Genomic DNA, 108,096 nt, shown 5'->3' on the forward strand with positions numbered 1-108,096 from the left:
GATCGTGGGATCGAGCCTTGCACCCGGCTCCACGCTCAGGGGAGTCTGATCAAAGATTTTCTCCCTCTGCTCCTCCCCCTACTCATGCACACACACACTCCCTCTTTTTCTAAAATAAATAAATCTTTAAAAAATTTAACTGTTTAGAGGCACCTGGGTGGCTCAGATGGTTAAGCAGCTGCCTTCGGCTCAGGTCATGATCCCAGGGTCATGGGATCGAGCTCCACATAGGGCTCCCTTCTCAGTGGAGAGCCTGCTTCTCCCTCTCCCTCTGCCTGCTGCTCTGCATACTTGTGCCCTCGCTCGCTCTCTCTCTCTATATATATATTATATATATATATATATATATATATATACACATATCTAAATTTAACTGTTTAAACAAAAAATAGTAAGTGCATTGTGGGGTAAAAGTAAAATGCATAACAATAGTGTAAAGTCCAAGAAGAGAGAAATGGATGTACACTAATGTAAGTACATAACAACATATAACTCTATATGAAGTGGTATAATAACACTTGAAGGTAGACTGGTAGGTTATGGTTGTACATAATAAACCTATAAGATGTAACAAAACATAGATGTGAAGCTAATAAGCCAATAAGGAGATAAAAGTGAAATTAAAATAATAGTGATTAATCCAAAAGAAGGTAGAAAAAGAGGAAAAAGAGAACCAAGAAGAGATGGGACAAATGGAAAACAATAGAACATAACAATTCTACATATGTGTGTGCATAATAATAATACAAGAGCTTCAGAATACATGAATCAAAAACTGACAAACTGCAAGGAAAACTAGACAAATCTGCAGTTCTAGTCAGATTTCAATACCCTTCTCTCAGTAATCAATAGAATGAGGAACCATAAAATTAGTGAGGATACAGAAGAAGTGAACAATACTATCAACCAAATTGACCCCATTGACATTTTTAGAACACTCCACCCAATAACAACAAAATACATATTCTTTTCAAGTGCACAGGGAGTATTTACCAGGGTAGACCATATTCTAGGCCACAAAAAAAGTCTCAATGAATTCAAAAGGGTCAAGTCATACCAAGTATATTCTCTAAAAAAATGGAGTCAAATTACACACCAACAACCAAAAGATCTCCGGAAAAACCTCAAATATTTGAAAAGGAAACAATCCACTTCTAGATATCGCATGGATCAAAGAAGAAATCAAAAGAGAAATTAGAAAATATTTTGAACCAGGGGAGCCTGGGTGGCTCAGTGGGTTAAAGCCTCTGCCTTCGGATTGGGTCGTGATCCCAGGGTCCTGGGATCAAGCCCTGCATCGGGCTCTCTGCTCAGCAGGGAGCCTGCTTCCCTTCCTCTCTTTCTGCCTGCCTCTCTGCCTACTTGTGATCTTTGTCTGTCAAATAAATAAATAAATAAAATCTTTAATTGAAAAAAAAAGAAAATATTTTGAACTGAATAAAGATGAAACCACACATGTAATTTATGGCATTCTGCTAAAGAAGTATTTAGGGGGTAATTTTTAAAAATATATTTTATTTATTTATTTTGAGAGAGAGAGAGAGCATGTGAGAGCTGGAGAGAGGGGCAGAAAGAGAGTGAGAGAATCTTAAGCAGTCTCCTCCACCCTCAGCGCAGAGCTTGATGCGGGGCTTGAACTCGTGACCCTGAGATCATGACCTAAGCCAAAATCAAGAGCTTAATCCACTGAGCCACCCAGGTGCCCCTTAGCAAGCATTTTTTATACACTAAAAACCTATATTAGAGGGGAGCCTGGGTGGCTCAGTGGGTTAAAACCTGTATTAGAACAGAAGAAATGTCTCAAAACAATGACTTCAGCTTTCACTTCAGTAAAAAGAAGAGCAAATAAAATTCAAAGGAACAGAAATAATGAAGATCAAAGTGGAAATCAGTGAACTAGAAAATAATAAAGAAAACCAGATTCTTATAAGCTAGTGTTCATAGCACCATTATTTACAATAGTCAAAAGTTGAAAAAAACCCAAAATGTCCATCAGTAAATGAATGGTAGCTAGAAAAGTCAAATTCATGGAGACAGAAAGTTGGTTTCCAGGGGCTGGAGGCAGGGGGAAATGAGGAATTCTTGCTTAATGGGTACAGAGTTTTCTGTTAGGGATGATTAAAAAAAAAGTGTTGGAAATATCAATGGTGATGCTTTGCACAACATTGTGAATGTACTTAATGCCCCTGAATTTTACACTTGAAAATGGGTAAAAGGGCACATTTTGTTATGCACAGTTACCACAATTAAAATTAATAACGTAACACAAAAAACACATTGAACCGTACAAAAAAAATTTTTTTTAAAAGAATCTATGTATTTATTTGACAGAGAGAGATCACAAGTAGGCAGAGAGGCAGGCAGAGAGAGAGAGTGGAGGAAGCAGGCTCCCTGCCGAGCAGAGAGCCCGATGTGGGACTCGATCCCAGGACCCCGAGATCATGACCTGAGCCCAGGGCGGAGACTTAACCCACTGAGCCACCCAGGCGCCCGAACCATAAAACCTAAAAAAGATTTTTTATTTTTAAGCAATCTCGACACCCAAGGCAGGGGTGGAAATTACAAACCCGAGATCAGGAGTCACATGCTCTACTGACAGATAGACAGGGACCCCTGAACAGTACAATTTCAATGAGTGAATTGTGTGGTATATGAATTTATATCTCCATAAAGCCGCTAAAAAAGGAGTGCATACTGTATGATCCTACTTACAGAAAACTCCAGAAAATGCAAATTAATATGGTGACTGAAAGTAACCCTAATTCGCTCACTCCCTCATTTTCTTTTATCGCCTCCATTTTTTCCTAATACTTCAGTTTCCTGCCTGCCTCCTCACGTCAGGGCTGGCCTTGAGGAGGAAACCGGGGTCTGGGGAGGAAGGGGCGGCCTCACTTTGGTAAGGGAAAGAGGAGCCTTTGGGGACCTCTGCACCGGATAACTCGTCTTGGTGGTCCGCACCTGGGGGCCGGATCCAAGTAATCCTCGTTAGTTACTCCAAGGGGAAGTCAGTCTAGAAGCCTGTGAGTCGCAGACAGTGAGGCTGGCGCTAAGACTCCACTTCCCAGGAGGTGTCGAGGCACCCAGCGGAGGCTGCGTCTGACGACGGGGCGGGGGGGGTGGGTGTGGGACTCGGTAGCTGCCCGGATGTGGCGCCGAGCTCGCCGCGCTTGCCCACCGCGGCCACAGTCGCGCTGGGAGGCTCTGCCTGCTGTAGTCAACAGCGGTGGAAGACGACCGCTTGTGCTTTGCCAGGTAATCTTTATGGAGACTCCCCGCCCCCAGCGCTCCCGCACCGCCCCCCGTTTATCCCCCACACTTTTCGTGAGTCTCCCCAGCCCCGGAGGCTTGCGTGAGTCTGTGAGCCATTCCCGAGATGGAAGGCATTGGAGGGTGGGATGAGGTGTATGCCTATGGGGGAGACTGAGCCCGCTCCCGCTCTTGCTACTTGCGAATCCCATGTGGGGCAGCTCTCTGTCCCAGGCTCACGAGTCCCTAGGAAGTGCCGGAACCAAGTAGGCCTGGTGGTGAAGGATGCGAAGGAAGTGCCGAGCGGGCTTGTGGAGCTAATTGCTGGGTCACTACCCCTGCGTCTGTGGTTAAGTTTCCAGTCGCGGGGTAGTCTTCCCCTGGCTCGGATTTGGGGAGTGTTCACATGGCTTCCTTCGGCTTCGAGAGTCCCAAAGCCTTTGGCTGGACTTGAACCAAAGAAGGCAGTCTCCGGTGTGAGAAAGCTGCCGGTGTTTAGTAGAGGAACTAAGTTGTGGAGAGTAATAGATACAGATTGGGGGGTCTTCTGCTGAATTGTTTTGGTTCCAGAGAGTTACAGCGTGATTTCAAGTGCATTAGACTCAGACTTACCAAGAGGGTGAGACCTGGAGGAGAATGTGCTAGAAACAGTAATCCTTTGAGCAGCATTCTTGTCTTGACTGTTACTGGGTCTTTTACACTGTCTAACCTAGGAAAAAATTGACTCCTACGCAGACTGTACATGTGAAGAAGGATACTTTGTCAGACGAGATGGGAAGATTTAGAAGAAACTAATTCCAGTTTACTGTGAATGGTTGGGAAGGGAACTTTCTGAGGGTGCTGGTTTCCGCAGCACCAGCCCTCTCCCAGTTTCCAAACCTAAAGGCATACCTAAAGATCTCTGACTTGCTCTGATGTCTGCTTCCTGGAGCTACTGTGAAGCTTAAATAAGATATGTAAAAGTATTTGGCACAATGCCTATAATCTCTTATTTTTAAGTTTCCCTTTGCTTCCCTACAGCAACTTTTTTCCCCTGTGAGCCATACATCATTTTGTATTATTGTTTGCCTTTTCACATGAGTCCTGCCTTTACCACAAGATTGTAAGCTTCTAGCAATCTTTCTCTTTACTCTTTTTTGAGTCCCTTCCAGCAGTTCGTTGCCATAGGAGTACCCGGGAAAATGTAGATAGTGGTGGTGATGAGGAGGGCAAAGCTGTAGGTGATCCATGACAGGACCCCATTGTGCTAGATCCGGAGGCTGAGGTAAACAAGCTTTTCTCATTTGCCTTCCTCTTATGACCCCTAGCCTTCTCTCAGAGCTCCAAACCCTTTAAAAATACTTTTATTTTTAGTATTTTAAACCATTTAAAAATATTCATTACAGTAGTGTTAACTATATATGTATTGCTGTGCAGTAGATCTCTAGAATTTTTCATCTTGGCAAACTAAAACTTTCATTTTAAAGATTTTATTTATTTGAGAGAGTACGTATGCCTGCGAGCATGAGTGGGGGAGGGGCAGAGGGACAAGCAGACTCTCTGTTGACCATGGACCCACCCCCCTCAATATGAGCCTGGATCCCAGGACCGTGAGATCATGACCTGAGCAGAAATCAAGAGTCAGATGCTTAACCTACTGAGTCACCCAGGCACCCTGCAAAACTGAAACTTTGTCACCGGTAAACAACTCCCCATTAGGGTGCCTGGGTGGCTCAGTTGGTTAAGCGTCTGACTCTTGATTTTGGCTCAAGTCATGATCTCATGGGTCGTGGGATAGAGCCCTGCGTCAGGCTCCATGCTCAGCAGGGACTCTGCTTGAAGATTCTCTTCCTCTGCCCTTCCTCCTGTTCTTTCTTTCTCTCTAAAATAATTTTTTTTAAAAAACCCTCCCCCTTTTCCCTCCCCCAGCCCTGGCAACTACCATTCTACTTTCTGTTTTTATGTGTTTGACTACTCTAGATACCTTATGTAAGTGGAATCATGCAGTATATGGCTGTCTATGTGATTTCACCTAGCGTATGTCCTCAAGTTTCATCCATGTTGTAGTGTATGAAGAGCTCCTTCTCTCTCTCTCTCTTTTTTGTAAGTAGGCACCATGCCCAATGTGGGGCTTGAACTCATGACCCTGAGATCAAGAGTTGCATGCTCTACCGATTGAGCCAGCCAGGTGTTCCAAGATTTCCTTCTTTTTAAGGTTGAATAATATACAACATATATATATATATTTTTTTTCTTTATGTGTTCATCTGTTGATGGTCTTTAGGTTGCTTCCACCTCCTGGCTCTTGTGCATAATGTTGCAGTGAACACTGGTGTACAAATATCGCTTTGAGATCCTGTTTTTAATTCTTTTAGATATATTTTTAGTATATTTAAACTTTTTAACTGTGGATAATTCCAAACATACACATAAGTAAATAACATATGATGAACACGTGGGACATGTGAGCTGAGTAAATGAGTCAGGTGCTTGTACAAAGTAGCCCCCCAAACTTTGATAGAGAGTTTGCTATGGGTGAGGATGTCCTGGGTTTTGTTTCAGACCTGGGATGTTCTAGCTGCCCTTCATCATCTAGTCCCTCAGCCATAATCAGTGTGGCTTGAGTGCCTATCTGCAGACCATATATACCAGAAGGGTTAGTAGATATAAACAAGCAGAAATGAGTGTAGATGCCTTTTCCTAGTTATCGAGATGAGGAGCTGAGAATTTGGTGTGCAAAGTGGTCTTTGGGTCTAAGAGTTTGGTCTGGTTCGGGAACCCCCTCAGATGTACAGTTGTCCTGAAAGCAGTCACTTTGAACAGAGATGTTGGCTACTGGATGATAAAGGATAGCAGGCTGGGAAGGTGAGTTGTTCATACAGGAATTGCTACAGGAATTCAGAGGAGAAAGAAGTTAATCCAGACTGGGAAAATCAAGGAAGGCTATTCTCAAAGAATGTGGTGGTGACTTTACCCTTTTCCCATTGACCTTGTATGTTTGATCCTTATGCTTGTTCCTGGGTGGAAAAAGATAGGGTTGATTGATGGTCAGTGAATACTAAAGATGAATTACACTCTGGACTTTTAGCTCTGGGACCTGTGCTAATGAAGGCTTTAGGTGGAATGCCTTGCGAATCAGAATTGGCTGTGTGGGAAGAGAGCTACCTCTAGTGGGCCTGTGTGAAGCATACTCAGAAGGCCAACTTTTCTCTTTTCTTTTTTGTTTTTTTTTAAATATAATTTAATTTATTTATTAGAGTGAGAGAGAGAGAGACAGAGAGCATAAGCAGAGGGGAGAGGCAGAGGGAGAGGGAGAAGCAGGCTCCCCGCTGAGCAGGGAGCCTAATGCAGGACTGGATCCTGGGACTTTAGGATCATGACCTGAGCCAAAGGAAGTCGCTTAACTGAGCCATCCAGGCGCCCTCGGTTTTTTTTCCTATAATCAAATACATATGACAGTTTATCACCTTTCCTCCATGTTCTGACACATGAAGTTAATGCTATCAGGATCAGGTCTGAAATTAGTGCAGTAGTTAAGCTAAAGGAAATGGAGTGTTCTGGGGGCACTGACAGGGTAGGGCGGTGATAGGGTTTTAAAATGGGGTATAAATGTGGGAGCTCATAGTAAACACGCTTCTTGGAGGTCATCTGTGCCTTACCGTTAACTCTCAAATACTTGATTCCTGAAGAAGTAAAAGAGAAAGTATGGTGGTGGTATGACTAATGGTTTTGCTCTGATAAGGTAGGAAGGGATGAGATCTGTGGTTTGTCTAGCACTGTAATCACATTACAGAACTTTTGCCTTCCCCAGAACAGTACAAGAATTATTATGAAGTCATAGTAGTTTCGAATGCTTAATGAGTACTTTCTGTGTGACAGGCACTAATAAGTACTACACAAACATTCTTTCACGTAAGCCATGGGTGAAACGCTTGCTGAAGTCGGCAAAGCTTAGGAAAAGAAAGGACTGGTTTTGGACTCCAGGTGGCCTGACATCAGAGCCTGGACTCTTTACTCTGGGAGGCTAAGTCTGACTGGCCTACCTTTCTCCAGTTTTAGGACGTCACTGTCAGGAACAGAGATTGCTTTGCTGGGTCTATAGCCACAGACCCAAAGTCAGAGCCATATTTCTTTTGTTTCAACCTTTAGACCCTCCTTTCTACATCAGTGTGTTTTTTAAAAGATGTATTTATTTGAGAGGGAGAGAAAGAGAGAGAGAGAGAACATGTGCACACATAAGCGGGAGGGGCAGAGGGAGAGGGAATTTCAAGCAGAGTCTGTGCTGAGCACGGAGCCTAATGCAGGGCTCCATACCATGACCCTGAGATCACAGCCTGAGCCGAAACCAAGAGTCAGATGCCTAACCGATTGTGCCACCTGGGTGCGCCAGCATCAGTGCTATTTTAAAAATTAGTTTCCATTTACTGAGCACCCACTATGTTTTAGCACCTTTGATAGAGTATAGCCAGACCTGACAAAAATAAAACGGAAATACCTATGTATGTGAATGGTTTTTAATCTTTTTGGGCTCACAGTCTTTTTTAACAATCTGATGACAGTTTTGGATCTTCTTTCCAGAAAAATTCACTTATGTACCTACACATAATATCACATACTTCAGAGGCGACTTGTAGGACCTACTGAAGTTTATCCTCTAGCAGTCCATGGACTCCATGGTAAGAACTCTTGTCCTATGTACTCTTTCTCAGCTGACTCTTCTATGGTGTTAAGGGGATGGTCAGTGGGTGGGGGATCTTACCTCCTCTCTTTCTCCTTAGAGAGAAATGTTGATAAAGCTTAGGCTCCCCAAATGAACCAAGCATCTGTGAATGTTCTTTCTTTCTCTATTGCACTTAGGACTCCAAGGAAAGAATGCAGACAATCAAATGTGTGGTTGTAGGAGATGGGGCTGTAGGTAAGACCTGCCTCCTCATCAGTTACACAACGAATGCCTTTCCTGAGGAGTATATCCCCACCGTCTTTGATAACTATAGTGCCCAGACGTCTGTGGATGGCCAGATCGTCAGCCTGAACCTGTGGGACACAGCTGGCCAAGAGGAGTATGACCGACTGCGAACGCTGTCCTACCCCCAGACCAATATCTTTGTCATTTGTTTTTCCATTGGCAACCCATCCTCGTATGCCAATGTGAGGCATAAGTGGCACCCTGAGGTCTCCCATCATTGCCCCAATGTGCCTGTTCTGCTGGTAGGTACCAAGAGAGACCTGCGGGATGACATTGAGACAGTGAAGAAGCTGAAGGAACAGAGCCTAGTGCCCACAACTCCTCAGCAAGGCACTTCCCTGGCTAAGCAGGTGGGGGCTGTGAAGTATCTAGAATGTTCAGCCCTGATGCAGTATGGGGTGCACGAGGTATTTTCAGAAGCTGTCCGGGCTGTGCTTTACCCTGCTACAAAGAAGAACACCAAGAAGTGTGTCCTTTTATAGCTTTTGGGGTGCTATTTGGGGACTGCACCGAAGGGGGAATAAGAGGGATTCCTTTGACAGCATTGAACAATGCCAGCATGAGCCATTTGTCTCTTTTCCTAGAAACCCTAGACTCCAGGTTATCGGGCTTTTGGAGGAACAAAGACAGCCTCGTTTGTACATGGTTGCTGTGAAGTTTGGTCTGAACCTTTTGGAGGAAGTTTGGGGGGAGAGGGGGAAAGAGAGAGACTGACTTTTACCTCTGAACTAGCTTTCCTAGCTGTATTTACCATTGAGCAAGTGCCTCACAGAAGGACAAGTTTCTACAGTTTTGAAAGCATTGCCTTAAACTTTCTGATATAGTAATTTTGGAAAATCATTTTATGTGTGACTCCTGGGCGTTCCCAGTGTCGACATGTTCTTCCCATTCTGGAGATGAGACATGTTTGCAAAAACAGTTAAGCAGCATTTCTTGAAGTTCTGGGAGATACTAATCGATGTTCCTTAACAAGGTTCTGTGGTCAAGTAAGTCAGGAACCAGTGGGTTTTTTTTTTAAGTGTTTATTTAAATTCCAGTTAGTTAACAGACTGTGATATTAGTTTCAGGTGTACAATTTAGTGATTCAGCACTTCCGTACAACACGTGGTGCTCATCACAAGTGCCCTTTAATCCCCATCACCGATTTACTCCAGCCTTCCCCTTTTGGTAACCAGTGATTTAAATAAAGCTGAACAGGTTCCTCTACTGGAGGGATTTATAACTTTTTGTAAGTGGGCAACATTTCTCAAATTTATTTCACTGAATTTTTTTTTATTTGCTTCCACTTAACACCTGTTAACCTCTCTGGAAACACAGTTTCAGAGATGTTGGATTAAAAGGAACTAGAAATTCCCAAAGAGGCTGTGAAAAAAAAGCATAATGTGGTCCTGTTCTTTTTGTTGTTTCCCTCTTTTTGCCTTTGAGAGGAATGTTTATCAGCCATGGACTTGTTACTGGCTCCTCTTCCGCCCTTAGGTGTTGGGTTTGGCACTTAGTCATGGTAGCGCATTGGATGTGGGGTCTGATGGTCAGATCTGTTGTTAGATTATGATAGCACTATGGGCCTGGTGATGTGGAATTAATGCCCTATAAAGCTGTGTCCCTGAGGCCTCTGTGAGGCGCCTTTTTTTCTGTCAGCTTCTGCTTTAGGGAAAGACCACTGAAGGTTAACCCCATAAACCAACCAACCAACCAACCAAAATATTCTGCCAGTCATTATCAGGGAGTTGTGTGATTCTTCTCAGTGTCCTGCCTTGCTCTCTTCCTATTCCTCCCTCCTCTGTATGTGTGTGTATGTTTGTGTGTTTTCAGTCCTGGTTGCCTTTTGAGGTCTTTCAGTTGCTCAAAGAAAGTTGGAGTGTATTGGATTTCCAGACCCTGGGGCTGTCAACATTGGTAGGGATTTTGTTGTAGTTGCTCAGCCTGCCCTGCGGTGGTAGAAGTCACATTCTTTACCCTACTAAGCCTGTTTCTACTTATTCTTTCTAGTTGTGTTTTTTACCTTCCTCCTTTGATATAGAAGGAAAACTTCCTTCTCCACCTGGCAGATAGTGGTTAACAACTCCGCTGGGCACATATCCTCCTACCCTGTCAAAATAAGCAGTGGATCTTTGCGAGTTTGGGAAATGGAGTTAAAAGAATCACCTAGCTACTTCTGTGGCGAATGAAGTGTCTGTGCTTTGCTCTGGGGTGGTCTCACTGTTGCTCTTTGACAATATATGATCACATTAGTGCTCAGGTTAACTGAGCCTCCTGGACAGGGTTGCCAGGTAAAAGAGAGTAGTTTTTGTTTTTTGGTTTTTGGTTTGTTTTTTTTTTTACAAATAATTTTTTAGTGTAAGTATGTACCATACAGTATTTAGGAATAGATTAAAAAATTATTTGCTCTTCATCTGAAATTCAAATTTAATGGGACATCCTGTATTTCTATTTGCTAAATCTGGCACTCCTATTCTTGGAAGATTGGAAAGCTGGAGGTCAGGCAGATACCAAGTATTGTTAGAAAGTAAAAGGTTACATAAGCTCACTGTTCCTCCTCCTTTTCTTCTGGTTTTCCTTTCCCTCACCATGGGCTGAAGTGCTCTGTTTTGCTTTTCCTGTATCGCTGCGCTCTCCTCTTCATACAGTAACTCATTGGTGTGTATTTCTACACCATCGTCTAAGGCTGTGGAGGATCCAGGGTGGATAGCATTGTCTGGTAGATGTCTTCTCAGTTTCAGTGTACTGTATCTGTTTCTGGTGTGTGACCTAGGGCCTCCTGTTGTGGGGGCTGTAGGGGCTCTGTATGAACAGGGTGTTAACTGGAAGAGGGTGAGGGTGGCCCTCCTTAACTAAGGCCCAATAGCACTTTGGAAAGTGGGGGTCTGTTATCATAGTGTGGGGACTGTAAGAGTCAACTGGCCTGTTGGCAGGTGTACCAACTGCTGTGTGTAGTCCCTGAGTTTTCTCATGGGCAGCCAGATGAAGCACCTATTGCTTGAGTGTGTTCCGGTCTCAGGATGTTTGGACTGATGCTGCCTGAGGTCCTTACGGACTTCATGGTTGAAAGGGGCTAGAAACACAGCTGTCACCTATGTCTCTGGGAACTTTCCATAGCTACTGAAATCTTTTTAACTGACTTTTAATTTAATAGTGCCTCCTGCTCCCGCTTTGTCTGGGAAGATCTCAAATGTAAGCCTGGGCTTGGTTTGGTCAAACTCGCATCCTTTGATGAAGGGAGGTGTGATCCACAAGTTTGAGAATATGGTTTTGTATTGGACTGACTTGATGGTTCTACATACACTGACATCTTGATTTTTATACTTAAAAAGAATTTGTATGACGACTAACATGCTAATATCACTTTTAAATTGTTCATAATGAATGGCAATAAACTTTTCTGATTTCACTGGGTCTGTTGCTTTCTAAAAATCAAAGCAATTCCTCAACCCTCCTCCTTTGTTGAGTGGTTTCTAAATCCCTTTCAACTTGCAAAGGATGAAATAACTGTAATTGTATTCCACATCACACCTATGTGTAAGTACTTATTTTTTGACCTCAGACAATCAGGGACTATCTTCCCTGCTAACATCGATTCTCTCATTCCTGCTGGTTTTCACTAATGACAGACCAGTAAGTTCCCTGTCGGCGATTTTTCTCACTTAGTACACTACATTCAGTAAACAATTATCACACTCCTATTGTGTTATAGGTATTATAGTGGTAGGGACTAGGGTTGTAAATATAGAATATAACATTTAATGTCCTTTGCCTTTTCCAGTTATTTCAGGAAAATATCTTTCTTCTGTTTGTTATAAAAATGAACTGATATTCTTAATTGTATATAGCGCTGGTGCACTATTAAGTGACTGGTAAGGAAGAGCAAAACCATGTTGTTTTGTGTTGCTTTGCAAACAGCTTTATTGAAATATAATTTACATACCAAAAAGTTCACCCATTTCAGGTGTACAATCTAATGATTTTTGGTAAATTTATTTACACAGCTGTCACCAAAATCCAGTTTTATTTTTTTATAGATTTTATTTGTTTATTTGAGAGAGAGCAAACGAGCATGAGAGAGAGCACAAGACGGGGAAAGGGAGAAGCAGGCTCCCCTTCAAACAGGGAGCCCGATGTGGGACTTGATGCCAGGATGCTGGGATCACTGCCTGAGCTAAAGGCAGACACTTAACCAACTGAGCCACCCAGTTGCCCTAAGATTTTATTTTTAAGTAATATCTGCACCAAAGGTGGGGCTCAAACTTACAACCCTGAGATCAAGAGTCGCATGCTCTGGCTGACTGAGCCAGCCAGGCACATCAGCTAAAATCCAGTTTTAGAACATTTCTGTTACCTCAAAGAGATCCCTCATGCAGTGAATCCCTGTTCCCGGCCCCAACCCTAGGCAACTAGTTATCTACTTTCTCTTTTCTGAACATTTCATGTACATGGAATCAAATAATATGTGGTCTTCGTTTTTTTTTTAATCAAGCAAGATCTGCACCCAACATGGGACTTGAACTCACGACCCTGAGATCAAGAGTTGCATGCTCTACCAACTGAGCCAGTCAGGATCCCCCAATATGTGGTCATTTGGAACTCACTTTCTCTATTTAGCATAATGTCTTCAAGGTTTATCTATTTTGCAGCACATATTGGTACTTTCTTTCTTTGGGGGGAAACTTTTTTTGACCAAACTTACTTTTATCTTGCAGAGAAGATCAAGAAAGTCTTTCTCCTCCACCCCACCTCCCTAATTACATTTATTGCCTCTCCCATTTTTCCCCTCAGTGCATCCTAGTTTGACTATATCTTTTTTTTTTAAGATTTTTATTCATTTGACAGAGAGAGAGAGTACAAGCAGGGAGAGCAGCAGGCAGAGGGAGAGGGAGAAGCAGGTTCTCTGCTGAGCCAGGAGCCGGATGTGGGACTCAATCCCAAGACCCTGGGATCATGACCTGAGCCGAAGGCAGCCACTTAACAAACTGAGCCACCCAGGCATCCCTGACTATATCTTTAAGTAAGAGAATTGCTCTGTTCCTCAAAGAACCTTGGTCATTTGAAAGTAATCTAAAGTTGTTCTTTAAATTCCCATAGTCCTATGTATCTTTTATTTTCTAGAGTACATACTGTTGAAATCAAGTTATATGTATAAAAGTTCTATGTATCTTTTATCCTCTATAGCACATAGTATCAGAAAGAAAAACCACAGACCCCAAAATGGATTCACTAAGGTTAGGAGCTTGAGATCAGTAAAACCAAGACTTAATACTTAATTCAGTTCCGCCAGGAATAGCCATTCAACACGCATTTTCCTGGTCAGCACTAGGAAATTTACCCATAGACCCCTCTGTTCCCCTTTAGAGGGTGACCTTGCCTAAAACAGTGCTTTCTTTACTAATAATTGGGGGGGGGGGTGTTTAAAATTTACTTATAATCTCTACACCCAATGTGGGGCTTGAACTCACAACACCGAGATCGAGTCACGTGCTCCACCAACTGAGCCAGGCAGGTGCCCCTACTTCATTTCTTTTTATTGCTGAATAATATTCCACTGTATGGATATACCTTATTTTATCTCCTTATAATTGAGGGGAATTTGGATTGTTTCTACCTTTTAGCTATTATGAATAGTGCTGTTATGAACCTTTGTGTACAAGGTTTTTTTTTAAGGTTTTATTTATCTGACAGAGAGAGAGAACACACAAGCAGGGGGAGAGGCAGGCAGAGGGAGAGGGAGGAGCAGACTCCCCACAGGGAGCCTGATGTGGGGCTTGATTCCAAGACCCTGGGATCATGACCTGAGCCAAAAGCAGTTGCTTAACCAACTGAGCCACCCAGGTGCCCCTGTGTACAAGGTTTTGTGTGGACATGTTTTCAGTTTTCTTGGGTATATACTGGAGTGCTGGAAATTGCTGGGTCATGTGGTAAATTTATACAAAACCACGTTTTGAGTCAAGAATAGCATCTTTAGTATTTATAGTATGTGAAGTCCCCTTCCCCATTATTTTTATTTTTTTAAGAATTATTTTAAAAAGTATTTTATTTATTTATTTGACACGGAGAGCGAGCACAAGTAAGGGGAGTGGGAGAGGGAGAAGCTGACTCCCAGCTGAGCCAGGAGCCTGACATGAGGCTCGATCCCAGGACCCTGGGATTATGACCTGAGTTGAAGTCAGATGCTTAACCGACTAAGCCTCCCAGGTGCACCGTGCCCCTTCCCCATTCTATAAGACTCTATCTACCTCTTGCTGGATCTGCTTTTCCTTAAGCACAAGCAACTAAGAAGCAGTGTAAAGTACATTTAGGGCGCCTGGGTGGCCCAGTCAGTTAGGTGTCTACCTTCGGCTCAGGTCATGATCCCAAGAGCCTGCTTCTCCCTCTCCCTCTGCTGCTTCCCTACTTGTGCTCTCTGGCTCTGTCTGTCAAATAAATAAATAAATAAAATCTTTAAAAAAAATAAAGTGCATTTAAAAACATATTCTATTTTGCTTTTTTGTTTGAAATACTAGTATAGCAATAGTATTCTCCTAACTTTTCATTACCAAAGTACAGCATCTCAGCTACTGTGCAGGTTCTGGCAGATGTTTGTCACCTAGCCTGGAAATGTAACTACTGTTAACATTTCAAGGGATATCCATGCAATGAAGTATCAAGGAGCCATAAAAATGAATGAGGAAGCATGCTACAAAGTGGTACACTGTGACTTCCAGGCTAAATTATTAAGTGAAAAAGAGCAAGGTGAAAAGGTATATATAGTGTGTTACCTTTTGTGTAATGAAAAAGAAGTAATATGTATACTTACTGGCTTATTTTTGCAAAAAAGAAACATAGGAAGTACAAATATCAAGTCATTATATTGTATACCTGAAACTAATAGAATGTTACATGTCAGTTACAACTCAATAAAAAAATAAACACAGGAAGGATAAGCCAGAAATTAATGAACGGTTACTTATAGGGAGTGGCTTGGTATTGGGGTAGAGGACGTAGGCACAGGAGTAAGACTTCTCTGGAAATAGCTTTTTACATACTTTTTACTTTTAACCATGTAAAAATTTACATATTAAAAAAATTAAAATGTATTAAAAAAGGATAATAAAAGCAAATCATAAAGTTGACTAGAAACAGAATTCCACAGGGGCACCTGGGTGGCTCAGTGGGTTAAAGCCTCTGCCTTCAGCTCAGGTCATGATCCCAGGGTCTTGGGATCGAGCCCCATATTGGGCTCTCTTGCTCAGCAGGGAGCCTGCTTCCCTTTCTCTCTCTCTCTGCCTGCCTCACTGCCTACCTGTGATCTCTGTCAAATAAATAAATAAAATATTAAAAAAAAAAAAACAGAACTCCACAGAGGAAAAAAATGATTCAAGTAATTTCTACACACAGTACATTATATATCCTTAATAGGATATAGTCTAAGGACAAAAAACTGCAAAGAACTTCTGAACTTTACTTAGGTTTATTGTTGGTAGTGGTATCCACCTTGCAATTCTGGAAAGAGTCAACATATGGATGTCGGGAACCAGAATTTTAAGAGAAGCAAGATAGAAATACGAAATGGGGTAAAGTGAGGGAGAACCCTGTGGTGTTGGACTTGAATTGGAGGTATTAGTATAAAACTAATTTTTTAAAAATTTCTGTTTTTTAAATGTAAGCTCTACACCCAATGTGGGGCTTGAACTCACAGCCCCAAGACCAAGAGTTGCATGCTCTACCAACTCAGCCAGCCAGGTGCACATTAAACTCTTTTTTTTTTTTTTTTAGCTCTCTCCACTGGAAGGGCCTATAAGCAATGATGCCCCAGTTTCTAAATACCATTCCCCACTAAAAGATATCAGGGCTCCTTGGAGAAATGGCTTATATCAGGTCTCGGACAGGGAATGTACAGAGTAAGCCTAGAACATCTTGTGCCAAAAAGCAAGGAAGTACTTCAAGACTAATAACACAGGAGCCAGAGTGAAGTGGGTCCCACTGGACAAATTTGGAACAGTTTGAGCATCAAAAAGGATAATGATGGTGCTAGATTATGACACATTAAAATAAAACGGGAGAGGGGAGTTAAGACCAAGTTCTTTACTGAATAAATGCACTTAGTAAGTGTAAAAGGAATTTAAGAGTAAGTCACCCTTCTGCACTCTCCCAATATAACTGATTGAGGCAAGAATCATTAAAGGATGCTAAAACCATTGGGCGAATATTCACACAATCTCAACCCCATTTACTAATTACAAAAGGAAAAATGTGCCTTTGGGATGGAGGGATCTGGTGCTCAAATACAGCATCACCAAGAGTGACAACCTGACATTTGTGCCTTCTGATGCCTGGTAAAATATTTAACGTAAATCAATTTGAAGAAACAATCAGACGAATTCAGAATATGGAATATTTTTCAAGACAATTTGCCAGGATTCTTTAAAAAAAAATGTATCATGCAACACAAAGAAAAAGCTGGTGTTTCTGGATTAAGACTGAAGGGAGATTACTAAGTGCAGTGCAAAAACCTTCAGCGGATCCTGGACTGAAGTGTAAAATGCTCCAACTAGGACAACTGGGGAAATTTAAATACGAAATATGAACTGTATGTTAAATGATGATTCAATGTTAATTTTTGAAGATGCAGTAACGATTTTGTGGTTATGTAGAAAACGTCCATTTTTAGGGCTGGAGAATCACATTTGGTTCTGAACCATTTGGTTCTGAACCTTTCAAATGGCTCAGAAATTAAAGCAAAAATAAAACCTGTAAAAATATCAACAATTGTGAACCTAGCTGAAGGGTCGGCTGTTCCTTTTACTCATCTTTTTCACGCTTCCCGAAAGAAACCGAGGGGGAGGGGACTCCATTTCCCTGGGGAAATGTCAATTCAAAACAACTTGGATAGGTACTTCTGGCACAGTGCGATTTATAGCCACCCTCTCATTCAGAAGCAGAAGCAAAGCTGCTTCTAATCTTTACTTCCGCGTGCCACGGCATGGTGACCCGCGGTAACCAGGACGTAGGCTACGTGACCCAGGCAGCTCCTTCTGATTGGAGGAACAGCCGTGACACCTATCCAATGCACTGGGAATGCTCTTGCTCAGATTGGCAGAAGGGGGCGGGATCAAACATTTTCTTTGACCAACCGCCTTCCACATACCCAACCTCCTGATCCCTTACGGTCGAATCAAATGCCGTTAGTAAAGTAGTTCGCCATTTTCGTAGGACGGCCGGTCTTTCCGGTTACGTCCCCCTCACCCCCTCACTCCCCTTCCGGTAAGGCCTGGTGGGGTCAAGGAGCCCTGTAAGTCACTTCTGGGCGACTAATGTTTTTATTTCCGGTCCATGGGACCAGGCTGGGATTTGCTGCTACCCGCAGCCTCCGGTGACACCACAACCGCCATCATGTCAGACACGGACAGCGATGAAGATTCTGCTGGAGGCGGCCCATTTTCTTTAACCGGTTTCCTTTTCGGCAACATCAATGGAGCCGGACAGCTGGAGGGGGAAAGCGTCTTGGATGATGTGAGGGGGCGGGCGTGGGTATAGGGTTGGTGGTGGTCGGGCTGAGTGAGGAAAGTAGAGGGTGCTTAGAATAGAGCCCCTGTGAGAGGGCGCGGTTAACGTAAGAGGAGAGGAAATGAGAAGCGGATGCTTCCTAGTGGAGCGTGCAGATCGTAGACTGGAGGCTCCGTTCTGGTTGGGGGTGGGAAGAAAGAACTGTAGGTAAGCCCTCGTAGGTCAGGGGCGCCGATGTGGGTAGCTTTGGGGTTAATGGTCGTTCTCACAAGGCAGCCGGAAAATAGCGTAACTTAGTGACATTACATTTAAGCCGTTGCTATGAGGACTTGGGAGATTCTTGAAACTGCCTGTCTGACATAGTTGACTTGAGGTGGCTCTAGAGCAAGAGGACCTGTGACAAATGTGTGGTTCAGGCCTCAGTTCTTCCAACAGCGAAAGTTCAGACTATCTGACCCCTTCAGACCAGACCCCTTCTGGTCCAGTGCACTTCTTGGGTAGTTTTCCCTGACATTCATGAAATTGTTTTCTGTGTCCAAATGAACCTTACCTGCTTTCATTTAGATTCATTGTAACAAAGAGAAAATCCTGATCAATATTTCTCCTCCGCATCACACACACATACACAAAAGCCAGCAAAAAAAAAAAAAAAAAAAAAAAAGTTCTTGTCATCCCTTCTGGAATCCCAGTGGCTTCAGTTGCCTTAGCCTTTATTCAGAGAACTACTGTTCCATTTGTTCAGTCTTGATGATGGTTCTTTGATCTTTTCTTATTAAAGTATGGTGATGAAATTGGACTTAATATGTTGATAAAGATCTGATCAACGTGGAGTTTAGTGGAAGAGTTACTTTACAGTTCTGGAATGTGATGCTCCTTTTAGCACACTGCAGAGTTATACTTAATATGGATTTATAGCTTTGTGCTGGACCAGGGAAATAAGCCTTGTGGTGTGGGAAGCTTAGGTTTAGTTGTTATCTTCGACTCTGGTGCTGTCCCTTTTTCAGGAGTGTAAGAAGCACTTGGCAGGCTTGGGGGCTTTGGGTCTGGGCAGCCTGATCACTGAACTCACCGCAAATGAAGAATTGACTGGGACTGATGGTGCCCTGGTAAATGATGAAGGTGAAGTGTGGGTCATGGGGAGTAAGGAGGGAGGAGGCTAGCCACCTACTGTGTATTCATTTTTCAATGGGAATTATCTAAGGGAGTGAGAGTTATTTGGCCTTTGTTGAGATATACCTGCCCTCCCCTTTATCTATAGGATGGATCAGGAGTACAGAAGATGCTGTCGACTATTCAGACATCAATGAGGTAGCAGAAGATGAAAGTCGAAGATATCAGCAGACAATGGGGAGCTTGCAGCCGCTTTGCCACTCAGGTGATTCTTTAGTGTCATCAGTAGAGCATTCCAGTCATTTTCTTGAGGTGTAGTCCATTTTGTTTCTGTGTATGCTTTCTGCCATTGTTCCTGCTCTCCATCCTTTCCTTCTCTCTCTTTTTGTCAGCTCAGTCCCCTGCAGCTCCTCTTTTTTGTGTGTGTTCTGGGTCATTGTTACACTCGGGTGTTTATTCCTCTTACTGGTTATTCCCAAATTCTTGGTGAATGCCAAGTAAAGATAATGTTTTCCTTATCTGGTATTTGAAGACCTACAGGGTTCATGGCACTGTTTTAGAAATTATTTGAACTCAGTCTTTGCTCTTAAGGACTTGGTAGTTCAAGGAGGATTAAGTATCTGCAATGTCCTATATAAACAAGCACACATATTTACTGGCTTAATGTTTGTTAATCACTCACCACCTGTATGCTGACAGAATGCACTTAGTGCTTGCTCCCAGTATAGGTGTCTTTCCCTGGTGTAAGGTGCTACATATAGAATCAGAATCAGAGCTGGAAGGGGTCTTAGTGATTGTCTATTATTAACTTCATCATAGGAAAAGAAAACTTGGACTTTAATAAAATGTGGGACTTTTTAAAAAGTTATATAAGTTAGGTAGTGGCAGACCTTGACTAATTCAGTAATTCAGGATATTAGACATTTGTTGAGCTATAAATTGTGATAGTATGGTACAAAGATAATCCATTTTCTGATCTTGAGGAGCTTAGTTTTGTGGTCTGGAACCTAGAGCAACTGATCAAAGTTCCTTTTTTCTGACTTGTAATTTTTTTACAACTTTTTTTTTTAAGATTTTATTTATTTATTTGACAGACAGAGATCACAAGTAGGCAGAGAGGCAGACAGAGAAAGGAGGAAGCAGGCTCCCTGCTGAACAGAGAGCCTGATGCGGGGCTCGATCCCAGGACCCTGGGATCATGACCTGAGCCGAAGGCAGAGGCTTTAACCCACTGAGCCACCCAGGTGCCCCAATTTTTTTACAACTTTTAATTGAGGTATAGTTGACATATATATAATTCATTGTTTCCACTGCCTTACCCTATCTCTCACTGCTTGACACTTTTGTATGAGGTTGCCCATTGTTTGTTCATTGTCCACCTCTTTGAATTAGATTTCAGCACCAGTTAATGGATTTGAGTGCTTATTATAGAGGGAGAATTAACTGTGCCACATAACACAGGAGGTAACCCAGAAAAAATAGAAGATACAGGTCTCCCTTTCCGGGATATTATTATCATTTGGGGAAGATGGGATAAACAACACGAAGCATAATTACAATAAAAAGACAAGCCAGCTATAAGCTCATATTTCTGTATAGAGTATTGTATTTCATTTCAACAGGTTGACAGAATATCTGAGACAAATATTGTAACTATTATTTTTGAGCTCCCCTGACTTAGGCTAAGGGGGAAGTGATAGCTCTGATTTCCAGAGAGTTTTGGAATTTTCAGGTTTCGGTTTGTTGTCTTGGATAGGAATGTTAGGGAAGAGGACGAGTGGGGGTGTTCTCTTTGGGTTTTATGAGCTGACCTCCTAGAAAAAGAGGATGCTGCATTTGGTAGTCTTAGTACTCTGGGATGCTCATTTCCAAGTTCTCTTATTCAGTGAGGGTGCCTTTACCTGTGTCCTAACTTCCTCCTCCTCTGGCATTCGCCCCTTCAGGTGGCTTGATTTACTAGGATCTTCTTTGGAGTAATTATAAGTGGGTGGAGGTCATTAGAGAAGATGTCATGGAGGTGAATTTTGAGCAAAAGTTTGAAAGAGTTTCCTGGAGAGGAAGTAGCAGGGCATTTTGATTTGAAAACATGGCTTCTCTAAAGGTTTAGAGATAGAAATAAGTGAATAGTGCAGGGGGAATTGGCCAGCAGGTTTTCTTGAAAGGAGTGGAAAACATACCAGGGGTAGAGCAATTTGATAACACGTGTATGTATGCCTTACTTGGGATTTGATGTCATAAAGGATTGTAAACCAAACATTGTTGAGTAAAGGGCAGGGTGGTATAATGAAAAGAAAATGGATGTTGGAGTCAGAATAATAGGTTCAAGCCGCAGCTCCATATTTAGTTTGATCCTGGGGAAGTTGCTTAGTCTTTGAAGCTTGGATTTATAATAATGCCTCAGTTTTCTTATCTGCAATAAAGGTGATAATACCTCATTAGTGGGTCTTATGTGGGAATTTAAGTTCAATATCATGGGGTGTGAAGGCACCTACATAGTACAGGGTCATGGTAGATGCTCTGTAAGTGTTAGTTGCCTTTCCTTCCTAAATGAAAATGAGAAGTGATACTTGTTGCTTTAGGGTTTTGATTAGAAAAGGGGTAAAGGGTCAGACTAATTTAGAAACCGTTCTTGCAGGCTAGATACAAAGTCATCAAGGTCTCGGGTAGGGTGACAGTTGAGGAAAATGCTAAGCAGAATTAAACTTGAGAAGGACTGGGTAAGTAAGGAAGTGCATTGAAATGAGTATAGGCTTTGTTCAGCCAGCCTTGAATTCTGACTTTGTCATTTAAAACAGTGTGACCCTGAGTAAGTCATTTCACTGTCTCAGAATAATTCCTACTTTGCTGACGTTCTCGGGAGCATTATAGATAAAACCTCTCCCACTTCCCCTGCTTGCATTCCCTCTCTTGCTGTGTCTCTCTCTGTCAAATAAATAAATAAAACCTTAAAGAGAAAAAAAATATTTTTAGTTTATTTGTTTGAGAGAGACAGGGACAGAGCATGAGCAGGGGAAGGAGGCAGAAGGAAAGGGGGAAGTAGGGGCGCCTGGGTGGCTCAGTGGGTTAAGCCTCTGCCTTCAGCTCATGTCCTGATCTCAGGGTCCTGGGATCGAGCCCCGCATTGGGCTCTCTGCTTAGCGGGGAGCCTGCTTCCCCCTCTCTCTCTGCCTGCCTCTCTGCCTACTTGTGATCTCTCTTGATCTCTCTCTCTCTCTCTCTGTGTCAAATAAATAAATAAATAAAAATTTAAAAAAAAAAAAAGGAAAGGGGGAAGCAGACTTCCCGCTGAGCAGGGAGCCTGATGTGGGGCTCAATCCCAGGACCCGGAGATGATGACCTGAGCCGAAGGCAGACACTTAACCAACTGAGCCACCCAGGCACCCTGAGTGGAAAGGTTCTTTAGGCAGCAGAACATGTGGTGTGATTGTAGAGGGATAAGTCAGGGCAAGACCTTCAGATTTGGGGTTAATCCTGAATAAGGGTGATTCTTGAGTTAGGGAATGGAGCTTGTGTAGAGGAATAAAAGCAGAGTGTTCACCATCAGGTGTTGAGTGATGCCAGAGGTAAAAGGTCAGTGGAAAGAATAACAGACTGTAGAAGGTGGATCAAAAAATGTGTCGAAGATTTGGGAAGTGGGAAGAGAGAAAGTCCAGTCTTAAAGGAAGCTGATAGAGAAGGAAGAATGTTAAATTCAGTTATGAGATTGAGCAGGATGAAAATAAAAAATCAAATGGGATTTGATCAGGAGAAGGAACAAAGTTTTTAAACAGTTCTTGGGCGCTCCCTATATTTCTGTATGAGATATACATCGTATTCTAGTATTTGGTGATACTGTGTCATCATCTCTTTCTGAAGGTAGAAACTGCACCTCCTGCGTGTTAAGAACACCACTTTCACGGGGTGCTTTAAATCTGTGTAACAAAGGAACTCAGGGCTGTTGTATACATTCTGGATATTCAGAATCATCTTCCCGCTTTCATTAGATTATGATGAAGATGACTATGATGCTGACTGTGAAGACATTGACTGCAAGTTGATGCCACCTCCACCTCCACCTCCAGGACCAATGAAGAAGGATAAGGACGAGGATGCTCTTACCAGTGGTAAGTAGAGACTATCTTCTTTTGTCCAAGGAACAAGTTCCATTCATAGATCTAGGCTTTTGGCATACCCATAGGGAGCTAATACAATTAAGCTGCTAGGAAAGGATATAGTTTCTAGAAGTGATTCATACAGTTTTCAGATTTTAACGTCAAAGGGAAGTTTTACTTTTTAAAATATTTGGCAACAGTATTTTAACAGGTACTTGAGGGAAAGTAGTTGAGCTTAGTGGTTCTCAGATCTGGCTGCCCATCACAATCATCCCAAGCCTGTTAAAAAATACAGATTTCTGACTCTCACCCAGAGAGTCTGATTCTGAAGAGCTGGGTCAGAGCCCAGGAATTTCAGAGTGTTCTCCAAGTAATTGCTGATGCAACTGATCTGCATACTGGTATTTGGAAACTCCCTGTCTAGATGACTCTCTTTAAAATAAATGATTGAATGGGAAAGGCATCCTAGAATGTGCATAAATCAGAGAGAGCCAACTACCAGATTCAGAGATTTCCAAGGCAAGGGCTTTAGGGATCCTCTCCACCTTCCCTGCGTTGGCCGCACTAGAAACTCTGTCCTAGGCTAGGAGATTGCGGAATAGTAGTGTTTTTGATGTCCTGTATTTTGAGAATTATGTTGACCAGAATTCCTCCTATTAGAGTTTTAGCCATTTCTGCATTAGTCTGTAGGCTAAATAACATCTGATAACTTCATGTCCTAGACAATTTCATTATCATCCTGTGGGCTTAAAAAAAATTCTTCAGTTTATGGGTCCCTGAACGAGATGATAAGGCCTGCTTGGTAAAAAAGTGTCATATAATTTTGCTGTTGATCACATTCCTTTAATACAGGTATAGAAAGTAGTAAATGTAGTAATAGTGTTTGTTTTCTCTCATCACAACCCTAGGGTACCGGGTACAAGGTGAGTTGGGGACGGTGGGAGAAAATGAGTTGAAATGAGTTTTCTGGGTTGCATACTAGTGATCTGGGTGCTTGGAACTATATCCCCTGCCACTGAGCCATGCATATAGCCTAGAGTGGGTACTGGCTGAATCGGAGGAAGTATGCTCACAGTTACATGCCAAAGGGGTTTCTCTTCCTTGTTGCAGTGTCTGAGGATGGAGAAGGCATCATCTTGCCCTCCATCATTGCCCCTTCCTCTTTGGCCTCAGAGAAAGTGGACTTCAGTAGTTCCTCTGACTCAGAATCTGAGATGGGACCTCAAGAAGCAACACAGGCAGAATCTGAAGATGGGAAGCTGACCCTACCTTTGGCTGGGATTATGCAGCACGATGCCACCAAGCTGTTGCCGAGTGTCACAGAACTGTTCCCGGAATTTCGGCCTGGGAAGGTACTTTCCATGGAGAATGCCCATATTGCAAACCACTGACCTCTCCTAAATTCTGAGTTCTGTTGCTAAGATGTTGAATATAGAAAGGATAAGATGTAAAAGTTTTCTTATTCAGTGACATTGTTTTAGGTCTTTTTGAAAAAGCTGTATGCATTGATGACAGTACATGTGATTTACATAGTTCTCATCAGAAATTGTCCTTGTTGTCTAAAAAGAACTAGTTCAAATTATTAAGGGATGCTTCTTTACTTTCTTGTTAGATGTTATAACTCTAAGTTGAGCACTCTTTGGTCCCTCCCCCACAGCCGAGTGGATCTCTCAGGGGAGTTTGTAGACCCAGATGCTGCTCTTTTCCTGTCTGATATTGAGTCTTTGAGCCTCTGTGTTGTAGGTATTACGCTTCCTACGTCTTTTTGGACCAGGGAAGAACGTCCCATCTGTTTGGCGGAGTGCTCGGAGAAAAAGGAAAAAGAAGCACCGTGAGCTGATCCAGGAAGAGCAGATCCAGGAGGTGGAGTGCTCGGTAGAGTCAGAAGTCAGCCAGAAGTCTTTGTGGAACTATGACTACGCTCCACCACCACCTCCAGAGCAATGTCTCTCTGATGATGAAGTAGGCAAAATAGAGACCTGGGCTTGAGACCTACAGGAGGAACAAATGAGTTCTCCCTAGCTTATGTCTAAATGGGAAATGTACTTTTAGCAGGCAGAGCCCTGTGCTGATTATGAACAAGAAATCGTGAGTTCAGTCTTAGTGGCCATCCCTTCCCTGTTGTAGTAGAGAAGTACTGTGGGCCAGCAGTGGGTGCTACACGTGCTGGTGAATAGGAGTTTGAATGCTTTAGGCAGAGTGTGCCATGATCTAGCCCCATTGTTCCCATTCTAACTCCAGTCCTGTTGAAGAATCATCCTTGTAGTTCCTCTAACTTCCTGACTGTGGACTCCCTGTAGCCCTAGGACATCTGGGATTAGGAAATCCTCCTCTCCTCCTGCTTTATTCTGTTACAGATTACGATGATGGCTCCTGTTGAGTCCAAGTTTTCCCAGTCAACTGGAGATACGGATAAAGTGGCCGATACCAAACCGAGAGTAGCCGAGTGGCGTTATGGGCCTGCTCGGCTGTGGTATGATATGCTGGGTGTCCCTGAAGATGGCAGTGGGTTTGATTATGGCTTCAAACTGAGAAAAATGGACCTCGAACCCGTGATGAAATGTAGAATGTTGGAGGTAAGCGACACTGGTATGTAAGAAAGGAATCTGTACCCAGGGCCCTTTCCATTTTACTTAACTTTGCTTTTCTGGGTGGGGAGATATCAGGTAGGGTGTCTTTGGTAGGTTATGGAGGTTCTAAGCCTTGGGCTTGTTACGGTGTGTCACCCTGGCAGCTAGGCCCCGTCACAAGGATTCTGTCTGGGCAGTGAGTGCTGCGCTAGCCCAGGAGTGTGCGGAGGCAGGTCTCCATTATCAGGTACTTCTTTCAAGTCAGGGACCATGTTTGATGTGTCTGATGAGGGATCTGGAGTCAGAACTTTGACCAGTGACCATTCAGGGATTTGTTCTTCCGTCTTCGTTTCTGTAGGATTTCAGGAAACTTGAGGAAAATAGCACTGACCTTCTGGCTGATGAAAACTTCCTGATGGTGACACAGCTGCACTGGGAGGATGATATCATCTGGGATGGAGAGGATGTCAAACACAAAGGAACAAAACCTCAGCGTGCAAGCCTGGCAGGCTGGCTTCCTTCTAGCATGACTAGGAATGCCATGGCCTACAACGTTCAGCAAGGTGTGTTTTTGTGCCAGCCATGTCTAGCACATGCCCTTCAGCTCAGTCATCCTAAGTGGATTTAGCTGTGTTCTTTGCTGCTGCTGAGGGGCAGCAAAATGTTTTGGACCTGAGCCCCAATTCTAGTCCATAATAAGTTATACACCATTAACAAGCTAGGGTGGACTCTGATTTCTTATTAGAAAACTGGGAAAACCGGGGCGCCTGGGTGGCTCAGTGGGTTAAAGCCTCTGCCTTCAGCTCGGGTCATGATCCCAGGGTACTGGGATTGAGCCCCGCGTCGGGCTCTCTGCTCAGCGGGGAGCCTGCTTCCCTTCCTCTCTCTCTGCCTGCCTCTCTGCCTACTTGTGATCTCTGCCAAATAAATAAATAAAATCTTTAAAAAAAAGAAAACTGGGAAAACCACTTTGAAGTTGATGATCTATCCAAACCAGACCAAGGTTTTATCTCTATGATCTACTTCCGTTTTCAGAGCTAGCCCCTTTGTCTTTATCATGCTAGAATTTGCTTTTTCTCTCCTTAAGTATGCAAAAAAAGAAAAGGGTATGTCATGCTTAATGTAGAAAACTTTGAAAATAGAATACAGTGATAAAAATCACTGATAATCCAGCTATCCAGAGAAGATCGACTTTTTGGTGTACTTTGTTTTTGGTTTTCTGTCTTCTGTGTATATAGTTGAGCTCATTTCTGTAGGCAGTTTTTTGCATATCGTGCTTTTCATTTGACGACATCATTATTCTGTGTCATTCCAAGTTTTTCATAAAAACGTTTAATGACATGGGAAACTCAAGTAAGAAAAACAAAGTGGCATATATGATACCCTGTTCATGTAAGTGGGAAAAGAAAAAGCACACTATATAATTACAGAAAGCTGACTGAAAGGAAATGCACTATGGGATTTCACAGTGGTTATTTCTGGTTTGTTGGATCACAGACAGCTTCAGTTTCCTTTATTATATTTTTCTGTATTTTCCTTCAGTTAACCTGGATTACTTTTATAATCCAGAGGAAAACAAAAATATTTTAATTTTTAAGTCTAAGAAAGAGGTTTTGTTTCCTTCTCTCGTTCTATCTAAACACTTTGCTGATTGCATAGTATTCTTATATGGATGTTTTCATAATTGACCAATAGTTACTGTATTTTTAAATATATATTTTATTACCATTAATTGTTAGTATATTTTACCATATCATTTATTACCATGATTTCTTTAGCCAGTCCCTTATTAAACACACTTGGCGGTTTAAATTTTGAGTCTTATGAAAAACACTGCAGTGAACATTTTGTCTGCAACTTATTTTAAAATGAGAAATACACTGTGTGCACTAGGTTCCTTTTTAGTAGCCGCATGAATAACTACTAACATGTGCTCCTTTGCCCTTTGCTGGAATCATGATTGAAAGGGGCATAGGTGTTTTGTCTGTTACTGAGTGTCTCCTCCTCTTCTGAGTAGGTTTTGCAGCCACCCTGGATGATGACAAGCCTTGGTACTCTATCTTTCCCATTGACAATGAGGAGCTGGTGTATGGACGCTGGGAGGACAATATCATTTGGGATGCTCAGGCCATGCCCCGGCTGTTGGAGCCTCCTGTTTTGACACTTGATCCCAATGATGAGAACCTCATTTTGGGTATGGTGTTGGCAGGGACCAGTGTTCCTTCTCTGTAATGGACAGCTTGCTGCTAACGTCAAGGGACGGGGGAAATCAGAAAGGTTGGGAAGGTCAAGACTATAAGCTTCTCGGGGGTGCCTGGCTGGCTCATTCAGTGGAGCAGGTGACTCTTGATCTCAGGGTTGTAAGTTCCAGCCTCATATTGGGTGTGGAGCCTACTTTAAAAAAATAAGGAAAAAAGCCTGGAACTTTCAGGTTGCAGTTGAGAGAGCAGAGTTGTGGCTGTTTCTGGTATTTCTATTTTGCTTAGGGAAAGCTCACAATGTAGGAATGTTGAAAAGCAGTACCTTTGAGATTCCAGGAGTATAGTGTGTTTAGTTAGAGGGAATCACCTACTAGAAGTGGTCTGGGGTGGGATGAGAGATCTGATTAGGAAGTGCAAAGATACCTGTAGGAAATGTGAATCTTCAGGGATAGTATCTCCAGAGTGACTTTTGTTTCATCCTTAGAAATTCCTGATGAAAAGGAAGAGGCCACCTCCAACTCCCCCTCCAAGGAAAGTAAGAAGGAATCGTCTCTGAAGAAGAGTCGAATTCTGTTAGGGAAAACAGGGGTCATCAAGGAGGAACCACAGCAGGTCTGTGGAGGGAAAAGGGACCTAGGGTGTTGAGAAGAGCAGAGAAAGGTAATGGAGGAGGGTAGTCTGACTAAGGTTTATTTGATATCTGTTTGATGTCCCCATCATTAGAACATGTCTCAGCCAGAAGTGAAAGATCCATGGAATCTCTCCAATGATGAATATTACTACCCCAAGCAGCAGGGTCTTCGAGGCACCTTTGGAGGAAATATTATCCAGGTAAAAGTAACAATTTTTTCTGTGATGGATGGGAACCACTGCCTTGTTTTGATGGAGGATATGGGTAAATCTTGCCTAGGCTGGAGTAATTATTTAATTTCAACCCTGTATTTCCTGTCTTAGCACTCGATTCCTGCTGTGGAATTACGACAGCCCTTCTTTCCTACCCACATGGGGCCCATCAAACTTCGGCAGTTCCATCGCCCACCTCTGAAGAAATACTCCTTTGGGGCACTCTCTCAGCCAGGTCCCCACTCAGTCCAGCCCTTGCTAAAACACATCAAAAAGAAGGCTAAGGTATGACTGAACTCTGGGTAGAAAAAAAAAAGCAGCTATAAAAGATGTTAGAGTACACATTGGGGAAATGGACATGATATTAGATGATACTCGGGAATTACTTTTTTCTCAGATGTGATAGAATGTTACTATAGTTTATTTAGGAGAATGTCCTTATTCTGAGGGGATGCATGTGAAAATACTTAAGGGTAAAGTGTCATGATGACTGCAGCTTTCAGAAACGATTCAGGGGGCACCTGGGTGGCTCAGTTGGTTAAGCTTGTGCCTTTGGCTCAGGTCATGATCCCAGGCTCGTGGAATCGAGCCCCATATCGGGCTCCCTGCTCAGCGGAGCTTGCTTCTCCCTCTGCCTCTGCCTGCCACTCCCCCTGCTTGTGCATGCGCACGCTCTCTCTTTCAGATAAAATCTCTTAAATGGTTCCAGCAAAATCTATGGAGATAATTTTAGATAGATAAGGTAAAATATGAAGTTATATCTAGGTGGTGGGATTGTAAGTGTTCATAGTTTCAACTTCATGGTTGAATATTTTCGCAATGAAGTTTAAAAAAAAGCAAGGCAAAATCGCTTGTGGTGTCATTGTCTCAGAATGAACAGCGTCAGTTTGTGGTTCTTGTCCTGCCAGGAGCTGAACTGTGTTCTCTTTGTTCTGGGCAGATGAGAGAACAAGAGAGACAAGCGTCTGGTGGTGGAGAGATGTTTTTTATGCGCACACCTCAGGACCTCACAGGCAAAGATGGAGATCTTATTCTTGCAGAATACAGTGAGGAAAATGGACCATTAATGATGCAGGTTGGCATGGCAACCAAGATAAAAAACTACTATAAGCGGGTGAGTCTCTGAGAAAACTTGTTTGTAATACAGTTGTAATGAACATCCAGCAATAGTCTGCGATTGTATATTTTGTCTTTTCCATGCTGTAAGTTTCTTGGGAGAAAGAAATGGTGTCTTTTTTGTAGTTAGTAATATTAGTAAAATGCTATGCTCAAGGAATATTTTGTGAAGGCTTATTGATTCTATTCTGTAATAGTAACTGGGTCTTTTGTGTTCCTTCTAGAAACCTGGAAAAGATCCTGGAGCCCCAGATTGTAAATATGGAGAAACTGTTTACTGCCATACATCTCCCTTCCTGGGCTCTCTCCATCCTGGCCAATTACTGCAGGTGACGGATTCTTTCCTGTTAATAACTCTTTCCTAAGGAACTTGACAGTTGAGGAGCAAGTCAGCCCAGAAAGAACTAATTCTAGTTGATTAAGGTACTATTTACATGGCAGGTATGGGGAAGGATCAGTATAATCCCCAAATAATTATAATCCCCAGACTTTCTTTTGATCTTTTTATTAAAACTGGCTCTAGTAATGTTATTTGTAAACTAAATTTGAAATTGTTTTTAGAAAACACACGCTGGTAAGAAGTCCAGCAACATCTGGGTGGCATACGGAAGTCAGCCTGGGATTAATAATTTAATGAGTTAATTAATGAGTATTTAATTTGTATCTGCAGAATTGGTATGTTTTCATTTGTTTAAAGTATCTCTGTTTTGTAGATGAGGTCAGTTAAGCTCAGAGATACTAAATGACTAATCTGACATCATATAGTAAGTAGCAGAGTCAGTGTCATCTGAATCCAAATCCTATAGTTTCCCTACTACTGCTAGTGGGTAAAAAATTATTTTCTAATCCTGTTTGACATTCCATATTCCGATTTATTTATATTATTGGATAGGTTTTAGATGGCATTCTGGGGATGGAGAGCAAACAGGCCTGATTTCCCTTCTCGTTAGTTGATGAAATTTCCTAGGGCTTCTCTGTATATAATTTTTGTGTTTTTACTTTTGTTAGGCATTTGAGAACAATCTTTTTCGTGCCCCAATTTACCTTCATAAGATGCCAGAAACTGACTTCCTTATCATTCGGACAAGACAAGGTTACTATATTCGGGAATTAGTCGATATTTTTGTGGTCGGCCAGCAGTGCCCCTTGTTTGAAGTTCCTGGGCCCAACTCCAAAAGGGCTAATACACATATTCGAGACTTTCTCCAGGTAAGAATGACAGATTAGGGAGGTGGGTCAGTTTGCACGTAACAGGGTATTGTGGATTTGGGGGCACATCAGGAGAGCTCAAAATACAGCAGGGCTTAGTAGGGGAAAGAGCCCTGGCGAGCACTTTTGTCTTCTGTTTTGCCAAATGAAAGACACTTGGTTTGTTGGACAGGTCTTTATTTACCGCCTATTCTGGAAGAGTAAAGATCGGCCACGGCGGATCCGAATGGAAGATATAAAGAAAGCCTTCCCTTCTCACTCAGAAAGTAGCATCCGGAAGAGGCTGAAGCTCTGCGCTGACTTCAAACGCACAGGTCATCATTTGTGACTAATTATTTGTTCCCCATCTCTTTCCAAGAAAGGAATTACAGCTTTCAGTGAAAGGATAAGTATACTGCTCCCAGATCGAGAGAATGATAGTCATCAAAAGAAGGAAGTAGTTAATCTTCCTTTTTTTTTTTTTAATTTTTTTTTAAAAGATTTTATTTATTTGACAGAGAGAAATCAGAGCTAGGCAGACAGAGAGAAGGGGAAGCAGGCTCCTGCTGAGCAGAGAGCCCGATGCGGGGCTCAATCCCAGGACCCTGAGATCATGACCTGAGCTGAAGGCAGAGGCTTAAACCCCTGAGCCACCCAGGCGCCCCGGAAGTAGTTAATCTTCTAATTATGGAGGCTGTGATTGCTTTTTGATTTGTGCCTGCCAGGAAATTCGTTGGATGGTGGATGTCAGGAGGTGCAAGCAACCTAGCAGTGGGGCTTTTCTTCGGCAGGCAGGCTAACTGTGGCTAGACCTTCTGGGATGTTGCGTGGCCCGGTTTTGGTTCGTTATCCTTGTTGCTGTCGGTGGAAGGGTCTTCGGAATTTGGAATGGTCTCATTCTCTCTACTTTTTCTAGGGATGGACTCAAACTGGTGGGTGTTGAAGTCTGATTTTCGATTACCGACTGAAGAGGAGATCAGAGCTATGGTGTCCCCAGAGCAGTGCTGTGCCTACTACAGCATGATAGCCGCAGAGCAGCGACTGAAGGTAAGCACCTTCCCCTTGTGCCTGTGGGTTTGTTGCAGACAGAGGAGGATGCAGACTGGTGGCACTGGCCAAGAAGTGATGGTTCCTGGATTATGAACCAGTTACTGACAGATTCGAGCTCTGAGGTACTCCGTGTCCATTGGTTCTGAGGACGACTCCAGTCTAGCTAAATAGCAGTGGGAAGGCTTCATGAGGGACGTAGGGCGTATTGTTCCATCCATTTGGGTGGCGACTTTAATCTTTGTTCTTTACAAGGCAGGTACATACACAGGGCAAATACTTCTCGGTTGTTTTCCACAGCCTTCCCTGTGGGCTGAGATGGTGGTGCTGAACATGTCCCAAGCAGGGAACATCTAGCCAGGGTGAGACAGCACAGCTACACCACTGAGTTAGTGAGTCTGCAGTGATGAGCATCTCTACTTAGCTTCCTTTTTGGGCCTTAACTACCTACACGTCAACTGGCAACTTCCCTGAAATGTAATATATCTTCTGATAGCCTAAGGATGTAGAATGGTGACAGAGACAGGAAGACTTTACAGAATCTATTCTCTGTGTGAAAATGTACTTTGGTATTCTATACTTGGTGCTTAGTGAAACTTGTACTTTGTGTTTTCCAATTTGTTGACTGGTTTGCTTCCGTTTGTGCTCTTCCAGGATGCTGGCTATGGTGAGAAGTCCTTTTTTGCTCCAGAAGAAGAAAATGAGGAAGATTTCCAGATGAAGATTGATGATGAGGTATGGCTTTACACTAGTTTTTTTAAATTAATTAATTATTTTAGAGAGAGAGAGCATGTGAGCTGGGGGGGGGGGGCGGACAGGTAGTGGGAGAGAATCTCAAGCAAACTCTGCCCTGAGCGTGGAGCCCAGTGTGGGGCTCGATCTCACAGTCCTGAGATAATGACCTGAGCCAGAATCAAGAGTCAGATGCTCAGGGGTGCCTGGGTGTCTCAGTGGGTTAAGCCTCTGCCTTCGGCTCAGGTCATGGTCTCAGGGTCCTGGGATCGAGCCCCACATCGGGCTCTCTGCTTAGCAGGGAGCCTGCTTCCTCCTCTCTCTCTGCCTGCCCCTCTGCCTACTTGTGATCTCTCTCTCTGTTAAATAAATAAATAAAATCTTAAAAAAAAAAAGAGTCAGGGGCACCTGGGTGGCTCAGTGGGTTAAAGCCTCTGCCTTCGGCTCAGGTCATGATCTCAGGGTCCTGGGATCAAGCCCCGCATCAGGCTCTCTGCTCAGCGGGGAGCCTGCTTCCTCCTCTCTCTCTGCCTGCCTCTCTGCCTACTTGTGATCTCTGTCTGTCAAATAAATAAATAAAATCTTAAAAAAAAAAAAAAAAAAAGACTCCTTTAAAAAAAAAAAAAAAAAGAGTCAGATGCTCAACTAACCAAGCCACCCAGGTGCCCTGGCTTTGTGCTAATTTTTATTAGTATATCCCATTTATCCATTTTAATTTTTTTCCATTTATCCTTTAAAAAATGGCTTTATTGAGTTAAGATTGACATAAGTAGCACGTATTTAAAGTGTACTATTTGATATGTTGTGATATGTGTTTATATCTGCGAATCCTCATAACAAGATAGTGAGTGTATCTGTCACCCCCAAAAGTTTTTTTGTACCCCCTTTGGGATTCTTTTCTCCTTTCTCTTCCCTTTACTCTGGCCTCTTTGTGCCCTGACAACCACACTGATGCTTTCTGTCACTATAGATTAGTTCACATTTTCTACATTTTTAGATATGTGGGCTCATACAGTATGTACTTTCTTTTTTTAACTGTGGTAAAATATACATAACAAAACTTGCCATCTAACCTTTAAATGTACAATTTGGTAACGTTAGGTATGTTCACACTGTTACATAACCAATTTCCAGAACTCTTCATGTTGCAAAACTGAAACTCTGTTACCCATTAAATGACAAGTCCCCATTTCTTCCTCCTCCAGCCTCTGCAACCACCATTCTACTTTCTGTCTCTCTGAATTTTACTACTCTAGGTACTTCCCCTAAGTGGAATCATGAGGTATTGTTTTTATGTGACTGGTTTATTTTATCCAGCACGATATCCTCAAAGTTCATGCATGTTGTAGCATATATCACAGTTTCCTTCCTTTTTTAAGGCTGAATAACATTCCACTGTGTGTATGTACCACATCGTGTTTATCCACCCATCCATTGGTGGACGTTTGGGGTGCTTCCACCTCTTGCTATTGGGAACAGTGCTGCTGTGAACATGGGTATGGACTATCTCTTCAGGATTCTGTTTTCTGTTCTTCTGCATATAGACCCAGAAGTGGATTACTGGATCACATGATAGTTCTATTTTTAGTTTTTTGAGCAACCTCCGTACTTATTTTCTTCAAAGCAGCTGCAGTATTTTACGTTCCTGTCAATGGCATATAAGAATTTCAATTTCTCCACACTCATGCCAACACTTGTTATTTATTATTTTTTTGATAGTAACCATCCTAATGGATTGAGGCAGTATCTCATTGTGATTTTGATTTGCATTTCCCTAATGATTAGTGATGTTGAGCCATCTTTTCATGTACTTATTGGACATTTGTGTATCTTCTGAGAAAGGTCTTTTCAAGTTCTTTGCCCATTTTTGAATTGGGTTGTTTGGTTTTTGTTATTGAGTTGTAGTTCTTTATAAATTATTGATATTAATCTCTCATCAGATACATGTCGTGCAAATACTTTCTGCCATAGGTTGCCTTTTTATTCTGTTGTGTCCTTTGATGCAGAGAAGTTTTTAATTGAGATACAGTCCAGTGTATCTTATTTTACTTTTGTTGTTCGTGCTTTTTTGGTTCCATATCCAAGATGTCATTGCCAAATCCAGTGTCATGGTTTTTCCTCTGTTTTCTTCTAAGGGTTTTATATTTTTAATTCTTTTTTTAAATGATTTTATTTATTTATTTGACAGACAGAGATCACAAGTAGACAGAGAGGCAGGCAGAGGAGAGGAGGAAGCAGGCTCCCCACTGAGCAGAGGGCCTGATGCGGGGCTTGATCCCAAGACCCTGGGATCATGACCTGAGCCAAAGGCAGAGGCTTTAACCCACTGAGCCACCCAGGTGCCCCTCTTTTTAATTCTTATACTTAGGTATGAGACCTAAGATGGTCTTTGCTCCATTGTGAGTTAATTTTTATATATGGTATAAGGTAAAGGTCGAGCTTCATTATTTTGCATGTGGATATTCTATTTTCAGCATGTTGAAAGTATGTATTCTTTCTTGTTTGTCTTCTTTCACCCGTAATTATGTTGAGATTCATCCAGGTTATTGATCGTTTGTTCTTTTGTATTGCCATATAGCACTCCATAATGTGGATATTACCACAGTTTAGGTAATGGCCTATCAAAAGACATTTTGGTTGTTCCCAGTTTTTGGCTATTATGAATAAAGCTGCTATCAATATTCATGTATAAATCTCTGGACACATTTCCTTTTTTCTTGGGTAAATACCTAAAAGTAGAATTATTGGGTCATATGGTAATTCTGTTTCACATTTTTTTTAAGGTTTTATTTATTGGGGGGAGAGAGCATGAATAGGGTGGGGTGGGGAGAGGGAGAAGTAGACTCCCCACTGAGCAGTGAGCCCGATGTGGGGCTCCATACCAGAACCCCAGGATCATTAACTGAAGGCAGACACTTAGCCAGTTGAGCCACCCAGGCGCCCCTCTTTCAACTTTGAAGGAACTACTTTCCATAGTGACTGTGTTATTTTTACATTCTTACTAGCAATGTATGAGGGTTCTAGTTTTTCCACATCCTTGTCAACACTTGTTATTTTTCTTTTTTATTATTATTACTACTTTTATGGCCCTTCTGTCAGATGTGAAATGGTCTCTCACTGCTGTTTTGATTTGCATTTCCCTAGTGGCTAAGGGCGTTGAGCATCTTTTCATGTGCTTAATTTATCATCCAGACTTCTTCTTTTGTGGAGTGTCTGTTCATCTTTTTAATCCACTTTTAATTGGTTGCTTGTTTTCTTCTCATTGAGTCTTGAGAGAGCTCTATGTATTCTAGGTCCGACTCCTTTATCAGGTACGTGATTGCCGAAAATTTTCTCCCAGTCTGTGGCTTGTCTTTTAATTGTTTTAACTGTTTTATGAAGAGCAGAAATCCAGATTGTCAGTTTTCTCTGTTGCTTGTGGTTTGGGTGTTGTATCTAAGAAATTTTTATCTAACTCAGGGATGCAAAGATTTTCTTTTATGTTTTCTTCTGAAAGTTTTGTTGTTCTAGATCTTAAGTTTAGATCCATTTTGAGTTATTTTTTATGTAGGGTGCAAGGTATAGATTAAGGTTCTTTTTTGCATGTGAACGTCCAGCTATTCCAGCACCATTGTTTAAAAAGTTGAATGACCTTTTAAAATAAAAATTTAGAACAAAAATCTGATCATATGATTATCTGGCCCAAAGACTTCCTTTGGGTCCTCACTTCTTTTAGAAAGAAGTTCTGCACATGCTTTGCAAGGTGCTGTGTGATTTGGCTCTTGTATATAACTCTAACCTCCTCTCATCTCCTGTCATTGTCCATCTTGTACTCAAGCTGCAAACATACTAAAGTTCATTCAGTCCCCTTGTTTCTTTCTGTTGCCTTCCAGGATTTTGCAGCTGCTTTTCCCTCTGCCTAGGATATTTTCTTGCCACTCTTCTACCATCTTACCTTCACCTATGATTTATATTTCATGGAAGCTTACCCTGACTTCTGTCCTCACTCCCATCATATTGGCTCATTATTCTTCCCTTCTTTATGTACATGTAACACTTTTTACTTTCCTATCGATGCACTGACTATGCAGTATTGTATTTGGTTGGTTATTTGTCTCTTTCTCACTAATGTGAGGTCCATGAGAAAGTAGTGCCTGGCATGTAGTAGGTGTTCAATAAATATCTATTAAATCAGTGAGTGATTGTAAATGAGGTCAGACAGAGTGAGTGAAGAAGCGCATTGTGGTGGTGTTTTGAGGATGGAGTGAAAAATGAGTGGATGTCTAAGAATTTCAGAAAGTAAGGATTTGGTCAAATAGCCTTCGAGATTGAATCTTGATTAGAGAATTGACCACTCTTTAGCTAATTGTGTATACTCTTAACTGGTCTGTGTGGACAAGCACATTCCTCTTGTCTTAATTTCCTGATTATTTTGCGGGGTCAGTAAACACTATATTCAGGGTCCCAGGAGAGGACAGATGTTTTTAACCAACCAGTTGCAGAGGTAAAATGGACCTGGGGTTAAAGCCATTACTTTGTAAAATGTGCTTATCATTTAATTACAGAATGTATTGGCTATTCTAAAGCAGCCTTTTGAGCAATCGGGCAGTCAGATTCATCATCAACCTCTTTGAGCATCATGAGGGTGGGGCATCACTGTCTTTGAGAACTCAGTATATCTCTAGGGATATGGGGCCGAAGGGGACCACTGTTCCACAATGTTCTTATACTGGCTGAGATCTTGATTTTTGTTTAATATCATAACGTAAGTACCATAGAGGGGAAGAAGAGTAAGCCGAGTACTGGGCAGCTTTATATGCAACTATTGATCTTCGTGGATAATTTAAGAAAGCATCAAATCGTACATTATTGTAATTACTCCGATCTTCTAAGTATGGCTAGATGTAGAGCAAATTTTTCCCATAGCCCTTATAATCTCTTTCTATACCTCAGGTTCGCACTGCTCCTTGGAACACCACAAGGGCTTTCATTGCTGCTATGAAGGGCAAGTGTCTCTTGGAGGTGACTGGGGTGGCAGATCCTACAGGGTGTGGCGAAGGATTCTCCTATGTCAAGATTCCAAACAAACCAACACAGCAGAAGGTGAGACTCTGAAATCCTGGAAACCAAAAATTAAGGGAGGAAGAAATGGAGGTTAAGGAGTGGAAGTGAAGGGGCTGGGGGACCTGGAAAACACTTAAGTTGACAGGATGGCTTAAGTACCTACTGTAAGGAGTTCAGCTTATTACAGTTCTTGCCTGTTTTGTTTTATGTTTGAGGTAGGATGATAAGGAGCCTCAGCCAGTAAAGAAGACAGTGACAGGAACAGATGCAGATCTCCGTCGCCTTTCACTAAAAAATGCCAAGCAGCTCCTACGTAAATTTGGTGTACCTGAAGAAGAGGTGAGTGTGGAAGAGGAAAACTTAGAGTCCCCTAGGGTAGGGGGCCTTTGACAGAGGGAAAGGCTAGGAGGCAGATGTAAGGAACTATCTGGATAAGTTTGTGGTGTAGGTTGTAGTACCCTGGATCTTAGGCACTTTTTCAGGAGTTAGCTTTCCCCAAGCTTTCTGTTTAACCTGCTTTGGGTGGTGTTTTGTTATTTGTTTTTTTTTTTTTTTTTTTTTTTGTCTGGCTCTCTTAAGTTGTATGCCTTGGTTTATTTTTTGAAATCTCTGATGATTTAGGTTGAAATCTCTGATGATTTAGGTGTATGTGTTTGTCTCTCTCTCTCGTAGATTAAAAAGCTGTCCCGCTGGGAAGTGATCGACGTAGTCCGCACGATGTCCACAGAGCAGGCCCGCTCTGGAGAGGGGCCCATGAGTAAATTTGCCCGTGGGTCAAGGTTTTCTGTGGCTGAGCATCAGGAGCGTTACAAAGAGGAATGTCAGCGCATCTTTGACCTTCAGAACAAGTATGTTGTTCTAGTGCTGCAGAAAATCCAAGCTGGAAAGGGGAGGGGTCCCAGACACTATATATTATAATGAACAGGAGGTCACTTGGTAATGTGACTGGTTGGCCAGGTAGCTGAGATTTCAGGGTGGTCTCTGTTCATAATACTGCTAGAACACCTGCTCCTTTCAGAGCAACTTGGCAAAGGTTTTGCATTGGCAAGAGGTACTCTAGGTTCCATGGTAACTTTTGTGGCCTCCTTGGGCCTGGCAGTTATTCCAGTGGTGGTAAGGGACAGTGAGTGTGTGGTTTGTTTTTTTTCTGAAGGCTTACTGTGAGAGGATGGTAACGCTCTATTATTAAAAATGACCAGTGTGCCGTTTTATTTCTCAGGCTTTTTCTAGGAATTCTGAAATAGTTGCTGTGTTACAGCGTATTTCAGACTTGCCTTGTTGACAAAAGTCAAGGAAAACTTTGTAAAGCTGTTCTGTTAAGGCCCCCATGTCTTAGTGGATTTGGGTATTCCTTTTTAAGGTTGATTTCCCAAGTTCCTACTGTTGCCTAAAGCTGTATTTCTTCAGCTCTTTATACACTTTCATGTTTCTCTTCTTAATTTTCAACATCATTTTTCCTTTTTAGAGTTTTATCATCAACCGAAGTATTATCAACTGACACAGACAGCAGCTCAGCCGAAGACAGTGACTTTGAAGAAATGGGAAAGAATATTGAGAACATGTTGCAGAATAAGAAAACCAGCTCTCAGCTGTCGCGTGAACGGGAGGAACAGGAGCGGAAGGAACTACAGCGGATGCTACTGGGTGAGGGTAGTGGCTTCATAGACAAGAAAGAGAAGGATCCAAAAAGTGTAAATAACTGCAGACTAAGAACTGAGCCAAAGCTGGAGGCAGAAGAAGTAGCGGATAAGTGTAGAAAATCCTGTAGATGAGGTAGAAAGGTTATTGCAAGCTGAACTTGGAGGTTTTTCTGGGGGGCACAGATTGAAGAGCTGCCACCGGCCCACTGCTGCCTCTGTCTGTGTCAGGCCTGTCCAAGCCAGGGCTAGCAGTGCCGTACGTCAGGTGATCTTTCTGGTCATTCATCCTAGAGGCCAAGAGTTTTTAAAACTGATTTCATGGATAAATTTGAGAGGTTGCTCTTGAACCCTCTGAAATCATATGTAAAATTCTGTGCAAATGTACCTTTTCTGAGAAGATATGTGACTTTCAGAAGATTCTCAAAGGAGTCCTAGACCCTAAATAGAGTTAAAAATCACCAACCAAAAATTGCAGAAGTTGAGAGTGGGGATGATAAAGGCTTGAACTGGTTTGGGGTATGGATTTTGGGAATGAAAAGGGGTAAAAAATCAAGGTGACCTTAAGATTTCACTCCGGGCTTGCCAGAAAGATGGTACCTTTGATTAAAGTAGTAAACTTCAGAGAAAGAAGCAGGTGTGAGAAGGGAAGATGTAATATGTGGAGTTTGAGGTCCCCATGACACTTCTAGTATAGACGTCAAGCAGGCAAATGAAAATTTGGATATAGATACTATGAGAGGGAGGATAAAGGCCCGAAGATGGATATGTAAATGACTGTTCTCACTCCCAGTAGGCTTTTTCTTCATTTCCTGCTCTCTAAAAAGCTTTGTGTAATTTTGTGTTCTGACTACTTTGTAAAGATGTGATAAAGCCTTTGCACCGGGGCGGTCCTAGACCAGCAGTAGGCACATCACACGGGAGCTTGTTAGGAATGCAGATTCTCAGGCCTCACCCCAGACACTACTGAATTGGAATCTAGTGTAATGAGAATTCTCAGGTGATTCCTCTTCATTCGTGTTTGGGTTTGAGAAGCGTTCTCCTAAGACTGGACCTGTGTCTGTGGTGCAGTTTTCCCTCTTGGTGCTGGGGTGCTTTTCTTTAATGTGATCATCAACTACTTGCTGCTTGGGTTTTCTTCTCTTGCTCTTGAGAGGAATCAGAATACAGCTGCTATTTTTCTGTCCCCTCTAACAAATGTAGTTCTTTGAGTTCCTTTCAGAACTTCTCATACAAAAATGGGAATGGGGCAGTGGTAAAATGAAGTCAGGAAAGGACAAATCAGTGCATTTGTGGGCTTGATGCTTTCTGTAGAATCATACAATGCTTTTGGTAAACGTACATACTTTTGTGGCGCGTTGAACTTCGAGGTCTCCACTCAATCTCAGGAAAATGACCATTTGGGTGGTAGGGGGAACGCGTGGAAATCTTTTTCTGCCTTGCAGCAGCAGGTTCAGCAGCATCAGGAAACAATCACAGAGATGATGACACAGCTTCAGTGACTAGCCTTAACTCTTCTGCCACCGGCCGTTGTCTAAAGATTTATCGCACATTTCGAGATGAAGAGGGAAAGGAGTACGTTCGCTGTGAGACAGTCCGAAAGCCAGCTGTCATTGATGCCTACGTGCGCATACGAACCACAAAAGATGAGGAATTCATGTGAGTTTGACTCACCGCTTTCCAGTATGATAAGGAGGACGATGAAAGTGGTGGGGGATGGGGATGAGGGAGGTATGTGCTAGAGTTTTAGTGACAGGATTCTGTACAGCTGGAAGTTGGAAGTCTGTGTTGGTTGGGTGCCTTTAGGTCTTGAGATTTGGGCAGAGCCAAATCACAGGGAGATATTTCAAATTTGCTCCAAAATAAAGGCATGTTTTCCGTTCCACCTGGGTCCTTTGCGTTGTGGTTGGTTGGCAGAACTCTTAGTGATGATTCAGGACACCTTATTCTGAGAGAGGTGCTGCTCTGCACATGGAAGGCTGATGAGTGGGGGAGATGGGAATATGGGTAGTGCCTTTTATTTCTGTCTGGATGGATTATTTTAGTTCTGATCTGTTTAGCTATCAGGATGGTTGTCTTTGGGTTAGCTTTGCTTATGGTCCTGTGATATTTTTCCCCCTTGCCCTTCAGTCGAAAGTTTGCCCTTTTTGATGAACAGCATCGAGAAGAGATGCGAAAGGAACGGCGGAGGATTCAGGAGCAACTTAGGCGGCTGAAGCGGAACCAGGAAAAGGAGAAGCTTAAGGGTCCTCCTGAGAAGAAGCCCAAAAAAATGAAGGAGCGTCCTGACCTAAAAGTAAATAGAATGTGGTGTGATCATAGCTAAAAAGGCGAAGAAAGCATACCTCTGCCCATAGCTTTTGGCGTTCTCCCTGACTGGGAATGAGGGCAGTATTGTGGGAAGCTAGTTTGAGTTGGTGTGGCTGCTCAGGTGTTACCATGACTAGTGTGACTGGCACTGACAACCTAATCTGGTGCCACTGGGTGTCATTTTATACTTCACCCGTTGGGAGTATTTCCTAGGGGTTGAAATGGGCTTGGGTGAGAGAGGTGTTTTTTACACACACACACGTGTGTGTGTGTGTGTGTGTGTGTGTACGTACACATACACATATCCTTTAAAAATTGTACATATTAGAAGCAACAGGGGGCGCCTGGGTGGCTCAGGTGTTTAAGTGTCTGCTTTCAGCTCGGGTCATGATCCCAGGGTTCTGGGATCGAGTCCTGCATCGGGCTCCCTGCTCAGTGGGGAGTCTGCTTCAGTGACCCTCCCCTGGTTCCTGCGTTCTCTCTCTCTCCCTCTCACTGATTCTCTCTCTTGAAGTAAATAAAAACAATATTTTAAAAAATAAAAAGGAAAAAGAAGCAACAGGAAAGAAACTTATCAGTACGGGTTGCCTTCTGTGACTTAGGTAGGGTTCCAGATATTACTGTATATGTAACTGCCATGTACACCATAAAACGAGGCCACTGCTATATAAAATGATAGTTGTCTCATAGTGTTTTTGGAGTAAGTGATATAATGCCTGGGAAGCACTTTAGAAACTGTAAAGTTCTTAGTAAATATAAACTGCTGGTGACATGTACTGAGGTCATTAAATATTTTCAAGTTTCTTTGTTATATATGATATTCTATAAATGTGATACAGTATTAACCTCATTTTATAGCTGAGACTGAGGTCAGTTGCAAAACTTAGATGGAGACTTGGTATTATTGAGCCTTTTCCTTGGGCCTGGAAGTATATACCCATGCTGGCTGCCTGTGCTGGTGAAGGCAGCCCTGGGCTTCTGATGGACTTTCTCCTGCGTATTTAACATTTTTATATTCTACAACTGAAATCAAGAGTGGAAATCCTCTCTGTTTTCTTCCTTGCTTGTTTTTTTAAAAAATGTCTAATCTCTGGATTGCATTTTATTTTTAAGATTTTTAAAAAAATTTATTTATTTGACAGATCACAAGCAGGCAGAGAGGCAGGCAGAGAAGGAGGGAGGGGGAAGCAGACTCCCTGCTGAGCAGAGAGCCCAACGTGGGGTTCGATCCCCCGAGCTGAAGGCAGAGGCTTTAACCCACTGAGCCACCCAGGCGCCCCGCATTTTATTTTTAATGTGTCATTTCCATTCAGGTTCTTTTGTCCGATGGCTTCTGGTTGAAAGGTGTCTAACAGTCCTGTTACGACAACAGTTCTGCGCCTGCCTCGTATGTATTATGTAAAGTGAACGTTAGGCTGCCCATTTACCTCTGACACATTGATACTTTTCCCTTTTGCAGCTGAAATGTGGGGCTTGTGGTGCCATTGGGCACATGAGGACAAACAAATTCTGCCCGCTCTACTATCAGACAAATGCTCCACCTTCCAACCCTGTTGCCATGACAGAGGAGCAGGAGGAGGAGTTGGAAAAGACAGTCATTCATAATGATAATGAAGAACTTATCAAGGTTGAAGGGACCAAGATTGTCCTGGGGAAACAGCTAATTGAGAGGTAAGGGATAGCAGGCGGGAAGTGCTGTGGGGAGATCCGTTGGAGGTTGATGCTAGCAAAGGGTGGCAGGGGTGGATGTGATACGTACTGTGAAGTGGAACTCAGAGCACGGGGACTGGGATGGATTTTCCTCAGTAACTGTTGCCAGTAGTGACAATTACGGTCTTTTGTCGTGAAGCACTCCTCAGGCTTTCCCACTTGCCTTGGGGCATGTGACCTAACTTTTCTGGATCTCAGTTTCCTTATTTTAACCAAATAAAACCACCCTTACCAGGGTAGTTATGAGGATAAAATGGCAGACTGTATGAACATATAGTACCATGCCTGGCATATCATAGGTGCTCTTCCTGTCCTACTTCCTGGCACTCCTTACACTTGTCGAGTCCCTCATCTCTGAGTGTTCCGATAATGGACCATCCCAGAAAGACTAAGGAGACGTACACTGTGCTTATCCCTGTCTCTTGTTCTCAGAGAATTTAAGAGATAATCAAGTGGAGAAGTTTTTAAATTAAAAGACTTTTCCCTGACTTTTGAGTTTGAAAACTGCAAACCTACAGAAAAGTTGAAAGGTTAATACAGTATATTATTCCTCTAAAGTCACCAACTTAACATTCGTCACATTTGTTTTGTCTTTATATGTCTGAAACTTTTTTTTTTTTTTTGGCTGAACTATTTGGAAATAAGTTGCGGGCATCTTGATGTTTCCCTCAGAAGTTCTTGACCACACATTGTCTAAAAGTCGGGATATAACAACATGATACTACCATTACATCTAAGAAAATTAGCATCAGTTCAGTAGTATTTAACATTTGGTTCTTATTTAAATTTCTCCGGTTTTCTCAGTGTCCTTTATGGCCTGCCCCACTCCCAATTCAGGGTCCAATCCCTGTTCAAACATTAAGTATTTTGAGTGTCTTTAAATCTAGAACTGTTCTCTCCACCTATTTTGGTTTTCATGGCATTGACTTTTTGGAAGAATTCAGGCCATTTGTCTCCTAAAATATCCGATATTTCTGGATTTGTCTGATTGTTTTCTCATTGATTATGTTTAGATTAAATGTCTTTGGCAAGATTACTACATAGGTGATATTAATGTACTTACTACACCACATCAAGAAGCACATAATGTCAGGTTTTTTCACTGTTTTGATCATCTTGTTTAAGTGGTGATCCCAGAACCCTCTATAATAAAGGTATGTTGTTCCCTTTGTAATTAGCATGTGGGTGAATATCCTGTTCCCTAACAGTCTTTCTCTCAGTAGTTGTAGCATCCATTGATGATCATTGCCTAACTCCGTTGTTACATCGGGGATTGCAAAATAGCGGTTTTTCTAATTATAGCACTCTTTCTACATTAACTGTTATTCTATAAAGAAGAGCTTTCCTTTCCTTTCTGTTTGAGTATTTCTGTGGATTCTGAAATTCTTCCTTTTGTGAACTTAATGTAATATAATTTATTAACACCATTTGTAATTGTGATGCCCCTATTGTCTTACATTTGACCTCTTAAAGCCAGATCCTGTGTCCTTTTGAAACAATCCTGTAAATCTTCGAGAACGTCTTTGCTTTCTGACACAAGATGTTCTAGGCTGTCCTTGAAATTTTCTTGTTTGAGACCTAGAATCAGCCATTTCTTCAAGGAGCCCTGGTTCCTTTTATCGGGGAATGGCATTTAGAACCAAGACCTAGGTGTTAGATATGCTCATTGCCACTGAGATGTCATTGCTTCTAGGCTTTTAGTGGATAGAACTAGGAAATAAACACATATTGTAAATCACATACCAAAACCTTCCTATCAAAACCTCCAGTTCAAATCATATCTACAGATTGTTCCTCCTCTTCCCCCATTCATATCTGCATCCTTTCTCTGGTTCCCAGCATTAATATGTTGATTCATTTGCTCTGTCTGTACATCTGTTATGTACAAAATAGTTTGAGAATTATTATACCACTACCACTAACAACAAACCCATAAAGTAGATTCAAGGTGTTTTCTGTCATTTGTTGTCCTTAGACTATATGCCACTGCAGTAGTACAGTCAGGGTATTATGTGCAAAATATATTTGAATTCTCTTTTGTGTGTAACTTTTAGTCAATTTGATACATACTTTTGTTTCTTACTGAGGTAAAATTGATAGATACCATTGTGTAAGCTTCAGAGGTACAGTATTATGTATTGGTATTTATATACATTACAAAGCGATCACCACTGTAAGTCTAATTACCACCCATCACCAGATAGTTTGTTTTTGCTTCTCTTAAGTTTGGGGCTCTTTTTTCCATTCTTGATTTAATTTATCAATATCCATAATAGCCATTATATTTTGAGGCACATTAGAAAAGGAAAATCTAGTGTCTTGATCCCATACAATGGAAAGGAAGAAGGTGAATGGCCTTTTAATGAACTGAGGGAAACTTAGACTATTTTTTTTTCAAGCCAGTTTTTCTTTCTTCCTTGTTTCTCTTGTAAGTTTAGCCTCCTAGCCCTTGAACCCTAAGATAGAATGTTGGAGCTGGAAGCGTTCTTGAAATTCCTTTAGCCTAGTTCCCTTATCTTCCAAATAGGAAACTGAGGTTGTGGCTTGCCTAGTTCTTTATTAATTTGGAGATCCTGTGAGGCCGTGCCTGATCTGAGCCTGAGAGTGTGGATATCTGGCCTTTGGTTTGGCTTTTTCCTCCCCAGGCTCATGCTCAGGTACTTTGGACTTCTTCATTGTGTTGCTTTTTTTCTGGGGTCTAGAGATAGGGACTGCATGCTATGAAAGTGTTCTTGATTACAGTGCAGATGAGGTTCGCAGAAAATCTCTGGTTCTCAAGTTCCCTAAACAGCAGCTTCCTCCAAAGAAGAAACGGCGAGTTGGAACCACTGTTCACTGTGACTACTTAAACGTGAGTATCGGGCGCCTGGGTGGCTCAGTGGGTTAAACCCTCTGCCTTCGGCTCAGGTCATGATCCCAGAGTCCTGGGATCGAGCTGCATATCGGGCTCTCTGCTCAGCAGGGAGCCTGCTTCCTCCTCTCGCTCTCTCTGTCTGCCTCTCTGCTTACTTGTGCTCTCTGTCTGTCAAATAAATAAATAAAATCTTAAAAAAAAACCAAACACATGAGTATCTGCATTGCTTCTTTCTGACCAGATGGGGTTCTCATTGGTTCCTCCAACCCTTTGTCCCATGGCTCTGGCACAGCCTTAGATTCTCCCTTTGGCCTTGCCCTGAAAATTATGTGTACTGTTCATTACAAGATTCCTAAGCTATAGCTAGAAAACATCGTTTGTTTGTTTTTCTTATCTAAAGAAGCACTCTGATTTCTTGTTTCTTCTTAGAGACCTCACAAGTCCATCCACCGGCGCCGGACAGACCCAATGGTGACATTGTCCTCCATTTTGGAGTCTATCATCAATGACATGAGAGATCTTCCAAATGTGAGTTCATCGCATTCATGTCTACAGTAGGAATGGCAAAGCCCTTTGTTCCATCTGTGATTTCAGATAGAGGGTGGTAGAGTACTCGTAGGTATGTGGAACTCCTGATTCTTTGGGATGTAGTTTTTTGGGTTTGTTTTATTTATTTATTTTGAATAGTTTAGTAGACGAAACAGACCTACCTGCTTCATCTAGAAAGATTCCTTTGAGAGTTGGTGGCCAGGTAGACAGATAAGATTCAAGAGAGTCTTCAGGAGTTGGCTCTGACAAGTGTTCTTTGCTCATGGATAGTGCTGTCTCTTGTTTGCACAGACCTACCCTTTCCATACTCCAGTCAATGCAAAGGTTGTAAAGGACTACTACAAAATCATCACTCGACCAATGGACTTACAAACCCTCCGTGAAAATGTGCGCAAACGCCTCTACCCGTCTCGGGAAGAGTTCAGAGAGCATTTGGAGCTAATCGTGAAAAATAGTGCAACCTATAATGGTAAGAATCACCTTTCAGATCCTTATTTGTCTCATTAGTCCCAAATTCAGACAAGATTGGACTGACTGGAAGGATTTACAGTGTATGCATTTTGGGCTTACGAAAATCAGATAGTGCACATTTCTGTCATTTAAGGTTGCTTCTTTTTAGTCCCACTTTTTAATGTATCCTTTGGAGAATTCGGAGTCTGTCTGTTGAAATGAAACAGTTGCAGGGAGATTAGTGGGAGGAAGAAGTGGGCCTGATCAAATAGAAGGAAGAGACAGTGTGGATGGAACCTATGCAGAGTGTGAGCCTGTGACCATGTTGGCTGTGTGTGAATCTTTGATTTGATCTATAGATTTGTTATAGGGGCTCTTACATGTTCACTTTGCTCCAAATCTGCAAGGGAGAAAGAAATCTGCTTTCTGTGTCTTAAAAGGGGAAACAGTACAGCTTCTGCATGTCAGGGATCAAGGTTTCTGATCTCCAATTGTATCCTTGAGCAGATTCATGTGTAAGTGTTGGGTTGAAGGGTATGGATAGAGAATGAATCCCATCCCTGCCACGTACTGATTAAGTTACCCTGGACAAGTTCTTAGACAGGTTACCGTAGACAGCCTCTCACAGCCTCCTCAGTTTTGTCATCTGTAAATGTGACAATACCTAGATTCTGAGACCTTTTATAAGCAAGCCTGACCCATTTATCTAGTCTCCTGTCCAATGTCTGACTCCCATACCTACTAGAGACTTCTGCCAGATTCAACATTATATTTCACTAAATATCTTATGCCATTTCTTCATGCACCTTGCACAGTCTTTGCCCTGTCTGGAATGCCCTTAGTTCCCACTGAAAAGTGGGAACATGCCCTATGAATTTCCATTCATATTTCCAGACCAATTCATATCATCTCTCCATGAAGACTTACTGCCCAGAATACCCATTAATTTTCTGTCGTTCTCGACACAGTTAACCCAACTTCTATGACTCTTAACTGTGTTGTATGTAATTATTTATGTGTCTGAATCTTCTATCACTTTGCGACTCCTGGAGAGACTATGTCTTATTCCTCTTTGTATTTTCAGGGCCTAGCAGAGTGCTAGACACACAGAAGGGAAGAACACATTTGTTAGGTCCAACTGTCATTCATATTACAAGGATAAATACTTAACAGTCAGACTGGGGGGCGCCTGGGTGGCTCAGTCGTTAAGTGGCTGCCTTCAGCTCAGGTCATGATCCCGCGGTCCTAAGATCGAGCCCTGCATCCGGCTCGCTCGGTTGGGAGCCTGCTTCTTCCTCTCCTACTCCTCCTGCTTATATTCCCTCTCTCTCTCTGTCAAAAAAATTAAATAAAATCTTTTTAAAAAAAAAAAAGATTGGAAGAGGAATGAGAAGGTGTTAAGAGTCCACTTTGAAAGTACAGAGTTGGGGTACCTGTGGGTCACTTCGGTGGAGATGTTAGCACAAAATTTAAAATCTAGGTTCTGACCTTGTCACAGTCTTATATCCCCCTCTAGCCGAGTCCTCTTTCTTCCTCATATCTGTTGCTGGTAATAGCAGTAGTAGCAGTACTGCCAGTGGCTCCAAGCATTTTACTTGCATTATTTTCTTTATTTCACCCTGAGAAATCTCTGAAGTGGGTACTGTTATAATCCTCATTTGACAAATGAACAGATAAGCCTGTAGTATTTTAATAACTCGACTAAGGTGGTCACACTGCTAAAAAGCAGCAGAGATGGGAATCCGTTCTCACCTCATGACCCTGAAGCTGTCTTCTGCAGAAGTACTGGCTAGCCACCTCCTACTGGTTGGATCAAGGGGCCACATTCCAGAAATACCTGTTTATGTAAACAGCTTCATCGAGGTATAATTCACATACTGCACAATTCACACATTCAGAGTGGGCAGTTTCAATGCGTATTACCCATGTGGTAATGTGTGTTGGTACTTCTTTCCTTTTTACTCTCACATAATGTTCTGCTGTATAGATATACCCCATTTTAAAAATGCGTTCATCGGTTTATAGACATCTGCGTTATTTGTGCTACTTTTTGGTTAGTACAGCCAAATAATACAAGTAATGCTGCTGTGAACATTTGTGTGTAGCTTTTGTGTGGACGTTTGTTTTCATTTCTCTTGGATATAGACCTAGGGGTGGAGTTGCTGGTAACACACGGTATATGCCTAACTTTTTTGAGAGACAGTCAAATTGTTTTCCAGAGCAACTGCAGCATTTTTAATCCTATCAGCAGTGTGTTAAGGATTCTAATTTCTCCACATCCTTGTCAACACTTGTGTTACTGTCCATCTTTTTTATTCTAGCCATCTTGGTGGATGTGGTTTTGATCTACATGTCCCTGGTGTTCCACAGAATGGTGTTGAGCATCTTTTTCCCCCAGTTTTACTGAGATAGAATTGATATACAGCACCATATAAGTTTAAGGGGTACAGCATAATGGTTTGGCTTACCGTAGTGTGAAATGATTACCGCAGTAATTTTAGTAAGCCTCTGTCATCTCAGACATAATAAGAAAAAAAACCTTTTCTTCTTCTGATGAAAAGTCTTAGGATTAACTCTCAGTAGCTTTACTATCATCCAGCAGTGTTAACTGTGGTCCTCCTACTGTACAAATACTCACTTCTCTTAAAATTGCAAGTTTCTACCTTGTGACCACCTCACTCCAGTTTCCCCCTGCGTCTGGTAACCCCAAGTCCAATCTCTTTTTCTACGAGTTTGTTTTGTTTTGTTTTTGTTTTTTTAAAGATTTTATTAATTTATTTGACAGAGAGAAATCACAAGCAGGCAGAGAGAGAGGGGGAAGCAGGCTCCCTGTTGAGCAGAGAACCCGATGTGGAGCTCGATCCCAAGATCTTGACCCGAGCCGAAGGCAGAGGCTCAACCCACTGAGCCACCCAGGCACTCTTGTTTTGTTTTGTTTTTTAAGATTCTACACATAAGTGAGATCATCTGTTTTTGTTTTTGTTTTTAAATATTTATTTATTTATTTGACGGGGAGAGAGAGAGAGAGAGAGAGAGATAAGTAGGCAGAGAGGCAGGCAGAGGGAGAGGGGGAAGCAGGCTCCTCACCGAGCAGAGAGCCCGATGTGGGGCTCGATCTCAGGACCCTGAGACCATGATCTGAGCCAAAGGCAGAGGTTTAACCCACTGAGACACCTGGACGGCCCAGTCATACGGTTTTTGTCTTTGATGTTGAACACCTTTGCATGTGCTTAGAAGTCTCTTGAACTCCAGTGTATTTGGCACTCTTGACCACTTGATGCTCCTCGATACTCTCTTCTTTCTTTTCTAGGAGTACTTTCTCTAATTATTTCCGATCTTTTTCATTCTCATGACTTCAGCTACCATGTGTCCACTGATACCATTATCTCCAGTCCATACCTCTCTTCGGAGCTCCATACTCAAGTTTCCAGTTGCCTGCCAGACATGTCCATGTTTCAGTGCCCTACTGGCAACTGTTGATCTGGTTGCTTTATTTAGACTGATGATAGTACCATCCATCTGACTGTACAAACTAGAAATCGTTAGTTCCACCCACTCTTCCCCACATTCATAGATCACTAAATCCCGTAAATAAGTAAGTAAGTAAGCAAAGTAAGTCCCCTCTACAGCTTGCTGGAGCACATCCCCTTCCTTTTAATTTCGGTTGCTGCTCTTAGTTGAAGCCCTTGTCATTTCGTGTTTGACCCCTTGCAACAGCTTCTGAATTTTCCCTTTGCTGCTTGCCTTAATTCTTGACACTGTTGGTAGGGTAATTTTTTCTAGAACACAAATTTGAAAAAATTTGCGAGCATAAAATCCTTAGTGGCTTTCTGTCACCTATGAGACCTTTATAATGTGGCCCCTCCTGCCTTTCCAAGTTCTATTTCCTGTTTCTCCTCCACACATACCTGTGTTGCAGTTGTACAAAACTACTTACGGTGCCTCATGTTTCTGTTAACTTGCTTATTTTGTATCTTTGTATACTTTTTCTTCCCTCTGGAATGTCTTTCTACTGTATTGCCTACCTGATGGACCTCTACCCTTCATTAATGACACTACTCAAAGGTCAGTCACAGCAAGCCTTCCTTGCTTCCCAGTATGCAGATTTAATTGTTGTAAAAATAGCTTACAACATGTTTCGTATGCAACCCTACCATATTTCATAGCAACCAGTGTATCCCTGTATTTGCACTATACTCAGTTTTTTAAAACTTCATTATGGAAATTGTTAGGTATGTACAGAGGTACAGTAAACCTCAGCACACCTATTCACCTGGTTCAACAATTACCCTCATGGCCGATTCTTGCTTATTGTTCAGTCTGTTTTTCCAGACATATCATTTCATCCATAAATACTGCAAGCACTCATACTCTGTCTTGGCAGTGATATATTTTCATGTCATTTTCTTTGATTGACCCAAGAGCTATGTCTTATTTTCTCCTTATTCTCACCATTGAGTACATCACAGACCATCATTAATCATTCATTGACTGAATAAACAAATGAATGCTAAATTAATTAGTTGCAAATAGAGTTGAGGTTTGGGATCTGGGGAACACTTACATGGATGAATAGAGGAAGATGGTCAAGCAGAGGTTACTGAAAGGAAGTAGAATTACTGTCTAGATGAAAATGTTTTAACTATCCCTATAATGAGCTTAAATTAGGGCAGCCATAAGTGAAGGCTGTAAGAAAGAGTTTAAGGATTTTCTGAAGCTCCTATTAATGGATTTCAAGGAAACTAAATAGTCTGAGATGGGATGGAGAATCTTTTATGACAAAGGCTTTGGAATAGCCATATGTTGGGAGTACCTCACAAACCATGAGTTGTGTAAACAAAAATTGCAATCACAGATCTTATATGCTAAGTGTGTAAAGATTATAAATCATGCCTTCATCTCCTAAGCCATCCTTAAACAAAATGTCATTCCCCGTCCATAGTATTACTACTTTCAAGGTATTAAAGGTAGCAGTATCAATAGTAGTACTGCCGGACATGTATAAATAAGGAAGAGAGTTAAAATTAGTTTTTTCATCCATATTATATATCTGCCATGTGTTAGCACTGAAAAATGGAGTTAAAACTGGTATATCTGTCTGATCTAGCAGCCAGGCTGGTGCCTGACACTTATTAGGTGTTTAAGTAAATGTGTTAAAAGTCTAGAGAGGTATTGGCAGCTCTCGTCTCCCATTTTTAATGGTCTCATCTCTTATTGTTCCTCTGTAAATTTAGGTCCAAAGCACTCACTGACCCAGATCTCTCAATCTATGCTGGATCTCTGTGATGAAAAACTCAAAGAGGTAAGATGCTTAAAATGAAAGAAAGGCAGGGGCGACTGGCTGGCTCAGTTGGAAGAATACGCAACTCTTAATCCCGGGTCATGAGTTTGAGCCCCATATTGGATGTAGAAATTACTTGTGAATAAATAAAATGAGAAAGAGGCATGAAATTTGAGGGGGGCTGGTAGCAGGGTTGAGGAAGGAGAGAATGTAACAGAAGGAAGAGTAGAGAAATATAGGAGTAGCAGATCTTTAGTGTGTTAGAGGCTGGAAGGGACCTTAGAAATCTCATAATCCAATTCCTTCTTTTGTAAATGGAAAAACTAACATCCATAGAAGAAAATTGCTTGCCCTGGACATCATGGTTATTAAGTAGTGTGGCTAGGACTGAAATCTAGAACCTACATAACTTTAGAAAGGGCCAAGGAAAGTGAATTCCCAAGAAGTCACCTAGAGCTAAGAGACTGTTTTGGCAGAGAGGAATTCTAATTTTTAAAATTTTTAATTAAATTTAATTAAAAATGTTAATTTTTACAAGATTTACTTTATAGAGGGAGTCAGGAGAGGGACAAGAATCTTAAGCAGGCTCCATGTCCAGCATAGAGCCTGACACGGGGCTGGATCTCACAACCCTGAGATCATGACCTGAACTGATACCAAGAGTCAGACGCTTAACCAACTGAGCCACCAATGTGCCCCTAAAAGATTTTGTATATTCCATTTTCTTTTTCTTTTAAGATTTTATTTATTCATTTATTTGCAGTGGGGGGGGGCGGGGAACAGAGGGAGAGGGACAAGCAGACTCTGTGCCGAGCAGGGAGCCTCACATGGGGCTTGATCCCAGGACCCTGAGATCATGACCTGAGCCAAAAGCAGATGCTTAACTGGCTGAGCCACCCAGGCGCCCCTGAAACAAATTTATTGGGTTAGATTCCCTTATGTAAAAGTCACTAATCAACAATATGTTCAGTGTTTTTAGCAATAGTTTATAGCAAAAACAGTGTTATATTAAAACCTAACTTGGTGAAAATGTTTTTATTCTGAGACCTAAGTTATCAGTTTCCAGGGATGTATATTTTTGGTGATCTACAAAAATAGAAGATAGAATACCTAAACGAGTGGCTGGTACATCCCTTTGGATCCTTTAACTAGAATATCATTTCTCATTTCGACTTTCTGCCTACAGCTGAAGTTGAGAATTCAAAGTTAGGCTTTTCTGGGCAAGGGCAATAGACAACTGAACCATAAATTATCCATAAGTTTCTGCAGTGATTACACCTCAGGGAAACCTCTTTTTCCTTTGCTTTGTTTCATATCAGAAAGAAGATAAATTGGCTCGTTTAGAGAAAGCTATTAACCCCTTGCTGGATGATGATGACCAAGTAGCATTTTCTTTCATCCTGGACAACATTGTCACCCAGAAAATGATGGCAGTTCCAGATGTAAGTAGTCTCTGTGCTAAATATTGTGAAGATAGCAAGGGAAAGGACAGTAGGATGTGCGTGTGTTGGGGAGTCTGGAGGGTAGTGTTTGTAAATTCAGACTGGCATATAATTTTAAAAACTGACCTTTTTGCCGTATGACTGCTTGATCATTAAAATCAGAGGCCAGGAACCCGTGGATATAGAGAGATTTCTTTGTTCCTGTTGTTGAAAGCTCCTGAATATCCCTGGAAAGAAATTAGGATGACAGCTAATGGGAGGCTTTGGATTGAGAGGTGCTTCTTGACAGATGGCAGTTTATTTAATCATCCATTGTTTGTTGTCTTTTTAATCTATTTTTGTCTTTTACAACTTTATGGCATGGCTACCATGTTGACTGTATGTATCCGTTTTTGGTAATGATTCTCTCTTAGGAATGCTGGACTGAATTTCCTTTTGTGTTCTAGGCATATGTTATATATGTGTTAATGCTATAAAATTTCTGGATGCGACTGGGGTATAAGAAGTTTTAATTGTGAGAATAGAGCAGGGGTTCTTCCTTAAAGGAATCCATGAACCCCTTAAGTTATAGACAAAATTTTGTGTGATTATGTGTCTCTGGGAAAAGGGTTTTATAGCTTTTTTGGGGAACCTTAGGAATATCTGTGACTCAACGAAGGTTAAGAATCTCCAGTATAAAGAATGGTTTCCATTTAATTTCTCGTGCTTTCTGTTTTATAGTCTTGGCCATTTCATCACCCAGTTAATAAGAAGTTTGTTCCAGATTATTACAAAGTGATCGTCAGTCCAATGGATTTAGAGACTATACGTAAGGTGAGTGATTTGATCTAAAATGTCTTTTTGGAAGCCAGTAGATTTGTACATATATCTGAGTCCCCTGATTCTTTTAATCACAGAATATCTCCAAGCACAAGTACCAGAGTCGGGAGAGCTTTCTAGATGATGTCAACCTTATTCTGGCCAACAGTGTTAAGTATAATGGTGGGTATTTCTGCTTTTCTTTTACTTTCCATCATTCTATTCATCCAGTGTTAGTTAGCATCATTAAAATTTGATTGCATGAAGTATCCTTGAACAGTACTCTGCTTTTTTTTTTAAAGTGGACACATATTTTAGTGTGTTTTGTAAATTTTGCTAATAATTTTTAATGATAAAAAAGCAATGTGCATTTATTTTCTTATACTTTAGAAAGCACAGAAAAATGAGAAGAGAAATATCAAATGGATATTGCTTTGGGCTTTGAGCCAACACCGCTTCCTATGAGATGTGAAAATTCACCTGTCCTCCAGGCCTTAGATGGAGCTTAAGGGAATGTGTGACTATAGACCAGAGTGAGCTTCCTCAGAGCATGGACTTTTGGTCAGTGCACAAAGCGATAATATATGCCAAGCTAGTTACTTAACTTCTGTGCTGACTACTTAATCTACTGGTGGGAAAGACAGTCACTCTACCCACAAAATTCACAGTCCAGCTGATGGAGGGAGACTGTTAAATACAGCTTGACAAGCAAGGGCTGTATTAGAAGGATGTACAAAGTGCACTAGAGGAGATAAAGGAGCACCTTCCCCTAAAGGTTAGGGAAGGCTTCATAAATAAGCTAATAAAGATGGGTTTTGGATGACTCACTTGTTGAGTAAACATTGAGCACCTAATACATGCTGGCTCTGATAAATGCTACAAATATAAAATCAACGTAGATGATTTCTGCCCCCAGATTGGTTGTAGTTTATTTGGGGAAACAGAAAAGAAAATTTACAGAAGTATTATGCTAGATGTACATGCAGAGTGCCAGAGGGGACACAGAGACAGGCTGTTTAAATCAAATCAAATTGAAATTAGAGGAAACTTTCTGTAAGAGAGTTATCTTAAGCTGAATTCTAAAGGATCGGTGGGGGGAGTTACTAGGCAAAGAACGTGGAGGAGAAAACATTCTAGGCAGAGAACAGCGAGCAGTATATAAAGATACAGAGGCCTGAAATTATATTATAGGCTTAAGAAACAAGTTATTGGGGTTGCAGTTATGTGTCTATGTTGGTGAATGACTCGTTACATGTAGAAGTCTCTAGGAGTCAAATCCTAGAGACCCTTGTGTGTGCTCTGTGTCATGTTTAAGAGATTTTACTTTATCCTAAGTGGAAAGACAACTGAGGCATTCAGCAGTGAAATGGTGATCTCATATAATTCCTTAAGCAAAACAGAAGAGAGAGCTAATGTGCTATGGTGAGTGCTGTGAATTGTGTAAGACTGATGAATCCCAGACCTGTACCCCTAGCAAATAATACATTATATGTTAATAAAAGAAAAAAAGAAGCGGGAGGTAAGGGCATTCGAGAGAATTGCCTAGCATACCGAGGTCTCAACTAAAAAATCCATGTGAGTGTGGCTGTACGTTTGCTAGATAGAAGAGACAGAGAATTTGGAGGGAGGTGGTGAAGGAAGGGACAGCCAGAAAGACAGATGAGGAAGTGGGCATCGAGAAGAGAATGTTTAATGCCATGGAGGAATGAAAGAACAGCGCACTTCAGAGAACGATACTTGGCTAGAACTTATATATATCGTTAAGGAAAGGTGGTAAGAGATGAGCCTTCCATTTTTCTTCATCCAAGGTGGTTTAAAAGATTCTGCTTTCTCCCTTGTGCTCTCCTTACTGCTCATCTGAAATTAGAGAGTGGAAGTGTCCTCTGTCAGGTCAGTTATATCTCCATTATTGTCTCCTGAAAAACACCTAAAGCTGTAGCCAGAATACTGGTAAAAGAAGTGTTGGGAGGCTCACAGATGTCTGAAAATGATTGTAACAAGTGATAAAGCAAGAGTGTTACAGAAAGCCTGCTTGGCCTTGGTGATGGCTGGCGTAAGATATAAGGCAGAGTAAAAGGAGCTAATATAAGGCAACGAGAAAAACCCAGAAGATGCTAAGGGGAAAATGAGCAAAGGGCAGACAGGCAAATCACAGAAGACCGAAATTAAATAGCTAATGAACATGAGTAAATATTCAGTTGTACCCAGTAATCAAAGAAATGCAAATTAAATATGTATCTTTTCCCCACCTATTAGATGAACTCAATTTTTCTTTTTTTTTTTAATTTTTATTTATTTTTATTTGACAGACAGAGATCACAAGTAGGCAGAGAGGAAGGCAGAGAGAGAGGAGGAAGCAGGCTCCCCGCTGAGCAGAGAGCCCGATGCGGGGCTCGATCCCAGGACCCTGCGATCACGACCCGAGCTGAAGGCAGAGGCTTTAACCCACTGAGCGACTCGGGTGCCCCACTCAATTTTTCTTTTTAATGGAAGTATTGAATGCTTGTGAGGCAGGTGCTGTCACATATTGCTGTTGGCATTATAAACTTGTAAGACATTTCTGGAAAGCTCTTTGGCAGCATTGAGAGACTTAAAAATAGTTAAGTGAACAGACTTTATAATGAAGTAGGCTTGAATTTGAATATTGGCCCCACCACTTAATAGCAGGGTGACTTTGGGCAAGTAACTTAGCCTTTGCTTTCCTGTCTGTAAAATGGGAAAAATAACAGTACCCTCCTCAGTGCTGTTGGGAGTATTAAGTAAAATAAGGCACGTAAGTGTTTAATGTACGTGTATATGTACATGGTATATACAACATGGTAGACTAATCTGCCTTAATCAAGAGATGTGGACAGATACTCATGATAGTGTTATTTATATTAATGAGAAATAACCTGAATGGTTAATGTAGGGGGAATGATCAGTTATTGTGCCATCTGTATGATGGATTATTATATAAAGATTGAGTGCTCTTTTTAAAAAAAATTTAATGACAAAAGTATTCACAATGTTAAGTGAGAAAAGCAGAACACAAAACTTACTTCATCTCCGTTACACTTTTTTTAAAAAGCTACATATGCATAGAAAAAACTAGAAAGAAACACATCAGTGTGATAATAAAATTGTGGTTTTTTCTGAGATGTAGAGTTAGGATTTTCTTTGTTTTCATCTTTTGCATGTTTTCCAAGTTTCCTACTAGTATGAAAGGCAGGAAGCTCTTTCTAGAGGTTTTTTGAAATTTTTTTTAAAAGATTTATTTATTTGTTTATTTGACATACAGAGATCACAAGTAGGCAGAGAGGCAGGCAGAGAGAGAGGAAGGGAAGCAAGCTCCTTGCTAAGCAGAGAGCCCAATGCGGGGCTCGATCCCAGGACCCTGAGATGACCTGAGCCGAAGGCAGAGGCTTTAACCCACTGAGCCACCCAGGCGCCCCAGGTTTTTTGAATTTTGAAGGATGATGATTATAGTAGCTAATTCTATATTCAGTACCTCCTGTGCCTAGCCAAAAAGTAAAGTAGAGAAGGGTGGGGAAGAAGTTCCAGGCAGAGGGCACAAACAGAAAAGAAGATGAGTGTGCCTTGGATAGGAAAGTGCAAATAGTTGATTTGACTAGGGTGAAGAGTGGGAGCTACTTGGTGGTATGAGATGAGTTTTTCAAGGTAGGTGGGGTAGATCACAAATGGCCTTACTATGTCACACTAAGCCTTTAAAAGGAAAGAGGATCATATCAGGTATTTCAGTAAGGTCATTCTGGAAGCTATCTAAAGGATAAGTAGGAGGGGAATTAGATAAAGAGACCAATAGAGAAACTGTTGACAATAGTCCAAGTTGAAAAGATTGAGGGCTTGGGACACCTGGGTGGTGCAGTTGGTTAAGCATCTGCCTTCGGCTCAGGTCATGATATTGGGGTCCTGGGATTTAGTGCCGCATTGGGCTGCCTGCTCAGTGGGGAGTCTGTATCTCCCTCTCCCTCTGCCCCTCCTCTCCACTCATGCTATCTCTCTCTCCCTCCCTCAAATGAATAAATAAAATCTTTAAAAAAATACTGAGAGCTTGAGCCAAGGTTAAGTAGTTAAAAGAAAAAAAAAAGGAAATATGGGGAAAGTATCTCTTGTGGAGGTGGAACTGATACTTTCATAAATGGTTGGAACTCGGGGGTGGGTCAAGGGTAGGGAGAATTCAAGATGATGGAAAGCACTCATGTTCTTGGATACAAACATGAATGGGTATAAACTTTCTATTATTTATTTGTTTGTTTTTAAAGGTTTTATTTATTTGTTAGAGAAAGTGAGTGAGTGAGCAAGCATAAGCAGGGCAGTTGACAGGCAGAGGGAGAAGCAAGCTGACTGAGCCGCCACCCAGGTGCCCCAGGTATACACTTTTTAAAGGACTGTAAATGTTTATTACTTTTGATCAGTTTCACCTCTGAGGAATACTCCACACACAGGTTGTCTAAGGGCACGTATGTTTATAATTGCAACATCATAGAGTTGACCCTTGAGCGGCATGGGCTTGAACTGTGCAGGTCCATTATACATGGATTTTTTTTACAGTAGAGAACTGTAAATGTATTTTCTCTTATTTATGACTTTCTTAATCGCATTTTCTCTGGCTTTATTGTAAGAGTACAGTATATAATACATATACAGAATACATGTTAATTGATTATTAATATTTTCAGTATGGCTTCTGGTCAGTAGTAGGATCTTTATCAGTAGCTAAGTCTTTGGGGAATCAGAAGTTATAAGTGGATTTTCGATGCACAGGGTGTTGGTGCCCCTAACCCATGTGTTCAAGAGCCAACTATAAATTGCAAAAACATGGGAGTACATGGAATATCCAGTAGTAGGAAATCAGTTAAATAAATTATGGAACCTGTATATGATGGAGTACTGCTTAGCTATCAAAATGGTAGATTAGCTAACAAATAAGGTGTATTCGTATATGCTGATATGAAAACGTATTCAGGATATATTGTTGAAAACTAGATTACTCGACAGTATGTACAGAAAGGGTTGCAAATTCAGATCTTATAAAGGCCAGATAGGTATGAGTGAAATGGGCACAATAGGGACTGATGAATTGGAGAGCACATACCCATCTAAAGGAATCAGTCACTGTTTCTTGGAATAGAATAGAGTTACTAAAGGGAGAGATGGAGGATAATTTTCACTTCGTACTTGTTTGTGCTTAGGTGTTTGAATATTTTTAGTTGAGCGCACAATACTTTCATAATCAAAAGAAAAAATCCACTTTTGAAAGGATGTATAAATCAGATGACATCCAGAATTCTGACTTGGGTAACTGGTGGTGCCATTGACTAATATAGGAAATAGAGAAGTGGTTTTGGAGAAAAAGTGGTCAAGTTCAGTTTGGGCTGTGTTGTATTGACGTAGAGCATCCAAGTGAAGACTTAGTAGATAGTTGGCTATGTACATGTCCTAAGCTCAGAAGAGAAGTCATTACTGTAAATACAGATATTTTCTCAGACCAGCAGTATGTTACAGTAGAAGTAGATGAGCTCAGATAGGGACTAGGGTATATTCCTTGAACTCCTGATGCTGTATGTAAAATATGGCTGTATGTTTTTCCAGGTAGAAAGGCCATAGTTTTATCAGATTACTAAAGTTGCATGTAACCCAAAAAAGATCCACTGTTTAGTTTAGAGAGAATGTAGGAGGAGAATAGACTTGACAAATTCCAACATTAATTTAAGAGATCAGGTGGAGAGTACTGTGGAGTGGCCAGAATGAAACAAGGAAAAACCAAAGAGAGTAAGACCTGGACACCAAGAGAAGAGGAAGGTGGCCAACAGGTCAAGTGCTACATGGAAAACCAGAGAGAATGGTTGTTAGAAGAGTTGTTTCAGTGAGGCAGTTAGAATCAAAAGCCAGATTGCAGGGGCGCCTGGGTGGCTCAGTCCATTAAGTGTCCAACTCTTGATTTCTGCTCAGGTCATGATCTCAGGGTCGTGGGATCGAGCTCTGCCTCAGGCTCCACACTCAGTGCCAAGTCTGCTTGTCCCTCTCCCTCTGCTCCTCCCCCTGCTCACACTCTCTCCTCTCTCAAAGAAAGGAAGAAAGAAAGAAAATCTTCAAAAACCAAACTACAGAGGATACAAATGAATGGGAAGTGAGGAAGTAGAAACTGAAATTTGCCTGTGAAGGGAAGCAGGAAAACTGTACTCGATATGTGGAAAGGGATGAAGACATTTGGACAAGGTACCTTCGTGTAGGTGAAAGGAAAGAAAATTAAAGATATGAGGAGAGGTCCTTATGGAAGGTGGGAAGATAGACACTGAGAAAGTTTCTGCTGGGTAGCCTCTTATTTTCTCTCCAAAGTAGGAAATAGGGTCTTCGGCTGACAGTGGGTGAGGTGGTGGGAGAAGGAATTTGAAGAGAAATGTTGATAAGGGTTTGAATTATCTGTTGTAGGAAATTTGAAAAGTAGCTGACTAGAGACATTTCAGAACTGTTGAGAAGCCTTTGAGGGTCCAGCTCATGTTGGAGACTGTTCATTTTTATAGCAGCATCAATTCGCATAGTTGTTTAATTGTCGGGGAACTAAGAAGGCAGATGATAGAAATGATTCAGGATTGGGATCTTGTTTTCTGGATGTGTTGGAAAGATTGGGAATTGAAGGTGTCAGCAAGGTGGGGGAAAGGTTGAAGTTGGAGCTTCTCATATTTTGTCACCAAAGGACCCTTTTATAGCAGAGGATTGTGATTATATAGTATCTGGTTTGGGGGATATCCCATAGTGGCTCTGCAAAGGCTTGAAATTTCTTTGCAATTCGTGGTTTTGTAGTAATCTCTATACCCAATGTGGGCTCAAATTTACAAGCCAGAGATCAAGAGTCGTGGTTGTTTTTTTTTTTTTTAAGATTTTGTTTATTTGTTGGGGAGAGAGAGGGAGCACATAAGCAGGGGGAGTGGTAGGTAGGGAGGAGAAGCAGACTCCCTGCTGAGCAAGGACCCTGATGCGGGACTCAATCCCAGGACTCTGGGATCATGACGAGCTGAAGGCAGATGCTTAACCAACTAAGCCACCCAGGCGCCCTGGAAATTCACGTTTTATCTTTAAAAGTTAATCTGAGTTTGCATTTGACTTACCTGTACTTTTACACACTTCACATTTCTTACAAATTATTTTATTTTCATTTTTTAAAAAGATTTTATTTATTTATTTGAGAGAAATCATGAGCTAGGGGAGAGGCAGAAGGAAAGGCACAGTAGACTCCCCATTAAGCAGGGAGCCTGATATGGGGCTCAATCCCAGGACCCTGAGATCGTGACCTGAGCCAAAATCAAGAATCAGATGCTTAATTGACCGAGCCACCAGGTGTCCCCAAATTATTTTATATCATCCCCCAACCTCCATCTTTAAATACAATTGCTAATGGAGGGAGATGTACCACACTCTGTATACATTACCTTACTTTTTAAAGCATGGGGGCTGATGAGGGCCAAAACTAAAGCCAAGAGAGGCTTAATAGATTGGAAAATAGAAATTAATGGGCTTACAGGCTTTTACATTTCCTTGAGGTCAGAGGGAATGAAAAAACTGAACAGATACAAGGTTGTGACTAAAAAGTAGGATACCAGGGGGCGCCTGGGTGGCCCAGTGGGTTAAGCCTCTGCCTTTGGCTCAGGTCATGATCTCTGGGTCCTGGGATCGAGCCCCTCCCCCACCAATGGGGCTCTGTGCTCAGCAGGGGGCCTGCTTCCTCCTCTCTGCCTGCCTCTCTACTTGTGATCTCTGTCAAATAAATAAATAAAATCTTTTAAAGAAGAAAAAAGTAGGATACTGGAATTGAAACTTTCAGAAGTGAATGTGTTTTCAGTTAAAGACAACATTCTGGATACAGCCTTGGATATGTTTGCTAGAGTGGAACTGCAAACCATGGGCATGAAATTAGCAAGGGTTTTGGATGGGTAGTGCAGGTGAACAGTAGAGTAACCCACCATGATGGGGAGGGATTTGGAGCCAAGAAGGAGACTCTGCCAGGTGCGTAGGTCCTTGGTGAATGTGAGTAGATTCATGATGGTGAGTAGAGATGAAGAGCAGTGATCTCAAACTCAGGCAGCTTGCGGGAGGTGAGGCAAGTAATGTAAATGAGGTGGGCCAGGTGTGGATTGTAGTAAATGAGAAGAGTACATATTCCATCTAAAGAGTCCTATGCTTCATTTGATCATTGTCCTAAGGAAATGAGCATAGTGTTGCTAGGTAGTCTTAATTTTTCAAGAGAAGCAGAAAATGTAGATATTTGTGTGTGACATTTCCCAATTTTTACGTATTTGCAAATATACTGAAATTTTTTTTAGAAAATTCTGTGAGCCAGTCAAAAACCTCTATCTGCAGGCCAAGTCTACCTCCCAGGGCAGCTGGTTTTCAACCTCTGGCACAGTAGAGAACAAGTCTCAAAATAGGATTTTTTTTTCCCAAGGGAGAGTAAATAACTTGATAGCAGCAGTGGACAGCCTAGAAGGCTGACTCTCCCCTCTAAACAAGTTGATGAGAGTGTAAGAAACTTCTGACTAGGGCTGTTAAGGGTTTGTAGTGTTCTGTGACACAAAATGTGACATCTTTTGTACTAAAAGGACATCAATCGTGGAGCTGAAAGTCACATATGAGATGTTTCCTACATACACAAAATACTGCTTTTGTTTAAAATTTTGTTGATTTTGTTGATTTGAACATGCTTCTGTTTTTAATTAATAGTAATAGGGTCCACATAGGGTCTATGCCCTACCAAAGTTAGTAGAAGAGTATATCTAATTAGCACTGACTCTTGCCATTCTGATCCTTCACACATAGTATCACACTACATATAAACATATTTCTGTAGCATTTTCCTTTTTTTTTTAAGATTTTATTTATTCATTTGACAGAGATCACCAGTAGGCAGAGAGGCAGGTAGAGAGAGGGAGGAAAGCAGACTCCCTGCTGAGCAGAGAGCCCGATGCAGGGCTCGATCCCAGGACCCTGGGATCATGACCTGAGCCGAAGGCAGAGGCTTTAACCCACTGAGCCACCCAGGTACCCCCGTAGCATTTTCTATAACTCCATCAACTTATCCTGCATTATCGTGTGTGTGTGTGTGTGTGTGTGTGTGTGTGTGTGTGTTTATACGGTATGTAGCCAGAATGCTAGCACTGAGGCTGGGCTCTTCAGGCAGTGAGTGGAAGATGAGTACCACTCCACATACAAGTGCACCCGGAAGGGGGCAGGATATGTCAGAGAACTGCCTTGTACTCAAGTGGTGGTGTTGGGCTGCACACTCCGAATAGAGTTCAAGCACTTGTGCCTTCCAGCTCCCGCATAGGTACCGAATCCATCTCAGAGCCTCTCTTTATGCTCAGGGAGCATTTGAAAAGAGCATTAATAATCAGGGAAACCTGAAACTTGGGATTGGAGCTATTTGCAGTAGTCTCAGAAGGCACATAACATTTCAAGTCTATGAAAGGAGGGAGGCATATAGATCCAGAAATCCCTTCTGAAAAACACAACCCAAACTTTTTGTCAGTCTTCACAGAACCGTTAAGGCATAAGTTGTTGGTAAAAGATAAGTTAATACTTAATGTTTGGTTAAATTTGAAGTGAACTGCATCATCTGTACCAGTAGGTGATACCAAGCTATTCATAATATTTCTTTTCCCAAAGAATTTCCTAGCAAGTTCCTCCTGTAGTGCTCTTGTTTGTTTTCCTTAGAAAAATTTGTTTTATTAATTATTTTTATTACAGGTCTGTGAATCGTCAGGCTTACAACACTTCACAGCACTCACCATAGCACATACCCTCCCCAGTGTCCATGACCCAGCCACCCTCTCCCTACCCCCGTCCCCTCAGCAACTTCTAGTGCTCTTTAAACCAAAAATCAGCTCTGATAAGCCATCTTCAAGGTAGGCCTAGGATAGGTAGATCATGTGTCATTAAACCTGAGAGCCTGAACTTACAGAGTGCTCAGTGGGACCCTACAATCTAGATAAAGATACAGAATAACTTCACGAAAAGTAAACAAACAAACAAACAAACAAACAAAAAAACACCCCAAAAAAACTCCTGGGAGGGTTTTTTTTTTCCACTTTCATTTGAGTAACTCCCAACCCTGTGTGAGCTCTGATAGTTGTTCTGCTTATAGGACCCCTCCTGGAATCTCATTCTAAACATGTGCAGTTTAGTGTTCAGCCAAAGACTCAAGGGAGCCTGTCTGCAGATCTTAAGTTATTAAGTGGAGTAGAGTTAACATACAGTGTTACATTAGTTTCAGATGTACAATAGGATTCAAACAGTTCTGTACATTTCTCAGTGCTCTCATCAAGATAAGTGTATTCTTTAATCCTCATCACCTGTTTCACCCAACACCAAACCCACCTCTTCTCCGGCAACCACCGGTTTACTCTCTGTACTTAAGAGTCAGTCTTTTTGTCCATCTCTTTTTTGTTCTTTTGTTTTGTTTCTTAAATTCTACATGTGAGTGAAATCATATGGTATTTGTCTTTTCTCTGAACGGCTTGTTTCACTTAGCATTATACTCTAGCTCCATCCATGTCAGGGCAAATGGCAAGATTTCATTCTTTTTTATGGCTGAGTGGTATTCCGTGAGAGAGAGAGAGAGAGAGAGAGAGAGAGTGTGTGTGTGTGTCTGTGTGTGTGTGACAAACACGTCTTTTTTATGCATTCATCTGTGGATGGACACTTGGGCTGCTTCCATATCTTGACTATTCTAAATAATGTTGCAATAAACATAGGGCTGTGTATATCTTTTCAAATTGATGTTTTCATTTTCTTTGGGTCAATAGACACATGAAAAGACATTACTAATCATCAGGGAAATGCAAATCAGATCCACAATGAAACATTGCCCTAAACTTTCAGAATAGCTAAAGAGCATTGGAAACAAGTGTTGGTGAGGATGTGAAGGAAAAGGAACCTTTGTGTACTCCTGGTGGGAATGCAAATTGGTGTAGACATTGTGGAGACATTATGGAGCTTCCTCAACAAATAAAAATGGAAATACCATATGATCCAATAATTCCACTACTGGGTATGTACCCAGAGAAAATAAGAAACTTCATTTCTCTGTAGATATTTATCAGTCTTTTCCTTTATGATTTCTGTCTTTGGTATAATTGTTTAACAGAGCTCTCCTACCCCTAAGATATCCAACTATGTTCTCTTCTAATGCCTATCATATTTTAAATATTTGAATGTTTATCGATTTTTAAAACTAGATCCTATGGTATAAGATAAATATCTAACTTATTTTCTCTTCCAAATGATTAGCCAAAGTGTCTCAAGTTCTATTTATGGAATAGTCTTGTCCCTTCTTACTAAATGAAATGATACCTTTATCATGTACTAAAGTCTTACATATTCCTGAATCTATTTGGGGGTTTTCTGTTCTCTATTATTTATCTATTTGTCTAATCTGCACTATTATCACCTGATAGTGTCACTGTGCTTATCACTCAGACTTTATAATTTTAAATTCCTTGGCTTTCTTCGCTCAATTATTAAATAAACTCTGAGATCATTTTTGTTAGATTCTAACTTGTTCCCAAATAAATAGTATTGAAATCTTACTTAATGTATGGATTAATTTAGAGAGAGGATATATCTTTATAATATTACATTTCTTCCTCTAGGAGCTTTTTCATTTATTCACATTTTCTTTTACTCAATAAAGGCTACCAGTCTTCTTTGGATAATTTCTAGGTATCTTTAGTCTATTCCTATACATAGATTTTATAGTTTTTGTTGCTTTTGAGCATCTGTCTTTTTGTTACTAAGTTTATTCCTATGCAGTTTTAAAGTTTTGCTGCTATTATACATGTGCTCTTTTCTTCCCTAACTGGCTATTAAATCTCGGGTTTCTAATCCGTTTGCATATGAGTAGGTGATTCAGTATTATTTGTAGGTAAATATAATGCTTAAACTATTTCCATATATTCATTTCTAAGTCAGTCTTCTGAGACTATTCTATAAGTTTGGCCAGTATTATATAATAAGGTTCTTTCTTTTAAATCTGTTAGTGACCTTCCTTAGACTGGGGCCAAGATACACATATTCCCATGTGAAGTTTCAGTCTCTCACATCTTTGAAGAGAATAAAATCTCTCTTAATCCAGCTTCAGCCTCTTGCTGCTGTTCTTGCTCGTTCTCTTCTTCACAGCCAGACTTTTTTTTTTTTTAATTCTGGTAAAATGTACACAGCATAAGCATTTTCCTTTTTAACTGTTTTTAAGTGTATAATTCAGTGGCATTAAGTACATTCAAAATGTTGTGCAGCCGTCACCGCCATCCATTTCCAGAACTTCCTCATCATCCCATAACAGAAACTCTACATCCATTAAACAATAAACCCATTCTCCCGTTCCCACCAGCCCTTGGCAACTTCTGTTCTACTCTCTGTAAATTTGCCCCTTTTAGGCACCTCATGTAAGTGGAATCAGAGTATATGGAATATTTGTCCTTTTCTGTCAGGCTTATTTCATTTAGAATAATGTTTTCAAGGTTCATCCGTGTTGTAGCATGATCCGAATTTCTTTTTTTTTTTTTAATGAGTAACATCTCTTCTGTTCTTAACCTGCCATTCGTGCCTCATTCAGCCTTAATTTGGCTTCTTCCTTGTCCAGTACACCAAGTGAATAGGATCACATAATTGCCAGATATGGTTGGCTCTTTTCAGTCATTATCTTGGTCTCACCCCAGTATTTGACATCACTGACCATTCCTTCCTTGAAACTATATTATGATTGGCTTTGTAACTTTTAGCTCTTATATTCCTCCTACCTGGTAGATCATGCCTTCTCAGTCTCCTTTGCTGAATGTCCTTTTGCCTGTTCCTCTAACTTCAGCAGCCACCTCTTTCCTGATAACTCAGTTTTATTCTGAGCCACGATCAATATCCCCATCCACCTGCTGAACATTTCCTCTCGGATATCCTGGTGGAACATCAGACATACTTCTCACACTGAGTGTTCTTCTGTCCTTCTCTATCCTAGCTTTCCCCCTCCCTCCTTTACTCAATTCAGTCCTTTACTATTTGCAGTCTGGGTTTAATGGGGGCACTGGTGTTACCCAGTAGCTATACCTAGAAACCTCAAAGTTATTTTTCCTTCTTTCCCTTGAATAAATCTCTGACTTCTGGTAAATCACTAAAGCCCTCATTATATTTTGTCTGGATTTTTACAGTCAATAGTCAGCCTCTAGACTTACTACCCTGTCATTCACATTCCTGTCAGATAGACCTCTTTTGTAAAAAATTAAAAGATTCATATTTCTTATAAAAAGGTCAAGCAATATGGAAATATGTAAAATTAAAAATTAAAGTTTCTGCCTGTCTTCTGTCCCCATCTCCCATAGTTTCATTCACCTCAGGTAATATGTATCCTTGCCATGCTTGTTTCTGTACTAGAATAAAGCATTTAATAATGATACGTGGTGGGGCGCCTGGGTGGCTCAGTGGGTTAAAGCCTCTGCCTTTGGCTCGCGTCATGATTCCAGGGTTCTGGGAACGAGCCCCGCATCGGGCTCTCTGCTCGGCGGGAGGCCTGCTTCCTCCTCTCTCTCTGCCTGCCTCTGCCTACTTGTGATCTCTGTCATATAAATAAATAAAATCTTTAAAAAAAATAATAATGACGTGGGGTTTTTTTAATTTATTTTTTTCAAGAATTGCCATTTTCAGGGGCACCTAGGTGGCTCAGTGGGTTAAAGCCTCTGCCTTCAGCTCAGGTCATGATCCCAGGGTCCTGGGATCGAGCCCCGCATTGGGCTCTCTGCTCAGTGGAGAGCCTGCTTCCCCCTTTCTCTCTCTGCCTCTCTGCCTACTTGAGATCTCTCTCTGTCAAATAAATAAATAAAATCTTTTAAAAATTAAAAAAAAGAATTGCCATTTTCAGAGATAATATTCTGTAAGTTGCTCTTTGCTCGTGACTATATCATGATTGTTTTTGAAATAATTTTAGACTCAAGAGTTACAAAAATAGTACAGAGTCCTGTGTACCCTTCACTCAGCTTTCTCTTGTGGTGACGTCTTATAGCTGTAGTTCACTATCAAAACCAGGGTAATTGATTTGGTATATTACCATTAACTAGATTACAGACTTCATTCAGTTTGCACTTTTTAAGGAAATCTATTCATTTTTGTGTGTGTGTGTACAGTTTTATGCAGTTTACGCACTCGTGTAGCCCCCACTGCAGTCAAGATTGAGAACTGTTCTGTCACCACAAAAGAACTCTCTGATGCTACCTCTCTGTATCCACATCCCCCCACATGCGCCTACCACTGTCTTGTCCCTTGGCAACCACTTATCTGTTCTTCATCTTTATAGTTTTGACATTTGAGCATTTTTTTTGTTTTTTTGTTTCTGCTTATTTTTTATTTTATTTACACTCAGTTAACATACAGTGTATTATTGGTTTCAGGGGTAGAGTTCAGTAATTCATCATCTTATATAAGACCCAGTGCTCATTATATCACATGCCCTCCTTAATGCCCATCACCCAGTTACCCCATCCCCCTACTCCAGCAACCCTCGGTTTGTTTCCTGTGGTTAGGAGTCTGTTTTGGGGGGTGCCTGGGTGGCTCAGAGGGTTAAGCCTCTGCCTTCAGCTCAGGTCATGATCCCAGGGTCCTGAGATCGAGCCCCGCATGGGGCTCTCTGCTCAGCGGGGACCCTGCTTCCTCCTCTCTCTGCCTGCCTCTCTGCCTACTTGTGATCTCTGTCTGTCAAATAAACAAATAAAATCTTTTTTAAAAAAAAGTCTGTTTTGGTTTGTCTCCCTCTCTGGTTCTGTCTTGTTTTGTTTTTCTTTCCCTTCTGTGCTGCTCTGTTTTGTTTCTTAAATTTGACATATGAATGAAATATGGTATTTGTCTTTCTCTGACTTATTTCACTTAGCATAATACCCTCTAGTTCCATCCATGTTGTTGCAAATGGCAAGATTTCATTCTCTTTGATGGCTGAGTAGTATTCCATTGTATATATATATACACCACATCTTCTTTATCCATTCATCTGTTGATGGACATCTGGGCTCTTTCCATAGTTTGGCTATTGTGGATATTGCTGCTATGAACATTGGGGTGTAGATGTCCCTTCGGATTGCTACATTTGTATCTTAGGGGTAAATACCTAGTAGTGCATTGCTGGGTGATAGGGTAGCTCTATTTTTAACCTTTTGAGGAACCTCCATGCTGTTTTCCAGAGCAGCTGCACCAGCTTGCATTCCCACCAACAGTGTAAGAGAGTTCCCCTCTCTCCACCTGCTCTCCAACATCTGTCGTTTCCTGACTTGTTGACTTTAGCCGTTCTGACCTGTGTGAGGTGGCATCTCACTGTGGTTTTGATTTCTATTTCCCTGATGCCGATATATGAACATGTTCAGATGCTCAGCATCACTCGGCAATATATATATATATATATTATATATATATATTTTTTAAAGATTTTATTTATTTGACAGACAGAGATCACACATAGGCAGAGAGGCAGGCAGAGAGAGGAGGAAGCAGGCTCCCTGCTGAGCAGAGAGCCCGATGTGGGGTTTGATCCCAGGACCCTGAGATCATGACCTGAGCCAAAGGCAGAGGCTTTAACCCACTGAGCCACCCAGGCACCCCTGGCAATATATTTTTGACATTGATTTTTTCACTAAGCATAATTGTCCTGAGATCTGTTCAAGTTGTTGTATGTATCAGTAGTTCATCTTTTCCGATTGTTAGTAGCATTCCATTGTGCCCGAGTTTGTTCAGCCATTCACCCAGTGAAGGACTGTCAGGTTTCCAGTACTTTGTATTGTAAATAAAGCTGCTGTGAACATTTGTGTACAGGATTTTGTATGAGTATAAATTTTCATTTCCCAGGGATAAATGTCCAAGAAGATGATGGTACACATATGTTTTGTAAGAAACTGCCAAACTCTTCTCCTGTGTGTCTGTACCATTTTATATTCCTACAAGCAATAGATGAATGATCTAGTTTGTCTTTAGTATTTAGGATTATCATTGTTGTTTTTTTCATTTGAGTCGTTCTTTAATCTCATTGTGGCTTTATTTTGCATTTCCCTAACGGCTGTTGATGTTAAACATCTTTTCTTATGCTTATGTGCCATCCATGTATTTTCTTTGTTGAGGTGTCTGTGCATTTCTTTTCTCCAGTTTTAATTTTGCTGCTTTCTTTTTGTGTGCGCATTAATGAGTTTTGAGGGTTCTTTATTTTAGGTACTTGTTCTTTATTATATGTATGATTTTTAAAAATTACGAAACCAAAATTTATTGAAGTATAGTTGACATATGTCATGTTGGTTTCAGGTGTATAACATAGGGACTCAGCAGTTCCATACATTATGCTTTGCTCACCACATAAGTGTAGTTACCACCTCTCATCATAGAACATTGTTAAAATATTATTGATTATGTTCCCAGTGCTATACTTCTTATCCCCATGACTGACTTATTCTATATATGACTGTATATGATTTATTCTATAACTGAGTGTTGGCAAGGATGTGGAGAAAAAAGAACCCTCATGCAGTATTACTGGGAATGTAAATTGGTGTAACCACTGTGGAAAACAGTAAGGAGGTTCCTCAAAAAATTAAAAATAGAAATACCATACAATCCAGTAATGCCACTGCCAGTTTTTTATCCAAAGAAAATGAAAACACTAATTTGAAAATATATATGGACCCCTATGTTTATTGTAGCATTATTTACAGTAGCAAGAAATGGAAGAGATGGAATAGATCAGGTAGATGTATGATTTACAAAGATTTTCTCCCAGTCTTTGTCTTCTTAGTCTCTTGACTGTATCTTTGGAAGAACAGAAATGTTTAATTTTTATAAAGTCCAATTTATACATTTTTTTCTTTCATGGAGTGCACTTCTGGTATATCTCTAGGAAGTCTGCTTAACCCCAGGTCACAAAGGTTTTTTTCCCTCTTATATTTTCTTTTAAAAGCTTATAGTTTTAGTGTTTCACATTTAAGTCCATAATCCATTTTGAATTAATTTTTGTGTATGGTATGAGATTTGGTTGAGGTTCATTTTGTTTTGCCTGTGGATGTCCAGTTGTTCCATTTCATTTGTTGGGAAGGCTATCCTTTCTCCATTGAATTGCTTTGAGCACCTTTGTCAAGAATCAGTTGAGTGTATACATCTATTTCCAGGTCTATTTTGTTCCACTGATCTACGTATCTATCCCTCTGCACAGTACGACGATTATTGTAGCTATGTATAGTAAGTCTTGTCATCAGGTAGAGTGATTCCTCTCATTTAAATCTTTTTATAAATGGTTTTCTTATTCTTTTACCTTTTTTTTAAAAGATTTTATTTATTTGACAGACAGGTCAAAGGCAAACAGGCATTCTCTTCACTGTTGTTTTTCACTATAAATAGGTGTACAGATTTTTAGAACACAATTTTTTAAACATTTTTAAAAATTTATTTGGCAGAGAGAGAGAGATCACAAGTAGGCAGAGAGGCAGGCAGAGAGAGAGGGGGGAAGCAGACTCCCTGCTGAGCAGAGAGCCGGATGCAGGGCTCAATGCCAGGACCCTGAGATCATGACCTGAGCCGAAGGCAGAGGCTTTAACCCACTGAGACGCCCAGGCAATTTTAGAACACAGATCAAAATTTCCTACAAAAATACTCCTATAAATCCACAATGATATCAATGAAATATAAAAATAGTGAAAAGCTGTTCACAAGCCAGCATTATAGAAATACTTTAAATACCCAATAAGGGGATAGTTAAGTAAATTAAGATACATATATCTAAATAAAATAAAAAATAAAAAATAAATAAATAAATAAATAAAAATAAAAAAATAAAAAATAAAAAAAATTCTTTCGTCAAAAAAAGAAAAAAGTATATGGTATGTATAGAAAAAGGTCCATGCTTCATCCCAAACCTGACAGTGGCCACTCTGGAAATGGGATGGGAAATGATTTTTTTTTTTATTTCATCAACAAAGATTTTTAAACCTCGGGAATTAGCAATGTTTAAAAATCTTTGTCGATGAAATTATTTCTGTAAAATTTAAGTATATAACTTAAACTAAACTTTTCCATCTTAAAAAATTTTACATGCTTGTTTCTTTTTTTTTTTTTTTTTTTTTTAAGATTTTATTTATTTGACAGACAGAGATCACAAGTAGACAGGCAGGCAGAGAGAGAGAGAGCGGGGAGGAAGCAGGCTCCCCTCTGAGCAGAGAGCCCGATGCGGGGCTTGATCCCAGGACCCTGGGATCATGACCTGAGCCGAAGGCAGAGGCTCTAACCCACTGAGCCACCCAGGTGCCCCTACATGCTTGTTTCAAAAAAAAAATCAAGCCATACAGAATTGTATTAAATGAAAAGGAAAAATCTTCCTGTCTTTCTCCTTTTCCCATCCCATTTCCAGGGTGGCCACTGTCAGGTTTGGGATGAAGCATGGACCTTTTTCTATACATACCATATACTTTTTCCTTTTTTTGACAAAAGAAATCATATATTTACATTCCGTTCTGCAGTTTTCTTTTTTTCACTTGATAATGTGTTATGGACAATTTTCATTCATGTATGTGATCTTGTTTAAGTAAAATCTGTTCATATGTGACTCAAAGAAAAAAGAGCTCAAAGAATGTCATTATGAATGCTTCTGCAATAAACATCTAGAATGGCTTTCCACTTAAAAAAAAAATACTATGGCTGAAGTCGAGGGAGATTGTGCAGTGGTAACTGATTTTTCATTTTTATGAGACTGCTGCTTTCTTTGTTCCAGAATTCAGTTTCTACTTATATGTGGTAGGGAGTAGACATATGATGTCCATAACTTGCTAGCCCTCTTCTCTTATGTACTGTATTGAGCAAGTAGATAGTGATACAGCAACCTGGTATAAGCAGCACCTTACTGAAATCTCATACTTGTATGAGTGAGATAGTATATTATGCCAATAAGCAAATATGCAGCAGAATATATTAAGGCTACAACAAAGTCCACATTTAAAAAATATCACTGGGGAAAATAAAGGTTATTATTTATTAAAAGAAAAAGGAGACAGAAGGAAAAAATGGGCTTGCTTTCAGCTCTGGAGTTTCTGTAATATATTTTCAAGGCACCTCTGTGGTGCCAGGAGAAACCAAACAAAACCTTAGCATGAGGGATACCATGGTTATTCTTTATAAGCTGTTGTAGTTGGCATCAGTAAAGTCGGGCCAAGAGTATAGGAAGATTAATGGCCACAGGTAGACTTGGTGGCCTTCGTCTAATAAGTGATTGTTGTAGCCTTCCTGAAGGCAGGAATCGTGTCTGTCTTACATCTTTAGTGTTCAGGGTAGTGTTTGGCACATAGTAGATGCTCAGTATATATCTGCTGAACGAACTAATGGCTGAAGGTAGAGGTTCAGTACCAGGAAGGAGTGGAGAATGGTGCTCCAGAGGCCATGGGATTGGAGTTTTAAATAGGGAAGAAGCAAATACCAGTTGCAAATATGACACAGGTAGGGGCGCCTGGGTGGCTCAGTGGGTTAAAGCCGCTGCCTTCAGCTCAGGTCATGATCCCAGCATCCTGGGATCGAGCCCCGCATCGGGCTCTCTGCTCAGCAGGGAGCCTGCTTCCTCCCTTCTCTCTCTGCCTGCCTCTCTGCCTACTTGTGATCTGTCTGTCAAATAAATAAATAAAATCTCTAAAAAAAATATATGACACGGGTCTTCTGAGGTCAAGTATGAAAAATGTTCACCGGATTTGGCAGTTAGCATATCACTGTTGACTTGATGAGAACAATTTTAATGAAGTGTTCTTTAACATGGATCTGTTCTCTGACACATTGCTACTTTCTGTACAGTCCCTTAGTACTTTGTATGGTATTGAAATTGTGTGTTTGTATGATCTTCCTGAGCCCATTAAAGGCATCAAGTACAAGGACCTGTTTTTCTGTTTTTTTTTTTAAATTTTTACCTTTGTATCACCAGAGCCTGGTGCTTTACTTGGCTTATAGTAAGAGGCCTATTGTGAATTTCAAATTCTACTCTGCAGGCAAAGGTGTTTTGAAGTTGCTGTGTTGTCATTTTCCGCTAGTTGTACAGACATGAGGTGACTGTGTTTATTTAGCCAAGGCTGTATATGTATTTTTAAGTTGCTGAGTGGAATGGTTGGTTATTTGGGAAAGAAAAAAGTGTTTTCAGGTTCTTTTTTTTAAATTAACATATAGTGTATTATTAGTTTGAGGTAGAATTTAGTGACTCATCAGTTGCGTATAATACCCACTGCTTGTTCCATTAGGTACCCTCCTTAATGCCCACCACGCAGTAATCCCACACCCCTACTCATCTCCCCTCCAGCAAGCTTCAGTTTGTTTCCTATGGTTAAGAGTCTCTTATGGTTTGTCTTTCTCTGTTTTGGTCTTATTTTAATTTTTCCTTCCCTTCCCTTATATTCATCTGTTTTGTTTCTTAAATTCCACGAATGAATGAAATCATACAGTATTTGTCTTTCTCTGACTTCTTTCACTTAGTATAATACCCTCTAGTTCCATCCCTGTTGTTGGAAATGGCAAGAGTTCGTTCTTTTTGATGGCTGAGTAATATTTGTGTGTGTGTGTGTGTGTGTGTACACACCCACACATACCCACACAACCTCTTTTTCATCCATTCATCCGTCGATGGACATCTGAGATCTTTCCATTTTTGGCTATTGTGGACATTGCTGCTGTAAACATCAGGGTGCCCATGCCCCTTTGACTCACTGTGTATCCTTTGGGTAAATACCTAGTGCAGTTGCTGGGTTGTAGGGTTACTGTATTTTTAAATTTCTGAGGAATCTCTGTACTGTTTTCCGAGTGGCTGCATTTTCAGGTTCTTTAGGACTTTTTGTCAGATAGGTTCTGAATATAAATCCTACCCTTGCCCAGTGAGATTTATTACCCCAGTTCCCCTCTGGATAGTTTCTAGCTTCTTGAGTTTCTAATCCAGATTCTGAGTAAGATTCTGTTACTCTGGTTTGATAGATCAGACCTGTTATCTTAGAAACCAAACATCTTAATTTGCATTCGATCCACATTCTACATAATGTAAAGAGCCTAGCTATAGTCTGAAAGATTAGATTAACTTCTCTTTTTACCTTTCTAGACCTAGTTTGAGATAAATATCTAAGAATTGAGAGTTCAAGCTTACTGTCTTTGGGATCTGCAGACTACGTGTAGTTTCTTTAGGAATTAGCTGTGTGGATTTTTTCCCTCTCTTTCTCTTTTTAAATCTGACACTGATTTTTTTTTTTAATTTCTTTTCAGCGTAACAGTATTCATTGTTTTTGCACCACACCCAGTGCTCCATGCAATACGTGCCCTCCTTAATACCCACCACCTGGCTCCCCCAACCTCCCACCCCCCAGCCCTTCAAAATCCTCAGGTTGTTTTTCAGAGTCCATAGTTTCTCATGGTTCACTGACACTGATTTTTTTAAAGACGCTTTCTACTGATACTGGGGTTTGATTTGATTTTTTAATTTTAATGATTCACATTGGAACACATAGACGTCCCCCTGCACCATTCACTGTCAAGATAATGCTTTATGCTTGTTTTGGCAGAGTACTCATGTTCTTAGGAGGAAGGTTATTTTTAGTTATGGTGGAAAGATTCTCAAAGGAAATGTGAACTTAAGAGTGATCACAAACGTCCTTCCGTGAAGCTTGTAACTTTCTTATCACATCACTAAAGAGGTAAATTAACCTAGAAATGACAAAAAGAATGTTCTTGATTTGGGTGGGAAATCAGCTTTCCAAAGCTGTCGTTGGAATTACCACTATTTAAGGACATTTGGGTTTGAATTTTGTGTGATTCTGTAGGTTGCTACCAATCCTTATTTGGAATAAGACAAAGTATAAATTGATTTCCTTGACAAGACATTTGCAGTTGCATTGCTGATTTAATAAGGAGAGAGAAAAAGCAAAGTATATTTGGAAAAATATTTCTTTTTGTAAATGGGTAGCTTATTCTCCTGTAGGGCACAGTGATAATTCATAGAGGGTTTTATCTTTCATGTTCGTTTTTGTGTTGTTTTGGAAATCACTTTTTCAAAAATTAATTTTAGTTTTCTGTGTGGAAGTGGTGTGGTTATAGACTCCTTTGAGAGTCTCAGGAAAAGCCATGGATTTTCCACCTCGAAAACTGTTACCACATACAGAATTTTCTTTACAGTTTCAGGACATTCATGGATCTCTTTCTCTCATTACCACCCCATTCAGGAATTCCTGGGATAAGAAAACATCGGGTATCTTTTCCCTTTTTGAGGGGGGTGTACATTTATTTATGTATTTATTGAAGTGTATTGACATACAATGTTACGTTAGTTTCAGGTGTACATAGGGGTTTGACAATTCTATACATTATACTATGCTCACTGCAGTAGGTGTAGTCATGTCTGTCAGCTTATGGTATTACAATATTATTGACTGTATTCTCTGTGCCATATTTTTCATTTCTGTGACTTACTTATTTTATAACTAGAAGTTTGTACCTCTTAATCCCCTTCCCTTCTTTTGCCCATGCTCCCACCTACCTCCCCTCTGGTTCATTCTCTGTATTTAAGAGTCTGTTTTTTGTTTGCTTGTTCATTTGTTTTGTTTTTTTTTTTAGGTTCCACATGTAACAAAACAAAAAACTTTTGTTAAAAGTACTTCAGTTGGGGTACCTGGGTGGCTCAGTGGGTTAATAAGCCTCTGCCTTTGGCTCAGGTCATGATCTCAGGGTGGTGGGATCGAGCCCTGCATTGGGCTCTCTGCTCAGCAGGGAGCCTGCTTCCCCCTCTCTCTCTTTGCCTACTTGTGATCTCTCTCTCTCTGTCAAATAAATAAAATCTTTTAAAAAAATCATTAAAAAAAAGAGTACTTCAAAACTGCTTTGCATATAGTAGAGTAACAGAGTTAAATAGCTAAACCCTCTGTAGCTCTTGAGGGCACACACTGTTAAAAATGGAGGACACAGGGGTGCCTGGGTGGCTCAGTGGGTTGAGCCTCTGCATTCGGCTGAAGTCATAATCTCAGGGTCCTGGGATCAGGCCCCACATCAGGCTCTCTGCTCATCAGGAAGCCTGCTCCCCACCCCCACCCGCCTGCCTCTCTGCCTACTTGTGTTCTCCCTCTCTCTGTCAAATAAATAAATAAAATCTTTTAAAAAATGGAGGACATAGGGCTACCTGGGTGGCTCAGTGGGTTAAGCTTCTGCCTTTGGCTCAGGTCATGGTCCCAGGGTCCTGGAATCGAGCCCCACATTGGGCTCTCTGCTCAGCAGGGAGCCTGCGTCCCCCTCCCCCTCTGCCTGCTTCTCTGCCTACTTGTGATCTCGATTTCTCTCTCTCTCTCTCTCTCTCAAATAAATAAATAAAAGCTTAAAAAAAAAAAGGGAGGACACAAACAACTAGTAATCCAAACACATGAACAGGTAGTATCAGCTTTTGTAAATAGTGCCTTTTTTTTAAGTGTTTTTTCTTAAGATCTTTTATGTGTTTATTTGAGAGAGAGAGAGAGAAAGTTGAGAGAGAGCATGAGAGGAGAGGGTCAGAGGGAGAGGCAGATTCCCTGCTGAGCAGGGAGCCGGATCTGGGACTCCATCCTGGGACCCCAGGTTCGAGACCTGAGCCGAAGGCAGTTGCTTAACCAACTGAGTCACCCAGGCGCCCCAAGTGTGTTTTTTATAATATATTCTGGGTTATTATTAGCAGGTGTTTCTCTAGAGTTGCATGTTGCAAAGAAAATGGGGAAGGAAGAGGTCCCGTCTTCAAAATGGTTAAGAGAGAAAATTGTGCAGATGTAGAAAACACTTTTCCCTGTGTTTTACTTTTTTTAAGATTTTATTTATTTATTTTGACAGAGAGAGATCACAAGCAGGCAGAGAGGCAGGCAGAGAGAGAGGGGGAAGCAGGCTCCCCGCTGAGCAGAGAGCCCGACGCGGGGCTCGATCCCACCACCCTGAGATCATGACCTGAGCCGAAGGCAGAGGCCCAACCCACTGAGCCACCCAGGTACCCCTTCCCTGTGTTTTAAATGAGAGCAGTGAGATGTTAAAGGATTAGTTTAGGTTTAGGTTTCAAAACCAATTCAAGTAAGGTCTAAATTCTTCAATTATAGGCTGGAATTACAGCCACATGGCAAGTCCCCGTAAGTAGAAGAGTCACTGTACCCGAAGAAGCTGACATATTGGCTTGATGAGGGAGGCCTATAGACTGTGTACAGCCTATTTGCCCTAGTGTCACACGTTACTCTCAACATGAACAAGCTTTCTGATAACGTCTGCGGTCTGTCTCCTATCAGTATTTTGAGGACCAACCTACTGGTGGCCCTAGGAGATTAGAACTCTGGAAACTTGAGCTGCAGTCTTCTTATCACTCAAACTGTTCTTGATGGTGAGCCAGCTCTGGCTGTCTTTATATGTGTCCTGAATATCTTGATGGTTGACTTTGTTTTCTTTCTGGTTTGTGTTTTCTTTCTGGTTTGTTTGTGTTTGGCATGGTCAGCTTGTGTGAGGATACCACTTTTATTGCCTCTTTGAAAGAACAGATGTCCTATCTGAGGTTTTAACTGAAAGAGACTTTGTTGTTCATATAATAGCTTGTAATAACCAGATTAGGTCTGGCGTGAAAGTGGCACATATATATATAGTATATTTTTTATCCTGTGCATCCTAATAAATAGTAGGTCTAATTCAGGGATCACCTCCTCTATGAAGCCTTTCCTAAATCCTTTTTCCCTCTCACTTCCCAGAATTGGCCACTTCTTCCTCTGTGCCTCTACTGAACTCTGTATGAATTTTTCCCCTTCATTATATTGCCCTATTTGTTTATAGTCTGTCTCACTGGACGAGACCATAAGCTTCTTGAGGATGTGGTCTATATCGTTCTCCTTTCTGCCTGGCACACAGAAGGTACTCAAAAATGTTTTAAGAATGAATGCACGGGTGGGGCACCTGGGTGGCTCAGTGGGTTAAGCCTCTGCCTTCGGCTCAGGTCATGATCTCAGGGTCCTGGGATCAAGCCCCATATCTGGCTCTGCTCGGCGGGGAGCCTGCTTCCTCCTCTCTCTCTGCCTACTTGTGATCTCTGTCTGTCAAATAAATAAATAAAATCTTAAAAAAAAAGAATGAATACATGGGTGAGGGGTGCCTGGGTGGCTCAGTGGGTTGGGCCTCTGCTCTTGGCTCAGGTCATGATCCCAGGGTATTGGGATTGAGCCCCGCATTGGGCTCTCTGCTCAGCGGGGAGCCTGCTTCCCCTCTCTCTCTCTGCCTGCCTCTCTGCCTACTTGTGATTTCTGTCTGTTAAATAAATAAAATCTTTAAAAAAAAAAAAAGGAACGAATGCATGGATGAATGACCAGAATATTAAAGAACATTAAAGTCAGGGATTAAAAACTCAAATGCCTTCAGGGTCCAGGCAAAAATGAGTTAAGCAGACCTGGTAGGGAGGACGATAGCCTGCAAAACACACGCCTTATCTAAAAGGGGCAGCTTCGGGGCGCCTGGGTGGCTCAGCGGGTTAAAGCCTCTGCCTTCGGCTCAGGTCATGATCCCAGGGTCCTGGGATCGAGCCCCGCATCGTGCTCTCTGCTCCGCGGGGAGCCTGCTTCCCCCTCTCTTCTCTCTGCCTGCCTCTCTTCCTACTTGTGATCTCTGTCTGTCAAATAAATAAACAAAATCTTTAAAAAAAAAATAAAATAAAAGGGGCAGCTGCTCCTCAGCTCCAGCCCATCGGTGCTTTGTGGAGATGATGACTCTGTGTTACCACATCTTTTTAAAGAGAAGCCAGATATTTGGGTTTTTATATGGAATTTCTCAGTTAACTAAATGTTGTCAACCAATGAAGATTTTCCTGAAAACTTTTTATTGAGGTATAATTTATACACAAAAAAGTGTATATGTTATGGGTATACTGCTCAGTCTGACTTTACAGACTGCAGTGATTTTTTTATGTGGGCCAGACAAAACTGGATTGACTTGCCAGCCACCCGTCTGCAGCTTATGACAAAGACTGTATCGGGAACAGTATTGGCTAGTTAAGAATCACTTAATAGGGGTGCCTGGGTGGCTCAGTGGGTTAAAGCCTCTGCCTTCGGCTCAGGTCATGATCCCGGGGTCCTGGGTTTGAGCCCCGCATCGGGCTCTCTGCTCGGCAGAGAGCCTGCTCCCCACCCCCCCGCCGCCTGCCTCTCTGCCTACTTGTGATCTCTGTCTGTCGAATAAATAAAATCTTAAAAAAAAAAAAAAAGAATCACTTGATAGGTAAAAGTGTCTCAGAGCGGTGTGTAGAATTGATTTGGATTATGATTCAAAGAAGGCAAATGTGAAGGAAACTTTATGAAACAATTGGTGAATTTAAATGTTGACTGGCTATTTAATAATATTACACAATTATTGTTAATTCTTTCAGATGTAATATAGCTGGTCTGGTGTGAAAATATATATATATGTACATATATATATTCAATTTTTTAGAGCAGTTCAGGGAACAGTTGAGTGGAAGATACAGGGTTCTCATAGACCCCCCCACCTCCACACGCGCATAGCTTCTCCCATTATCAACATCCCCTAGCAGGTGGTGCGTTTGTCACATTTGATAAACCTACACTGACACATCACAATGGCCCAAAGCCCATAGTTTACATTAGGGCTCATTCTTGGTGTACGTTCTGTGGGTAGATATGTATAATGATACGTATCTACCATGATCATGTGTAGTTATTTTTTAGAAGAGTCCTCAGAGACACATAGGTTTTAAAATAATTACGGGTGAGATAAATGAATCAATGCTGGAATTTGCTTCAGAATAATTTGGGAGGAGTGTAAAAGTTGAGGTGTAAGTGAAACAGGATTGACCATGTATTGACAATCATTGAAGCTGGGTAATGGGTAAATGGAAGTTCATCATATTGTCTCTGTTTTTGTATGTGTTTAAACTTCTCCACCTCCAAAAGTAGAGCAAGAGTCCAAGATGAAGCCGGGGCACAGTTTTTCGGGTCTAGGGTAACATGGGACACTACTGCTGGTGACAGAAGTAAATTTATGGAACTGAAGTCTGCAAAAGTCATGGCATTTTTCTTTTTTCTTTTGTAGGGCCTGAAAGTCAGTATACTAAGACTGCTCAGGAGATTGTAAATGTCTGTTACCAGACACTGACTGAGGTAGGTGGTAAAGAGGAGGTCTTCTTGGGATGTAGCATTCTGGAATATCTTTGTTCCCTTGGGTGGAAGTCTTCCCTGCCTATCTCATTTTCATATGTAACCTCCCACCCCATATCCCTCATTTCCTTTCCTGCTTTATTTTCCTAGCTGGTGCTAAACGTTTTTAACAAACTATATGATTATTTACTTTAATTATGATATGTGACCTGTCACTAGAAGAAGCTCCATGAAGACAGGGATTTTTTTGGTCTGCTTTGTTTACCTTTATTTTACTTTGTTTACTAAGTAGGCTCCACACCCATCGTGGGGCTCAGACTCACAACTCTGAGATCAACAGTCGGATGCTCTACCGACAGCCAGCCAGGCACCTTCAGTGCTTAAAACCTACATTCAGTGAATTCACTAATTTTCTTTATTTCTCAGTATGATGAGCATTTGACTCAACTTGAGAAGGATATTTGTACAGCTAAGGAAGCAGCTTTGGAGGAAGCAGAATTAGAAAGCTTGGACCCAATGACCCCAGGGCCTTATACACCTCAGGTAAGTCTGAAGACTAGGAACTGCCTCTTAGAGTTTTCTTATTGGTTTGGGGGAATTGGGAGCATGTTAACAGATATGTTTACTGAGATACCCTTCTTCTCTGTCCTTCCTCTTCATATGCCTTTCGTGTGCTTTCTTGTCTTCTCAAAGGCTAAGGTGAGTGAGGGCCATGGGTCTTGGTGGCCTCGTTGAATCCAGAAGAAGCAGGTGTGGGATGAATGAGTGGGGTGGGGTCTTAGTTGTTTGGGCAGTGTTTAGGAATACTAGATTCCTGACTGCTATGGCCATAGGTATCCTCTTGAGTCTCTGGAGTTCCCTTGCCCATGAATTGGGGTTCTAGGGTATCCCTAGAGGTTAGAATTCTCAATTAAAGGCATTGGCCACATTGTTCCTCATAGATGTCCGATTACTCATTCCTTCAGATGTGTCTCAGTGTAGCTCAGATGTCACCCATTTTCCTGGATTGACTCCCTCTACTTGTAAATGAGGACAGGTAACATTTATAATGTTCTTAAAGTTACATGTCACAAGAGTAGGGAGCAGGATTAAAAGGAAATGTTTAGTCTTTGTGTTCTGTCACTTTAATATATTGGAACATAAGCATACGTTTCCATATTTGAAGACTAGGACTTAACAGAATATAGCTGGTGCTTGGTTTCTGTGTTGAAGGCACTATGGTAAAGTGGGAAGTATGAATTTTGGCAATAAAACAGGCCTGGGTTTGAATCTTAGCTCTCCTCTTACCTAGCTTTGTGAACTTGGGAAGTTAGCTTAAATGCTCTCAGTCTCCTTTTCTGTAAAATGTACTTTTCAAGATTATTATAAACATTAAATGAGTTAATTTGCCTGGCACGTAGGACAATAAATGTTTCCTTGTCTGTATGAAAATTGTCTGCAAAGTTCTCAGACTTCCTTTCAAATTTCACCAAATATTTTAATGCAGAATTCTCCCAATTCCCACTGGAAAACTTTTTTTCATTCTGCTCTGAACTGATACTGCTGCCTGTATGATCTCTGTTGAATTATTGCTGTTTATATTTCATGCACTCTCCCTATCTATCTTTTACTCTCTCTCACCCCAAAACCTAGGTTACTGAAGGGCCAAGTATAAAGAGCCCTAAGATACTACTTCCAGGCCCAGAACAAGGAAAGGCTCTTGGAGTATGTGGGCAGATTGGGTCCGGGGGGCTTGGGTGAGTGATGTTGCCCAGAAAGGCCCTTTTTGCTTATACGCCCACAGCTCCCACAAGGTCCTTTCTGGTAAGTTAAAGCCTGGGTTTTAGCCATCACTTCTCAGAAGAGTCTCGCCACTGAGCAGCACCTGCTTAGCTCTGATCTATGACAGCATAAACCTAGTCCTTTGGTGAGTCAACGCCTTAGACCCAGAGGTTATCTTCCTTTCTTTCCTGCTCCTCCCATACTGTCTCAGGTGGCTGAGGAAAGCCTGGCAACTATTCTCCCTTCTGAGCAGTTGCTGTTGTTTGGTACAGTTAGAGGGTTCCCTGCGAAGAGCAGGGTGCAGATAGCACCTCTTCATTATTCCAGTTCACCCTCTCATCGTTGCCTTCACTCGTATGTGCACACTGTGAAACAGTAAGCCCCATGTGTTTTCTCTCAGCCTGAGGATGATGCCTCTGAGTGATTGTCCTTATTCATCACTACTTTCCAACCCAGTGTTATCAAAGGGTTTGTCATAATTCTGGTTGTATGGAAACATAACAGTAATCTTACTTTACTTCCAGCCCTAAACAGTGGTAGTCAATACCGCGTTTTCACTCAGCTGTTCCCACCAGGCTTGAATTACACCCTACATTGCACCTAACACTTGATCTAAAATTGCTCACTTTGCAGTTTCCCACTAGCTCCTCATTCCCTGATTTTCTCTTCTGTTCAACTACTAGTTTACCTACTCTATAGTGCTTTAAATTGTGTATTACCTCTTTTTCCAAAACCCTCTTCAGTCATCCTTGCTTGTTTGCTTTTAAAAACACCCGACAAAGTAACATATATGTGGGGTTCATTGGGAAATACAAAGGAGAAATAAGGGGTGCCTGGGTGGCTCAGTCATTAAGCAGCTGCCTTCAGCTCGGGTCATGATCCCAGGGTCCTGAGATCAAGCCCCGCATCGGGCTCCCTGCTCAGCAGGGAGCCTGCTTCTCCCTCTCCCACTCCCCCTGCTTCTGTTCCCTCTCTTGCTGTGTCTGTCAAATAAATAAATAAAATCTTTTTAAAAAATATTTTATTTATTTATTTGACAGAGAGAGAGAGATCACAAGTAGGCCGAGAGGCAGGCAGAGAGAGAGGAAGGGAAGCAGGCTCCCTGCTGAGCAGAGAGCCGGATGTGGGGCTCGATCCCAGGACCCTGAGACCATGACCTGAGCCGAAGGCAGTGGCTTAACCCACTGAGCCACCCAGGCGCCCCAATAAATAAAATCTTTAAAAAAAAAAAAAGGAAAAATAAGTTACCTAGAGTTAAGTCCACCAGTCCAAAAGAACCAGCCACTGTGAACATTTTGGTGTGTTTCTTTCAAATCTGTGGTGTGTGTGTGTGTGTGTGTGTGTGCGCACGCACGCACGTACACATGTTCACGCACATGCATATGTGCACACCAGGGTATGTAGACACTTTTAAAGTGAAATTGGTCAGTATGATTTTGTGTCTTACTGTTTTCACTTCACATTATGTTATGGACATTTTACCTCATACGTCTTTGAAAACATGGTTTTTAAATAGCTACATTATATTTCTACCCCCCAGAGTTATAGAGAATGCTTTCCTACTTCTCCAGCCTGTTCTTTATCAGTTCCTGCTGCCCTCCTGTCACTGAAAAGTCCATTTGCTAAATTCCTCATCTCTTCAGGAGAGGGAAGAGGGAAAGGATCTATAATTTATTGAATTACAAATTATCTTCCTTTTCCCAACAGCCTCGAGAGGCAGACATTATCATCCATTTTTTATAATTGAGGAAACCAAGGCTTAGAGTGATTAAATAGTTTGTTAGTTACTCAGCTAGCAAGTGGTGGAGCGAGGACTCAAACCCAGGGTATTTTGTTCCAAAGCCCATATTGTTTTGTTTTGTTTTGTTTTGTTTTACCACACCATTTTGCCTCATAGCATCCTCTGATGAGCTCACAAACTATTAACCCACTACATGCTCTTGTTGGAATTGGAATTCCTTTATGCAATTTCCTATTAGAGGCCTCTAAACCAAACAATCAAAATTGCACAGGTATGAAGCCCTAGGCCTGCCAACAATAAGACAAGGCTTAGAAGACACTAGGTTATTGACCAGAAAGACTGTCAGGACATAGAATTATCCCACAGCTCTGATGCTTTTCTGCTTCAGGCTTCTGATCTGAGTCAAACATCAGATTCCTCTCTGCTAGAATGAGCAAACATCTGTAGGATTCCCCAAAACCTGCCCATAAAGCTGTGTCAAACTGTTTCTCTTTAAATGGATTGCTCTGCATGAACTTTTTCTACAGTGAGTGCTCTAAAGGGGAGTTCTGGATTTCTCACTCCCTTTCCTAAACAGAAGCTAAGTTGTACATTTGTGCCGCAGCCTCCTGATTTGTATGACACCAACACGTCCCTCAGTATGTCTCGAGATGCTTCTGTATTTCAAGATGAGAGCAGTATGTCTGTCCTGGATATTCCCGCTGCCTCTCCAGAGAAGCAGGTGACGCAGGTAGGATGTTCTCCTTCTCGTTGCCGCATTGGTAATGTGCTTTGGTGTGGGGAGTGGGAGAGTGATGATGTTGATACGTGACATGCATCATGACTGATCGGGCCCCTTTGGCCCTGGGCACGAAGGCTTAGAAATGGGTTTTCGAGGTGGGTTGGTGGCAGGTCACATGACCGGCATTGTCTTCTGTCTGTCCTGATGGGCAGAGTCAGGCACAACAGCACCTCAGGGAAGGCACAAGTATGAAAAGTGTATGAGGCATCAGAGCAACCTCACAGGTGACTAGAAAGACCAATTGTATTCAGGGACAGAGTTCAAAATAATTGGCCCTGCTACTGTACTGTATGGATGCTGTAATCTAAGTTAAAATTATTTATAAAATTAAATTAAATTTTTAAAAATTGGCCTGTTCTAGAGTGCCCGAAGATGCTCCTGATCTGAAGCCAAAAATCCTATCAGCTGCTCTCAGTCAGGCTTCCACTGGAGAGTACAAAACCCAGGAGAGTTTTTCTATCCCGAAGAGTCCTAACGGAAGCTAAGGAAAGCTTGGGTTAGGAAGGAAGAGTCTCCTTGTGATGATACAGCAAGAGCAGACCAAGGACCTTCCTATTCGGGTTTTTTGTTTCTTGTTGGTTTGTTGTTTTTGTTTTTGTTTTTTTAACTCTACCAGTGATTTCCAAAGAATGGGAAAAAGCACACATGCCTTGAGCTGTGTAAACAGCCCCCACTAGCTGTGGGGTTGGCTGGGATGTCAGGGAGGAGCATCCGGCCTGGGTAAGAGCCCGTGGTTAACTCCTCCTACAGGCACGTCCCTCAATGATGTGCTGTTTGTGTTCCTTACTCAGATGCACCAGGGCCGAGGTAGGCTGGGCGAGGAAGACTCTGATGTAGATATTGAAGGGTATGATGATGAGGAGGAGGATGGGAAACCTAAGACTCCAGCCCCAGTGAGTATGCTTACAGAAGGCTTATGGTTACGTTACACCCTCGTACGATAGGAGCCCCACTAGCACAGGGCAGGCCAAATCCCAAGCTGATATCAGAGAGTCCGTAGTGAGGCCCAATCAGACTTTAATCCTTGGAAAATTAGCTAAACGAATTCATCCACCACAGTTACTTACCTTCTTGTGAGGCAGCAAGGGGGGTGCTGGTGGTGGCTTCTGGTCTCTTACTTGGTTGATTGATGGGACTTTGACCCCAACTGGTCTCATTCAGGAAGGCGAAGATGCAGATGGCGATCTTGCCGATGAAGAGGAAGGAGCCGTGCAGCAGCCTCAAGCCAGTGTCCTATACGAAGACTTGCTTATGTCTGAAGGAGAAGATGATGAGGAAGATGCCGGGAGTGACGAAGAAGGAGACAATCCTTTCTCTGGTAAGTCTTGTCCGTGGCTTCTGTCCTAGGTAGCTCACCATAGCGCCCTGAGGACTGGATAGGAAACTCTGGGCCACATGTGCTTTTACCAGAAACTGCTTTTTTTCTTGAAGTCTCATTAATAGACCCAGAGTCCTGAGTGCTCATGGGATGAGGACCTTCATCAGCCTTTGAGGAGGTAAAGAAATGTAACATAGAAGTTCAAAAGGTGATTGTGGAAGAGGCAATGCCTCAGTAGCATCTTTGACTTGAATATTTGATAAAGAAGAGGAAAGAGGTGTTGTGTTTATAATAGGGAAGTGAGAGGGGGATAAGGAAATAAGATCCTGCTTTACTCAGCCGTAAGAAAGAATGAGATCCTGGCATTTGTGGTGACATGGATGGACCTAGAGGGTATAACGTTGAGGTAAATAAGTCAGTCAGAGAAAGACAAAATACCACATGATTTCACTCATATGTGGGATCTAAAAAACTGAACAAAGCAGAAACAGACCCCTAAGTATGGAGAACAAACTGATGGTTTCCAGAGTACGGCGGGGTGGGGGGGTTGGGCAGATGGGTGTGAAGGGGAGAGGGAGATCTAGGCTTCCAGTTACGGAATGAATAAGCCACGGGAATAAAAAGCACAGCATATGGAATGTAGTCCGTGATATTGTAATAGTATTGCACGTTGACGGATGGTAGCTACGTTTGCAGTAAGCATAGCGTGCAGTGCTGTATGTATTGCCAAACCACTGTGTTGTAATCCTGAAACTAATAACATTGTACATCAACTATCCTTCAGTTAAAAAAAAAAAGATCCTACTTAGTTTATTTGTCAATTAATGGCAATGGCAGGGAAAAGTACAGGAGAGGATTGGGGGGAAAACAAGACTGGACTGAGATGAGAAAAGAAAGTGGTTATTTGGGTTCTGTTTCCAAACTGTGGTCTTGCTGATGTTGGCCTGAGGCCCCCCTCCGAAGTGAGGAGTCCAGACAGGGTGCCTGTGTAGATGGAGGGCAGGAACTGGTTTGGAAAGACCAAGCCAAAGATGGCAGTTCTGTCCAGCTTATCTCAGGACCGTCCTCTTTTCACAGCTATCCAGCTGAGTGAAAGCGGAAGCGACTCTGATGTGGGATCCAGTGGGATAAGACCCAAACAGCCCCGCATGCTTCAGGAGAACACAAGGATGGGCATGGAAAATGAAGAAAGCATGATGTCCTATGATGGAGATGGTGGGGAGGCTTCTCATGGTTTGGAGGACAGCAACATCAGGTAATCGGCAGCAACACGCTCCAGGGCTGTGGCCTCAGGGCCCAGCTGTGATGGCAGAGGGCCCAGCCTCAGATTACTTTCATCCATCAAACGTTTCCACAGCTCCCTCTAGGGCCAGGCATTGTGCCGGGCCCTTGGGGGACACAGAGGAACAAGCCATATCCTGCCCTCGAGGAGCTCACAGTCCGGTGGAAGAGACCGATAACAAACAGAATCATTGCAAGTACAGTGTGCTGAGTGCAGAGTGCCAAGTTGCCGCTGAGGAGGGGGTATCTCCCTCTGCTTGGAGGGAGCAGGGAAAGCATGGAAGATGAGGGAACATGGACCTGGCAGTAAGGCCGAATAGGAGTCTGCTAAGTAGAAAAGTGGCAGGAGGTGAGGAGACCCTTAGAGACAGAACAGTACATCCAAAGGCACAGAAATATACCAAAGAATGTTCCAGGGTGAAGGGAGGTTGTGGGGAGTTGTGGCTCCGGAAGCAACAGGGCATTTTATCGTTGCGGACCTTACATGACATGTTAAGACACTTGGAGCTTGGGTAATAGGAATTGTCACTTCAAGGAGAAAGAAGTAATGTCGGATTTTTATGTTTAGTAACTCTAGGGTAATGGTAAGGATTTCAAATGGGATCTGTTAGAAGTGGGGAAAGGAAGGGACATATTTAAGAGCTATTTAGAGGATCAGTTAGATTTGGGAGATACAGACATAAAATGAACGGGAATGTCACTGAGAGGGAAGTGGAAAGAGCAGGTATTCAATGAGGTGGGAAAGGCGGAAAAAATGAATTTGTCTTTGGACATGTTAGATTTCAGGTACATCAGATACATCTAACCACACATGTCCAGCAAGCAGTTAGAGTCTTTATGTACTCCTTAAGCAAATGTTTATCACAAGTTCAAAAGCAACTAAGGTGCGGTCCCTTCCTTCAAGGAGCTCAGTGTAGTGGGAAACCTAGAACAGGTTAATAGACGATCATAGTGTGACATGGAAAGTGTTCTGATAGGCAACCGCAGGGGTTTTCTGGGACTTGGGTAGGAGTGGGGTGGGGGAGCTGCTTGCAGAAGGAAACCAAACTAACTCAGATGAGGAATTAGCTAGACAAGGAAGAAAGCGAAGGGCACTTCGGAGAGCAAGAACAGCGTTATGAGGCACTAAACAGTTCTAGCACGTGCAGGCAGCTTGGTGTGGTCGGAGCTTTTGATCCATGATCCGTGTGATAGAGACGATTTACAGAGGTAGGTAAGGACCAAATCGTGAAGGGCCTGAAAGTTCAGGGCAGACATTGAATGAGAGGTATGAGCAGATCTACATTTTTGCAAAGAGTGTTCTGTACCTGAAAAGAAATGTACATTGCCAATAAATACATGAAAAAATAATTCCCCTAGGAATTAAAGGAAGGCAATAAAACAATGAAATGCAGTATTTTTACCTACAAGATTAACAAAGATTAAAATGAATGATAATGTCCAGTGTTGGGAAGGTGTGAGGAAAAAGACATTCTCCAATGACTGCTGGTGATGTGAATTGATGAAACGAGTGGGTAGGAGAGAGGCATAGCGATTTATCGTTAAAACCAAAAACTTAAAAAATCTGCATCCCCCTTAGCCCCCCAAAATTCCATGTCTAGGAAATTATTCTGTAGCAATAATAAAACACCTTCATCAAGACGTTTGTACAAGGAGTTTAATCACAGTATTGTTTTTCAGTATGGGGAATATTGGAGACTGCTTCAGTGTCCCAATGAGAAACAGTTATTATCAATCATGTGATGGCCATATAGTGGAGTACCATATAGCAGTTGAAAGGATGCTATAGATGTGTGTTTATTGACATGGAAGGATGTTCATTACAATCAGTGAGAAAAGCAGAATCCTGAAGTATTCCAATTTTGTAAAGTAAAAAATGTTTAAGCATCTAAATTCAGTGCATAGAAAAAAAATTAAGATGATCATATACCAGGAGATTATCTCTGGGTAGTGGAGTTACTGGTGATTTTTTTCCTGGCGTATATTTTATTTAAAAAAACAAAACAGTGAACATGCATTGTGTGTATGGTGGGTTTTGGGGGGTTTTTTGGTTTTGTTTTTTTTGGTTTTTTTTTTTTTAGCAAAATTAAGAATAAAGAAACAAAAAATAAAGAGCACTGTGGCAGAAGTGTGAAGAATGAACTGGAGGAGAGCAGGACTAGTGGCATGGAGATTTATTTCAGCGGTGCAGGCCAGAGATAGCAAAGGACTGAGCTAAGGCAGGCAGAGTAGAGATGGAAAAGAGGGACAGAGACAAGATATATTGAAGAAGTAGCATCTTCAGGACCGTTGACTAATTAGATCTGTAGACTAGTGAGGCTGTAAGTGAGAGAGGAAACTCTGAGGCTGTCCGAGCATTTATGGCCATGCCAGCTGGCCGTATGGTGTTCAGGGATTAGGGGAGCTTCTTTCATTCGGGTTTTTGTGAATGTGAAGTTGGCAGGTTGATGTTTTGCACAGGATCATTTTCCTGTCGGGGACCTATAGAATAGTCCAGAACAAGTCATTTTGGTGTCCAGGGGAGATGAGATGGGCTGATCCCGTGGTGGCCCCAAGAACAGGATGGTGCCTGAGCTTGAGAGATGGCCTGTTTCTCTTCTCAGTTATGGGAGCTATGAGGAGCCTGATCCCAAGTCGAACACCCAAGACACAAGCTTCAGCAGCATCGGTGGGTATGAGGTATCAGAGGAGGAAGAAGATGAGGAGGAAGAGCAGCGCTCTGGCCCCAGCGTACTAAGCCAGGTCCACCTGTCAGAGGACGAGGAGGACAGTGAGGATTTCCACTCCATTGCTGGGGACAGTGACTTGGACTCTGATGAATGAGGCTTCCTTTGGGCCTCCCTTTAGCCTTCCCTGTTCTCCAGCCTAGGTGGCTCACCTTCCATAATGTTCATAACTGTATAGAGTCTGATCCTGAAATCACGAGATTGACTAACGCCTTAGCCTTTAAGAAATAGTACATAAATGGTAATAAATCACCTCCTCTGATCTTCCTGGGGCAGTGTCACACTTTGATTGAAAACCAAGCAACCCCTTTTCCCGTACCACTAACAAAAGGAGAGCAGTCTTCTCTTTCTCCAGTGCCCTCCTTTAGCTCCACTTACTGCTCTTGGTATCACTTTTTCCCAGGGAAGGAGGAGAAATGATGAAAGGACTAACAAATTTCTCTTGTTGTCCTCTTGGTGTATTAGACATTTTCCAAGCATGTTATCATCTCAGTTTTCTAATTTGCAGGCTGGAACAGGTGACAGCCCCCTTACTGGGACAGAGAATTGCGTTCTGCTCGACTCTGTGCCCCAGTAACCACATAAACCTATTGGACAAACTGCCCATTACTTTATTTATTTGATTATACAATGCCTTGTCCCTAAATGGATTTGGGGAAAATGGCTATCAGTCTTTCAAGCAGCCTGTATGTCAGAAATGGTATGTTGTTATGTGAATGTGTTCTGTGCCCGTCATCCCCAAGGGACAAGGTAGGAAAATGGTAAGGTCTTTAGGGCAAACACTGTGTGTCGTCTTTTTTTTTTTTTTTCATGCCTAGGATATGGTTCTGTGCATTGTAGGTGCTCAGGAAATGTTCCTATAATCATATCATCCTCGAAAGACTTGTTTTTTGACCATCTGCTCTGTAGTAAGCACTCAATCAGATCCTTGGGGTGCAAAAGTAAATAAGACACACAGCTTTTACCTATAGAGCTCGCCCTCGATTTGGGAGAGGGGGAGTAGAATTAAAAACTTGTTTCTTAAATCATTACCATGGTGCTGTGAGCTAAGCGCAATGAAGACGCTAAATGTAAAATAGAGGGGAAAACAGAGGAGTGACTGTGTCTGAAAAAGTCAGGGAGGTCTTCCTAGAGGTAATTTATAAGCTGACTGTTGAAGAACGAGTAGGAGCTGCCAGATGGAAAAGTCCAGGCAGAGTGTAACCTGCTGTCTCTGCTAATGATAGCAGGGTGTGTTCCCGATCTGTGCGTGTGTGTGCCTGCCTCCCTTGTTCCAGAAAGGGGTGGAGGTGGTTTGTGCTCCAGTCCTTTAATGCTGGAGTGCCTGGAGACAAGACGGAAAAGACTGGCAGGAAACGTACCCTCGATGCTAATGGGTGCGAACTGTAATTATTATAGGAAATGAGGAGCACTAGTAGAATGATTGCATCAGATTTGTGTGTTAGAAATTTTCTATATGTGGAATGAAAGACATTGAAGAATCCTATGTAACAGACAAGTTTGACCCCGCTTTTGTAAAAGACAAAACCACGTGTGTATATTTATATGTGTGTATATACTTGTATATGCAGAGGAAAAGGTCTGAAGGGATATATGCTGAACTGTTCACATGATAACCTCTGGGAAATGGGATCGGAGGGGAGGGGGCTATGTGGTTGTGTGTATACTGGGAATGTATTGTGCTTTTATTTCTGTATCGTTTGAAACTTTTTACAAGTATGTACTATTTTTGTAATAAAAAGAATCTTTTTAAAATACCCAGCAGTAGTGTGGAGAATGGTTTGGAGGGGAGCAAATCTAGTCAGTCTAGGGCTGAGGGGCGTGAATTTGAGAGATCTTCAGCAGGTAGAATCAATAGGACTTGACCGACTGGCATTTGGGGGTGGAAAAGGAGGAATGGGATGGAAGGTGCTTTCAGAATTTGGGTTTGGGAGACTGGGTGGGTGCATGGTACTCATTCATTTGTTCATTCAGCTTTTATCAAGCAGTCTGTTGGATGCTGATATAAAAGTAAGGTCTAGTTTCTGATTGCAGGGAACTTTAAGGGCAGGAATGAGAGGGAGAGACATGTCAATAAGTTTAATAAAATGTACTCTTTGCAATACATACTTGACAAGGATCTGTGCTGAGAGGAAGGAGTTACCAACTCTGCTTATGGAGTAAGGATGTGAAGGTTTCATAGGGGAGAACTTTGAGATGGATCTTGAAAAGTAGATAGTTTGCCAGACAGAGGGAAGGGGAGGGAGGAGGGCCTTCTTGACAGAGGGTGTGGAATTACCCAGCCCCTTCATAGACCGAGTAGTTCTGGATAGGTGGAACAGATGGACCATATGTCAGATGGTGAGGACCGTACTCACGATCAGTGCTCGTTTTAGAGAGAACGTGCTGGCCGCACTTCGAAAACGGACCGACTGGGGAAGAGGGTGGTGCCAGATGAGAGGAGGCAGACTCAAGCTGGCCGAGGCTTGGGCAGTAGGGATGTGATGAGAGGTACACTTTGGTGACTGATTGATTGGATGATGGAAGGTGAAAGAGCAGACCCTAGGTTTCTGACCTAGGTGACCGGGTCAGTGGTGATGCTGTTCACAGGCTGCGGTTGGAAGGTAGGAGAAATAGCTGCATTTGGTTGGAAGCATGGAAATTGAAAGGGCAATAGGTGGAAAGCCTAGGATTTGTGTAACCTCAGGAGCAGGTGCAATCGGCCAGAAAACGTGTCGTCAAAAGAGCATGGAGGACAGAATCCTGGTGAAAACCAATATTTGGAGGTGGCCAGAAATAGAAGCAAACCCAGAAAAGTGGTATTTCTCAGACCAAAGAAGGAGTTTTAAGACAAACCACTCCCCCGCCCCCCGCAAAAATACAACATGGTTGCCACGGAGCAGTAGAGTAAAAGGAAGCCTGAGGGAGAGAGCCTTGGGTTTTGTCACCTAGGAGGTCCCTGGTGGCCTTAGCTAGCAGAAGCAGTTGTAGAGGAGTGAGATTGGAAGCCAGCCAGCAGCAGGGTCCAAGGAGCCCATCGAAGAAGAGAGTGACCATAGAGACCATAGACTACTCTCGAGTAGCAAGGCTGTGACGCTTAAAAGGGGGAGAGTCGTAAAGGGGGAGATAAGTAACTATGCCTATATGAGCTTAGGGGAGAAAACAAGAGAGAAAGGGGTTGGGGGAAAAAAAACCAGGATAACTGTTGGGAAGCCCTGTGTGAGAACAGGTGGGAATGTCAGGAAGCAAAGCCAGCATGCACACCGGCAGGAGAGAAGTCCTTTTCCCTGAGACCCCAAAGGATGGATGTCCCAGATCAGTGTGTAGATACGGGAAGTAGGAACCTGGAAGAGTTCCCACTTCACAGCTTCGGTTCCCTCTGGGAAAGAGGGAAGAAGATCCTTGGGAGAAAAGTGAAAATGGGCTGGGATTGTGAATAGAAGTGTGGCGCTACCGGGGGAGGTGTCCCCATCGGTAGCAGGGAGACAGAATCATGGCACATCCATTCTGTGGAAAAGCATGCAGCTGTTAAAAATAGAATAAGGAGGGGCACCTGGGTGGCTCAGTGGGTTAAGGCCTCTGCCTTCGGCTCAGGTCATGGTCTCAGGGTCCTGGCATCGAGCCCCGAGTCGGGCTCTCTGCCCAGCGGGGAGCCTGCTTACTCCTCTCTCTCTGCCTGCCTCTCTGCCTACTTGTGATCTCTGTCTGTCAAATAAATAAATAAAATCTTAAAAAAAAATAAAAAAATAGAATGAGGAAGAACAGTGTGTATTCATAGGGAAAGGTGTTCTTGAAAAAAAAATGAGAGAATAGACAGTGATGTTTGATTTCATTCGTTTGGGGGACAAGGAGGATATACATCCATGTTTGCATACTCACAGAGGAGGTGGCAAGGTGCACTCGAAGCTGTTAACACCTCTAGGAGTGAAGTAGAACGGGGGAAGGGAGGGAAAGAGGGCTCATCCTTTTCACCCCAACCCCTCCACTCAAGTTGAAGTGTTTCTTTTTGGTTTGGTTTTTTAATGATCCCTGAAGGAAATGGGAGCTGGAGCTGAAAGGAGCCAAAAAAGGATTGCTGGGTGTTGAACACGCAAATGAGGTTACAGACGTTAATTTGAAACCACCAAATTGGGGTGCCTGGGTGGCTCGGTTGGTTAAGTGCCAGACTCTGGATCTCAGCTCAGGTCTTGATCTCAGGGTCACGAGTTCAAGCCCTGCAATGGGCTCCACGCATGCCCACCTACTTAGAAATAAATAAATACATACAAATATACACACATACCTTTAACCAATTTACTTTATTGTGTGATTTTTCTCCAAAGCTGTGTTGACAGCAACACAGCTGTCAGGGTGTAGAACCAAAGGTTTGGGATATAGGAGAGAAATTGGTGGAATTCCTTTCGGTCACTCTTCCTTGACTACTCTGTACCAAGACCTTGCTGGGTGGCTGTCATTGGCAGATAGGTATGCTTGTGTTACTTTGATAAAGTTAAGATGTTTTGTAAAAATCTGGTAAGGTAAGCAATGAAAGAACCACACAAGATGCTTTGAAAGACTGGCCAGAGAAGTGTGAAGAGAACAGGATATACTGTTTTCAGGGAAACCAAAGGAGAATTTCAAAGGATGGAATTGAGGTCAGCGATGTCTAGTACTTGCAGAAAGGTCAGTCATGTCCTTTGGACTTGACAATCGGTGAGCCTAGTGCAGACTGTTTCCTTGGAATGGTGGGTACAGAAACCAGATGGTAAGTGGGCTGAAGAATTAAATGTGAGGAAATAGACACAGAGCTTGATTTGATTAAGTAATAGCCATCATTCACTGTGCCAGCCTCTGTGCAGAGAGCCCTTCTTACCTAACCTCACTCAGTCCAGAACCATCTGTGAGATAGGTGTTATTATTCTCATTTTACAAATGAGGGAACGCGTTCAGAGGTACAAAGGGTAGAGGGATTAGTCTTGGACTGCAGAAGGACCCCCCTTTTTTAAGATCTATTTATTTGAGAGAGAAAGTGTGAGGGGGGGATGGGGGCAGAGGGAGAGAATCTCAAGCAGGCTCCCCACTGAGCATGGATCCGGACATGGGGCTTGATCTCACAATCTGGAGATCATGGCCCAAGCTGAAATTAAGAGTCACACGTTTAAGTGACTGAGCCACCCAGGTGCCCCAGAAGGAACCCCTTGACCAGAAGAATGAGTGTTGGATATATCTAAGCAGTAGGAAGGGGGCAAACCATACGTCTGGGCATTGTAGACCCTAATAGGGAGTTTTGTCTTTATCTGAAAAGTAGTGAGACACTTTTCTATGGCAGAGGAGTGGAGCTGGAGAAGGTTGCCTCAGCTTCGTGTTTCCAAAACTTCGATCTATTATCAGTATAAAAATAGCCAATTTCTTTCCTATTGATAGTTTAAGTTTCTTTCCCAATTCCAGGGTCTTAGGTATCACAGTACAGTATTTGCCTAAATGTAGTAATCTGACTTGATTCCCCCTGACTTTGAAGAGAGACAACTGGTGTGCTTGTTAAAAACCCTGTTTCCCAGGCCCCAGTCCAGCCCTCTTGAGTCAGAATGTCTAGGGAAGAGGACTGGTGTTCTGTGTATTTTACAGATGGCCCAGGTAATTCTTAATCTGAGAGGTCTGGGAAACTGATCCAGCGACATTCCCAAATTACTGCTAGCCTCTATATCAGCTGTTGTTTTTATTTAGTATTTTTTAAAGATTTTATTTATTTACTTGACAGAGAGCGAGAGGGATCACAAGTAAGCAAAGAGGCAGGCAGAGAGAGAGCAGGAAGCAGGCTCCCTGCCGAGCAGAGACCCCTGTGCAGGGCTCGATCCCAGGACCCTGGCATCATGACCTGAGCCGAAGGCAGAGGCTTAACCCAATGAGCCACCGAGGCGCCCTTTTATTTAGTATTTTTTAAAGATTTTATTTGAGAGGGAGAGAGCGGGCACACAAGCCATGGGGGGCGGGGGCAAAAGGAGAGAGACAGGCAGACTCCATGCTGAGCATGGCGCCCAACGCTGGACCCGGAGATCATGACCAGAGCTGAAATCAAGAGTCCATCAACTGAATGAGCCACCCAGGCACCCTCAGCTCTTCTTAAACTAGTATATATCCAAGTGGCACTGGGGTCACTTATTGTAAATTCAAATTCCTGGGCTTGGAATGTGCATTTTTAATATGCCTACCTTAATGTAATAATAGTAACAATATCAATAAGGTTTTTTTTGGTAACTATAAATGCTTTCGAAGAAATACACAATCACAGGTTTTTTTAAATTATCAGGTAAATAATGCAAATTTATCTTTTGCTTTTTGGCTCATAAAAATAGTCAAAGGTTTTAAAAATAAGAAGTTACCTTTATTTTTTTAAGATTTTGTTTATTTATTTGAGAGAGAGAGAACACAAGTGGGGAGAGGGAGAGAAGCAGGCTCCCTGCACAGCAGGGAGCCCAATGCAGGACTTGATCCCGGGACCCCGAGATCATAACCTGAGCTGAAGACAGACGCTTAACCAAATGAGCCACCCAGGCACCCCTAAGTTAGCTTTAATATTTTGTATCTCACCCATTATTTATAAATGTTATGCAGAAACTGTGATAGTTTAAATTATATATAAATTATAAATTCTGCAAGTTGGCTTAAATAGATGTAAGAGTTTCAAAATCATTTCTCTTGAATTTTCCTTACATAGGTTTGGATTTCTTACCTTTTGGGGACTTGGAATCCAGTGTTTCCGATCAACTCCATATTACAGCTTTTCGAATTTTTAAAAGATCCATTTACCCAGATTTACAACAAAATAAAAACGTATGCTTATATCCTATATTTGTGACTCTCTCACTTCTATAGTACAAAAAAGAACTATCAACCAAAAATTTGATTTTTTCCTATCTATAATATATGTAAGAAATGCTCAAATAACAGAGGAAGCAGAATTAAATTGCATTTTAGTAGACAGAAAGTAAGTAATAAAAAAAAGAAGCTTGGGGTGCCTGGGTGGCTCAGTGGGTTGAGCCTCTGCCTTTGGCTCAGGTCATGATCTCAGGGTCTTGGGATCGAGCCCCGCATCGGGCTCTCTGCTCAGCAGGGAGCCTGCTTCCCTCTCTCTCTGCCTGCCTCTCTGACTACTTGTAATCTCTGTCAAAAAAAAAAAATGTAGTATCAATGATCACAAAACTGTTCACTCTTCCTTTGTTTTCTTCTTTATGAAATCAGGAGTATTTTAAGAGGAGGAGATAGCTATATTGGAAAACTGGAAGCAAATGTCTAAAGTAGAGAAATAGTTAAATAATTAGGCAGGAAAAAGGATTTGCAAATGAGAAATAGTTGCTTCAATTTTCCCAACTGTGCCAGAAGAAAGTACATCAGTAGTAGTAAGTGTATTAAACGCTGTGTTTATTAAGATTTATTTATTTATTTGAGAGAGAGAGCAAGTGTGTGCCTACACTAGCAGGAGGGGTAGGGGCAGAGGGATAGGGAGAGAAAGAATCTCTTATTTTTGGAGGGGGGGAGAAAATCTTAAGCAGGCTGCACTCCCAGTGCAGAGCTAGACACGGGGCCCGATCTCACGACCCTGAGGTCATGACCTGAGCTGAAATCAACAGTCGGATGCTTAATGACCTAGCCACCCAGGCATCCCTGGGAGAAAGATTATTATTTTATTATTATTATTAATTAATAATTGTTATATTATTATTATTTTATTATTTATAACATACAGTTATACTATTTGTCTCAGTGGTACAGTTCTGGGATTCATCCGTCTTACACAATACATAGTGCTTGCCGCAGCACATACCCTCCCCAGTGTCCATCACCCAGCCACCCCATTCCCCCACCCACCCTCCACTCCAGCAACCCTCAGTTTGTTTCCTGAGATTAACAGTCTCATATGGGGGCACCTGGGTGGCTCAGTCGGTTAATCTTCTGCCTTCGGCTCAAGTCCTGATCCCAGGGTCCTGGGATCGAGGCCCGCATTGGGCTCCCTGGTCATCAGGAATCCTGTTCTCCCTCTCCCACTCACTTTGCTTGTGTTCCCTCTCTTGCTGTGTCTCTCTCTGTCAAATAAATGAATGAAAAATATTTTTTTAATATTTTATTTATTTATTTGAGAGAGACAGTGAGAGTGAGTATGAGCGAGGAGAAGGTCAGAGAGAGAAGCAGACTCCCCGTGGAGCTGGGAGCCCGATGCGGGACTCGATCCCAGGACTCCAGGATCATGACCCGAGCTGAAGGCAGTCGCTTAACCAACTGAGCCACCCAGGTGCCCCGAAAAATATTTAAAAAAAAAGAAGAAAAAGAGTCTTGGGGTACCTGGGTGGCTCAGCCAGCCAAGCGTCTGCCTTTGGTTCGGGTCATGATCCCAGGGTCCTGGGATCCCTGCATCGGGGGAGAAGCAGGGAGAACCTGCTTCTCCCTCTGCCATTCCCCCGAGCCTGCGCTCTCTAGCACACGCACTCTCTCTCTCTGTCAATTGAATAAATAACATCTTTAAAAAAAAAAAAAGAATCTCTTATGGTTTGTCTCCCTCTCTAGTTTGTTCTGGTTTCATTTTTTGGGAGGAGGATTATTTTTAAAGCCTCTCAAGTAGTAGGGAGGACTGTCCACCTCTTCCCCAATCCCTGATTTAGACAATTAGATGAAATTTCTCCAATTTTGCAAAAATTCTTAGACCTCAGTACTTAAATTCAAAACCAACTGATTCCTTATCGATAAGAAATTTTCAGCTTTCGGGGCGCCTGGGTGGCTCAGTGGGTTAAGCCACTGCCTTCGGCTCAGGTCATGATCTCAGGATCCTGGGATCGAGCTCCTCATCGGGCTCTCTGCTCAGCAGGGAGCCTGCTTCCCTTTCTCTCTCTCTGCCTGCCTCTCTGTCTACTTGTGATCTCTCTCTGTCAAATAAATAAAATCTTTAAAAAAGAAAAAGAAAAAAAGAAATTTTCAGCTTTTATCTTTGTTCTACTTTATCAAGCAGCTTTCAGTCTGTCAAACAGTGGTTAAAATAGTCTTTTTTTGAGATTTGTATTTATTTACTTGACAGAGGGAGAGAGAGCACAAGAGGGTGTGGGCCACAGAGGGAGAGGGAGAAGTAGGCTCCCCGCTGGGCAGGGAGCCTGACACAGGGCTTGATCTCAGGACCCTGAGATCATGACCTGAGCCAAACGCAGACACTTAAGTGACTGACCCACCCAGGCACCCCTGAAATAATGAATCTTAACTTGCTTGGGGAGGTGGGGTATGGACAATTTTGAAAATATAAAAGGGCACCTGAGTGGTTCAGTCAGTTAAGCATCTGACTGGTGATTTTAGCTCAGGTCATGATCTTGGGGTCGTGGGATCAAGCCCCATGTCGGGCTCCATGCTGGGCACGGAGCCTGCCTGGGATGCTCTCCCTCTCCCACTGCCCTTCACCCCCTTTTCCTCTCAAGAAAAAAAATGTGGTAAGCACTGAACTCCTCCTCCAGAAAAAAATGTAAATGTATACATAAGTTTCTGTATATAAGATGTTTCTTGGACTCCTGGTTAAGAAACTAATTTAAAGGGGGTGTGGCCTGAGGTCTAAAGAAATGTTCTCTCCAAAGGTATCTAAATCTCAAACAACAGAGCATAATTTAAATACTCCTAAATCCTAAGAAAGAATCCTAAGCAAGTTACAGGCTGGATTTCGGTCTTACAAGAGGAAGAAAAGTTGGGACAACATATTTTCATTCTCTTGAGGTAAGTTTACAAGTCATTCCACTTTCTCTAACCTTCTACATGCCAGCTCTGACTCTGCATTCCAAGAGGGTCTGTCTGTGGACAAGGAAAAAAGAGCATTCCAACAAGAGCCCTCATTTCAGATCCAAATGTCTTAGAGACAATGTAGTGGTGGTTTGAAATACAGGCTTAAATGTCACACTTAAGGCTTCCATGACTTCCTAGCTGTGTGACCTGGAGCAGTTAGTGAAAGGTCCGTTTTCTCAGCTGTCTGACAGGGCTGTGGAGAAAATGACAGGAGCTGATGCATATAAATTACTCAGCACGGTGCCTGCCACATCTTCCACAGTCAACATTAGCTGTGGTTTATTATATATTCTGAGTAAAATGAGTTCAAACATTTAGACCAATGTAAGGAATTCTAACTCCTTAAAGTGAGATCTTAAATGCCAAACACCATGTACTCTTAGGGTTTTCCAGACTAAGTAGGAGTCCTCAAGAAAGGATGGTTTGTCAGAGTTACCCAAGAGGATTTTCCAAACGCTCATTCTCCCGTGAATCTTCTTCCCCACATTCAGATCTGCTTCCATCAATCGCCCTGAGCTGTCTTGTGCCCTTAGCTGAAAATCAGTGCCTTGGTGAGCCACTGTTACCGGGGAAAATGTGAAAAGGTAGGGGGAAGATGAAAAGCTTCAGAACCACATACTGACTTCATCTCCCATTATGGCAGGGCCAGAAAATTGAACTATTCCATTTACTTGACTCCTCTTTATTGAAAATTAACTCTTGAGGCACCTGATTGGCTCAGCCGGTTAAGCGTCTGCCTTCGGCTCAGGTCATGATCTCAGAGTCCTGGGATCAAGCCTCACATTGGGCTCCTTGCTCAGTGAGGAGCCTGCTTCTCCCTCTGCCTTCTGCTCCCCCTGCTTGTGCTCTCTCTCTCTCAAATAAATAAATAAATCTTAAAGAAAATGAACACTTTATGACACAATCAAATTGAAAACACAAATATTTGAGGGCTCTAGACATTTCCAAGTACTATAATACACCCAAACTATTGTAGATGTGGAAAAGGCACAAGATTTTCTTCACCACTAACTTTTATTTCTTCATTTCTTTTAAAATTTTTATGTTTAGTAGGCTCTACGCCCAACATGGGGCTTGAACTCACAACCCTGAGATCGAGTGGGACACTCCACCGACTGAGCCAGCCAGGTGCCCTTTTATTTATTTACTTAATTTTTATTTTCAGTGGGTTCACCACTAACTTTGTAATTTCAATTTCATTTTAGCTCTTCTCCAAGTTTCTTGATGTGTTCCCAGTATCCAAGGTTAAAATAAAATTGGGGGTTTTAAAAAGTTTGTTGTTTCTTGTTTCCTCTTCTTACGATTCCTTTTTTTTTTTTTAACTTTAGAATCAAATTGTAAGTTACTGGATTTAACTCTCAGCTCACCAGTTGAGTATGGCTTCTTCTAACTTTGAGCAATAAATATCAGACTGGACAGAATGTATTTGCCAGAAAATGTAATATAATTCTTAAAAAGGTAAGATGAGGGGGCACCTGGGTGGCTGGGTTGGTTGGGCGTCTGCCTTTGGCTCAGGTCATGATCCCAGGGTCCTGGGACCAAGGCCTGCATCAGGCTTCCTGCTCCATGGGGAGCCTGCTTCTCCCTCTCCCTCTCCCTCTCCCTCTCCCCCTGCTTGTGCGTGCTTGCTCTCTCTCTCTCTCTCTCTCTCTCTAATAAATAAAATCTTTTTTAAAAATACAAGATGAGGAGATTCTCTAATAATTAAACCAGAAGTTGTTCCCTTTAACTGCATCCTAGCATGATCACTTTTTTAATTTTATTTTTATTTATTTATTTTTTTAATTTTATTTATTTTCAGTGTAACAGTATTCATTGTTTTTTCACCACACCCAGTGCTCCATGTAATCTGTGCCCTCCCTAATACCCACCACCTGGTTCCCCCAACCTCCCACCCCCCGCCCCTTCAAAACCCTCAGGTTGTTTTTCAGAGTCCATAGTCTCTCATGGTTCACCTCCCCTTCCAATTTCCCTCAACTCCCTTCTCCTCTCCATCTACCCTTGTCCTCCATATTATTTGTTATGCTCCACAAATAAGTGAAACCATATGATACTTGACTCTCTCTGCTTGACTTATTTCACTCAGCATAATCTCTTCCAGTCCCGTCCATGTGGATACAAAAGTTGGGTATTCGTCCTTTCTGATGGAGGCATAATATTCCATAGTGTATATGGACCACATCTTCCTTATCCATTCATCCGTTGAAGGGCACCTTGGTTCTTTCCACAGTTTGGCGACCGTGGCCATTGCTACTATAAACATTGGGGTACAGATGGCCCTTCTTTTCACTACATCTGTATCTTTGGGGTAAATACCCAGTAGTGCAATTGCAGGGTCATAGGGAAGCTCTATTTTTAACTTCTTGAGGAATCTCCACACTGTTCTCCAAAGTGGCTGCACCAACTTGCATTCCCACCAACAGTGTAAGAGGGTTCCCCTTTCTCCACATCCTCTCCAACACACGTTGTTTCCTGTCTTGCTAATTTTGGCCATTCTAACTGGTGTAACATGGTATCTCAATGTGGTTTTAATTTGAATCTCCCTGATGGCTAGTGATGATGAACATTTTTTCATGTGTCTGATAGCCATTTGTATGTCTTCATTGGAGAAGTGTCTGTTCATATCGTCTGCCCATTTTTTAATATGATTGTCTGTTTTGTGTGTGTTCACTTTTTAAAAAAGATTTATTTATTTGAGAGAGAGAGAGAGAACTTGCACATGTGCAAGCAGGGGAGGGGCAGAGGGAGAGGGAGAAAGAGACTCCTCAAGCAGACTCCCAGCTGAGTGCAGAGCCTGATGTGGGGCTCGATCTCAAGACCCTGAGATCACGACCTGAAATGAAATCAAGGGTCGGGTGCTTAACCAACTGAGCCACCCAGGCACCCCACGTGATGACTTTTCAAATCGTTATTTAGAAGTAAGTTATTGGGGTGCCTGGATGGCTCAGTGGGTTGAGCATCTGCCTTCAGCTCAGGTCGTGGTCTCAGAGTCCTGGGATCGAGCCCCGCGTTGGGCTCTCTGCTCGGTGGGGAGCCTGCTTCCCCCTCTCTCTGCCTGCCTCTCTGCCTACTTGTGATCTCTCTGTGTCAAATAAATAAATAAAATCTTAAAAAAAAAGAAGTAAGTTATTACATAGTCATATATCCACTTGATTATTATCTACTTTATATCCCAGACTTTTAGTTCAAGAGCTCTCTTCATCTCATAACACAAAGTGCAGGTTTTTCCACGCAAACCTCTAATTACTAACATTCAAGCCGCGTTGGTTGGAGTCATGTGACAAGGACTGCCTGGAGCTTTCCCTTGATGTCAAGTCTTAGAGCCTCAAGACTGAGAAGATAGTCTCTAAATATATCGGCAAAAGAGGCTAGGCTGCCCTGTCCCTTCCCCCCAGTACTCATTATGAAATAACTGAATTTTCATGACCTCTGCTGTCTTCCAACATATGCTATGCTTATGCATTTTGCCGGGAAAGCATTTCCCTACCCAGTCTGTGATATCCTGCTTTGGAGCCTGAAGGCAGTTCAGAGAGGCCTACGTGCATGATTTACAAAATAACTAGACAAGATGACTTCTGACATTTTTTCAAATTAAGATAATACATCACAGTGCCTAAGAACATGGCTTTGAAGTCAAACTCCTGCGCTCAAACTCTGGCTTTTAAGGCAAGTCCCCCGACACTGCCCCGCCTTGGGCCTTAGTTTCCTCTTCTGTAAATGTCAGATCATCATAAAGATGAAATGAAATAACATCTGGGACGCCTGGGTGGCTTGGTTGGTTGGGCAGCTGCCTTCGGCTCGGGTCATGATCCCAGAGTCCTGGGGTCGAGTCCCACATCGGGCTCCTTACTTGGCAGGGAGCCTGCTTCTCCCTCTGCCTCTGCCTGCCTCTCTGTCTGCCTGTGCTCACTCTCTCTGACAAATAAAAAAAAAAAAAAAAAAAAAAAAAAAAGAAATGAAATAACATCTGTTGAATTGCTTAGAATGATGTCTGGCACATAGTAAGCCCTCCATATGTGTCAACTGTTATTTTACTACTCAACTATTTAACGATTTCAATAACAATAATGCGTAGGAGAAGGGAGAGGGACCTTCCTTCATTCTGACTCCATAGCTAATGGATTCCTAAATCACAGCCTACTGGTGGTGAAGTTCAAGTAGAAAAGCAAGGCATGCTGGTAAAACAGTGAGTGCCAAACTGATGAGAAAGAGTAGGTTTACTCAGCAACAACCAGTTCATCATCTAGTTAATTGACCATCGGTAGTGTACATCCCAGCCCATGACCTTAGTCTCACCAACCTGATGCTATGTCCAAACCCGAAAGCAATACATGAACACTTACTAAATTATTAATCAGCCGCAAGAAATTTAACAGATAGATGAGGACTCACTTCTGCTCATCAAGGACATTGTCCACTAAATGACAAATTGAGATGAGAAGACATTGCAATCAGAATGTTGCTCAGTGGGGAGAAAATCAGAACCAGGACAGTAAGTTGCATTTTACTTCTAAATTTTCACTATAGAAAATTTTAAACGTATTTAAAAATAGAAGAGTATGATGAACCCTAATGAAGCCCGCATCTGGCTTTAACAATTACCAACATTTTTTTAGCCTTTGTTTATCTACCCCCTCCCCTTTTGGGAGGGCTGCTGCAGTGTTTTTTTGAAAATCCCAGACATCATATTTGCCAATAAGGTATTCAGTGTGTACCTCTTAAGGATAAAAACTTTAAAAATTAATAATTATCTTCATCACACACCATGGATAACAATAATCCCTGATACTATCTATTATCAATCTGTGTTCAAATTTCCCACACTATCTCAAAAAATGTTTACATTTGGCTTGTTGAAATCAGGAACAAAACTGCGTTTGGTTCCTCTGTCCTTTTTAAAAGTTTTTTATTTAGTCACCTGGTGCTCATCATGACAAATGTGCTCCATACGCCCGCCACCTTCTTCCCCTCTGGTAACCATCAGTTTGTTCTCTATAGGTAAGTATCTTTTTCTTGCTTTCTCTCTCTCTCTCTTTTTCCCATCTGATCATTTGTTCTGTTTTATTTTTTTTAAAGATTTTATTTATTTATTTGACAGACAGAGATCATAAGTAGGCAGAGAGACAGGCAGAGGGGCGGGGGTGGGGGAAGCAGGCTCCCCGCTGAGCAGAGAGTCCGATGCGGGGCCCGATCCCAGGACTCTGGGATCATGACCTGAGCTGAAGGCAGAGGCTTTAACCCACTGAGCCACCCAGGTGCCCTGTTCTGTTTTAAATTCCACATATGAAGGAAATCATATGATAATTGTCTTTCTCTGACTGACTTATTTACTTAGCATGATACTCTCTAGGTCGATCCATGTTGTTGTAAAGGTCAAGATTTCATTCTGTTTTATGGCTGAATAACATTCAGTCTTTGGGTAAATACCCAATAGTGTGATGGCTGGGTTGTAGGATAGCTTTATTTTTAACTTTTTGAGGAACCTCCATACTGTTTTCCAGAGTGACTGTACTGGTTTGCATTCCCACCAACAGTGCAAGAGGGTTCCCCTTTCTCTGCATCCTCACCAACACCTGTTGTTTCTTGTGGTTTTCATTTTAGCGATTATACAGGGGTAAGGTGATACCTCATTGTAGTTTTGGTTTGCATTTCCCTGATGGTGATGTGCATGTTTCCATGTGTCTGTTGGCCATGTGGATGTCTTTGGAGAAATGTTTCATGTCTTCTGCCCAGTTTTTAATTGGATTATTTGGTTTGGGGGTGGCTAGTTTTATAAGTTCTTTAAATATTTTGGATACTAACCCTTTATCAGATATGTCATTTGCAAGTATCTTCTCCCATCCCATAGCTTGCGGTTTTGTTTTGTTGATGGCTTCCTTCACTGTGCGGAAGCTTTTTATTTTGATGGAGTCCCAATAGTTTATTTTTGCTTTTATTTCCCTTGCCTTGAGAGACCTATCTAGAAAAAAAAGTTGCTACAGCCAATGTCAGAGAAGTACTGCCTGTACTATCCTAGGATTTTTATGATTTCAGGTCTCACATTTAGGTCTTTCATCTATTTTGAATTTTTTTCTGTGCCTTGTGTAAGAACGTTGTCCAGTTTCGTTCTTTTGCATGTAGCTGTCCAGTTTTCCCAACACCATTTGCTGAAAAGACTTTTCTTTAAAAAGATTTATTCATATTAGAGAGGGGCAGGGAGAGAGTACATGCACACGTGAGCAGTGGGGAGGGGCAGAGGAAGAGGGAGAGGACACGGAGCACACTCCAAGCCAAGCGCAGAGCCCAACACAGGGGCCCAAAGTCACCACTCCAATGATGTGTTGTATCACACTGATTGATTTGCAAATATTGAGCCACCCTTGCAACCCAGGAATAAATCCCACTTGATTGTGGTGAATGCTTTTTATTAATGTATTGTTGGATCCAGTTTGCAAGTATTTTGTTCAGAATGTTTGTATCCATGTTCATCAAGGATATTGGCCTGTTCTATTTTTTAGTAGTGTCTTTATCTGGATTTGATTTCAGGGCAATGCTGGCCTCATAGAGTGAATTTGGAAGTTTTCTTTCCTCTTCTGCCTTTTGGAATAGTTTACATGTTTAGTAGAATTCGCCTGTGAAGCGTTCTCGTCCTGAACTTTGTTTTTTGATTACTGATTCAATTTATTTCCTGGTAATTGGTCTGTTGAAATTTTCTATTTCTTCTGTTTCAGTTTTGGTAGGTTATATGTTTTGAAGGAATTTATCCATTTCATCCAGGTTGTCGAATTTGTTGGCATATGGTTTTTCATACTATTATCTTTTAATTGTTTATATTTCTGTGGTGGTTATTTTTCTCTCATTTGTGATTTTATTTGGGTCATTTCTCTTTTTTTCTTGATATGGCTGGCTGGAGGTTTATCAATTTTGTTGATCTTTTCAAAGAACCAGCCCCTAG

At 41.8% G+C, this 108,096-nt stretch overlaps 2 protein-coding genes across 5 annotated transcripts; both read left to right on the top strand.

Moving 5' to 3' along the window:
- The first annotated feature begins 3,122 nt into the window (after positions 1–3,122).
- LOC308337553 (rho-related GTP-binding protein RhoG-like) lies at positions 3,123–11,578 on the top strand. Its single transcript, XM_080795645.1, has 3 exons — positions 3,123–3,252; positions 7,804–7,901; positions 8,083–11,578. The coding sequence occupies exons 2-3, from the start codon at positions 7,890–7,892 to the stop codon at positions 8,671–8,673; spliced, it is 603 nt and encodes a 200-aa protein (XP_080651771.1). The 5' UTR covers positions 3,123–3,252; positions 7,804–7,889; the 3' UTR covers positions 8,674–11,578.
- A 5,847-nt stretch (positions 11,579–17,425) lies between these two features.
- Positions 17,426–93,157, top strand: TAF1 (TATA-box binding protein associated factor 1). 4 transcript variants are annotated; one of them, XM_080831197.1, is made up of 39 exons: positions 17,426–17,671; positions 18,670–18,784; positions 18,924–19,040; positions 22,759–22,878; positions 23,977–24,218; positions 24,610–24,828; positions 25,224–25,442; positions 25,795–25,999; positions 27,454–27,630; positions 28,122–28,249; positions 28,361–28,468; positions 28,592–28,765; positions 29,421–29,594; positions 29,821–29,925; positions 30,605–30,805; positions 30,978–31,119; positions 31,701–31,831; positions 32,486–32,566; positions 37,496–37,645; positions 37,826–37,945; positions 38,279–38,454; positions 39,072–39,250; positions 40,689–40,902; positions 41,374–41,539; positions 43,013–43,224; positions 46,006–46,114; positions 46,547–46,645; positions 46,958–47,135; positions 52,351–52,418; positions 53,717–53,839; positions 54,560–54,652; positions 54,736–54,820; positions 81,725–81,792; positions 82,216–82,332; positions 85,896–86,021; positions 86,864–86,965; positions 87,234–87,390; positions 88,468–88,645; positions 91,275–93,143. In XM_080831197.1, exons 1-39 carry the CDS (start codon positions 17,492–17,494, stop codon positions 91,492–91,494), a joined length of 5,778 nt encoding a protein of 1,925 aa, XP_080687323.1. In that variant the 5' UTR covers positions 17,426–17,491; the 3' UTR covers positions 91,495–93,143. The 4 variants fall into 4 exon arrangements, with proteins under 4 accessions (XP_080687323.1, XP_080687320.1, XP_080687321.1 ...); XM_080831194.1 differs by lacking the exon at positions 86,864–86,965 and having other exon boundaries at positions 91,275–93,157; XM_080831195.1 differs by lacking the exon at positions 86,864–86,965 and having other exon boundaries at positions 40,692–40,902; positions 91,275–93,157.
- The last annotated feature ends 14,939 nt before the right edge of the window (positions 93,158–108,096 follow it).

The sequence above is a fragment of the Martes martes genome, assembly GCF_963455335.1.
Source record: "Martes martes genome assembly, chromosome: X".
In the NCBI taxonomy this organism is placed as follows: domain Eukaryota; kingdom Metazoa; phylum Chordata; class Mammalia; order Carnivora; family Mustelidae; genus Martes; species Martes martes.

What these genes read in the sequence shown, in the direction of transcription:
- TAF1 (XM_080831197.1), top strand. Translation starts at nt 17,492, where the DNA reads ATGGGACCAGGCTGGGATTTGCTGCTACCCGCAGCCTCCGGTGACACC. An exon ending in TGCCCTGGTAAATGATGAAG is followed by an intron (nt 18,785 to 18,923) that starts GTGAAGTGTGGG and finishes CTTTATCTATAG; the next exon opens with GATGGATCAGGAGTACAGAA. An exon ending in AACCTAAGACTCCAGCCCCA is followed by an intron (nt 86,966 to 87,233) that starts GTGAGTATGCTT and finishes GGTCTCATTCAG; the next exon opens with GAAGGCGAAGATGCAGATGG.